The sequence below is a fragment of the Pithys albifrons genome, unplaced genomic scaffold (genome assembly GCF_047495875.1).
Source record: "Pithys albifrons albifrons isolate INPA30051 unplaced genomic scaffold, PitAlb_v1 scaffold_44, whole genome shotgun sequence".
Taxonomy (NCBI): domain Eukaryota; kingdom Metazoa; phylum Chordata; class Aves; order Passeriformes; family Thamnophilidae; genus Pithys; species Pithys albifrons.
In genome coordinates, this window is record NW_027286059.1 from 359,493 (window position 1) to 463,154 (window position 103,662).

Below are 103,662 nucleotides of genomic sequence, written 5' to 3' on the forward strand. Positions count from 1 at the left end.
TTCCACAGTGTCCTCTTGTGCCCTGAGTGTTGTGGGAGCCCCAACGTGTCCTATAACCTGTGACAATCCTGTTGTCCCTACAGAGTCATCCCCGTGGTTGCAGCAGGAACGGGTCATGTGACCCCTGTGTCAGAGCTGGGCTCTGGGCAAGCACCACCATGGCCAAAGGGTCTCACTGCAGGGCAGGGCCAGGGGCTGGACACCTCTTCAGAGCTGGGGACAGGAACACACTCAGGGAGCTCATCCGTTAAAATGGTTTTGGCTCTTGGGTTCTTGATGGATTTAGAGGGACGGGATCAGATACCCACGGGAATCTGTTGGGACCAAGGGCTGGACCAAGAGCTCCATTCTTGGTTGCACATGTTCAAGCAGAGTGTTACAGGTCTTTGATGGATCTGCCTGTTGCTGTCCCACCTGCAGTGGGACTGGTGGCTGATGCCATCCTGGAGAGAAGCTATTGTAGTGTCCAGGAGAGCTCAAGGGATCCCTGGGGCCTGTTAGTGAGCCTGGATGAGCCAGGAGTGGCATTTCCTAAAAGGAATGACCATTGAAAGAGGAGTCATACAGGAGAAAAATGAACCTGTAGAGAACACTCCTGACTCATCATTCTCAGGAGCTGCTTTGGGGAGCCAGCAGGCAAAGGGACACAAGCCTGGGGCATGTTTCAGAGGAGCCCATAGACTGGATGTACTGCCACCCCACCCTGCCCTGGTGCCATTGGAGACACCCCCTGGTCCTGCCCAGCCTTCTCCTTGGCTCCTGAGCCATCTGGGAACATGGAAAGGAGCTCAGCAGCTGTGATCCCCACCCAGCTGTGTCTGCTTCCCACCCTGACCAGCATGGCCAGTGCAGGGTCACCCCATGGCCCCAGGGCACCACAGTCCCCTCCCTCTGCAGAGCAGCTTCACCAGCTCAGGGCCCTGCAGGGAGAAGGGGGTGGGAACCAGGAGCTGCCACCCAGGCCGGTATGGACAGACTCATGTGGGGAAAGGCTCTCTGGAGAGAGGAGATGACTCTGAAGAAATAGAGTGAATTTATGGGAGAGAAAAGTAGCTTGGCAAACAGAGATGAAAGAATTTGATGGGGTAAAAATTGGTTCAGGTAACACTGAGGGTGCTGCAGTGCTGACTGTGCAAACATTCCTGATAGGCCTTTACCCAGTTTCTTACCTGACACCACTGAAAGGTGCTGCCCTCACAGGGGAAGGAATCCACTCCTCTGATCCCAATCCCAGCTTTATCAGGAAGTCAAAGCTCAAGCTCCCTGTACCTTTAATTGGACTCTGTTACTGGCACTAATCCATGGCCCCATCACAAGCATTAAACGTCTCAATTTAATCCTAACCCTCCCTCACAAATATACCCCACTTGCTGAGGACAAATCAGACACTCTCAGGACAACACCAAACCTTCCTAAACTTCTGCCCAAGCCCTACCCCTGAATGTCAAACTCTAAACCCTAATACATAAATCCTTACCTCAACACCACAACCGAGGGCATTTCTTCCCACACTCTGAGCTTGCAACCATTTACTCTCCATGCCCCTTCCTGGGATCAAGGCAAAGACCTTGAGGGCCCAGGGCAGGCACAAGGTGTTGGAGAGGAATGTGAGGTGACCTGGACCTGATCAGCTCATGGTACACAAGGAGCAGACGGGTGGCAATGCTGTGAGGAGTCAGCTGGGCCTCAGCATCTCCAGGGGGCCATGGCTGGGAAGGGGCTGCCAGGTCACATCTGTCACCTCCCTGACAGACAGCAGCAGCCTTGGGCACCCAGAGGCAGATGAGCCACCTGTGCACACACCCTGAGAGCTGCCCCAGCTGAGAGTCCCTCTCAGGGGCCCTGAGGAGCTCTGGGCTCTGGCAACACAAACCTGCTGGAGTTTTAGAAGGCAAAGAGGCCAGTCCTGCCCTGGGGGCACAATGACCCAGAGATGAGGGCAGGGACCTGAACAGCTCTGGAGTGACCCCGAGGAGAAGGGCCTGGGCTGTGTGAGGGATGTCCTGAGGCACAGGGGCTCAGGATCAAAGTGAATAAGGACAACAGAACATGGGGCTGCCTTGGGGGAGTGTGGCCACCCAGACAAGGGAGGTATCACCCCCTTTGAATGAGCCCTGGGGTAACACATCTGGACTGATGTGTCTGGGTTTGAGGATCCCCATTGTGGAAGAATGAGGAAGAACTGGAGAGGGCTCACGGAAGATCTGGTTGGGCATTGAACAGTCACCCTGGGGCACTGGTCACAGCTCCAAGCCTGACAGAGCTCAAGGAGTGTTTGGATGATCCTCACATGGTTTCACTCCTATGGATGGTCCTGTGCAGGGCTAAGTGTTGGACTAGATTATCCTTACAGGCCTCTTCCAGCTCAGCATATTCTGTGATTCTGCCAGGATGACGGAGCTTTTCTTCATAGTGGAAAGAGAAGGAAAGTCAAAAACTGCATCTTGGAAGTTTCTGAGTGGAAGGGGGGAAAAAGAAATGTCACTCAGAGAGGAGCCTTGTTTTGCAAGGTTTCACCAAGAAGGAGTCAGTATCATCCCATGGCTTTGTGTTGCAGGGAACAGCCAGAGATGGAGCAGAGACATCAGTGAGGGCACAGAAATGCTGCTGGGAGGGCTGGTGGCAAAGCAGGATGGGTGTGTGCAGCCTGCAAGGCCAGAGGAGCAGCAGGGACAGGGCAGGAGAGGCTGCAAGACAGATGGCCAAGGGCTCTGGCAGGGCTGGAAGGCACAAAGGCACCCAGGGCTTTGTCCCCTGGGCTCTGGCAGCTGCCTCTGCCACTGAGGCCACCAGAAGGAACTTTCCTTTGAGGTTCTGAACTTTGTTTCTTCCTCAGCCCTCCCTGAGGAGGCTGGGAGGGGTTGCACAGGTTTTGACATTTGTTGTTCCTCCCTCTCCCATCCCACTGCCCCACAAACAGCCCTGAGCCACCTGTGAGGGACAGGACCTGCTGTCCCAGGGCCTGGGGCTCAGGCCTTGGCCTTTGTGCTTCCTCCAACCAGCCCAGGGTTTTCTCAGCATTGCAGGTGCCTGCACAGAGCCTTTGTCTCCCTGCAATCAGGGCCTCCAAGGATCTGCTCCAAGGAGTCCCTGGTGAGGCTTTGTCAGTGCCTGCCCTCACTGGGGCCCATTGGTGCTTCAGGGGACTTGGAGTTTTCCTTCTGAACTCTTGAGCAGTATTTCAAATTTTGTCTCACTACTTGAGGATCATGGACTCATCTCCCAAATACACAGTGGGGCTTATTAAAACACAGAAAAACAATTTATTTATCTTCCTTTAATTGTTTTCAAGTCTTCAACGCTTATACTAATTGGAGTTTTTTGTAGTTTTGCTAAGGAGGAAATTTCAAAGTGGACGTTAAAAAAACATATTTTTTTTTAATGAAAAGAAATGATTTACACAGAGACATGGGATGGAAGAGGATCAGTGTACAAAGGATTTGGATACAAAAGGGAGCAAAAGAAATTAGTAGTACTTAATCACTGACCAACTGAAGAGTTATCAAGTGATTCAATAGCATTGATTAGCAATGTTAACAGTGAATTAATTATAAATTCGTAATAACATTCACACCACACTCAATTCACACACACACAGGCAGAGATGTGTGGACACATCAATATCTGTGTGTGTAAAGGTGCCCATCCACAATTCTCCTGGATGTCAGTGAAACACTCCCATCCCATCCCTTTGTGTTTCCCAAGAGACAAGGGGGGCACCTGGAGAGGTGTGTTTGTTGAGGGGGGATCAGAATTGTCCTGGGCATCAGCGACGCTCTTTGGAGTGTTGCAAACTTGAGGGTTCCTGAGCTCCGAGAGGCTCCCAGAGGTGCCCACTGAGAGGGAGGTGCTGGGGAGCTCCAGGGGCCTCCCTCAGGACCTCTGTTTGTGGGGTCACAGGGTGACTGGCTTTAGTTCTCTGCTGAATTTCCATCCTCATGTCAGTAATTCCTGGAGATTCCAAAATGTTTGGGAATTGTTCCACTTCTGCTACATACAATTCATGTAGGGAATGTTCCAAGGCTTTCAGAGAGTGGGTGATTATCCTGTGATCCCCACCTGTTATGGTCAGGATTGTCCCCACCTTTATCATACAGGAGCACCTGGCACAGTCAAGAGACACTTCACCACACACCTGGAACAGTCAAGGGATACTCCTGGAAGGAATGGGGGGAAACTTCCTGACCCAGGAAATAGGAGGCCTTTCCAGGGGGGATGTGTTACTGGATCTTTGGTCACCAAGGCAAGTGGTGACCAGTGGTGTCCTGGGCTGCCTCCAAAGCAGCCTGGGCAGCAGGGGAGGGGGATTCTGCCCTCTCAGGTGAGACCCCACCTGCAGAGCTCTCTCCAGCTCTGGGGTCCCAGCACAGCAAGGACATGGAGCTATTGGAGCGAGTCCAGAGGAGGCACCAAGATGATCAGAGGGATGGAGCAGCTCTGCCATGAGGGATGGCTGAGAGAGCTGGGATTGTTTGGCTGGGAGAAGGAAACCTTTGGGGTGGCCTAACTGTGGCCTTCCAGTACCTTAAAGAACAAAAAGGAAGATGGAGAGAGACTATTTACCAGGGCCTGGAGTGACAGGAAAAAGGGGAATGACTGAATCAGAAGGTTTAGATGAGGTATTAGGAAGAAATTTTTCCCTCTGAGGGTGCTGGCACAGGTTTCCCAGAGAAGCTGTAGATGCCCCATCCCTGGAGTGTTCAGGGCCAGGCTGGGCAGAGCTCTTGGGCAACCCAGTCTAGTGCAAGGTGCCCCTGTTCATGTCACAGAGGTTGGATCTAGATGATCTTTGAAGGTCCATGAAACTCAGGACACTCTGTGATTCTGAGTTACTTCAGGCAACTGTGAAAGAGTCCAACATCTTGACCCAATTGGGGAAAAGGTAATTTTCAAAAAATGGAAATTAAAGTCAGTAATGCAAAGACCCATCAGGTCCAGCCCCATAGAAAAGGAAAGTCATATTTCTTATGCTGTGGGTGCAGAAGGCAGTAGGTGTTGGGTTGTGCCTCAGAACACTCAAGCAGATCTGATCATTGCACCCACGAGCCAAGGCAAACACTGAGCAGGGTGAGGGGCACTGAGTGGGGGCCTGACATGCAGAAGGAGCAGATTGCTGGGGGAGGAACTGCCTTTCCTGTGCCAGGACCAGGGCACATCCCACTGCAGGAAAAGCCCCAGGCCAGCCCCAGCACATTGAAGGCCACGGGCACAACTCAGAGTGACTTGGTGGCACCTCTGCCAGGGAGAGCCTGAAACCCCAAATGCATCTTGGCAGCAGCAGGTCCTGCCAGTCCATGGCCAGGAGCCCTCCCTTGCCAGCCCAGCCTGGTGGGCAGCACTGCAGAGCTGCTGCTTAAGGGTGTTCTTTCTTGCTGGGCTCTGCAAAGCCACTTCTGCTACAGGAGCCTCATGGGGAAGCAATTGGGCCCCAGCAACTTGGAGAAAAGATATTAATCCAAACCTGCTCATGCTGTTGCCAAACCCCTCTGAAATGATTGGGGTAATAAAACCCCCTAACACTGCATGTTTGGTGTTACAAAGGAAGGAATCACTTTATTCCCAGTGCTCTCTCTGTGTGTCCAACAGAAATCCTGCCTTTCACACAGACACCAATGCATCAATTATTCACCTATTTATCAGTTTTTAGCAAACAAAGAAATCAATGTTCATTGGTTCTAAATGACATAATTTTATTGAAGTAATTTTGAATTAATATTGAATTAATTTTTATCTTCTATTGGTTATGGACTTCTCCCTCTCTTTGCTAATTAGTCCACATTTTTAGTCTTTTTCTCCTGTTTGGGACTTTCCATCACATCTACTAAGTCCTTCTTACTCATCTTCTTCATCTGCTGGTTTCTGCAAATGTCATTTTGGTCCATAAATTCTGCATTCCAGATGTCCAACATCAACAGTACATCTTTCTATCCCAGGCTTTGTTCATCAAAGCATATCAAGGTTCACTTAACAAAACTTAGAGAATTAGTACTTTTCCCAAGCTGTGTTCTCACAGTGGTAGGTTAAATTCTGCTGAGTGCTGGCTGAAAGAGATTTAAGGCCCAACACACAACTTGTCTTTAATTCAAGCAGTTCATTAAAAGGCTAATTAAAACCATGATGAAATTAGAAAAGTTATATCATTTCCTACAATCTGAGCAGAGACCTGAGGGTGGCAGAGGAAAGAGGCAAGGAGGCCAAGGAGATATGGCTGGAACGTGGTGGTTGTGAGGTCACGTTTACTGCAGCAGCCTGGGTGGCCCTCAGGAGACATTCTGGCCAGGGAGCATTGTGAGGTCATCCAGCACATCAGGGAACCCACACAACAGAAATTCCATCTGGGGGAGCTGAAGGAGTGGGGCAGGTGGGAGAGCCCCCCAGGTTCTGATTCTGGGGGCAGCTCTGTCACACAGCCCCACCAACCCTGGCAGGCAGGAAGGCAGCCTGGGCTTGTGGCCACCCTGCTCTGCACTGGCCCTGCAACTAGAGAAAAATCTTATCCTCATCTCCAGGCTGAACATTCTCTGTTTCCCTCAACACCCCTTGTCTTTCATTCTCTTCACATGCCAGCTCCAGCCAAACCTTCCCTCCCTCAAAAAACAAATTTCCTACATCTAAATTTTTTCTTTACAAACTGTCCTTGCTGTCACCTCCTGGCAGTGGCTTCATGACCCCTGTCACAGCCAGCCCTGGCCCTGCACTGACCCAGCTCTGCTTCCCCACAGATGCTGCATCAGGAAGGGAAGGTCCATGGGGGAGAGAAATGCACAGGGAATCATCCTGGAAGGGACCTCGGGCGGGTTCTGGGCCAAACCAAAGAACAGTCAGTGGAGAAAGGGACACAGGGATGGGCTGTTTGTGTGCTCTGCCATGTCAGGAGAAGATGCAGAGCTCCAGAGACACCCAGACAATGTGGATCCCTCCAGGGGATGATCTCAGACAGGGGCTCCCAGGCCTCTGCCAGTAACTGGTTACTCTGGTTTGATGTTCACTGGTGGTTCCACCCACCCCCACCCCCACCAGTGTTCTGTGCACACACACCAGTCTCACCAGATTAAGAAAATGGGAAAGATTGTGGGATCAGTTGCAGGACATGGCAAGAGAAAGGCACTGACCAGTCACCTCTTTGCACATGCTCTGCTCCTTTCATACCCTTGTCTCTTTATTTTCTCATGCCTGTTCCTCCACATTTCACTTCATTCATTTTCTATACATCCCATGGCAAGTCTTGCATAATCCCTAAATGCACTTTCTGGCTCCCCATCCTCAGTCTCAGGACCTGAGTGAGAAAACCCCCAACCTCAGCTGCAAGGCCATCCTGGGGGCTGTCACTGATCACTTGGGGAGCCTTTCATGCAGAGATGTTGGAAATCTCTATTAGTTCCTTTGTAACTTTTGAGATTTGAAAGGTTCATCCAAAGTCATTGAAATTCATGTCCCTAAAAGGACTGTTGTTCCATTTTCATAAAGTGTTGGGGATTAGGTCACATTAAAATGCCAACATGGTGCATGTCGGTATTTGCAACCCTGTGGAGAAGGAGTTGGGGATATAGGAAAAAAGAATAATAAACTGTTTGGGTTGGAAGAGACCTAAAATAGCCACTAGTCAAAGTGCACTTCAATTACTCAGGGACACCTTCCACAAGTTTAAGTTTTACAAAATTCCAAACCTTGGGCAGCTCCAGGGATGGGGTTTCCACTTACTCTGTAACCTGGCCCAGGTTCCTGCCACCCTCAGCACAAAATATTTCTTCCTGACATCCAATGGAAATCTCCCCTCATTCAGTTCCAGTTCCTGTGCCTTGTTCTGCCAATACAACCTTTGGCAAAAAGTGTCACTCTGTCTCTCCTGCACTAAGAGCACAACATTTTCATGGCTAAATACCAGAGATATCGTATGAAGGGGTTTGGAAGCCTCCAAGCCCTGGGCCCAGTGGTGTGGAGACTGAGGAAAGAACAGGAGAAGCCTGAGAGGCCTTGAAGGGAAACTGGGGAGGTCCAGACTGCACACAAGGAGAAAGGAATTTCTGCCCAAGGGCAGTGCTGTGGTGCAACACATCCCCCTGAAGGAGTCTGGATCAGTCCAAGGCTTTGTGCTCCAAGGCAGAGCCAGGGAGGAGGGAGAGATGTCAGTGCAGGAAGGGGCCAGCGAGGTGGGGCAGCCAGGGGATGCCGACAGACTGCAGGGAAAGGGGCAGGGCATGGACACCGTAGGACAGCCTGGGCTGGAGAGGAGACAGGGATGTGCAGAAGCTGAAAGGCCCCAAGAGAGCCAACTTGTGCAGGCCTTTGGCCATGGCTGCTGTGTGTGCCCCTGATGGCATGAGGAGACAAGTGAGCTTTGCAGCCCTGGGGCCTCATTGCCTCCTTGTCCCTGCTCAGCAGCCTGGGAGGTGCCACCCCATCCTCCTGCCCTTGGCATTGCACATCCCACATCCCAGTGCCCCAGGAAGAACCCTGAGGAATGAGGGAGGAACAGAAGCTGCTTTCCCAGGGTCTGGGTGTCAGGGCTTGGCCCTTTGGAATAAGGAAACATATAGAGGTTTCCTAAGCATGAGAGACACCTTTCCTTGCTTCTTCCTAATTTTCACCACTGTCTGCAGTTTTCTGCTCTGCCTGGAATCTGGGGACACTTTCTCAGTCTTATCTCTTAATTGAACCTAATAGGAATACAAGAAACTTCAGAGTTTCACTCTCACTTTGACTTCTTGAGAAGTTGTTTGAAGTTACTCTGAAGGACTGAGTCTGATGTAAACAACACAAACCCCCCAGAGGGCCATTAAATGCCCTGGGCTGTTGCTGTGCTGCTGAGCTGGGCCGGGCTCCTGGCACACAGGGAGCTCCTGGCAAGCGGAGCAGCTCCTGTGCACAGCCCAGCAGGGCTCAGGGCACTGCCAGGGCAGCTCAGGGACACCAGCAGGGCACAGACAGAGCTTAAAAAGGCTCAGCACTGGGAGAATGACTCAGAGCTCATGGAGGAGAAATCTCTGCAGTGCTGGACATGGTGAGTCTGTGGGTGCAGGGCAATGCAGGGGCAGCTCCTGGAGGTATCTCCTAAAGCTGCCACAGCCCCAGCTGATGGGATGTGTGAGGTGGGGGCTGTTGGGGGACACTTTGGAATAGCTGTGGAGCCGGGGGCTGCAGCCAGGGGTGCCCAGGGCTGTGGGGCAGAGCAGGGTCCTGCAACCCAGGGCGCTGTGCTGGGGCAGGGACTCTGCTGCCTGCCAGGGTCAGCTCTCAGCCGGCCTGGGGAGCTGCTCACAGGGCTGGGGTAGAAGGGCTGTGGGGAAGGAGCAATCAATGGTAGATGAGAGCAGGATCCTTCCACTCTCAGGGTGCTGAAGGTGGCTGGCTGCTCACAGCTCCAAATCACAACAGGACATTCAAGAATGGAGTTTTAAAGAAGCACAGAAGGTTTTGTGACACATGATTGGAATTGGTCCTGCTCTTTATGTCTTCTGCTCTGGCTTGCCCAGGTAGGCAATGGGACACAGTAATTAATTTCTCAGTCCAGCAGCAGGCACAGAAATTCTTCATCTTCTACAATGAGAACTGAATAAAACAGGCAATATGAGAAATCACCACACTGTGCCCTACAGGCACCATCAGTGTCCCTTTTCCAGCCTCCTCAGGATTGCTCTGCCATTGTCACCAGAACCTGCACAGATATTTTACTCTGCAATCAGCTCTGAGGCACCACAAATGGAAGTGCAGGGCAGATGGGAAACAGAGCAGTCAGCACTGTATCTGTCTGTGCTGACTATGAACTAAAACACTGAGAGCTGAGCACTATCATCTGTCCCGTCCTAAGGATGTTCACACTTTCATTCACCAAAAATTAAAATTTCTAGACTCAATAATACCACTTGATTGATATGGCAATAGAAAAAAAAACAAATCAAACAACTAGAACAAAAACCTCAAAGAAACCGAGAAGGAACAAGGGCCAATAACCAAAACCCCTCCCTAAGTTCCAGGCCTGTTTGCTCCAGCCTTACTACCAAGCATGTTCTGTTCTCTTTCCTAGGACATGATTGTTGTTCAGTTCTCTGTACTGTAGCCTGGAGCCGAATTAATCAGGTAATGGTGGACAGTTGAATAGAGCAAAATGGTAGCTAGCCAAGATTTTTTCTACTAGTTTTGGTTAGGTCACCTATGAAAGGAACCAAGCTGGGTCAAGGAGAGGAAGACTACCTGGGACCCTCCTTTTGGGGATGAAGAACAGAAGGACCCCTCCACAGAACTGATGCCAGAAGAAAACACCGCCCCAGCTCCGCCCAGACCCCACCTGTAATCAATATGCAATGAGATGTTGTAATCAATTATGTTCAAATGTATAATACAGCCCCCTTTGACTCCTGCCAGGTGAGCAAGCCTCTGCTTGAAGTTTTGCTGCCTTGCTTCCTGCTCAGAAATAAATACCTGCTGCTAACGGGTGCAAACACCTTCTCTTAGCAGTTATTTTTGTGGCTTTTTCCCTTATCACAAACTCACTATTACGTTCAGCTAAACCTGTTTCTGCAGCACAGAATCTTCTGCCACAAGAGCAGAGAGTGAAATGTTCTTACACCTGGCACTCGGTGTGAGTACTGGAGCTTTCACAAGCCAGATTGTGTGTGCCCACTGCATCAGGGCTGACCTAACTCGCTGGAGCAGCACAATCAGCCCAGAGAGACCAAATGAATCTGAAATTGGGGGAGTGGGCTGGAAATTCTATGAGATATTTGCTGATTTTGTCCTTAGAAATCTGTCCTAAATTGTCACTATCTTTTCCTTCTTGGACAGTGCTCCATTGCCAGATGAAGCTCATGTCGAACAGCAGCTCCATCAGCCAGTTCCTCCTCCTGCCATTGGCAGACACGCGGCAGCTGCAGCTCCTGCACTTGTGGCTCTTCCTGGGCATCTTCCTGGCTGCCCTCCTGGGCAACGGCCTCATCATCAGCGCCGTAGCCTGCGACCACCACCTGCACACCCCCATGCACTTCTTCCTGCTCAACCTGTCCCTCACAGACCTGGGCTCCATCTGCACCACTGTCCCCAAAGCCATGCACAACTCCCTCTGGGACACCACAACCATCTCCTACATGGGATGTGCTGCACAGGTCTTCTTTCTATTCTTTCTTATTGGAACAGAGTTTTATCTCCTCACGATCATGTGCTACGACCGCTACGTTGCCATCTGCAAACCCCTGCACTACGGGACCCTTCTGGGCAGCAGAGCTTGTGCCCACATGGCAGCAGCTGCCTGGGCCGTTGGCTTTCTCAATGCTCTGCTGCACACAGCCAATACATTTTCCCTGCCCCTGTGCCAGGGCAATGCCCTGGGCCAGTTCTTCTGTGAAATCCCACAGATCCTCAAGCTCTCCTGCTCACACTCCTACCTCAAGGAGCTTGGGTTTGTTGTGGTTGGTGCCTTTTTTGTCTTTGGTTGTTTCATGTTCATTGTTTTCTCCTATGTGCAGATCTTCAGGGCTGTGCTGAGGATCCCCTCTGAGCAGGGACGGCACAAAGCTTTTTCCACGTGCCTCCCTCACCTGGCTGTGGTCTCCCTGTTTATCAGCACTGCTGTATTTGCCCACCTTAAGCCTCCCATGATCTCCTCCCCATCTCTGGATCTGGCATTGTCAGTTCTGTATTCGGTGGTTCCTCCAGCACTGAACCCCTTCATCTACAGCCTGAGAAATAAGGAACTCAAGGATGCTGTGAGGAAAATGATGACTCGATGCATTTTTAAAGTAAATACCTGCCTGTTTTCATGTGCAAATCACTCATAAAGAAACTCATTACCTGTCCAACCTTCTGTCTCAGGTTTTGGGTGATGATTATCGTGCTTAGTTTTTTTCTTTTTTCGTCTTAAGCTCTGTGAAACTAAACTTTATTTTTGATCCTCAATTTTTCTTTGATCCTTAATCTTTTGTGTTTTACTTGGAGATGGTGTAAATGAGAGAATGATCATTTTAATATTTAAAGCAAATAAAAGATATTGGTGCAGTTTGTTTGTTCCAGTTCCTTCTTTTGTGGCCACAGGAAGGCCAGTGGCAGTGCCTGTGTGCAGAGGGAGAGAGTAAGACTATCACAGCACAGCAGCATTGCCAGGGAGCATCAGCACTTTGTCTTTTTATATCTGCTCCTTTTCCACTTCCACACTCTTCATCCAACCCTACTGTTGCTATAAGGCCTTAGTGCTCTTGCAACTTGGTCACATCCTGCTGCATGTCCGTCCTGGGCTCACAGGCAGGGACAGGCCGTGGGCACTGCTGGGACACAGCTGGGCTGCACAACAGCAGCTCCATCAGGGAAGGGCATCTCCTGAAGGCAGGGCAGGAAGGCTTTCAGCTTTCTCCAAAGTTGCCAATAGGAATGTGCTCAAGGAAGTGTCCTGGTAACGTAAATCCCAGTGCCCAGTTGCAGAATGTGAGTGTGCGGGGTGGGGGCACAAAGCAGTTTCCTTGCACAGCCAGATTTCCTGGGATGGGTCTGAAGCACCAGTCCTATGGAACAAACTGCATTTTCAAACCCTTTGTGTATGATACCAATTTCAGGGAGCCCTCGAGCAACCAGCCTTGGTTTAAGGACCAATATTGAAATGGGAACTCCAAGAAAATGAACTCTCTCCCCTTTTATTCCCCACAAATACACAGAGACAAAATACAAGGAGGTATTAAATGAAGAAAATAAGTTTAGTGACCAGAAATACAGCAGCAAAAGCAACAATACCAAGGGAACAGTTCAAACCAACAACAGAGAGAGAAATAGCTTTTATTTCTCCCCCACCCTTGTCCCAACTCCCTTTTTTGTACAGATAGAAATGCTGATCAACATGTGCTTCCCATTCCCCTTTGCCCCTCTGGAGGAACAAAGAACAAAAAGTAAAACCACAGGAAAGAGGAGACAAAGCAAAATCTGGAAAATGCCTCATATGAGACAAGTTGTGCTGCTGAAGCAAACGCTGAGTCCAGAGGAGCCCAAGGGGCGGCAGAGCCGCGACTCTGGTTCATGTGGCAGTGGGGGGGAGGCAGCGGGTCTGCTGATCCCATGGAGTTCTGGGGTCCCAGTGCCCCCTTTGTTCCTGAGGTTCTGAAATTACTCAGGGTCCCTTTTCTTCCATGAGGACCAACATATCACAATGGCCCCTTCATTCCCTGAGATATCTCACTGTCCCCATACTCCTTTGGTTCCATGAGCCCCTGCAGTGTCACAATGGACCATTGATTTCATGAGGTTCCACTGTGTCCCAGGGTTCCTTTGATTCCATGAGCCCCTGCAGTGTCACAGTGGCCCCTTGAGTCCATGAGGTTACTCCATGTCACAAGGCCACTCGGGTTCCATGACACCCTGAATGTCCAATGCCCTCTTGGTCCCATGGGCTTCCACATCGTTCCTGGAGTCCTTTGGCTACATCAGGCCCTGTGGTGCCACAACTGCCCCTTGATTTGAAAAAGCTCCTCGGTGTCCCGGGGTTCCTTTATTTCCATGACACCCAGCAGTGTCAAAATGACCCCTTGATTCCATAAGGCTCTGAAACATTTCAGTTATTTTGTCCATGAGGCCCAGCATGTCACAATGGCCCTTTGACTCCATGAGGTTGCACAGTGTCATCACAAAGCTGAGCCCATCCAGATGGGAGTTCTGGGGAGACTGCGAGGAATGGGATAATTGGGGAAGGAAGGAGGAGCTTGGACAACAGAGAGGAAACATTTTGATGATGTCAAAACAGGTTCAGGTCATGCTGAGGGTTCTGAAACACTGACTTTGAAAACACTTCTGACAGACCTTTACCCAATTTGTGAACTCAACCCCCAACCTAAAAGTGCTGCCACTCCCATTCAAAGGAATCCACTGCTCTAATCCCAATCTCAATCTGACCTCGAAGGAAAAGGCCAAACCCAGCACTCCAGACTCTTATTTGTACTCTAATGCCCATCCCAAACCTACACCTGCAGTATTATTATGAAACCCCCAAGCTTTAATCCTAACCCAGACCAAAAATCTTTCCCCCTAATCATGAACCACACACTGTCAGCAGAACCCCAAACATCCCTAAACTTCTGCCTAATCCCTACCCTGAGCTCTAAAGCCCAACCCTTGACCATTAACTACTCCCAAACAGCCCTTGGGAGCAGGACAAGGACCTTGAGGGCCCAAAGCAGGCACAAGGTGTTGGAGAGGAATGTGAGGTGACCTGGACCTGATCAGCTCATGGCACACAAGGAGCAGATGGGTGGCAATGCTGTGAGGAGTCAGCTGTGCCTCAGCATCTCCAGGGTGCCATGGCTGGGAAGGGGCTGCCAGGTCACATCTGTCACCTCCCTGACAGGCAGCAGCAGCCTTGGGCACCCAGAGGCAGCTGAGCCACCTGTGCACACACCCTGAGAGCTGCCCCAGCTGAGAGTCCCTCTCTGGGGCCCTGAGGAGCTCTGGGCTCTGGCAACACAAACCCGCTGGAGTTTTGGAAGGCAAAGAGGTCAGTCCTGCCCTGGGGGCACAATGACCCAGAGATGAGGGCAGGGAGCTGAACAGCTCTGGAGTGACCCCGAGGAGAAGGGCCTGGGCTGTGTGAGGGATGTCCTGAGGCACAGGGGCTCAGGATCAAAGTTAATAAGGACAACAGAACATGGGGCTGCCTTGGGGGAGTGTGGTCACCCAGACAAGGGAGGTGTCACCCCCTTTGAATGAGCCCTGGGGTAACACATCTGGACTGATGTGTCTGGGTTTGAGGTTCCCCATTGTGAAAGAATGAAGAAGAACTGGTGAAGGCTCAAGGAAGATCTGCTTGGGCATTGAACAGTCACCCTGGGGCACTGGTCACAGCTCCAAGCCTGACAGAGCTCAAGGAAGGTTTGGATGATCCTCACATGGTTTCATTCCTATGGATGGTCCTGTGCAGGGCTAAGTGTTGGACTTGATTATCCTTACAGGCCTCTTCCAGCTCAGCATATTCTGTGATTCTGTCAGGATGACAGAGCTTTTCATGGTACTGGAAAGAGAAGGAAAGTCACAAAGTGCAGTTTGGAAGTTTCTGAGTGGAAGGGAGGAAAAAGATATTTCACTCAGAGAGGAGCCTTGTGGGCCAAGAGGTCACCCAGAGGGTGTCAGGAACATCCCATGGCTTTGTGTTGCAGGGAACAGCGTGAGATGGTGCAGAGACATCAGTGAGGGCACAGAAATGCTGCTGGGAGGGCTGGTGGCAAAGCAGGATGGGTCTGTGCAGCCTGCAAGGCCAGAGGAGCAGCAGAGACAGGGCAGGACAGGCTGCAGGAGAGATGGCCAAGGGCTCTGGCAGGGCTGGAAGGCACAAAGGCACCCAGGGATTTGTCACTTTGGCTCTGGCAGGTGCCTTTGCCACTGAGGCCACCAGAAGGAACTATCTTTGGAGATTCTGGACTTAGTTTCTGCCTCACCCATCCCTGAGGATGCTGGGAGGGGTTGCACAGGTTTTGACATTTGTTGTTCCTCCCCCTCCCACCCCACTGCCCCACAAACATCCCTGAGCCACCTGTGAGGGACAGGACCTGCTGTCCCAGGGCCTGGGGCTCAGGCCTTGGCCTTTGTGCTTCCTCCAACCAGCCCAGGGTTTTCTCAGCATTGCAGGTGCCTGCACAGAGCCTTTGTCTCCCTGCAATCAGGGCCTCTAAGGATCTGCTCTAAGGAGTCCCTGGGGAGGCTTTGTCAGTGTCTGCCCTCAGTGGGGCCCATTGATGCTTCAAGGGACTTGGAGTTTGGCTTCTGACTTCTTGAGTCACTTTTTCAATCTTCTCTCACTTCCTGAGGATCATGGACTCATCTCCAAATACACATTGGGGCTTATTAAAACACAGAAAAACAATTTATTTATCTTCATTTAATTGTTCTCAAGTCTTGAAGACTTGTACTAATTGGAGTTGTTTTGTAGTTTTCCTAAGGAGGAAATTTCAAAGTGGACCGCACAAGAAATATATACTTTTTCTTAGTGAATGGGAATGATTTATTCAGAGACTTGAGCTGTAAGAGGGTCAGGGTGCAAAGGATTTGGATACAAAAGAGTTAAAACAGAGTAGTAGTACTGTATCATTGATGAGTTTCTCAGTTATCAAGTGAATTGATGCCATTTGCTACAATTTTAACAGTGACTCAGTTATAGATTCACAACAACAACATTCACACCACACTCAATTCACACACACACAGGCAGAGATGTTTGGACACATCAATATCTGTGTGTGTAAAGGTGCCCATCCACAATTCTCCTGGTTGTCAGTGAAACACTCCCATCCCATCCCTTTGTGATTCCCAAGAGACAAGGGGGGCACCTGGAGGGGTGTGTTTGTTGAGGGGGGATCAGAATTGTCCTGGGCATCAGCGACGCTCTTTGGAGTGTTGCAAACTTGAGGGTTCCTGAGCTCCGAGAGGCTCACAGAGGTGCCCACTGAGAGGGAGGTGCTGGGGAGCTCCAGGGGCCTCCCTCTCGACCTCTGTTTGTGGGGTCACAGGGTGACTGGCTTTAGTTCTCTGCTGAATTTCCATCCTCATGTCAGTAATTACTGGAGATTCCAAAATGTTTGGGAATTGTTCCACTTCTGCTACATACAATTCATGTAGGGAATGTTCCAAGGCTTTCAGAGAGTGGCTGATTATCCTGTGATCCCCACCTGTTATGGTCAGGATTGTCCCCACCTTTATCATACAGGAGCACCTGGCACAGTCAAGAGACACTTCACCACACACCTGGAAAAGTCAAGGGATACTCCTGGAAGGAATGGGGGAAAACTTCCTGACCCAGGTAATAGGAGGCCTTTCCAGGGGGGATGTGTTACTGGATCTTTGGTCAGCAAGGCAAGTGGTGACCAGTGGTGTCCTGGGCTGTCTCCAAAGCAGCCTGGGCAGCAGGGCAGGGGGATTCTGCCCTCTCAGGTGAGACCCCACCTGCAGAGCTCCCTCCAGCTCTGGGGTCCCAGCACAGCAAGGACATGGAGCTGGTGGAGCAAGTCCCGAGGAGGCACCAAGATGATCAGAGGGATGGAGCAGCTGTGCCATGAGAGATGGCTGAGAGAGCTGGGATTGTTCGACTTCGAGAAGAGAGCCTTTGGGTTGGCCTAACTGTGGCCTTCAGGTACCTTAAAGAACAAAAAGGAAGATGGAGAGAGACTATTTACCAGGGCCTGGAGTGACAGGAAAAAGGGGAATGACTGAATCAGAAGGTTTAGATGAGGTATTAGGAAGAAATTTTTCCCTCTGAGGGTGCTGGCACAGGTTTCCCAGAGAAGCTGTGGATGCCCCATCCCTGGAGTGTTCAAGGCCAGGCTGGGCAGAGCTCTTGGGCAACCCAGTCTAGTGCAAGGTGCCCCTGTTCATGTCACAGAGGTTGGATCTAGATGATCTTTGAAGGTCCATGAAACTCAGGACACTCTGTGATTCTGAGTTACTTCAGGCAACTGTGAAAGAGCCCAACATCTTGACCCAATTGGGGAAAAGGTAATTTTCAAAAAATGGAAACTAAAGACAGTAATGCAAAGACCCATCAGGTCCAGCCCCATAGAAAAGGAAAGTCATATTTCTTATGCTGTGGGTGCAGAAGGCAGTAGGTGTTGGGTTGTGCCTCAGAACACTCAAGCAGATCTGATCAATGCAGCCACGAGCCAAGGCAAACACTGAGCAGAGTGAGGGGCAGTGAGTGGGGGCCTGACACACAGAAGGAGCAGATTGCTGGGGGAGGAACTGCCTTTCCTGTGCCAGGACCAGGACACATCCCACTGCAGGAAAAGTCCCAGGCCAGGCCCAGCACATTGAAGGCCACAGGCAAAACTGCAGAGTGACTTGGTGGCACCTCTGCCAGGGAGAGCCTGAAACCCCAAATGCATCTTGGCAGCAGCAGGTCCTGCCAGTCCATGGCCAGGAGCCCTCCCTTGCCAGCCCAGCCTGGTGGGCAGCCCTGCAGAGCTGCTGCTTAAGGGTGTTCTTTCTTGCTGGGCTCTGCAAAGCCACTTCTGCTACAGGAGCCTCATGGGGAAGCAATTGGGCCCCAGCAACTTGGAGAAAAGATATTAATCAAAACCTGCCCATGCTGTTGCCAAACCCCTCTGAAATGACTGGGGTAATAAAACCCCCTAACACTGCATGTTTGGTGTTACAAAGGAAGGAATCACTTTATTCCCAGTGCTCTGTGTGTGTGTCCAACAGAAATCCTTTCACACAGACACCAATGCATCACAAAGAAATCAATGTTCATTGGTTCTAAATGACATAATTTTATTGAAGTAATTTTGAATTAATATTGAATTAATTTTTATCTTCTACTGGTTATGGACTTCTCCCTCTCTGTGCTAATTAGTCCATATTTTTAGTCTTTTTCTCCTGGTTGGGACTTTCCATCACATCTACTAAGTCCTTGTTAGCCATCTTCTCTATCTACTGGTTTCTGCAAGTGTCCTTGTGGTCCATAAATTCTGCATTCCAGATGTCCAACATCAACAGTACATCTTTCTATCCCAGGCTTTGTTCATCAAAGCATATCAAGGTTCACTTAACAAAACTTAGAGAATTAGTACTTTTCCCAAGCTGTGTTCTCACAGTGGTAGGTTAAATTCTGCTGAGTGCTGGCTGAAAGAGATTTAAGGCCCAACACACAACTTGTCATTAATTCAAGCAGTTCATTAAAAGGCTAATTAAAACCATGATGAAATTAGAAAAGTTATATCATTTCCTACAATCTGAGCAGAGACCAGACAGGGGCAGAGGGAAGGGGAGGCCAGGCATGGGGGATATGGCTGGAATGTGATGGTTGTGAGGTCACTTCCACTGCAGCAGCCTGGGTGGCCCTCAGGAGACATTCTGGCCAGGGAGCATTGTGAGGTCATCCAGCACATCAGGGAACCCACACAACAGGAATTCCATCTGGGGGAGGTGAAAGAGTGGGGGAGGTGGGAGAGCCCCCCGGGTTCTGATTCTGGGGGCAGCTCTGTCACACAACCCCACCAACCCTGGCAGGCAGGAAGGCACCCTGGGCTTGTGGCCACCCTGCTCTGCACTGGCCCTGAAACTGGGGAAAAGTCTTTTCCTCATCTCCAGGCTGAACATTCCCTCTTTCCCTCAAGACCCCTTGTCTTTCATCCTCTTCACATGCCAGCTCCAGTCAAACCTTCCCTCCCTCAAAAAGAGTCGCCATTTCTAATTTTTTATTTTGCAAACTGTCCTTGCTGTCACCTCCTGGCTGTGGCTTCATGGCCCCTGTCACAGCCAGTCCTGGCCCTGCACTGACCCAGCTCTGCTGCCCCACAGATGCTGCATCAGGAAGGGAAGGCCCATGGGGAGGGAAATGCACAGGGAATCATCCTGGAAGAGACCTCAAGAAGTTTCTGGGCCAAAGCACAGTGAGTGGGGAAAGGAACACAAGGATGGGCTGTTTGTGTGCTCTGCCATGTCAGGAGAAGACGTAGAGCTCCAGAGACATCCAGACAATGTGGATCCTTCAGGGGATGATCTCAGACAGGGGCTCCAAGGCCTCTGCCAGTCACTGGTTTCTCTGGTTTGATGTTCTCTGGTGGTTCCACCCACCCCCACCCCCACCAGTGTTCTGTGCACACACACCAGTCTCACCAGTGTCTGGGCCCCCAGAGAACACAAGATCTGATGGTATTGTGGCTCCCACTCCAGTCGTTTGCACTTAGACCTCCCTCCATACCCAGAGCACAGAGATCCCTTGTCCCAGAAAGTTCTTGGCAATGGAGGGATTAGGAAAATATAACAGACTGTGAGATCAGTTACAGGGCACAGCCAGAAAAAGGCACTGACCAGTCACCTCTTTAAACATGCCCAGCTCCTTCATACCCTTTTCTCTCTGATTGCTCATACATCTTCCTCCACAAATCTCTTTGGTCATTTCCTGGACATCCCATGGCAAGTCTTGCACTGTCCCTAAATGCACTTTGTGGCTGCCCATCCTGAGTCTCAGGATCTGAGTGAGAAAACCCCCAACCTCTGCTGCAAGGTCATCCTGGGGGGCTGTCACTGATCACTTGGGGAGCCTTTCATGCAGAGATGTTGGAAATCTCTATTAGTTCCTTTGTAACTTTTGAGTTTTGAAAGGTTCCTCCAACGTCATTGAAATTCATGTCCCTAAAAGGACTGGTTTTCCATTTTCATAAAGTGTTGGGGATTAGGTCACATTAAAATGCCAACATGGTGCATGTCGGTATTTGCAACCCTGTGGAGAAGGAGTTGGGGATATAGGAAAAAAGAATAATAAACTGTTTGGGTTGGAAGAGACCTAAAATAGCCACTAGTCAAAGTGCACTTCAATTACTCAGGGACACCTTCCACAAGTTTAAGTTTTACAAAATTCCAAACCTTGGGCAGCTCCAGGGATGGGGTTTCCACTTACTCTGTAACCTGGCCCAGGTTCCTGCCACCCTCAGCACAAAATATTTCTTCCTGACATCCAATGGAAATCTCCCCTCATTCAGTTCCAGATCCTGTGCCTTGTTCTGCCAATACAACCTTTGGCAAAAAGTGTCACTCTGTCTCTCCTGCACTAAGAGCACAACATTTTCATGGCTAAATACCAGAGATATCGTATGAAGGGGTTTGGAAGCCTCCAAGCCCTGGGCCCAGTGGTGTGGAGACTGAGGAAAGAACCGGAGAAGCCTGAGAGGCCTTGAAGGGAAAGTGGGGAGGTCCAGACTGCACACAAGGAGAAAGGAATTTCTGCCCAAGGGCAGTGCTGTGGTGCAACACATCCCCCTGAAGGAGTCTGGATCAGTCCAAGGCTTTGTGCTCCAAGGCAGAGCCAGGGAGGAGGGAGAGATGTCAGTGCAGGAAGGGGCCAGCGAGGTGGGGCAGCCAGGGGATGCCGACAGACTGCAGGGAAAGGGGCAGGGCATGGACACCGTAGGACAGCCTGGGCTGGAGAGGAGACAGGGATGTGCAGAAGCTGAAAGGCCCCAAGAGAGCCAACTTGTGCAGGCCTTTGGCCATGGCTGCTGTGTGTGCCCCTGATGGCATGAGGAGACAAGTGAGCTTTGCAGCCCTGGGGCCTCATTGCCTCCTTGTCCCTGCTCAGCAGCCTGGGAGGTGCCACCCCATCCTCCTGCCCTTGGCATTGCACATCCCACATCCCAGTGCCCCAGGAAGAACCCTGAGGAATGAGGGAGGAACAGAATCTGCTTTCCCAGGGTCTGGGTGTCAGGGCTTGGCCCTTTGGAATAAGGAAACATATAGAGGTTTCCTAAGCATGAGAGACACCTTTCCTTGCTTCTTCATAATTTTCACCACTGTCTGCAGTTTTCTGCTCTGCCTGGAATCTGGGGACACTTTCTCAGTCTTATCTCTTAATTGAACCTAATAGGAATACAAGAAACTTCAGAGTTTCACTCTCACTTTGACTTCTTGAGAAGTTGTTTGAAGTTACTCTGAAGGACTGAGTCTGATGTAAACAACACAAACCCCCCAGAGGGCCATTAAATGCCCTGGGCTGTTGCTGTGCTGCTGAGCTGGGCCGGGCTCCTGGCACACAGGGAGCTCCTGGCAAGCGGAGCAGCTCCTGTGCACAGCCCAGCAGGGCTCAGGGCACTGCCAGGGCAGCTCAGGGACACCAGCAGGGCACAGACAGAGCTTAAAAAGGCTCAGCACTGGGAGAATGACTCAGAGCTCATGGAGGAGAAATCTCTGCAGTGCTGGACATGGTGAGTCTGTGGGTGCAGGGCAATGCAGGGGCAGCTCCTGGAGGTATCTCCTAAAGCTGCCACAGCCCCAGCTGATGGGATGTGTGAGGTGGGGGCTGTTGGGGGACACTTTGGAATAGCTGTGGAGCCGGGGGGTGCAGCCATGGGTGCCCAGGGCTGTGGGGCAGAGCAGGGTCCTGCAACCCAGGGCGCTGTGCTGGGGCAGGGACTCTGCTGCCTGCCAGGGTCAGCTCTCAGCCAACCTGGGGAGCTGCTCACAGGGCTGGGGTAGAAGGGCTGTGGGGAAGGAGCAATCAATGGTAGATGAGAGCAGGATCCTTCCACTCTCAGGGTGCTGAAGGTGGCTGGCTGCTCACAGCTCCAAATCACAACAGGACATTCAAGAATGGAGTTTTAAAGAAGCACAGAAGGTTTTGTGACACATGATTGGAATTGGTCCTGCTCTTTATGTCTTCTGCTCTGGCTTGCCCAGGTAGGCAATGGGACACAGTAATTAATTTCTCAGTCCAGCAGCAGGCACAGAAATTCTTCATCTTCTACAATGAGAACTGAATAAAACAGGCAATATGAGAAATCACCACACTGTGCCCTACAGGCACCATCAGTGTCCCTTTTCCAGCCTCCTCAGGATTGCTCTGCCATTGTCACCAGAACCTGCACAGATATTTTACTCTGCAATCAGCTCTGAGGCACCACAAATGGAAGTGCAGGGCAGATGGGAAACAGAGCAGTCAGCACTGTATCTGTCTGTGCTGACTATGAACTAAAACACTGAGAGCTGAGCACTATCATCTGTCCCGTCCTAAGGATGTTCACACTTTCATTCACCAAAAATTAAAATTTCTAGACTCAATAATACCACTTGATTGATATGGCAATAGAAAAAAAAACAAATCAAACAACTAGAACAAAAACCTCAAAGAAACCGAGAAGGAACAAGGGCCAATAACCAAAACCCCTCCCTAAGTTCCAGGCCTGTTTGCTCCAGCCTTACTACCAAGCATGTTCTGTTCTCTTTCCTAGGACATGATTGTTGTTCAGTTCTCTGTACTGTAGCCTGGAGCCGAATTAATCAGGTAATGGTGGACATTTGAATAGAGCAAAATGGTAGCTAGCCAAGATTTTTTCTACTAGTTTTGGTTAGGTCACCTATGAAAGGAACCAAGCTGGGTCAAGGAGAGGAAGACTACCTGGGACCCTCCTTTTGGGGATGAAGAACAGAAGGACCCCTCCACAGAACTGATGCCAGAAGAAAACACCGCCCCAGCTCTACCAAGACCCCACCTGTAATCAATATGCAATGAGATGTTGTAATCAATTATGTTCAAATGTATAATACGGCCTCCTTTGACACCTGCCAGGTGAGCAAGCCTCTGCTTGAAGTTTTGCTGCCTTGCTTCCTGCTCAGAAATAAATACCTGCTGCTAACGGGTGCAAACACCTTCTCTTAGCAGTTATTTTTGTGGCTTTTTCCCTTATCACAAACTCAGTATTACGTTCAGCTAAACCTGTTTCTGCAGCACAGAATCTTCTGCCACAAGAGCAGAGAGTGAAATGTTCTTACACCTGGCACTCGGTGTGAGTACTGGAGCTTTCACAAGCCAGATTCTGTGTGCCCACTGCATCAGGGCTGACCTAACCCACTGGAGCAGCACAATCAGCCCAGAGAGACCAAATGAATCTGAAATTGGGGGAGTGGGCTGGAAATTCTATGAGATATTGGCTGATTTTGTCCTTAGAAATCTGTCCTAAATTGTCACTATCTTTTCCTTCTTGGACAGTGCTCCATTGCCAGATGAAGCTCATGTCGAACAGCAGCTCCATCAGGCAGTTCCTCCTCCTGCCTTTGGCAGACACGCGGCAGCTGCAGCTCCTGCACTTGTGGCTCTTCCTGGGCATCTTCCTGGCTGCCCTCCTGGGCAACGGCCTCATCATCAGCGCCGTAGCCTGCGACCACCACCTGCACACCCCCATGCACTTCTTCCTGCTCAACCTGTCCCTCACAGACCTGGGCTCCATCTGCACCACTGTCCCCAAAGCCATGCACAACTCCCTCTGGGACACCACAACCATCTCCTACATGGGATGTGCTGCACAGGTCTTCTTTCTATTCTTTCTTATTGGAACAGAGTTTTATCTCCTCACGATCATGTGCTACGACCGCTACGTTGCCATCTGCAAACCCCTGCACTACGGGACCCTTCTGGGCAGCAGAGCTTGTGCCCACATGGCAGCAGCTGCCTGGGCCGTTGGCTTTCTCAATGCTCTGCTGCACACAGCCAATACATTTTCCCTGCCCCTGTGCCAGGGCAATGCCCTGGGCCAGTTCTTCTGTGAAATCCCACAGATCCTCAAGCTCTCCTGCTCACACTCCTACCTCAAGGAGCTTGGGTTTGTTGTGGTTGGTGCCTTTTTTGTCTTTGGTTGTTTCATGTTCATAGTTTTCTCCTATGTGCAGATCTTCAGGGCTGTGCTGAGGATCCCCTCTGAGCAGGGACGGCACAAAGCTTTTTCCACGTGCCTCCCTCACCTGGCTGTGGTCTCCCTGTTTATCAGCACTGCTGTATTTGCCCACCTTAAGCCTCCCATGATCTCCTCCCCATCTCTGGATCTGGCATTGTCAGTTCTGTATTCGGTGGTTCCTCCAGCACTGAACCCCTTCATCTACAGCCTGAGAAATGTTCCTCCAGCACTGAACCCCTTCATCTACAGCCTGAGAAATAAGGAACTCAAGGATGCTGTGAGGAAAATGATGACTCGATGCATTTTTAAAGTAAATACCTGCCTGTTTTCATGTGCAAATCACTCATAAAGAAACTCATTACCTGTCCAACCTTCTGTCTCAGGTTTTGGGTGATGATTATCGTGCTTAGTTTTTTTCTTTTTTCGTCTTAAGCTCTGTGAAACTAAACTTTATTTTTGATCCTCAATTTTTCTTTGATCCTTAATCTTTTGTGTTTTACTTGGAGATGGTGTAAATGAGAGAATGATCATTTTAATATTTAAAGCAAATAAAAGATATTGGTGCAGTTTGTTTGTTCCAGTTCCTTCTTTTGTGGCCACAGGAAGGCCAGTGGCAGTGCCTGTGTGCAGAGGGAGAGAGTAAGACTATCACAGCACAGCAGCATTGCCAGGGAGCATCAGCACTTTGTCTTTTTATATCTGCTCCTTTTCCACTTCCACACTCTTCATCCAACCCTACTGTTGCTATAAGGCCTTAGTGCTCTTGCAACTTGGTCACATCCTGCTGCATGTCCGTCCTGGGCTCACAGGCAGGGACAGGCCGTGGGCACTGCTGGGACACAGCTGGGCTGCACAACAGCAGCTCCATCAGGGAAGGGCATCTCCTGAAGGCAGGGCAGGAAGGCTTTCAGCTTTCTCCAAAGTTGCCAATAGGAATGTGCTCAAGGAAGTGTCCTGGTAACGTAAATCCCAGTGCCCAGTTGCAGAATGTGAGTGTGCGGGGTGGGGGCACAAAGCAGTTTCCTTGCACAGCCAGATTTCCTGGGATGGGTCTGAAGCACCAGTCCTATGGAACAAACTGCATTTTCAAACCCTTTGTGTATGATACCAATTTCAGGGAGCCCTCGAGCAACCAGCCTTGGTTTAAGGACCAATATTGAAATGGGAACTCCAAGAAAATGAACTCTCTCCCCTTTTATTCCCCACAAATACACAGAGACAAAATACAAGGAGGTATTAAATGAAGAAAATAAGTTTAGTGACCAGAAATACAGCAGCAAAAGCAACAATACCAAGGGAACAGTTCAAACCAACAACAGAGAGAGAAATAGCTTTTATTTCTCCCCCACCCTTGTCCCAACTCCCTTTTTTGTACAGATAGAAATGCTGATCAACATGTGCTTCCCATTCCCCTTTGCCCCTCTGGAGGAACAAAGAACAAAAAGTAAAACCACAGGAAAGAGGAGACAAAGCAAAATCTGGAAAATGCCTCATATGAGACAAGTTGTGCTGCTGAAGCAAACGCTGAGTCCAGAGGAGCCCAAGGGGCGGCAGAGCCGCGACTCTGGTTCATGTGGCAGTGGGGGGGAGGCAGCGGGTCTGCTGATCCCATGGAGTTCTGGGGTCCCAGTGCCCCCTTTGTTCCTGAGGTTCTGAAATTACTCAGGGTCCCTTTTCTTCCATGAGGACCAACATGTCACAAAGGCCCCTTCATTTCCTGAGATATCTCACTGTCCCCATACTCCTTTGGTTCCATGAGCCCCTGCAGTGTCACAATGGACCATTGTTTTCATGAGGTTCCACTGTGTCCCAGGGTTCCTTTGATTCCATGAACCCCTGCAGTGTCACAGTGGCCCCTTGAGTCCATGAGGTTACTCCATGTCACAAGGCCACTCGGGTTCCATGACACCCTGAATGTCCAATGCCCTCTTGGTCCCATGGGCTTCCACATCGTTCCTGGAGTCCTTTGGCTCCATCAGGCCCTGTGGTTTCACAAATGCCCCTTGATTTGAAAAGGCTCCTCGGTGTCCCGGGGTTCCTTTATTTCCATGACACCCAGCAGTGTCAAAATGACCCCTTGATTCCATAAGGCTCTGAAACATTTCAGTTATTTTGTCCATGAGGCCCAGCATGTCACAATGGCCCTTTGACTCCATGAGGTTGCACAGTGTCATCACAAAGCTGAGCCCATCCAGATGGGAGTTCTGGGGAGACTGCGAGGAATGGGATAATTGGGGAAGGAAGGAGGAGCTTGGACAACAGAGAGGAAACATTTTGATGATGTCAAAACAGGTTCAGGTCATGCAGAGGGTTCTGAAACACTGACTTTGAAAACACTTCTGACAGACCTTTACCCAATTTGTGAACTCAACCCCCAACCTAAAAGTGCTGCCACTCCCATTCAAAGGAATCCACTGCTCTAATCCCAATCTCAATCTGACCTCGAAAGAAAAGGCCAAACCCAGCACTCCAGACTCTTATTTGTACTCTAATGCCCATCCCAAACCTACACCTGCAGTATTATTATGAAACCCCCAAGCTTTAATCCTAACCCAGACCAAAAATCTTTCCCCCTAATCATGAACCACACACTGTCAGCAGAACCCCAAACATCCCTAAACTTCTGCCTAATCCCTACCCTGAGCTCTAAAGCCCAACCCTTGACCATTAACTACTCCCAAACAGCCCTTGGGAGCAGGACAAGGACCTTGAGGGCCCAAAGCAGGCACAAGGTGTTGGAGAGGAATGTGAGGTGACCTGGACCTGATCAGCTCATGGCACACAAGGAGCAGATGGGTGGCAATGCTGTGAGGAGTCAGCTGTGCCTCAGCATCTCCAGGGGGCCATGGCTGGGAAGGGGCTGCCAGGTCACATCTGTCACCTCCCTGACAGGCAGCAGCAGCCTTGGGCACCCAGAGGCAGCTGAGCCACCTGTGCACACACCCTGAGAGCTGCCCCAGCTGAGAGTCCCTCTCAGGGGCCCTGAGGAGCTCTGGGCTCTGGCAACACAAACCCGCTGGAGTTTTAGAAGGCAAAGAGGCCAGTCCTGCCCTGGGGGCACAATGACCCAGAGATGAGGGCAGGGAGCTGAACAGCTCTGGAGTGACCCCGAGGAGAAGGGCCTGGGCTGTGTGAGGGATGTCCTGAGGCACAGGGGCTCAGGATCAAAGTGAATAAGGACAACAGAACATGGGGCTGCCTTGGGGGAGTGTGGTCACCCAGACAAGGGAGGTGTCACCCCCTTTGAATGAGCCCTGGGGTAACACATCTGGACTGATGTGTCTGGGTTTGAGGTTCCCCATTGTGAAAGAATGAAGAAGAACTGGTGAAGGCTCAAGGAAGATCTGCTTGGGCATTGAACAGTCACCCTGGGGCACTGGTCACAGCTCCAAGCCTGACAGAGCTCAAGGAAGGTTTGGATGATCCTCACATGGTTTCATTCCTATGGATGGTCCTGTGCAGGGCTAAGTGTTGGACTTGATTATCCTTACAGGCCTCTTCCAGCTCAGCATATTCTGTGATTCTGCCAGGATGTCACAGCTTTTCATGGTACTGGAAAGAGAAGGAAAGTCACAAAGTGCAGTTTGGAAGTTTCTGAGTGGAAGGGAGGAAAAAGATATTTCACTCAGAGAGGAGCCTTGTAGGCCAAGAGGTCACCCAGAGGGTGTCAGGAACATCCCATGGCTTTGTGTTGCAGGGAACAGCGTGAGATGGTGCAGAGACATCAGTGAGGGCACAGAAATGCTGCTGGGAGGGCTGGTGGCAAAGCAGGATGGGTCTGTGCAGCCTGCAAGGCCAGAGGAGCAGCAGAGACAGGGCAGGACAGGCTGCAGGAGAGATGGCCAAGGGCTCTGGCAGGGCTGGAAGGCACAAAGGCACCCAGGGATTTGTCACTTTGGCTCTGGCAGGTGCCTTTGCCACTGAGGCCACCAGAAGGAACTATCTTTGGAGATTCTGGACTTAGTTTCTGCCTCACCCATCCCTGAGGATGCTGGGAGGGGTTGCACAGGTTTTGACATTTGTTGTTCCTCCCCCTCCCACCCCACTGCCCCACAAACATCCCTGAGCCACCTGTGAGGGACAGGACCTGCTGTCCCAGGGCCTGGAGCTCAGGCCTTGGCCTTTGTGCTTCCTCCAACCAGCCCAGGGTTTTCTCAGCATTGCAGGTGCCTGCACAGAGCCTTTGTCTCCCTGCAATCAGGGCCTCCAAGGATCTGCTCTAAGGAGTCCCTGGGGAGGCTTTGTCAGTGTCTGCCCTCAGTGGGGCCCATTGATGCTTCAAGGGACTTGGAGTTTGGCTTCTGACTTCTTGAGTCACTTTTTCAATCTTCTCTCACTTCCTGAGGATCATGGACTCATCTCCAAATACACATTGGGGCTTATTAAAACACAGAAAAACAATTTATTTATCTTCATTTAATTGTTCTCAAGTCTTGAAGACTTGTACTAATTGGAGTTGTTTTGTAGTTTTCCTAAGGAGGAAATTTCAAAGTGGACCGCACAAGAAATATATACTTTTTCTTAGTGAATGGGAATGATTTATTCAGAGACTTGAGCTGTAAGAGGGTCAGGGTGCAAAGGATTTGGATACAAAAGAGTTAAAACAGAGTAGTAGTACTGTATCATTGATGAGTTTCTCAGTTATCAAGTGAATTGATGCCATTTGCTACAATTTTAACAGTGACTCAGTTATAGATTCACAACAACAACATTCACACCACACTCAATTCACACACACACAGGCAGAGATGTGTGGACACATCAATATCTGTGTGTGTAAAGGTGCCCATCCACAATTCTCCTGGTTGTCAGTGAAACACTCCCATCCCATCCCTTTGTGTTTTCCAAGAGACAAGGGGGGCACCTGGAGGGGTGTGTTTGTTGAGGGGGGATCAGAATTGTCCTGGGCATCAGCGACGCTCTTTGGAGTGTTGCAAACTTGAGGGTTCCCGAGCTCCGAGAGGCTCCCAGAGGTGCCCACTGAGAGGGAGGTGCTGGGGAGCTCCAGGGGCCTCCCTCTCGACCTCTGTTTGTGGGGTCACAGGGTGACTGGCTTTAGTTCTCTGCTGAATTTCCATCCTCATGTCAGTAATTACTGGAGTTTCCAAAATGTTTGGGAATTGTTCCACTTCTGCTACATACAATTCATGTAGGGAATGTTCCAAGGCTTTCAGAGAGTGGCTGATTATCCTGTGATCCCCACCTGTTATGGTCAGGATTGTCCCCACCTTTATCATACAGAACCACCTGGCACAGTCAAGAGACACTTCACCACACACCTGGAAAAGTCAAGGGATACTCCTGGAAGGAATGGGGGAAAACTTCCTGACCCAGGTAATAGGAGGCCTTTCCAGGGGGGATGTGTTACTGGATCTTTGGTCAGCAAGGCAAGTGGTGACCAGAGGTGTCCTGGGCTGTCTCCAAAGCAGCCTGGGCAGCAGGGCAGGGGGATTCTGCCCTCTCAGGTGAGACCCCACCTGCAGAGCTCCCTCCAGCTCTGGGGTCCCAGCACAGCAAGGACATGGAGCTGGTGGAGCAAGTCCCGAGGAGGCACCAAGATGATCAGAGGGATGGAGCAGCTGTGCCATGAGGGATGGCTGAGAGAGCTGGGATTGTTCGACTTCGAGAAGAGAGCCTTTGGGTTGGCCTAACTGTGGCCTTCCACTACCTTAAAGAACAAAAAGGAAGATGGAGAGAGACTATTTACCAGGGCCTGGAGTGACAGGAAAAAGGGGAATGACTGAATCAGAAGGTTTAGATGAGGTATTAGGAAGAAATTTTTCCCTCTGAGGGTGCTGGCACAGGTTTCCCAGAGAAGCTGTGGATGCCCCATCCCTGGAGTGTTCAAGGCCAGGCTGGGCAGAGCTCTTGGGCAACCCAGTCTAGTGCAAGGTGCCCCTGTTCATGTCACAGAGGTTGGATCTAGATGATCTTTGAAGGTCCATGAAACTCAGGACACTCTGTGATTCTGAGTTACTTCAGGCAACTGTGAAAGAGCCCAACATCTTGACCCAATTGGGGAAAAGGTAATTTTCAAAAAATGGAAACTAAAGACAGTAATGCAAAGACCCATCAGGTCCAGCCCCATAGAAAAGGAAAGTCATATTTCTTATGCTGTGGGTGCAGAAGGCAGTAGGTGTTGGGTTGTGCCTCAGAACACTCAAGCAGATCTGATCAATGCAGCCACAAGCCAAGGCAAACACTGAGCAGAGTGAGGGGCAGTGAGTGGGGGCCTGACACACAGAAGGAGCAGATTGCTGGGGGAGGAACTGCCTTTCCTGTGCCAGGACCAGGACACATCCCACTGCAGGAAAAGTCCCAGGCCAGGCCCAGCACATTGAAGGCCACAGGCAAAACTGCAGAGTGACTTGGTGGCACCTCTGCCAGGGAGAGCCTGAAACCCCAAATGCATCTTGGCAGCAGCAGGTCCTGCCAGTCCATGGCCAGGAGCCCTCCCTTGCCAGCCCAGCCTGGTGGGCAGCCCTGCAGAGCTGCTGGTTAAGGGTGTTCTTTCTTGCTGGGCTCTGCAAAGCCACTTCTGCTACAGGAGCCTCATGGGGAAGCAATTGGGCCCCAGCAACTTGGAGAAAAGATATTAATCAAAACCTGCCCATGCTGTTGCCAAACCCCTCTGAAATGACTGGGGTAATAAAACCCCCTAACACTGCATGTTTGGTGTTACAAAGGAAGGAATCACTTTATTCCCAGTGCTCTCTCTGTGTGTCCAACAGAAATCCTTTCACACAGACACCAATGCATCACAAAGAAATCAATGTTCATTGGTTCTAAATGACATAATTTTATTGAAGTAATTTTGAATTAATATTGAATTAATTTTTATCTTCTACTGGTTATGGACTTCTCCCTCTCTGTGCTAATTAGTCCATATTTTTAGTCTTTTTCTCCTGGTTGGGACTTTCCATCACATCTACTAAGTCCTTGTTAGCCATCTTCTCTATCTACTGGTTTCTGCAAGTGTCCTTGTGGTCCATAAATTCTGCATTCCAGATGTCCAACATCAACAGTACATCTTTCTATCCCAGGCTTTGTTCATCAAAGCATATCAAGGTTCACTTAACAAAACTTAGAGAATTAGTACTTTTCCCAAGCTGTGTTCTCACAGTGGTAGGTTAAATTCTGCTGAGTGCTGGCTGAAAGAGATTTAAGGCCCAACACACAACTTGTCATTAATTCAAGCAGTTCATTAAAAGGCTAATTAAAACCATGATGAAATTAGAAAAGTTATATCATTTCCTACAATCTGAGCAGAGACCAGACAGGGGCAGAGGGAAGGGGAGGCCAGGCATGGGGGATATGGCTGAAATGTGATGGTTGTGAGGTCACTTCCACTGCAGCAGCCTGGGTGGCCCTCAGGAGACATTCTGGCCAGGGAGCATTGTGAGGTCATCCAGCACATCAGGGAACCCACACAACAGGAATTCCATCTGGGGGAGGTGAAAGAGTGGGGGAGGTGGGAGAGCCCCCCGGGTTCTGATTCTGGGGGCAGCTCTGTCACACAACCCCACCAACCCTGGCAGGCAGGAAGGCACCCTGGGCTTGTGGCCACCCTGCTCTGCACTGGCCCTGAAACTGGGGAAAAGTCTTTTCCTCATCTCCAGGCTGAACATTCCCTCTTTCCCTCAAGACCCCTTGTCTTTCATCCTCTTCACATGCCAGCTCCAGTCAAACCTTCCCTCCCTCAAAAAGAGTCGCCATTTCTAATTTTTTATTTTGCAAACTGTCCTTGCTGTCACCTCCTGGCTGTGGCTTCATGGCCCCTGTCACAGCCAGTCCTGGCCCTGCACTGACCCAGCTCTGCTGCCCCACAGATGCTGCATCAGGAAGGGAAGGCCCATGGGGAGGGAAATGCACAGGGAATCATCCTGGAAGAGACCTCAAGAAGTTTCTGGGCCAAAGCACAGTGAGTGGGGAAAGGAACACAAGGATGGGCTGTTTGTGTGCTCTGCCATGTCAGGAGAAGACGTAGAGCTCCAGAGACATCCAGACAATGTGGATCCTTCAGGGGATGATCTCAGACAGGGGCTCCAAGGCCTCTGCCAGTCACTGGTTTCTCTGGTTTGATGTTCTCTGGTGGTTCCACCCACCCCCACCCCCACCAGTGTTCTGTGCACACACACCAGTCTCACCAGTGTCTGGGCCCCCAGAGAACACAAGATCTGATGGTATTGTGGCTCCCACTCCAGTCGTTTGCACTTAGACCTCCCTCCATACCCAGAGCACAGAGATCCCTTGTCCCAGAAAGTTCTTGGCAATGGAGGGATTAGGAAAATATAACAGACTGTGAGATCAGTTATAGGGCACAGCCAGAAAAAGGCACTGACCAGTCACCTCTTTAAACATGCCCAGCTCCTTCATACCCTTTTCTCTCTGATTGCTCATACATCTTCCTCCACAAATCTCTTTGGTCATTTCCTGGACATCCCATGGCAAGTCTTGCACTGTCCCTAAATGCACTTTGTGGCTGCCCATCCTGAGTCTCAGGATCTGAGTGAGAAAACCCCCAACCTCTGCTGCAAGGTCATCCTGGGGGGCTGTCACTGATCACTTGGGGAGCCTTTCATGCAGAGATGTTGGAAATCTCTATTAGTTCCTTTGTAACTTTTGAGTTTTGAAAGGTTCCTCCAACGTCATTGAAATTCATGTCCCTAAAAGGACTGGTTTTCCATTTTCATAAAGTGTTGGGGATTAGGTCACATTAAAATGCCAACATGGTGCATGTCGGTATTTGCAACCCTGTGGAGAAGGAGTTGGGGATATAGGAAAAAAGAATAATAAACTGTTTGGGTTGGAAGAGACCTAAAATAGCCACTAGTCAAAGTGCACTTCAATTACTCAGGGACACCTTCCACAAGTTTAGGTTGTACAAAATTCCAAACCTTGGGCACCTCCAGGAATGGGGTTTCCACTTACTCTGTAACCTGGCCCAGGTTCCTGCCACCCTCAGAACAAAATATTTCTTCCTGACATCCAATGGAAATCTCCCCTCATTCAGTTCCAGTTCCTGTGCCTTGTTCTGCAAATACAACCTTTGGCAAAAAGTGTCACTGTGTCTCTCCTGCACTAAGAGCACAACATTTTCATGGCTAAATACCAGAGATATCGTATGAAGGGGTTTGGAAGCCTCCAAGCCCTGGGCCCAGTGGTGTGGAGACTGAGGAAAGAACCAGAGAAGCCTGAGAGGCCTTGAAGGGAAACTGGGGAGGTCCAGACTGCACACAAGGAGAAAGGAATTTCTGCCCAAGGGCAGTGCTGTGGTGCAACACATCCCCCTGAAGGAGTCTGGATCAGTCCAAGGCTTTGTGCTCCAAGGCAGAGCCAGGGAGGAGGGAGAGATGTCAGTGCAGGAAGGGGCCAGCGAGGTGGGGCAGCCGGGGGATGCCGACAGCCTGCAGGGAAAGGGGCAGGGCATGGACACCGTAGGACAGCCTGGGCTGGAGAGGAGACAGGGATGTGCAGAAGCTGAAAGGCCCCAAGAGAGCCAACTTGTGCAGGCCTTTGGCCATGGCTGCTGTGTGTGCCCTGATGGCATGAGGAGACAAGTGAGCCTTGCAGCCCTGGGGCCTCATTGCCTCCTTCTCCCTGCTCAGCAGCCTGGGAGGTGCCACCCTATCCTCCTGCCCTTGGCATTGCACATCCCACACCCCGGTGTCCAAGGAAGGGCCTGGAGGAATGAGGGAGGGAGAGGATCTCTCTTCCCAGGGCTGGGGGTCACGTCTGTGACCTTTGGGTTAATGAAATGCTTCTTACTTTCCTCAGCATCAGAGTGACCTTTCTTTCCTAGTCCATATTTGTCATCATTGTCTCTTTGTTTTCTAACTGGAATCTGGGGACACTTTCTCAGTTATGTCCCTCAGAGGGACCCATTAACTACAAAAGAAACTTTAAAGTTTGATTCTGACTTTGCTTTCTCAAGAGGTTCCTGCACCTTTCCTCAGGGTCTGATGTTCAGGGACTCAGCACCAACCCCCCCAGAGGGCCATTAAATGCCCTGGGCTGTTGCTGTGCTGCTGAGCTGGGCCGGGCTCCTGGCACACAGGGAGCTCCTGGCAAGCGGGCAGCGCTGCAGAGAGACAGCTCTGCCCAGGAGCAGCTCCTGTGCACAGCCCAGCAGGGCTCAGGGCACTGCCTGCACACACCAAGGGCAGAAAAGCAGAGCAGAGAGAGGTTACACACAGTCTGGGATGTGATGGAAGTTGAGAGGAAGATCCACAGAAGAGGAATCTTTCCAGGCTTTCAGAAGGTAAGTCTGCATGAAGGGCAATGTATGTGCAGTTTGTGGGAAGATCTCCCAACGCTGGCACATCCCACAGCCTGGGGGGTCTCTAATGTGGGATATCACAGTTTCTCTGGTGCTGAAGAGGAGGACGAGCTGCAAAGCAGGGACTCTCTGCTGCACCATCCCACGGACATCCCAACAGGGTTCCCTCCAGGGTTTCAATCCAGGCTGTGCCACCCAGGCTGCCCCAAACTGTCCTGCAGAGCAGGGTCCTGCAGCCCAGGGTGCTGTGTCAGGGCAGGAGCTCTGCCACCTGCCAGGGGCAGCTCTCAGCTGGTCTGGGGAGCTCCCTCAGTGCTGGGGGAGAGGCTGTGGGTGGAAAGAGCAAACCCTGGCAGGGCAGGGCAGGGCAGGGCAGGGCAGGGCAGGGCAGGGCAGGTTTGTTCAGCTATCAAGTGAGAGTTTCATAGGTGAGGACTGCTTACAGAACCAGAGCACTGCAGGATATTTTCCAGGGGATTCATCAAGGAGAAGGTGAAAGGAGGGATTTCTGTCAAACTCTCAAGCCACATACCTGGTGGTGTGTCATGCAGAGGGAACACTGAAGAGCTGCACAGGAGCTGAGAACTACCTGATATTGTTGGTTTCTGGGACGATGCACAGCTGGCTCAGGGTGACAATGCCCTGAGTGCCCACCTGGTTCTGCCCTGGCTTCTCCCAGCCGGACCCTCAGTGTGCATTTCCTTTTTCCTCAACTTGCTCATGTTCCTCGGGTTGTTTCCTCTTTCTCTCAGTCAGGTTCACTGGGAATGGGAGTTCAAGCTACAGAGTCAATCACTGATCCTGTGATCCCCCTCAAGCAGGTGGGTCCCTGGGAATGAGACATTCCAATTTTCCTCTGACCTGTGGGGCTGTCAGTAGTGAATTCTGTGTGCCTGGAGAATGAGGTGTGTTTCCCAGAATCAAACCCCATTGTCAGGACACTTGGCTCTTCTCTGAGATGTCCTTCCAAGCTGGGAGCTGCCCTCAAGAATGCAAATCATCTTCATAGCACAATTGTGTTATCTGAAATCCCCAGTGCAGAGGGCACAGATGCTGTGCCTACACCAGGAAATGCTGTTGGGTTGGTGAGATGAGCCATGTGTGTCCATGAGACCTTGAGCCAGGCTGAGACATTGAGTGGTCTGTGATGGAACTCTCTGCTCTCAACAGTGTCTGGTGGCATTTCAGACAAAAATGGGAGTGTGATCACTCTCTCTCTGAGGAAGGTCCAAGTCCAGGGCAGCTGGAAGAAGGCAGAGGGACAGAGCAGCTCCCCTCACTCTGCACTAAACCACAGACAATCATCCTGTTTGGGAAGCCCTGCTCTGTTCTTCCTCATGGTAGCACAAATGCTGAGGGGTTCTGCCATCCAGGAAAACTCCACAGGGAAGATGAGGGGAGTCAGAAACAAAACACCCAAACCTCTGAAACTGCCTTCTGGAATCCTGAAATCTCAAAACTGGAAGTGCAGATGCCCATGAGAACTTTTGCTTCAGGAGCAGTTTCATCTGACACAGCTGAACACCAGGATGGGCCCTGCCCCCCCCATGGCCACGACCCCCCTGGAGCAGAGCAGGGCTGACCCTCACAGCCAGTGGGCAGAGGGGCTGCTCCTCCTGGGAAATGTAGTGAGCACCAAGCAGGGCTCCAGCCATGGATATGAAGCAAATTTTCCTGAAATACGAAAAGTTATGGATGTGTGCAGGACGGAGAGGGGTATTGGGAAATGGTTTTGATTTATCTGAGAAATGTCTGCCCTGACTTGCCAGGGTTTAGCTCAAAGAAGCATGTTCTGACTTCTCCCTGACTTTTTCCCCATGAACAGGTCCCTGTACCCAGAGGCAGCAGATGACCAACAGCACCTCCATCAGCCAGTTCCTCCTCCTGCCATTGGCAGACACGTGGCAGCTGCAGCTCTTGCTCTTCTGGCTCTTCCTGGGCATCTTCCTGGCTGCCCTCCTGGGCAACGGCTTCATCATCAGCGCCGTAGCCTGTGACCATCGCCTGCACACCCCCATGCACTTCTTCCTGCTCAACCTGTCCCTCACAGACCTGGGCTGCATCTGCACCATTGTCCCCAAAGCCATGCACAACTCCCTCTGGGACACCACACTCATCTCCTACATGGGATGTGCTGCACAGCTCTTTTTCTTTGTCTTCTTCATCTCAGCAGAGCTTTATCTCCTCACCATCATGTGCTACGACCGCTACGTTGCCATCTGCAAACCCCTGCACTACGGGACCCTCCTGGGCAGCAGAGCTTGTGCCCACATGGCAGCAGCTGCCTGGGCCAGTGGCTTTCTCAATGCTCTGCTGCACACAGCCAATACATTTTCCCTGCCCCTGTGCCAGGGCAATGCCCTGGGCCAGTTCTTCTGTGAAATCCCTCAGATCCTCAAGCTCTCCTGCTCACAATCCTACCTCAGGGAAATTGGGCTTCTTGTGGTTAGTTTTTCTTTAGCTTTTTGCTGTTTCATTTTCATAGTTTTCTCCTATGTGCAGATCTTCAGGGCTGTGCTGAGGATCCCCTCTGAGCAGGGACGGCACAAAGCCTTTTCCACGTGCCTCCCTCACCTGGCCGTGGTCTCCCTGTTTGTCAGCACGGGTATGTTTACCTACCTTAAGCCTCCCTCCATCTCCTCCCCATCCCTGAACCTGGTGGTGTCTGTTCTGTACTCGGTGGTTCCTCCATCACTGAACCCCCTTATCTACAGCCTGAGGAACCAGGAGCTCAAACATTGTCTCAGGAAATTGATGACTGGTTTCTTTCAGAAATAATGAAGTACCAGTTTTCTTCTTAGAGCATTCAGAATGTAACTTGTTACAAGCCCTGTCTGCTTTTAGTCACATGTCCTCTTTTGTGTTTGTTTTATTTCTGGTAGTTTTTCTTTTTTCGTTTCTTATTTAACATAATGTTTCCATAAAAGAACATTATGTCTAAATACTGATTAATGTTACCACAATATCTACAAGTCTCCGGATATTCAGTTATTGTTCAAAAGTCATGAGTCCCGTGATTTTTAATGAAATAAACTTGCCTGCACTGACTTGTGGTGTCCAAGATGGTTCCTAAACCCTTCTCTGTGCTGCAGGGTCAGTGCCTGGGTGCACAGGGGGAGGGAAGAAACTCCCAGCATAGCAGGAAAACCAGGGACAAGGGCACTTGGTCTTTCCACATCTTTTCTTTCCAGCTCCACACTCTCCTTCTTAGCCCTTATGTTGGTGCCAGGCCCAAGTGCTCTGCCAGCTTGGTCACATCCTGCTGCATGTCCATCCTGGGCTCACAGGCAGGGACAGGTCATGGACACTGCTGGGACACAGCTGGGCTCCACAACAGAAGCTCCATCAGGAAAGGGCTTCTCCTGAGGGCAGGACAGGAAGGATTTGCTCCTCTTCCAAAGTCACTGTCAAGAATGTGCCCAAGGAAATTCCCTGGCAAAGCAAATCCCAGTGCCCAGTTGCAGAGTGTGAGTGTGCAGGATGTGGGCTTGTAGCAGTTTCCTTGCACAGCCAGAGCTCCTAGGACAGACTTGAAGGACCAGCAGAGCAGGGTCTGGGCTATGTCTTTGTTCCCTGCAGAGCCTTGAAAGGTGCCCCACAGCAATTGTCACAGACCAATTCCTGCAAGCCCCATTCCCAGCTCTGGCCTCTCATCCCACCTGCAAGAGGTTGGTTGTGCCTCCATGAAGGGATGTCAAGGTCATAGGTCCATGTTTGGTTTGCACTTCAGCATGTCTTCTGTATCTCCCTGTCCTGCCTTCTGGCCTGACCCTTTCCCTGCCCAGCAGCAAACCAGCCTGGCTGGGCAGCATTTCCCCTGTGCAGGTAGAAAGGGCTCTGCAGGCAGGAGCAGCTTTGCCCTCCAGCAGGCAACATTCCTGCCCTTTCCCAGAGCACAGAGCACAGCTGGGCAGTGGGATGCAGCCAGAGGCACACACACCTCCATGGGTCACCCCTCTGAGCTGCCTGAACAGCTTCAGTGAGCACCCAACAGAGAAACAAATGCTCTCAGTCACAGGCATCCAAGCAGGGCAGAGGAGACATGAAGATTTTAAAGGAGATAAAGAAGTTAAAGGGAAGAATAAATATTTCCATTGATAAAAGGGACTAGGAAATTCAGACATCAGCCCCAGAGGTTTCACTGGTTGAAATGGGGACTGTCCACAGCCCTGAGAAAATCTCATCCTCTTCTCCCTCATGACCTGCCCTGTGACTGCATTTGGGTAAAGTCTCATCATGGGGCTACTGGAGGAAAACTTGCAAACCTGCTCCAGCTCCACCACCCTGAGGGTCCCCTGACTGGGGACAGCACAGTCTCTGCTCCCAGCACTGTCACTGCCATTTCCTGCACCTTTGGCACATACCAAGTGTTTCCCACTGGTGGCCACATCCCATGACCAGCACTGGGCTGTTCGCCAGCCCTGTTCTCTGCAAGACTCATGGACTGGAAGAGCTGTCTCCAACAGAGCTGCACCCTCACTCAAGGCATTTCTGTCATCTACAGTCATCATTTCCTTCTTGTCCTGGACACTTTTTGCACCCCCAATGTACTGCACCCCTTTTACTGTTACTTTCTCTCAGGGCTGGACCTCTCCTGCAGTGAACACCATGACACTTCTGTTCTTTGCTTTCTCAGACTGATATTTAGCTCCAGTCTTTCCTTTGTGTTCCCAGGGGCATCCTGTGTGTGCTTCAGAGCTGCCATCCTTCAGACCTCTCCACCTGCTCCTCTCACCTCACCATGGCCACTGTTTTCTGCAGCATCCCCATCCTTGCCCAGCACAGCCCTCCTGGGATAGTTTGACACAGCCCTTGCTCTACATCATCCTCATGCACCTGCTCACCCCCCCTCACCTACAGCCTGATGGTCAGAAACATTCAGGGCAGGGAGGCACCAGGGAAAATGCTCAGGACAGCCATGGAGTGCTCAGAGAGACCATTGGAGTGGTGGGTCTGTAGGAATAAATCCCTGCTGCCTCCCTTCTGAATGGCTCCAAGGAGCTGGCAAGGCATGTATTGTTTTCTGGGCACTAAACTGAAACTGTGGGATATGGAAAAGGCCTTTGGTGCCAGGGATATTGAGCAGGCTGGGCAGGGTCATTGTGAGACCTCTCTCAAACCCCTTGGAAAGGCCAGAGCCATCCCAGACATTTCTGGGGACTTCAGAAAGGCAGACATGGAACCAGTTTTCAAACAGGGCAGGAGGGAGGATTGGGAGAGTTCCAGACTGGTCAGGCTTAACGGGAAAGAGGATATGGCAAGTCCTCCTGCAGCCATTTCCAGGCATGGGAAGGAAAAGGGAAGAGATTGCAGAATCCATTTGGGAGGAAAAAGAAAGGGACATTGTGTGCCCAAACTTTAGCAAGGCCTTTGCCATGGTCTGCCATAGTCTCCTTATGGCCAGATTGGTGACAGCTGGACTAAAAGTAGAACGTGTGATAGGTGGGAATTTGGCTGAAGGAGAAGTGTCAAATAAAAGTAATGGTACAGAGTCCTCTTGGCAGCAACTTCCTGGTGAGATCCCTCAGTGACCAGCCCTTGACCACCAATACAGAACATTTTTATTACCTCTCTGTCCAATGGGACAAACTGCATTTTCAAATCCTTTGTGTATGATACCAATTTCAGGGAGCCCTTGAGCACCAGCCTTGGTTTAAAGACCAATATTGGAATGGGAACTCCAATAAAATGAACTCTTTCCCCTTTTATTCCCCACAAATATGCAGAGACAAAATACAAGGAAGTATTAAATGAAAAAAATAAGTTTAGTGACCAGAAATACAGCAGCAAAAGCAACAATACCAAGGGAACAGTTCAAACCAACAACAGAGAGAGAGAGAAATAGCTTTTATTTCTCCCCCACCCTTGTCCCAACTCCCTTTTTTGTACAGATAGAAATGCTCATCAACATGTGCTTCCCATTCCCCTTTGCCCCCCCTGGAGGAACAAAGAACAAAAAGTAAAACCACAGGAAAGGGGGCAAAGCAAAATCTGGAAAATGCCTCATATGAGACAAGTTGTGCTGCTGAAGCAAACGGTGACTCCAGAGGGGCCCAAGGGGCGGCAGAGCCGCGACTCTGGTTCATGTGGCAGTGGGGGGGAGGCAGCGGGTCTGCTGATCCCATGGAGTTCTGGGGTCCCAGTGGCCCCTTTGTTCCTGAGGTTCTGAAATGACTCAGGGTCCCTTTTCTTCCATGAGGACCAACATGTCACAAAGGCCCCTTCATTCCCTGAGATATCTCACTGTCCCCATACTCCTTTGGTTCCATGAGCCCCTGCAGTGCGTTTCGGTTTGAGATAAGGAACTGCCAATCCCCCCAAGCACAGAGAGAAAAGCCTCCCTCCTAACACCAGGGAAAGGGAGGAAAAGAGAGGGGAAAGAAAAAAAAACCACTTCAAACTGCATTTATGCTAAAACTACATATATTTTTCACAGAAAGAAAGAGACAATTAGAAGAGAGTACAAATATTCACTCACACAAGTCTGCAACAACAAGTTCCTCACCTCAACTTCTTAACGAACGCACAAACTTTACTGTCCTAACTACACATTACTTAAGAACATACTTATTCCCCAGGGAGACAAACTCAAGCAGAAAGGAGAGACCCAGAACAACCCATTTTACTTTCCTGAGGTACCCTCTGAGCCAGTGGTGGGCCTGGTCCTCTCCATCCCCCCTGGGACAGCATCGTGCATCCTCCCAAGAGCAGGGCTGAGAAGCGACTGCCTTAACCACTCCCACACTGGTTCCTACTTCCCTGGAGATGATGTCATAATGTGGTATGGAATACAAAATTACTGGCTAGAAGAGGTCAGCTGTTAGCTCAGCCCAGCTCAAGTCAGCTGACAGCTTCGGCCTAGTCCACACTTCAGAGCCCAAATTTAGGCCCACCTCAGTGAACCCATAACAAAGTCCCTGGTCATTCCCTATCCCTGGCCATTCCCTGTCCCTGAACCATTCCCTGTCCCTGGGCCATTCCCTATTCCTTTGCCATTCCCTGTCCTTGTCCATTCCCTATCCCTGCCCATTCCCTGTCCCTGCCCATTCCCTATCCCTGACCAATCCCTATCCCTGGCCATTCCTTGTCCCTGGGCTATTCCCTGTCCCTGGGTATTCCCTATCCTGGCTATTTCCTGTCCCTGACCATGCCCTCTCCCTGAGCCATTCCCTGTCCCTGAGCCATTCCCTATCCTTGGCCATTCCCTATCCCTGGCCATTCCCTGTCTCTGGCCATTCCCTATCCCTGGCCATTCCCTGTCTCTGGCAATACCCCGTCTCTGGCCATTCCCTGTCTCTGGCCATTCCCTGTCTCTGGCCATTCCCTGTCCCTGGCCATTCCTTGTCTCTGGCCATTCCCTGTCCCTCAGCTCTGCAGGGCCGGGGGTGTCAGTGGGTCTCGGGGGGTCCCTGCTCGACCCTGGCTCAGAACTGCGGCCCCAGGCGGGCCCGAGGGGCCCTGGGGGAGAACAACCCTGAGCTCCAGCTGGGCCAGATACACCCAGTTCCACCCAGTGGGGCCCAGGGCACTCCCAGCATGGGTCCAGTGGCTCCCAGACACCTCCAGTGTGGTCCCACTCACTCCCATATGACCTCAGTCCCCTCCACCATGACCTCAGGTGCCCTCAGCATGGTCTCACCTGCCCTCAGAATGCTCCCAGTCACTCCCAGTATGATGCCAGTATGACCCCAGTCACCCTCAATGTGGTCCCAGTTTTTCCAAGTACGATCTGTGTTACCCCAGTTCTGGTCCCAGTCTATCCTAGTCCACCCCAGTCCATCCCAGCCTGTCCCGCTCCGTCCCGGTCCCTTCCCGGCACCGCCGCCCTTTCCCGATCCCGCCCCCGAACCAGCGGGTTTAAGGCCGAGTTTCACCGCAGGGCGCGGGAGTTCAGCCCAGCCCGGCCCGGGGGTCCCGCAATTCGTGGCCGTGGAGGGTCCCGGGGTGTCCCGGGGGGATCCAGAGAGGTCCCAGGAGGGGTCCCAAAGGGGATCCAGGTGAATTCCCGGGAATTCCTCCGTCCCCGTCCCCGTCCCCGTCCCCCCCCCCGGGCTCCCTCGGACACTTCCGCCTTCCCGTCTCACAACCAGCGCCACCGGGATCTGCCCAGAGATCGATGACGTCACAGGCGGATCGGGCTGCCATTGGCGGTCGGGAAACAGCACAGCCAATCGCGCGGCCGGAGGCGGCTCTGTGGGCGGGGCCTGGTCCGGGTCCGGGCCCGGCGGGGCCGCAGCGGAGCAGCGCGATGGCCCCAGCGCTGGGTCTGGGGGCGCTCCTGGGGCTGCTGGGGCTCCTGGGGGCCCTGGGGGGGGCGACGGAGGGTAAGTGGGACCCTCGGAGTGGGGAACTCTGGATCTGCCATGCCTGGGCACGGAGAACTTCCTGAATCCCCATTTCTTGGGTATCGGGACCCCCCTGTACCCCATTCCTGGGCAGGGGAATTCCCCTTCCCCCCATTCCCAGGTTCTGCGACCCCCCTGCACCCCCTCCCGCAGCACCGGGAACCCCAGCCCCTCCTCCCCTCCTTATCCGGCACCGGGACCCCTGAACCCCCATTCCTGAGCACGGGAAACCTCCTGAACCGCAATTCCTGGACATGCGAACCCCCTTGAGCCTCCGTTCCCAGGAAGGGAACCTCCCCCAAACCCTATTCCCAGGAAATAAGCCCCCCTCAACCCCCATTCCCGGCCACGGGAAACGCCTTGAGCCCCCATTCCTGGGCACTGGGACAGCCTGCACCCCCATTTCCGGCACTGGGACCCCCCCGGATCCTCATTCCTGGGACACCTTGGACCATCTTGTCCCTCACTTGGACCACTAGAACCCCCATTTCCGAAAACGGGGACCCCTCTGCACCCCCTCCCCGGCTCCAGGACCCCCCCAGAACCCCTTTACTCTGAACAAATACCCCCCTGCAATCCCTTTTCCAGCTATCCTGCCTCTCCCTGATCCTCCCTTTTCCTTGACCCTGGGACCCCCTGAATCCCTATTCCTGCCCTTCCCAACCCTCAGATCCCACTTTCCTCAGCACTGGGGACCCCTGGACTGCCCTTTCCTGGGCACAGGGACCCCCTGGATCCTCTCTCTCTCCTTTCCCAGTCCCATCCCCACCTTTTACTTGAACCTTGGACTCTTCCTGACTCTCCTGGCTCTCCCAGTTCCACTTTCTTGTCCCTTGGACCTCCCAAACCTGCCAATCTCAGAGTCCTCCCAGTTCTTCACTCTCTGCTCTTCCTGCAGGGGGTCCCAGGCACTGGAACCCCCTTGGCCACAATTTCTGGGCACTGGGACCCCCCTTCACCCCCATTCCTGGGCATGAGGACTCTCTGCAGCCCCCTCATCTGGCACCAGGGACCCCCCCTATACCTGGCTATCCTGTACCAATACCCCCCTGCACCCCCTTTCCTGGCCATCCCCTCTTCCAGACCCTCCTTTTCCTTGATCCTAAGACCCCCTGACCCGCACTCCAGCCTTTCCCAGCCCGAAGTCCCTCCTTTGGTCTACACCAAACACCTCCAGGACCCCCATTCCCAGCCATCACAGGTCTTCCTTTCTTGTGACCTCTGTTTTCTCATCACTGGGGACGCCTGGACCCCCATTTTCCTGGAACAGAGACCCCCTGGACCTCCCATTCCACCTCTCCCAGTCCCTGCACTCACCATTCCTTTATCCTTGGATCCTCTTGGATCCCATCTTGTTCAGCACCAGGATCCCTCTGACCCTCCCTTATCCTGCACCAGTATCACTCCCTGCCCCCTTTTCCAGCCATCCCACCTCTCCCATCCCCCCTTTTCCTTGACCCTGGGACCCCCTGAACCCCCATTCCTGGGCATGGGGACTCCCCTGCATGTCTCATTCAGCACCCAGACCCCCATAACCCTTTCTTGGGGGGACTGGGACCCCCTGCACATCCTTACTGAGCACTTTGACCCCCCTGTACCCCCTTTCCTGGGCACAGGCACCCTTCTACACCCCCCTGTGTACCAGCAAGACTCCCCTGAACTTCCATTCCCATACACTGGGACCCCCCTACAGCCCCTTATCCTGCACCAATACCCTCTGCACTCCCTTTCTCAACCATTCCGGGTCTTCCCACCCTGTGACCCCCTTTCCCTGACCCTGAGGGCCCCTGGACTCCCCTTTCCTGGACAAAGGTACCTCTTGGACTCCGTGTTCCACCTCTCCGAATCCCTGTACCCTCCTTTTCCTTGACTCTGGGACCCCCCCTTAGCCCCCAGTCCTGTGCAGTGGGACCCCCTTGCACCCCCTACCCCGGCACTGACACTCCCTGCACCAACTTCCCTGGGATCCCCAAAGCCCTTCCTGCCTCTCCCAGTTCCCCCTTTCCATGACCTGTGACCCCTCAGACCCCCCAAATCTCTGTGTCCCCCCAGTTCTCCACTCCCTGTGGTACCAGCACGTGGCGGTGTCAGAGCCCAGCCCAGGGCTCCCCCAGTTCATGTCCGTGGAGTTCCTGGATGGGATCCCCATTGCCCGCTACGACAGCGAGCGGGGCCGGGTGGAGCCGCAGACGCCGTGGATGGAGAAGGGTTTCGAGCAGGGATTTTGGGATGGACAGACCAAGATCGCTGAGGTGCACCAGCACTGGGCTGCCGACAGCCTGGAGACACTGCGGGTCTGGTACAACCAGAGCAGGGGTAAGTGGGGACAGCTGGGAATTGGAGAGTTCCATGGGGCTGGGCTGGGATCTGTGGGGCTGAGATGTGATCCATAGTGCTAGAAGAGATCTCTGGGCTGGAGGAGGATCTTTGGGTCTGGGATGGGATCTGTGGGGCTGGGATGGGATCTGTGGGCCTGGGGGGGATCTGTGGGTCTCATGAGGATCTGTGGGACTGGGATGAGATTTGTGGGGCTGACGGACATTTTTGGGGCTGGAATGGGATCTGTTGTGCTATGAGAGATCTGTGGGCTGGAGGGGGATCTTTGGGGCTGGGGAGGATCTGTGGGTCTGAGATGGGATCTATGGGGCTGAGGTGCATCTGTGGGGCTTGGATCTATCTGTGGGGTTGGGTTGCAATCCATGGTGCTATGGGAGATCTCTGTGCTGGAGAGGGAATCTTTGGGGCTAGGGGAGATCTGTAGGGCTGGGGTGCATCTCTGGGGCTGGGATGTGTATCTGTGGGGCTGGGATGGAACCTGTGAAGCTGGGATGAATCTGTGGGCCTGGGGGACCTGAGGGGCTGGGGGGAATCTGTGGGGCTGGGCTGGGATCTCTGGGACTAGGAGCGATCTGTGGGGCTGGTCTGGGATTTGTGGGTCTAGGGGGCATCTGTGAGTCTGGAATGGGATCTGTGGGGCTGGGTTGGGACTTGTGGGGCATTTGTGGGGCTGGGAGTGATCTGTGGGGCTAGGTGGAAATCCATGGGTATCCAAGGGGCTGGGATGAGGCTCTGGGGGTCTCCATCACAGTCTGGATGGGGCTCTGTGGGGCTGGGACACAATTCCAGGGGTCTCTGTGGGTCTGTTTGCCCCCCAGGTCTCCACACACTGCAGTGGGTTTCTGGCTGTGACCTCCTGTCCGATGGGACTGTCCAGGGATCGGACCGGTACGGCTACGACGGGCGGGATTTCCTCTCCTCCGAGCTGGGATCCAAGAGCTTCGTGCCAGCCAACATCGCTTCCCAGGTCACCAAGAGGAAAGGGGAATACGAAGAGATCGAGGTGGAGCAGTGGACAAAATACCTGGGGCTCACCTGTCCAGAATGGCTCCAGATATACATCAGATACGGGCAGGAGGCGCTGGAGCGCAAAGGTGGGAATGGAATTCCCATTGAAATGTGGGATTTGGGAATGGAGGACTTAGGAATGTGGTAATTTGCATGGGAATTCCATGGATGGATCTCAGCCCCATTCCCTTGCCTTGGGAATTCCAGATCACATCATCTCCCCATGCTCGTGGAAATTCCATGGTTGGATGTCACCATTATCCCATTCCAGAGCCCCCTGATGTCCATGTGTCTGGCAAAGAGGAACACGAGATCCTGATGTTGTCCTGCCACGCTTACGGATTCTACCCCGGTATCATTGGGATCAGCTGGATGAAGGGGGATGAAATCCGGGATCAGGAGATGGAGTGGGGCGGGGTCGTTCCCAACAGCGACGGCACCTTCCACAGCCGGGCCAGGATCGAGGCGCTGCCGGGGGAGCGGGAGCAGTACCGGTGCCGGGTGGAGCACGCCGGGATGCCGGAGCCCGGGATCTTCGCCTGGGGTGAGGCTGGGAATGTGGAATGTGGGAACTGGGAATTTGGGAACTGGGAATTTGGGAATGTGTAGTAGTGAGATGGGGGTTCCCCTCCCCCTCCTCACACTCCCACCCCTCCCAGAGCCAGAATCCAACTGGAATTCCACCCCAGTGGTGGTCGCCCTGTCCGTCATCGCTGCCATCATCATCATCAGCCTCATGGGATTCGCTGTCTGGAAACTCCAATCTGGTAACTCATGGGATGAGGGTGGGGAAGGGGCACAGATCCACTTGACAGCATTCCAGGGATCCTGTGCTACAGCTGCTGATCCCGCTTTATTTCCATAGGGAACAGGGAGAGGAATGGATACAACACAACGCCTATCAGTGAGTACCAGCAGTGTGTCTGCATCCAGATCCAGGTACTCTCCTTGATGGATCCCAGGATGGATCCAGGTGTGTGATCCAGGCCAGAATCTCATGGATCTTCTGTTTTCCACAGGAGCAGATGCTTGAACTGATGGCTCCCCTGCAGGTAGAGAGTGGGATCCAGGTGGAATTCCAAGGGGAATCAGAGCATAGTGGATGTAGCAGGATTGGGATGGGATTCCAGATCAGGGCAGGGTTCCAGAGTGAGATCAGAAGGAATTCTGGAGTGGGATCAGGGCTGGATTATGGAGCAGGATCAGGCTGGCTGGCTGGAGGGGGATAGAGGTGGTATTCCACAGTGGGATTGTGTGGGATGGATGGAGCAAGATGATGATGGATTTCAGAGGAGCTACTGCTCTCCGTGAGCTCCACAGGCGGATATATCCCATGGAATGGGGACAGGGACATGGTGACTCTGTCCCCCACTCTCATCGCAGCAGGAATCACCACCTGAGCAATCCATGGAGCTGGATCCAGCCCCTTCCCTCTTCCTGAGGAAGGCCAGGAGCTGCTGGCAGAGCTCATCGCGCCGCTCTCACCCACCCTGGCACCCCCGTGCCTCTTCCCAATGGATCAACTTCCTGCTTTTTCATGTCTGTAAACCAAGAACCACAATTATTCCCAATGTTTTAATTAAATCTCCTGCCTCGGCAATAAATTCTTATCCCCTCCTCTGGCATCCAGCAGTTCCTCTTTAGGAACCAGGAATGGCAATGGGGACATGAAGAATGGGAATAGGGACATGGGGACAGGAATGGGGACCCAGGAAGCAGTTTGGGGACACCAGAACCTGGGAGTGGGGACACGAGGAATGGGATGGGAACACCAGGGATTGGAACAGGGACACAATGGGGACAGGGATGGGGACACTGGCAGCAGGTTGGAGACACCAGGAACTGGGAGTGGGGCACCAGAATTGGGATAGATACCCCAGGAATGGGAATGGGGACAGGGATTGGGACACCAGAAATGGGATTGTGGCCATTGGCAGCAGGTTGTGAACAGCAGGAATGGGAATGGGAATGGCAGGAATTGGAATGGGAGCACCAGGAGACAATGGGACTGGGATGGAAACACCAGAAATGGGAATGGGAACAGGGATGGGGACCCCAGAGGTGGAGGTGTCCCAGGTTTTAGTTTGGGGTCTCCTGTAATCCCCCAAACCACCATGAGGGCACAGACAGCAATAATGGGACCGGGCTGGGGCCAATCACGGACGGGGCAGGGGTGAGTGGAGCAGGGGACGGTCCCACGGGAACTGCTCGGGAATGGGAAGAGTAAAAGGTGATGCTGCTCCCGGCTCTGCCCCTCTCTGGCTGCGAACCTGCCATGGGAGCTCCCCCAGCTCCTGCAGCCCAGAGCAGCTGCGTGTTCCCACCTGGAGCTCTGTGTGTTCCCACCGGTAGTAGTTTTGGCTTTAGTCAGCACAGGTCCCCATTTAGGCCTCAGTTTTTAGCAGGCCTCAAAGGTTGTGACACAGATTAGAGGGGACAGGTATCATCTGACTTAAGCAGCCATAGAGGTATTTCATATCATCTGACATCATCAGGAGGTGTCGGGGAGTATAACAAGCAAGGGGGGAGGAGTCTCTCTTCTTCGGTCCATGCTTCTGACCAGGACGGTTCCCGCTCCCTGACTGCTGATATCAGGCCCTCCTGCCGGTCGGCACGTCTGTTTAGCCGGGGACGTGAGCACATTCCTGTTAATTCCTCTTTCCCTCTTGCTGGGAGGTTTCCTGTGGGGAGGGGGTTTGGTTGGTTTGGAGTTTCACCTGTTAGCTGGGGCGACCTCGGTGAGCCTGTTGTTGTTTTCTGTCACTATGTGCTATTTCATATTCTGTGTTAAGCTCTCCTTTTCTCTGTATAAATATAAAAACCTCACTGTGTTTAAAGCCTCGTTTCTGCTGTTTTCCCTCACTCTCCTGCTCTGGGAGTGGACTTTGTGACTGGGTACCAGGCAGTTGGCATTTTGCCAGCTCAAACTATAACACAACCTGGAGCTGTTGCCCTTGCAGCTCTAAAAGCTCATTCTATCCCTCACTAGTACAGCTTATTAGTGCTTTTGTTGAAAATTCCTAAAGTGGACTTTATCCCTCTTTAGGAAGAGTTTCAACAGACAGGAGTTTGTATCAGTTCATTTTGGAGATATGTCTGGAATTAAGATAATCACAGTCATAAAATACCACAAACAGCATTTATTGTAATAACAACTAGCAAAAGAGACTAAAAAGGGTAAAATACTTACTACAAAAGAGAATAAAAATATAAAATACTTTTAAAAAAGTATTTAAAAATATAAAATCCTTTAAAACTCAATAAAAGGATACAAAAGGATACAAAGTAGTTGATGCTGCAGCAGTTGCTCCCTATCCCCGATGCTCCCTCGAGCAGACAGGCCAGCACTGCCAGCCCCGGCAGCAGCGGGATGCCATCCATGCTCAGCGGCGTCCCCGCGGCGCCAACACGGGCTGGGTGCAAGGGTGGGTGTGGCTCAGCTCCCCCACTCCTGTGTCCCTGTTTATCAGCCATCCATCACACTGCAGAGGGCCAGGACACAGTGTAAGGTGATGCCTGGGAGGCAGCCAAACACCGCCTGTTCATTGCATAAGTGGCAACAGTCTGAACATGTCGCCTGTTGGGTAGTGGTCGTACGACCCCTGCCCACCTATTGTTCCTCCCACCATCGGCTTCCTCACCCCACTGTAAGACCTTCACCACTGTGTTCCCAGGGTATTTGTATCTATCTTGAGGCGCAGCCAAGTCAGAGAGGAACAGAGAACCTTGATAATAGTGAAAATCTAGTGTTATATATTTACTTTGTACACTACTTTGCCTGGTTTCCCAGCATGTCATAACTACTTTCTCACCCTTCTATGCTCCACTGATCATCTAAATTAAGAGTACTCTCTTTACTTTCATGTTTTTTCTATAACTTAGCAAGCAGCAAGGCCAGGCACAGACCAAAATAATAATACTTTATTACACTCTAATACACAGACCCACACTGGACACCAACAAATGTTCATGTGGTTTCACCCCATCCAGCCCCCAAGCCCTTCACAGCCACTCCTCACTCCCTCACCAGCAGGATCAGGGAGAGAACTGGGAGGGAAAAGCTGGAAAAATTGTGGGTTGAGATAAAGACAGTTTAACAAGGACAAGGAAAACCTGCACACACAAGCAAAACAAAACAAGGAATTCCTTCCCTGTTTTCCATGGCTGGGCAGGTGTTCAGCACCTCCAGGGCAGCAGGGCCCAATCCCACGGAATGGTGACTTGGGAAGACGAACTCCATCACTCCAAACGTGTCCCACTCTAGCAGGGTGGGTTCTACAGTTGCTGGAAAAGTGAGGCTGAGCACTGGAAAGAGTTTAGAAAAACAGTATTTTTATTAACAGGAGTGACCGAATAGCAGGAACTTGTTTCTGCAGGGTACCTTCTGCGTCTGTGGTGGCTGGCTGCTGTGGGAATGCAATCTGCAAAGGTATGATGGGTTCTCCTGGTCCTGGAGTTTATTCCATTTCCTAGGAGAAAATGTGCTCCCCCATTTCCCCTGACCACGTGGTCTCCAAGAGCCTGAGGACACACAGCGACCACCAGGGAGAGGGAGGAGGGAGGGAGGAGAGAGAGAGCTGGTCAGGGGTTTATCCAAAACCCACCAATAGGAAACAAGAGGGGGTTTGGCCCTGGACGAATGGGAATAAGGGAATTAACATACAATAGGAAAGGGGTCAGGTAACATGCATGTTGCCACCTTCCTCCAGACCCCTGAGATAACAGGGTGCCTCAAGGTATTCTGGGATGGAGAAGCAGTGACTTTGCAAAAAGATATTTTAACAATCATTTTGTACATTTAAACAACATTAAAAACATCAGTTGTTAAAACATTATCCTGGCTTGTTCATCTTCTTCACAAATCCATTTCTGACAGGACTTTCTCCATTGAAGATATGGTAAATCAATTCCCACAGGAACCCACAGAGAAGGAAGAGAGAAGGAGGGAGACTAAAGCAATAAGCCCAAACATGTAAGCACCGAGTCACCAAAGAGTTACTCATGTAAGGTTGTCTTACCAACTCAGAACACTCCCCCAAAGTAGGGGCTACATCTTCTAAGCACTGGCAGACAGCAGTGTCCCTGTTGTCTTTTTGGGGAAAGAACCACCAACCCCCAGAGCACGTGCCCTCTCACCTTTTATTGAGCCTGCCGGAGACGTCTGCTTGGGGAGCTGAGGCCACCACCCTCCAGGAAGAGGTCGCAGACCCTGCTGCTCTCTCAGTCTCCCTCCTTGCTTTCCCCCACTCATAGAATCATAGAATCACAGAATCATAGAATTGATTGGGTTGGAAAAAATCTCCGAGATCATCAAGTCCAACCCTTGGTTCAACTCCAGTCCCTTTACCAGATCATGGCACTCAGTGCCATGGCCAATTTGTGTTTAAAAACCTCCAGGGATGGGGAATCCACCCCCTCTCTGGGCAGCCCATTCCAATGCCTGAGCACTCTCTCTGGAAAGAATTTTTTTCTGATCTCCAACTTCAATTTCCCCTGGCAGAGCTTGAGCCCATCGTGCCCCCTTGTCCTATTGCTGAGTGCCTGGGAGAAGAGACCAACCCCCACCTGGCCAGAACTTCCCTTCAGGGAGTTCTAGACAGTGCTGAGGTCACCTCTGAGCCTCCTCTTCTCCAGGCTAAACACCCCCAGCTCCCTCAGCCTCTCCCCACAGCACTTGTGCTCCAGTCCCTTCTCCAGCCTCGTTGCTCTTCTCTGGCCCCGCTCCAGCCCCTCAATCTCTTTCCTCAACTGAGGGGCCCAGAACTGAATACAACACTCAAGGTGTGGCCTCCCCAAGGCAGAGTCCAGGGGAAGGGTCACTGCCCTGGGCCTGCTGGCCACACTAGTTTGGATCCAGGCCAGGATCCCATTGGCCTTCTTGGCCACCTGGGCACACTGGTGGCTTATGTTGAGCTTCCTGTTCCTCAGTCCCCCCAGGTCCCTCTGCCTGGCTGCTCTCCAGCCACTCTGTGCCCAGCCTGGAGCGCTGCAGGGGGTTGGGGTGGCCAAAGGGCAGGACCTGCACTTGGCCTTGTTGAACTCCATCCCATTGCAATCAGCCCATCTCTCCAGTCTCTCCAGATCCCTCTGCAGAGCCCTCCTGCCTTCCAGCAGGTCGACACTCCCTCCCAACTTGGTGTCATCAGCAAATTTGCTGATGATGGACTCAATCCCCTCATCTAAATCATCACTAAAGATGTTAAACAGGACTGGACCCAACACAGACCCTTGGGGAACACCACTGGTAACCGACCGCCAGCTGGACACAGCTCCATTCACCAGCACTCTCTGGGCCCGACCCTCCAGCCAGCTCCTAATCCAGGAGAGGGGACACTTGTCCAGGCCATGGGCTACCAGCTTTTCCAGGAGTATATTATGGGAGACAGTGTCAAAGGCCTTGCTGAAGTCCAGACAGACACATCCACAGCCTTTCCCTCATCCACCAGGTGGGTCACCTGATCGTAGAAAGAGATCAGGTTGGTCAGACAGGACCTGCCCCTCCTAAACCCAAGCTGGCTGGGTCTAATCCCTTGTCCACCCTGAAGGTGCTGTGTGATTGCACTCAGGATGACCTGCTCCATAACCCTGCCAGGCACGGAGGTCAGGCTGACAGGCCTGTAGTTGCCAGGGTCCTGCTTGCAGCCCTTTGTGTGGATTGGGGTGACATTCGACAACTTCCAATCATCTGAGACCTCCCCAGAGAGCCAGGACTGTTGGAAGATGATGGAGAGTGGCTTGGCAAGCTCTTCTGCCAGCTCCTTCATCACCCTGGGATGGATCCCATCTGGTCCCATAGACTTGTGAGGATCCAGCTGGCTCAGTAAGTCAGTAACTGTATCCTCCTGGAATACAGGAGGGGTATTCAGCTCCCTCTCCCTGTCTACCAGCTCCAGACGCCAGTGGTCTTGAGGGCCACCTGTCTTACTGGTGAAAACTGAGGCAAAGTAGGTGTTAAGTACCTCAGCCTTCTCCTCATCTTCCTTAACTATATTTCCCTTCAAGTCCAACAGAGAATGGAGGTTTTCCTTGCCCCTCCTTTTGTTATTAATGTATTTATAGAAGGAATTTTTCTTATCCCTAATTGAATTAGCAAATTAACTTCAAATTGCACTTTTCTTGCCCTAATTTTTTTCCTGCATGACCCAGCTCTACCTGTAAATTCTTCATAAGTAGCCAGCCCTTTTTTTCCACAGTCTGTAAACTTTCTTTTTATCCCTGATTTCCTTCAGAATCTCCCTATTTAACCAAGCTGGCCGTCTTCCCCTCCGGCTGGCCTTTCGGCACACTGGGACAGCCTGTTCCTGTGCACTCAAAATTTCCTTCTTAAAACATGTCCATCCCTCCTGGACCCTCTTGCCTTTAAGGGTTGTTTCCCAGGGTATTCTCTGAATTAGTCTTTTGAATAGGCCAAAATCTGCCCTCCAGAAGTCCAGTGTAGAGGTTTTAATGATGGCTGTCCTTGCAGCTCTGAGTATTGAAAACTCTATCGTTTCATGGTCGTTGTGCTCCAAAGGCTGTCAACCAATAGGAGAGACTCAAGTAACTTTAGTTTATGCAAAGTCTGTCTTCAAGGACGAAGCTTTCACTCAATCAGCTTTCATTCCCTAGAAATTGGCAGGGAAAGGATAAATCTTTTCACAGGTAGCATTGGCAAAAACACAGACCAAAATGTCAACAGTTTTAGTTCCCCACACATCCCACCTGGTCTGTGTTTGGACCATGATACAGGTGATTGACTTTAATGGCTTTGTGATGGAGCATTACTTCTGAAGCAACACAAAAAAAGGTTCATTAAAAGTAACAACTAACAGTCCAAACAACAGTATCTTAATAGTCATGTCCATCTTCAGTGGAGGGATTAAAGAGGGTTTCAGCTGTCGCTCTCTTGAAGTTGCTCTGCTGAAGCAAAGTATGTCTTGCTACTCTTGGGTAGTCAACAGTACTCCAGATGTTTGTTGTTTTTCTTCCAGTCAGCATGCAGGAGGTTGGCATCTCACCACTTAACACTGACTTAGTCTTCAAGCTGGAATAGGTGGACACAAGTGTCTAACCTTACAGGTCTGGGTGCCTTGATGAATCTTTGGAGTTTCTGCAAAACATAAGGTCTAGAGCACAAAATTATTTTCTTTTTTTGTGGTGGAACTTCAAATTTCAGGTTTTGTGGGTCTTTTTTTTTTTTACATTTTTACAGTATAAGAATGGTTCAGCTTTTATAGTATTAAGTGGTGTTGGAGTTTTGGCTTTAGTTTCAGTTTAGGCCTTATTTAGGCCTCAGTTTTAGCAGGCCTCAAAGAATAGATTAAAAGGGACAAGCATCACCTGACTTAAGCAACCAAAGAGGTATTTCATATCATCTGACATCATCAAGAAGTGTCAAGGGGTATAAAGAGAGACAGGGGAGGAGTTTCTGTCTCTTTCGGTCTCTGCCTCAGCCCCGTGAGGATGTGCTGCTCTGACTCCTGAGATTAGGCCTTGCTGCCATCCACGCTGTTGTTTGTCTAGGGAGGTGAACATCTTGTTAATTTCTCTTTTCTCTTGCTGGGAGGTTTCTTGGGAAGAGTTTCTGGGAGGTTTCTTGGGAAGAGTTTCTGGGAGGTTTTCTGGGGTTTGGGTTGTTGGAATCTCTATTAATAACTCAAGTGACTCAGTGAGGGTGTTATTATTTCTTTTCACATGTATAAATATATGTATTATATCATATTCTGGTTTTAATTTTTTTCTTTTCTTCTGTATAAATATAAATCCTTGCCATTTCAAAGTTCCATTTCTAAGGGGTTTTTTTCCTCACTCCCTTTCCCTGGGAGGGGGACCCTTTGACTCTGTATTGGGCAGTTGACATTTTACCAAGCTGAACCGTAACAAGTGTTCAAATGACAGTCATGAATGTATGGGCTTATTAGGAACTTACTCAAGGCAGGGTGTGTCTGGAGTTTGATGCAACACCAAACAATGTCTCAGCCTTATCAATTGCTCTCACAGAGAGCTCGTACTGTCTGTATGGATTCCTGGCCCAGTCGGAGTCTGGTCATCCTGCCACAACCTGTCTCTGACTGCAGTTCATCCTCGTCACCTCATGGAGTGGTAGTGCAGGCACCTCTTGCCTCCATGGTATAAAAGCATCTTCATCAGCACTAAACTATACATTTGTATATTAATGCTTTAATAATTGGTTACTATTAAATCAGCTGTCGGCTTTTGCATTTTCACATTAGCTGTACTTTTGAGGTTGAAAACTATTTTGCTGGAAGACATTTACAAAACACCAGAGCATGAAGAATGTATTGAGAACATAATTGAAATTTACTGAATTAAGGCAGTTGATAGGCAGGGCACCAGCTAAACAAGAATGGCTTAGACGGAGCAGTTATTCTGTGATGTTACTGATTTACCTCACAGACTGTAGCTGAGATGGGAGCCAGGGCTCATAGGAGGGTCCATAAACATCAGGCCTTCATGTGCAGTGCTGCAAACCAGCCACTTTCATGCTGTTTAACACAGGACTTCTCTTTTGTGAGGCTCAGCACCTCACAAACTATTCAATGACTGGAGATGACAGAACATACTTTAGAGAGTAATTCAAGGTAAACAGGCTTGGCTTTATAATCACGTGAAACTTTGTGTGGACTCTGAAATCAGGTCTAGAGGAATCTCTTCCAGAGGCTGCAGCAATCAGACCGGCTTCTTTATGAACTACTTGTACAGGAAAAACTGGGACTTACTCAGACTTGTTAAAAAAAAAAAAAAGGCATTTTTACAATCAAGTAAAGAATAATGGAAAGCAAAGGACACATACATCAACTCAGTATTGCCTAAGGTAGATTAGCTGTACATTCTTTGAAGTTGCTTGCCAGTTTAGATGATTTTATGAGCTCTGATAAGGCTGTCAAAGTGTTACAATTTTTTTCCCTTTTTTCCCATTGGGATTCAGATTTAGAGTCTAGTATTTATATACATACTGTCTTTGGAACTTACAGACTGATTTAGAGCCATTTAATTTTTTTCAATAGTTCTCCATTATGACAGGAGCTTTCTGCATTCCCCCCACCCCCTTTTTTCCCCTTTTTTATTTCCCCCTTTTTATTTTGTTAGGGGGTTTTTTTTGAGTGTTCAGAGATATATTTACTATCATAACTGAGACTCTGCATAGGATGATTGACTAATCTAGATACAATTTGCAAACACAATAATAGATCATTTAATAGTTTGATTTTTTTTCCTTTCTCTGCAGTAATCTTAATGCTTTTCTTCTTTTTTTTTAATTTTTGGCCTGTTTATTTTTGTTTTAGGCATTTTTTTATTACTCTCTAAAACTTTCTGTCTTGGTGTATCAGTTGTTAGGGGTTCTTGGCTCAATTACCTCAGCTGCAGCTGCTGAGACATGTTCTGTCACTTGTTTACTCTCTTAACGAAGATGCTTCTATCAGTGTGCTGTTCTCAGCCTGTTTGCCAGTGACACATCTTGCAAGTCCAGTCTGTTTCTTTGTCTGTAACAGTTTCTGTCTTTTACAGCTGTGCTGGGGGCAGAGACTTCTTCAGCTCTAGGGCAGTAAGTTCAGGGATCTACTTGGGCAGTGAACCTGCTATACAAAAACAACAATCTACTTCGTTAGTCAGGATAACATTAAGTTGTTAAAAGCTTGTGCAGGTGTCACACTTAGGTCTAATATGAACACAATGAGTTCTCAACCACAAAAGCTGTTTGACAAGACAGAGTTTATTCAGAAAAAGAAGATCCTGAGTGACATCCAATCTGATGAGAGGGAAAGAAAAAAACCAAACAACTAACTGGTGGAGATTACCAAAGTGAAGAAAGAAATAGAACAGAGGAGAGATGAGATCAAGCAGTGTCTCTTGGCTCTGGTTCACCAGACCAGAATAGGCATCTGCAGCCTTACAGAGGGGAACTGGGTATCACTTACTTTCTATACCAACAATTACTAGGCCACTTTGCTACAATTTCTTTTATTTTATATGATACTTACACATTTCACACTTTGGGTAGGTCTCTGTACTTTCCATTCAGGACACACAAGCAGGTCCAAAGAGAACATGTCTGCAAACTCACACAGGCCCTTGCCACAGTTTGGCCCCCTGCCAAACATCTCCCTCCTGGCTTGATTGCACAGGCAGCTTAAAAAGGCTGTCAAGGTGGAGCAGGGGCTCAGCTCTCCCAGACAGATGCCTGAATCTCCAAAAGTAATAAAAGCTACCACGGTACTCTCTTTCCACCCCCTAGCTGGGAGTAACCAGCCAGCAGGGGAAAGAGAAAACTAATGCAGCCCACCCTGACACCAGAATGCAACAAGCCTCAGCTTCAGCCCGGCAGAGCGGGGCAGCCTTCGGCTCAAGGCACCACCAGCAGCAGCAGAAACTTGTCAAACACAGCAGCCTGACAGAGCTGTTCTAACGGGTCTGAGGCTCATCTGCCCCTTCTCACTATCCCCCTGTGCTCTCCTGGGTTGTGATCCCAGAGTACATTCTTCAACTCACAACTTTTGACTCACTTACAGACAACAGTGCTGGGGTCAGAAAAACGGGAGCCCCACTGGCCGACTGGGTTGGGAGTTAGAGCCCTTAGATAGCTCCCACTCAACTACAAGGAGCTGCGTGGCCCTGCCCTGCGGGCCACCACAGTCTCCGACCAGTCCCTACTCCCTACTCGCTACTTCCCCCCCAGCAAAGAGGCTGCGCGATTCCAGCCACCGATGGAGCCGCTGGTGAGCAACTCCCCTCGGGAAGGGAAGAGTGCAGGTACCTTGCTGCGAGCAACCCAGAACAGCAGCCCCCAAGCAGGAGCTGAGTGCCCACACCATGAATGCCAGAGAAACAAAGAACTGCCCTGATGGGGGACTGTGAACACCCGTCGCCTGGGCACTCACAAAAACAAAAAACCACCCCCAAGGAATTCAAAAGCAAAGAACCACCCCCGATGGGGGACCATGAGTCCCTGCCCCCTGGGCACTCACAAAAACAAAGAACTGCCCCAAACAGGGGGACACGGGGGCCTGCTAATGACACCCCCCTGCAGCCGTGCCACTGGAGCTGCCACAGCCAGAGGAGGAGGTGGGGACGGGGAGGCAGAGTCAGCGCTACTAGAAACAGAGAGAAAGGCACACCTCAGCCCCACCAAGCCATGCTGCCGGCACTGCCACAGCCAGAGGGGGAAAGACACCCCTTCACCAGCCACCAGTGAGCACCACAGCCAGCAAAAGCGTCCTCATGGCCAATTATGTAACAGGATGGGTTCTACTGTTGCTGGAAAAGTGAGGCTGAGCACCATAGAGAGCTCAGAAAACAGCATCTTTATTAATAGGAGTGACCAAATAGTGGGAACCCAAAGAGATGGTAGAGAGAAGGAGGGAGACTAAAACACTACGCCCAAACATGTAAGCACCAAGTCACCAAAGAGTGACGCACATAAGGTTGTCTTACCAACACAGGACACTCCCCCAAGGCAGAGGCTACATCTTCTAGGCCTTGGAAGACAGGAGTGTCCCTGTTGCCTTTTGGGGGAAAAAAACACCAACCCCCAAGAGCACGAGCCCTCTCACCTTTCATTGAGCCTGCTGGAGATGTCTACCTAGGGAGGTGTGTCCACCACCCCCCCAGGAAGAGGTCGCAGACCCTGCTGCTCTCTCACTTTTCCTCCTTGCTCTCCCCATCTCAGCTCTCCTCCAAAGGCTGTCAACCAATAGGAGAGACTCGAGTAACTTTAGTTTATGCAAAGTCTGTCTTCAAGGACGAAGCTTTCACTTTATTAGCTTTTGTTCCCTAGAACTTGGCAGGAAAAGGAAAAATCTTTTCACAGGTGGCCTGGGCAAAAATACAGACCTGTATGTCAACAGTTTTAATTCCTGAAACAGGGGTTTACATGTCTTTATTCAAATTCTTTATTTAAACTCCAAATTTAGATTGATTTGAATGGGTGATGATGGATAAATAAAAAAACTAATGTCAAAATAAAAGAATTTACTTGTCATTTTTCTGTGAGTATCTGTGGGGTTGGGTTGTATCAGTGGAAGAGCCTTTCTAGGGGAATTTACGCCCCATTGTCTCCAAAATCTTGCAGGTGAGAATTTTTATGGGTCTAAAGTAAAAAATCTGCTTTTCCCAATGAATTTCCAATGTTGATCTGTGTCCTGATGGATGTTACTCCTTCTGCGTTCACACAGGTGCTCAGAGGGAATCAGGAAGATGAGGAGACGACCCGTGGCGTCTTCCCAATATGAATTACTGGGAATGTGGGCCACCAGGTCTGTTCCCAACGTAGGTCTTCCAATGGGTGATGGAGTAGGAGCAGCAGACAAAGCTCTTTCTGCAGTCGGGGCACTCGTAGGGCTTCTGTTACCGGTGGGTCCGTTGGTGTTTAGTCAAGGCAGCACTCTGGTTGAAGCTCTTCCCACACTCGTCACACCTGTACGGCCTCTGCCCAGTGTGGATGATCCGGTGCCTGCTGAGGCTGGACCTGGAGTTGAATCTCTTCCCGCAGGCGGTGCAGCAGAAGGGCCTCTCCCCTGTGTGCGTCCCCTGATGCATGAGGAGAGCTGAGCTGGTCTGAAACCTCTTCCCACATTTGAAACACTCACAGGGACGTTCCCCAGTGTGGATCATCTGGTGGCGGTTCCGGGTGGAGCTGTTAGTGAAGCTCTTCCCACACTCCCCACATGTGTATGGCCTCTCCCCAGTGTGGATGCGCCGGTGGGTGATGAGGGTGGAGCTGCATCTGAAGCTCTTCCCACATTCCCTACATGTGTAGGGCCGTTCCCTGGTGTGGATGAGCTGGTGGCTGATGAGGTGGGACCTCCGGTTGAAGCTCATCCCACAGTCGGTGCAGCGGAAGGGCCTCTCCCCCGTGTGAATCTGCTGATGCCTGATCAGATGGGAGCTGGTCCGAAACTTCTTCTCACACTCGGAACACTCATAGGGACGTTCCCCGGTGTGGATCATTTTGTGGCTGATCAGGTGGGAGCTCTTGCGGAAGCTCTTCCCACATTCCAAGCACTTGTAGCACTTCTGCTTGGTGCGAAGTTTCTGCTGCACCACCATGTTGAAGCTCTGGCTCAAGCTTTGGCTGCCTTCCCAGGACAGGCAGGGTTGTTCCATCTCAGAGCACCCTGGGCTGGGTTTGGAGCCTCTTCTCCTGGCAGATCTCCGAGGATTTTCCTCCCCAGTGACTTCCTGTGCTGTGGAGCCGTTCAAAACAGCCTCTGCCAGCAGGTTCTCCGTGCTCTCCGTGCTCAGCTCAGGGCCTGGGGCAGGAAGGAACAAGGACAGGCAGGGCATTTGCCTCCAGCCCACAGGGAAGGCCAAGGACATCCCCCCAAACCCGGCCCCGGCAGGACGGCGTCGGCAGCGGGGTTGTCCTGCAGCCGGGGCCATGCTGGGCTGGAAGATGCAGCACAAGAGAGGGGCAAAGGGGCACTGACTTCCTCCTCACCTGCCTGGGGGTCCCGGGGCATCTTCCTCTTCCTCGCAGCCTCCTCCTCCATCCTGACAAGCTTTAGGCAAGAGAAATCCTACTTTTTGGGGAAAAACAAAGTGTGAGTTTGTTGGGCAGGGTGTTCCTCCTGCCTAAATCAATCTCTAGAACTCAGTGGGCTTCTTGTGTCCATAAAAACCTTCAAAACACCAAGATTCAGCCCAAAAACCCCTCACAGAAGTTCCTCCTCTCTCACCTCTCCACTTTGGGGTTCTGGGGGTCCCCCCTGTCTGAGCTGCTGGGGGTCTCCTGTGTATTGGGGGTCCTCCCTCTCCAGGGTCCCCACCCTCTACAGGCTACTGGGGCTCCAGAGAATCCAAGGGGTCCTCTTCTCCCATCGTCCTTTTTTCTGGGGTCCCCCTGCTTAGGAGTACTGGGGCTTTGAGTGTCTCAGGCATCCTTTCTGCCCACACTCTCTGCTTTAGGGTCAGGGGTCCTCCCTCTCTGAGCTCCCCACTTTGTTTTCCTGGGGGTCCCAGGGGTACTACCCCTCCAGGCACCCCTTTTATGCTTGTGGCTCACCTGGCTGGGCACCTCCACCTCTCTGGGCTCATCTCACGAATCTGGACTTCTGGGAGGGGGGAATGCAGACACCGACGATGGATCCCAAGGCATTTGGGGACAGAAGGACTTGTGGGACCACCTTCTACTGCCTGGAGTGGCTCTGGGGGGTATTCCCTATTTCTCGACTCTGGGTCTGGGAGCACAAGATTCTCCCAGTTTTCCTAAAATTAAGGAATGTTACACAGAGCATTTCCATCTCCCCATTTTCAGTCTGGGGGCACAGGATACTTCCAGTTTTCCCAAAATTGAGGACATGGAACATTCCCAGTTTCCCCAGTTTGGGTCTGGGGGCTGTAGTGGTTCCCATGGGCAGGGTTTGGTAGTGGGGGGCTCCAGGGCTGGCTTCTGTGAGCAGCTGCCAGAAGCTTCCCCATGTCTGGAGGAGCCGATGCCAGCCGGCTCCAGGCCGGGCTTCCTGCCACTGGCCAAGGCCGAGCCCAGCAGAGATGGCAGTGAGGCCCTGGGGAGAACGTATGGAAAGGAGGAGGAGAAGGGGTAGATGAACATTGCAGGCAAAGAGAGGAGGGAGAAGGTGGGCACAGCTCTGCAGACCCCACGGGCAGTGCAGAAGGAGGGGCAGGAGGTGCTGCAGGCACCGCGGCAGAGGGTCCCCTGCAGCCTGTGGGGAAAGGCCTGGGGAAGCAGCTGAGCCCCTGCAGGGCAGGGCACAGAGTCACCTGCAGAGCAGGGAGAAGCAGGGCAGGGCACAGAGTCACCTGCAGGGCAGGGAGGAGCAGGGCAGGGCACAGAGTCACCTGCAGGGCAGGGAGGAGCAGAGCAGGGCACAGAGTCACCTGCAGGGCAGGGAAGAGCAGGGCAGGGCACAGAGTCACCTGCAGGGCAGGGAAGAGCAGGGCAGGGCACAGAGTCACCTGCAGGGCAGGGAGGAGCAGGGCAGGGCACAGAGTCACCTGCAGGGCAGGGAAGAGCAGGGCAGGGCACAGAGTCACCTGCAGGGCAGGGAGGAGCAGGGCAGGGCACAGAGTCACCTGCAGGGCAGGGAGGAGCAGGGCAGGGCACAGAGTCACCTGCAGGGCAGGGAGGAGCAGGGGAGGGCACAGAGTCACCTGCAGGGCAGGGAGGAGCAGGGCAGGGCACAGAGTCACCTGCAGGGCAGGAAAGAGCAGGGCAGGGCACAGAGTCACCTGCAGGGCAGGGAGGAGCAGGGCAGGGCACAGAGTCACCTGCAGGGCAGGGAGGAGCAGAGCAGGGCACAGAGTCACCTGCAGGGCAGGGAAGAGCAGGGCAGGGCACAGAGTCACCTGCAGGGCAGGGAGGAGCAGGGCAGGGCACAGAGTCACCTGCAGGGCAGGGAAGAGCAGGGCAGGGCACAGAGTCACCTGCAGGGCAGGGAGGAGCAGGGCAGGGCACAGAGTCACCTGCAGGGCAGGGAGGAGCAGGGCAGGGCACAGAGTCACCTGCAGGGCAGGGAAGAGCAGGGCAGGGCACACAGTCACCTGCAGGGCAGGGAGGAGCAGGGCAGGGCACAGAGTCACCTGCAGGGCAGGGAGAAGCAGGGCAGGGCACAGAGTCACCTGCAGAGCAGGGAGAAGCAGGGCAGGGCACAGAGTCACCTGCAGGGCAGGGAGGAGCAGGGCAGGGCACAGAGTCACCTGCAGGGCAGGGAGGAGCAGGGCAGGGCACAGAGTCACCTGCAGGGCAGGGAGGAGCAGGGCAGGGCACAGAGTCACCTGCAGGGCAGGGAGGAGCAGGGGAGGGCACAGAGTCACCTGCAGGGCAGGGAGGAGCAGGGCAGGGCACAGAGTCACCTGCAGGGCAGGAAAGAGCAGGGCAGGGCACAGAGTCACCTGCAGGGCAGGGAGGAGCAGGGCAGGGCACAGAGTCACCTGCAGGGCAGGGAGGAGCAGGGCAGGGCACAGAGTCACCTGCAGGGCAGGGAGGAGCAGGGCAGGGCACAGAGTCACCTGCAGGGCAGGAAAGAGCAGGGCAGGGCACAGAGTCACCTGCAGGGCAGGGAGGAGCAGGGCAGGGTACAGAGTCACCTGCAGGGCAGGAAAGAGCAGGGCAGGGCACAGAGTCACCTGCAGGACAGGGAGGAGCAGGGCAGGGCACAGAGTCACCTGCAGCCCAAGGACGAGCCCACATGCAGCAGGGGATGCCAGAGGAGGCTGTGACCCTGGGGGAGGCCCAGCATGGAGCAGGGGCCTGGCAGGGACCTGCTGAGCCCTGCAGAGAGGAGCCCACGCCACAGCAGGTTTGGCCCTGGCAGGAATTGTGGCCCTGGGGGGGCCCACGCTGGAGCAGCCGGTGCCTGAAGGGCTGCACGCCGTGGAAAAGGGAACCCCGTGGCAGCACTTTGGGAAGAACTGTAGCCATGGCTGGAGAGGCTCGGGCAGGACAGTCTCCCGTGGCAGGGATCCCACGGGGAGCAGGGCAAGGACTCCAACCCCTCTCCCTGAGCAGCAGCACCAACAACTGGCTGGGCCCCCCATTCCCAGCTCCCTGCCCCGCTGAGGGGGGAGGAGGAGAACTGGGAAGGAGGGAGGGGTGGGGGGAAGGGCTTGGTCGGGTTTAGTTCTCCTTCTCCTGCTCTCATTCCGGCAGTACCAATTGAATTCCCACGCCCACTGGGAGTCTGATTTGCCCGCGCTGGTGCTCGGGGAGGGATCTCTCCCGCTCCCTACGCCAAGTGCCGAGCCCTCCGTTGGATTTTCCCTGCCCTGCCCGCTGGCAGAGGGAGGGAGAGCGGCTTTCGTGGGTGCCGCCCCCAGGCAGGGCCCCCGCCCCCCCCGAGCTGTCCCGCATCTCCCTCCTCAGCCGGCCCGGATCCATCTGCTGGCAGAGCCCGGGCAGCATCTCGGCGGCTCCGCAGGGCACTCGCTGCTCCCTGCGGGCTCCCAGGGACCCCCCCGGCCTCCCCTGTGCCCCCCGCAGCCCCTCCCTGCCCATCCCCTCGGAGCGCCGAGCCCGGCCCCGCTCGCAGCTCCCTCGGCCCTCGACAGCAGCAGCGGAGCCCGCGGGGCCCGACCCAGCGCCAGGCCCGGCCCGGCAGCGGCGGAGCGGGGGCTGCGGCGGGGGGAGCGCCCGGGGCACCGCGGCGGGACTGACCGATCCTGCCCGGCCTGTCTGACCCTGCCCGGAACTCACCGGCCCCTGCCCCGGGCCCTGGAACGATGGGCGGAGCCAGCGGGGCGGGGCTGGAGGAAACGCCGCGCGCCCATTGGCTGCTGTTTCTGTCATTCCTGGCTCCTGAGCGCCTATTGGACATTTTCAGCGTCACGCCTCGCTCCGCCCGCTCGTTGCCATGGCAACCGCCAGTAGGCGGGGACGGGAGGGAACCGGCGTCAGCGGCTGCGCAGTGACGGGCGGAGACCCGGATGTTGATGGGGCGTGGCACAGACAGCGCAGCGAGGCATGACGGGAGTTGTAGTACGCGGGAACCTCAACATGGCGCGGGGCTCCGGGCTCCGCCCCGACCGCTGCAGTTCTGAACGCCGATTGGCTGCGAGCAGTGACGGGCGGGCGCGGCGGCCAATGGGAGCGGCGCAGGCGGAGGGCGGGACGTGGGAACGCCGCATGGGGCGGAGAGGGGAGGGCGGCGAGTCTGGGGGGACTCGGGGCGGGTTTTGGGGGTTCCTCCTGACCCCCCCACAGACTGCGGGATCCCCGGGCCGTGTGGGCCGTGACGGTGAAGGTGGAGAAGCCGGTAAGCCCCTCCCCCTACCCCGGGACTGCCGGAAGGGCCCTCCCAATACCCCCCCTAAAATAACCCTGAGATCCCGAAACCCCCACCTGGGACCCCCAAAACTCCCCCAGGATGCCCCAAATCTCCTCCTGGACCTGTCAGAACCCCTAAAAGAACCCGAGAGACCCCCCCCGGAACCCCAAGACTCCCCCAGAGGCCCCAGAGGCTCCACAGAACCTCTCAGAGACCTCCAAAGCACCGCAGAGACCCCCCCAAACTTTCGTCCCGAACCTGCAAACTACCCCGGGTCCATCCAACCTCCCCGCAGACCTCCCCAAATTCCATGAATCTCGCTCCAATCCCCCTTTCAGACCACCCCAAACCTGCCAAGGATCCCCCAAACCACCCCATTCCCTCCCAGTCCCCTCCCAGACCTTTCCAAACCACCCCAGGACCCCACTAAATTTTCTTTTTGAAGGCTGAAAACCATTCCAGGATGCCCCTAAACTCCCTACTAGAAACTCCAAACCACCCCAGTTCCCCCCAGCCACCCCCAGACCCCCCAAACTGGCATCTCAAAGTGACAGCTGAAACAGTGCAAGGAAAGGAGGTTTTAGGGGCTTGGAAAAGTGGGATGGGGGGTCCAGGGGGACCCTGTGCCCAGGAAAGAGGAGTCCAGGGGTCCCTGATGTCGGGAAAAGGGGGTCATGGGGTAGGGAGACCCAGAGTGGCCAGAAAAAGGGGTTCAAGGGGTTCCTCAGTGTTCAAAATAGGGAGGGGTCTGGGAAGTGCAGAATTGGGATTTCGGGGGTTGCAGAGTCAAAGAAAAGAGGGAGGTGGGGGTGGAAGAGGTGGGATGGTCAGGAAAGGGGGTGCAGGGGGGTATTGGTGCAAGATAAGGGGGTACAGGGGCATCCCAGTGCCTGGGAACGGGGAACAGGAGAGTCCCAAAGTCAGGGAAATGCAGGACTGGAGGCAGAGAGAGGTGGGTGGGGGTTGCAAGGGGTCCCTGTGCCCAGAAAAGGGGAGTCCAGGGAGTGCCAGGGTAAAGGAAAAGGGAGTGTGGAGTCTGGGAGAGGTGGGATGGGTCGACAAGGGGAGTCCTGGAGTGAAAAAAGGGGGTGTGGGGGTAAAGTTACCTGGGATGGCTGGGAATGGGCCCGAGGGTCCCTGGGGCCAAAGAATAGGGGGATGCAGGGGCTGGGAGAGGCAGGATGGGCAGAAAAGGAGGGCCAGGAGGATCCTGGAGTCAAAGAAAGGGGAGTGTGAGGGCTGGAAAATTGGGATTGGCCAGGTAGGGGGGGTCCCTGAGCCCTGGAAAAGGAGGTGCAGGGGGATCCCAATAATAATAGGGTAGAGGAGAAAACAATGGGATGAGGTTCCAAAGTGCCAATTTCCAGAGGCAGGAAGGTGGGGAGAGGGCAGGGAAGTGTCCCCAGGGAAAGGGATCCCAGAGCAGATCTGGTGTTCAGGGCCAGAGGGGGAACTGGGAACAAGGATTTTGGGAATCCAGAGCAGTGGGAGGGGGGTTGCCCTCCCCCTCATGGCCATTCTGTGCTTCCCAGAGCCCAGTCACTCCCAGTATGAGCCCAGCCATTGCCAGTATGAGTGCACTCACCTCCAGTATGAGCTTTGCTACTTCCACTGTATCTCACTCACCCACAACATGGCCTCAGTTGGCCCCAGTATAGTGCCAGTCACTCCCAGTGTGATCCCATTTTCCCTCAGGAGGGTCCCAGTCACTCCCCAATGGCCCCAGTTTAGACCCAGTCACTGCCAGTTGGTCCCAGTCACTCCTAGTGTGGTTCCATTCACCCCCGGTATGGTTACAGACACTCCCAGTATGGACCCCAATATGGGCCCAGTTGCTCCTAGTATGATTCCAGTTGCCCCAGTTGTGGTCTTAGTACATGGCCCGCAGTCACTCCCAGTTGCTCCCAGTTCCTTCCAGCATGTTCCCCATTACCTCCAGCATTATTCCAGTTTCTCACAGCCCCTTCCAGTCACTCTCAATGTGGTCCCAGTAACCTCCAGCATGATCTCACTTGTTCCCAGTATATCTCAGTTACCCCAGCCTGGTCTGTGTCCCCCCAAGTATGATCCCAGTCACCCTCACTGTGATCCCAGTCTCCCCCAGCATAGGGCCAGCTCTTCCCAGTGTGATCCCAGTATGATCCCAGTTGCCTCCAACCTGGTTTCATTTGCTCCCAGTATTAGCCCAGTATGATGCTGTTCTCTCCCAGTGTGCCCCCACTTTTTTTTTCCCAGTCATTGCCAGTACGATCCGAGTCACTCCCAGATACTCCCAGTATTAATCCAGTCACTCCCAGATACTCCCAGTATTAATCCAGTCACTCCCAGATACTCCCAGTCTTAATCCAGTCACTCCCAGTATGATTCCAGTATGAACCCAGTTGCCCCCCACATGCTTCGAGTTGCTCCTTTTTACCCTCACTGTGTGTCTGGGTTTCATCCTGGCCCCCCCACAAGCTCGAGCCCCCCCCCCCACTTCTCCCCACACTCCTCAAAGCAGGGAAAAGGAATGGGGAGGGAAAAAACCCCTTGAAAGCAGCTGAGCTAAGTCAGTGTATAAATGTATATGTGTATATTCTCTAAATGTCTATAATTCTATGAATACAATTTGCACTCATGACAGGGAGAGGGAAAGGGGAGGGGGAAAAAAGGGAAGGGGAAAACAGGGTTGGCAGGAAGACAGAACAAAGAAAAACAGTGGGTACGAAATAACACCCCCACAACCCCACTGAGTAAACCAGTACAACACAATCCCACCCCCACTCTTAGAAGAAGAACCAGCCCCTTTCTCCCACGCGGGGGGGTCTCACTCATGCCCTTTCCCTGAACTTCTGCATGGCTCTGATAAGGGACCGAGCAGGAGCAGGGAGACGTCTGCCCTTCCCCGGAAACCGATGAGAGCCCAACTGCTTGTGTCCTGTCTGTTATCCTGTGGGAGGGGAAAGAATGGGTGAGGAATAGCTCGAGACAAGCCCCTCCCTAGTTCCATCTGGTTACGAGGAAAGAGCCTGGCTTAAACTATTGCACTATGCTTCCACTCACTCCCAGTATATCCCAGTTGCCATGAGCATGCTCATAATCACTCCCAGTATAATCCCAGTCACCTCCAGCATGATGCCATTTGCTCCCAGTATCTCCTGGTTGCCCCAAATAGAGTCCTAATTGCCCCAGCACGCTCCTTGTCACTCCCAGTATGAGTCCACTATGATCCCAGTTACCCTGGCATGGGCCTGTCTGCTCCCAGTGGGATCCCAGCAGGATGCCAGTTTCCCCCTGCATGGTTCCAGTTGCTCCCTGGTGCTCCCAGCTTGATCCCAGTTACACTCAGTTGCCCCTAGTATAGTCCCACTATGATCCCAGTCTCTCCCACCATGGTCTCAGTCCTGCCCAAGAGTCCCAAATACAGACCCAGCCACTCCCAGTCACTCCCATTGTGGTGCCAGTCACCCCCCATATGGTTCTAGACACTCCCCATATGACTCCAGTGACTTCCAGTCTCTGCCAGTATGATGTCAGGATGATGCCAGTTGCCCCCAGTCTGTCCCAGGAGGGCCCAAAGCTCCTGGAACACATGGAGGACCCACCCAGAGGAGGGTTCCTACAAGTTCTGTGGCTGCAGGAAGAGCCCCGAGGAATCGAGGGTATTCCAGAGCCACCCCAGGCAGAGAAAGGTGGTCCCACAAGGCCTCCTGCTGCCCCCAAATGCCTTGGGATCCCCATCCCTGTGTGCATTCCCCCCCTCCAAGATGTCCAGGCTCCTGAGCTGAGCCCAGAGGGGTGGAAGTGCCCAGCCAGAGGGTCCACAAACCTAAAAGGGGTGAAGCTGAAAAGGTTCAGAAATAAAGTGCCAAGAGGGGCTTTTGTCCATGAGCAGCAAAGGTTTTTATTTCTGCACAGGGAAGTGAGGCTGTTCCACTGCACAAAACCCACTTCCAAGCAAAAATGCCAGAACAGGTGTATTTATACAATTACAGGACATTATTACAAGATTTTTTCATGCACATTAATTTATTACAATATGTGCTTATCATATTCATGCTTGGGCGGTACCTGGGCGTGCCTTTAGGAGGAGGAGCTTTCTGGATTCTTCTCTTGGCATCGATTCTTGGAGTGTTTTTCCTGGCCTCATCTTACCCTCTTCCTCAGTCTGAACTTCTCAACTTTCTTTCATAAGTGGCCTTGCCAAGACTCTGAAAGAGAAAAGAGACCAAAACCCCCTAGTTTTATGAAATTTCTACTTCTGCTCTGCAAAATGTTTGCACAGCAAGGCCACTGAAGACCATGAAGTGCTGGAGCCACCTTGTTCACGTACAATTGTCTAGTAGTTATAGAGACCAGTGTACCGTGGTTAGAAGTCATACATTAAACTAAGCCAGACATTTCAATAGGATAAAATGGTAAAGAGCCAAGATTTTGTAGAGTTGAAGCCAAGGTTTTGCAAGTTTTACAGGTCATGTCATGGAACAAAGATAAGGCAAAAGTCCGGCAGTGATGAAGACGCTTCAAGGCCACCCCAAGGGATGAAGTCAGGAGAGCACTACCCGAATTCAAAGCCAAAAAGAAAGCTCTGCCCAAGATTCCACTTAGTCATTAATATGGAAATTAGGGGGTGTTAACTATGGACTTAAGACTATAAAAAAGCTTATTTTGCACAAACAAGTTAGGCAAGTTTTTGCCCAGTATGAACTGGCTTTGCCTCCAACGTTGTCAATAAATACCTTTGCTGCTATTAGAATAAAAATCTTCTCTTAGTTATTTTTGCAACGTTTTCGCTTATCACTCTTGCTTAAAATCTTGGCTTGGCACCAGCTTATCTTATTGAGGTGCTCAGTTTTATCTGATTTGTGCTCCTCAGGACAAGGTGCTTCGGTTCTCTACAGCCAGCAAAACACCACAATTCAGCATTTCAAGCTGAGTCACCTCAGGAACATGGCTTAGGCAATTCTGCCAAGCAAGCAGCACTTTTGCAAAGCAGAATAAAGTATTTTACAAAACTGGGATCTTTTCAGGGGTCCTTCAGGCCTTTCTCCTTTCATGGGAGCCTGGAGACCCCCCGGAAAGCGAAGTGAGGAGCTTAAAGAGAGGGAACTCCAGGGAACCTGACACCCCAAAGCAGAGAGTCATGGCAGAAGGTACTCCTGGGACCCTCAAAGCCTCAGTATCATTAAGAAGGGGGACCACAGAACATAGGAAGTTGGGAGAAGGGGGACCCTTTAGATTCCCTGAAGCCCTGGTAGCTTGGAGAGGTCTGGGACCCTGAAGAGGGAGGACCCCCAATACACAGGAGACTCCCAGCAGCCCGGACAGGGGGGACCCTCAGAACCCCAGAGTGGAGAGGCCAGAGAGGAGGAACGTCTGGGAGGATTTTTGTGAGTGAATATCAATGTTTTGAAGCTTTACATGGACAAAAGATGCCCGGTAACTTCTAGAAATGGACTTGGACAGAAGGAACCCTCAGCCCAATGCATTCTACTTATTTTTCCCCCACACCAGGATTTCTCCTTCTCAAACCTTGGAGGGATGGAGGAACAAGCTGCGAGGAAGAGGAAGATGCCCCGGGACCCCCAGGCAGGTGAGGAGGAAGTCAGTGCCCCTTTGCCCCTCTCTTGTGCTGCATCTTCCAGCCCAGCATGGCCCCGGCTGCAGGACAACCCCGCTGCCGACGCCGTCCTGCCGGGGCCGGGTTTGGGGGGATGTCCTTGGCCTTCCCTGTGGGCCGGAGGCAAATGCCCTGCCTGTCCTTGTTCCTTCCTGCCCCAGGCCCCGAGCTGAGCACGGAGAGCACGGAGGACAAATCCCCCCGGCAGAATCTGCTGGCAGAGGCCGTTTTGAACAGCTCCAGGGCACAGGAAGTCACTGGGGAGGAAAATCCACGGAGATGCCCCAGGAGGAGAAGCTCTAAAACTAGATCTGGGTGCTCTGAGGAGATAAAACCAACCCAGTGCCCCAAAGGTGGCCGTAGCTTGAGCAGGTGCTCCGATCCAGTGATGCAGCAGCGACTTCAGTCAAGGGAGAAGCGCTACAAGTGCTTGGAATGTGGGAAGAGCTTCACCCAGAGCTCCTCCCTGATCCGCCACCAAACAATCCACACTGGGGAATGGCCCTACAAGTGTGGGGAATGTGGAAAGGGCTTCAGTGTCAGCTCTGAGCTGATGCGCCATCAAATGATCCACACGGGGGAACGTCCCTACGAGTGTTCTGAGTGTGGGAAGAGGTTTCTGACCAGCTCACATCTCCTTAGACATCAGTGGACACACACTGTGGAGAGGCCCTTCCGCTGCACCGACTGTGGGAAGAGCTTCAATCGCAGTGAGACCCTCATCATCCACCAGCACATCCACAACAGGGAGAGACCCTACAAGTGTGCGGAGTGTGGGAAGAGGTTTCAGAGCAGATCAGATCTCCTCAAACATCAGCAGACACACACAGGAGAGCGACCCTACAAGTGTGAGGAGTGTGGGAAGAGTTATCCGAGGAGCTCAACTCTCATCAGGCATCAGAGCACACACACAGATGAGAGACCCTTCTGCTGCACCGACTGCGGGAAAAGCTTCAACCGAAACTCCACCCTTATCATCCACCGCCGCATGCATACTGGGGAGAAGCCTTACAAATGTGGGAAGTGTGGAAAGAGCTTCACCCAGAGCTGTAACTTGACCACACACCAACGGACCCACCAGTAAAGGAAGACCTACAAGTGCCCCGACTGCAGGAAGAGCTTCATCCGCTGTTTTAACTCCATCACTCATCGGAGGACCCACGTTGGATGATCCACAGTGACCCATGTTGGTCACAGACTTGGCGACCCAAGTTGGGTAAAGAGTTGATGACCAACATTCTTGATGAGGCCTGTTTAGCAGAGACCTGGTGACTCACGTTCCAAGTGATCCATGCTGGGCACAGACCTGGTGACCCATGTTCCAGATGAATTATTATCAGCAGATGGTCGGTCCACTAATACAGTGGAAGGGAGCTCTCAGCTCCAAGGGGCGAGTGATAATAGCTCTGGACAGCTCTTTTAGATGCTAGCCCCTTGAAGTGCAGGGAGGCTCCTCCCGCTTCCGACCAGCGCTAGTCCCTGAGGAAAGACAGCCACACGAGTCAGGAGTCCACGGCAAGAAGCAAAGTTTATTGTAATGCCCGGTCTTATATAGGGAGCAGCGGAAATTTTCAGAACATGGGAGGAGAAAGGAGAAGAGAAAGGGAGGAGCCAAGAATCCCATTGGTCCATATGCAAATTGAGGGGAGGAACAAGGAAAGAGTCAATAGGAAACGGGGATCAAAACATAACCATATATGGAAAATGGTGCACTGCACCAAACTCGGGCCAATCAGGGAAGGAGTGGTGGGAAAATGCCCTGAGGGTTTGTGGGAAGAAGAACTTGGATGGGGGTGACTAAGGGGAAAATACTTAGGGAAGCCATATTACTATACAATTTATTAAACAGAGGAAGCATCAATATATGCTTTAAATCTTTCAAAGTCTTTATCGAGCTACTGCAGGGCCTCCGGGCTCAGGGCACTGAGGTCTTGGACTTCCACATCCTCGTTGACCCATCTCTTGTAATATGTTTGCCATTTGATGAACTCTTGATCACCCTGGCCTCCTCCAACAATCCATGCTGGGCGTGCATTGGTTTGTGTGGCCAGACTTTGGAAGCTGGGGTTGCTCCAGCGGTGGGTTCTGTGAGCAGCTGTCGGAAGGTTCCTCCATGTCCGGCACCTGTCCTGACCCCCTGAAAGTGAGGGTGACCCAGGTTCTTGTTAATCCACCCCTTGGGGCAGTTTAGATTTACTTTATCAATATTTATGTATATGTAGACTTCAGAGCACTTTTGTTTCCATGTAAAGTAGGTTTGGAGCAGTTTTGGTTCTTCTCTGTAGTGATATAAAAACATAGAAGTGTTACTTCCCTTCCCTGGCTCCAAGCCCAGCCTGTCCCTCCAGGGGTGGGTATTCTCTGCCTCTGGGTGGTTCCTTTGCCCATGGGCAGGAAAGCACCTGCTGCTTTTGCAACTGGATATTGTTGGAGCCATGAACCATCAACATTCCAGTCCTTCCAAAGGGGAGACACTGGGGTCTGGTTCCACCACACGTGTTCCTGTGCAGATAGAAATACTAAATAAACATTTGTATTGCTGACAGCTGACCCCATGTCCAGCACCACCTCTCCCATACTCTGCCATTATTACTGAAATCCTTGGAAGCCATTGAGGCAGTAAAAGCCTCAAACAGCACCTTTTCAGTGCCAAAGAGTCAGACATTCTTTTATTCTGGCCATGACTGATAAAATTCCAGCCTCCACACAGACACTGGAACAAAACCTTTTCTCCTGTGTATACTATTTTTAGCAAACAAATAAATTAATGTTCATTGGTTCTAATTACATAATTCCCTTTCATTAATTAGTAGTCTGTCCTCTATTGGTTATTGATTTCTTTCTTTTTAAGCTATTTTTAGTGTTTTCAGTATCCTTTTCCTCTTGTAGGGACTTTCCAACACAAATACTGAGTCTCTGTTAGCCTTTTCTTTATCTTCACGTTTCTGCAAAATGTCCCTGTGGCCTGTATGTTCTGCATTTCATATGTTCAACCTCAACCACCCATCACTCTCTCCCAGGCTTTGTTCACTGAGGAAGATCAGGGTCAGTTTATCAAAACTTAAAGTTCCAGTACTTTTCCCATGGTGTTCCCACAAAAGTACCTTAAGACAACTTTGATAAATGCTGGCTAAGAGTGATTTAAGGATAACACTTTGTCACCAATATATATTGATTTTAATGTCTGGCACTGGGGATGGGGCGTGGGGGGAGAGCTGGAGCCATACTGGTAGTACTGGTGGTGATGGGAGGCCCTCAGCTCAGGGCGAGGAGCTGTCGGGTGAGGGTGGGTGAAGAAGGGGGGATGGTGGGAAATGGGGGGAAAAGTGGACAAAAAAGGTGTGTAGTAGTTTAGGCTTTCATTTTGGTAGGCCCAGACAGTTTTACATAGATTAGAGGGGACAAGCATCACCTGACTGTGCTCGTTTAAAGGTGAACCAGCAGGGAAAATGAACTTACCACGAGAGAGATTATAAGTCAGACCTAAAATTTAATAACAATATTACAATAACAACACTGACACACAAGGGAAATTGCTTTCAACTCACAAAACCCCAGCAGTATAACCCAGTGTCCTGGGGCACAAACCCAGGGGGTTTGTTTGCCCTTGTGCTGAGACCCCTGTGGTTCCCCCAAGTCCAGAGCAAAAGGAAAAGAAAAACCTGTTGGTGCAGGCGAGGGCTGTGGTCTGGGCGAGAGCGGGGATCTCCTCCTGTCGAGGTCCTGCTGCTGCTCTGGATCCCACGAGAAGGTTCCCGAGGTCTTCTTACCCACCACTTATGTACCCTCAGGGAGCTCTCAGTCCCTCCCCCTGGGCGGGGACTCACACAATGGGTGATTAACTCTGGGAGCCAGGGGGTGTTGAGCTGTTGATGGCCCATTGGCAGCTCCGCCCCCCTCAGGCTGGGTGTGAAGGTGATAATGGCTCCCTGGGCGGCTGCTGCTAATGGCCCATTGACCTTGGGGAATGAATAGAGGGGGTAGAATACACAGCTTTGATCACCCCCACACAGGGTTAGCTGGTCCCTCCTGCTCAACTAGGACACTGACTTAAGCAACTAAAGAGATATTTCATATGTGACATCACAGCAAGTATATAAAAAAAGGGAGGTGGAGCTTCTGTCTCCTTTTGGTTTTTGTCTTGGACCTGTGAGGACCTGCTGCTCTGCCTTTGCTGAGATTAGGCCTTCCTGCTGTGTTATCTAGGGAGGTGAACATTTTCTTGTTAATTTTTCTCCTCTCCTGCTGGGGGTTTCCTGCGGAAGAGGCTTTTGGGGGTGTTGTTGTGGGTCTGGGTGGTTGGAATGTGTATTATTTGGGTGAGTGATTCAGTAAAGTGGTGGTTGTTTTTTCCACAGTTGTATAAATATGTGTTATATTCTGTTTTTCATTGTCTCTTGCTGTTTCAGGTTATGGTGGGTTTTTCCCCCCCGTCTTCCTTCTTTTTTCCCCCTTCCTCCTTTTCCCTTGCAGAAGGGAGGGGGGGCTGTGCTCTAACTTTCTGTACTGAGCAGTTGGCATTTTGCCAGTTCAACCTAACACGTAGATAAGGTAGTGGCCCGTATGGGGGATCCAAGGACCTTGGCAAGTTTTCCAGGAGCTTGGCTGTGTTCCCAGAGATTGTTTCTGTCAACATCACTGGTTTATCTGTATTGTTTTGAGTACATTCTGAAACATAAACAATATGGTTTCCCACTGGATGCACATGTTAACTTTTCTGTAAACTCTTTTTGAATTCAGACAGCTTTCCTGTGCCAAGACCTGAGGAAAATGAGTACAGCTACGTTTCCTTACCTTAGTTTGATTTTGGTTTTGATTTTGATCTTGATTTTGACTTTGATTTTGATCTAAATGATGGCATAGCACAATTACCAGATCTACCAGTGTTTCGTGCTAACCCAGTTGCAAACTATTTATTAATGATGTTGCTGGTATCTAATACTGTGGTAAACTTATGGACCCTGGTGAGTGTGATATTGTTTCTGTTTCCTCGTCATAGAACCAGCCAAACTTCAAAGGTAACCTTATTTGGACCTACCTTAAAGAAGGCAATTCCTGGGTGGCAGGGAATGTGGACTGGCCTAGGTGCATTACTAGGATGATTGACACCTCCTGTTACCTGGGATTTCACCCCAGAACAGGTGCTCAACCCTAACAGATTGATTCATTGCTTGAGGGATGGATGCCTTGCGTATCCTGATCAGAAACATCAGCTGCTGGCCCTCTATTGGGGTTTGGCCTGGGCATACCAAGCCACAATACAATACTCTGTTGGTGGATAGTGAATGCTCCAGAAATTGGAGCATGGGTCTTCTGCTCTGAGAGGCACCGTGGCCACCTTTTAGGCCACCTCTCGAAGCTAAGGAATGGCTCCTCCCACACCCAGCCTGGCACAGCTCCCCAAGGAAGGACCACACTCAAGGCCAGGTGTCCACGAGAGAAGCAAAGTTTATTAGGGTGCCCAGCTTATAAAGGGATCGAGGGAGGTTTCTAGAACATGGGAGGAGAAAGGGGAGGGGTGAAGCATCCCATTGGTCCAAGCGCAAAGAAAGGGGCAGAACAAGGAAAGGACCAATGGGGAAGAGGGATCAGAACATTACCAAATATGGGAAACTACTGCAATGCACCAAGCTGGGACCAATCAGGGAAGGGTTGGTGGGAAAATCCTAAGGGTTTGTAGGAAGAAGAACTTGGATAGGGACTATTATAGGGAAAATATAATGGGGAGACCTGGTGACATTACAATATTAAACTGGGAACATGTCAATATAAGAAGTAAAATTATTTTAGTCTTTATAACTCTTCTCCAAAACAGTAAGGTCAACAGGTCCAGACTCCTCCACCTTGACATCCTCGTCGATCCACCTTTTATAAAATTGTTTCTATTTTGTGAGCTCTGGGTCTATCCCAACAATACTCCCAAAAGGTTATGGGGAAGACAGGAACTGAGACTGAGGATGAGGCAACGGCCCAAACATGAGAAGAGGCAGGAACCCAAACAGAGATGGAGGAAAAAACCCAGGTTATAGAGACCCAGGTTATGGAAGCAGCAGAGACCCAAATGGAGATGGAAGTAGTGTGGGAACCTTTTGGGTGGAAAAATCAATAGATGAGTTATTAACCACATAAATTAAAAGTCACACAAGGTAATAGCTGTAGTTGAATACGTGACTAAAACAATGACTTATGGTTGAGAAAACAATGATCTATGGTTAAATATGTGAGTAGACAAAAATATAGAGAAACAATGTAGTTAATAAATGAGGAGATATATATGCAAATGTAACGCAAATAGCAGAAACCAATCCGAGTGTGGATTGAGGCTTGTGAACAGCGCATGAACAGTGTATGCAACCAATCATTATATTGCGAAGCGCGTGTACAGGAAAGAAAACAGCATAAAAGCTGAGCTTTTAGGCATAATAAACGGACTTCTAAATCATCATATTGATGTGTGAAGTGCCCATTATTCTCATAACCAGCGTCAAAGTAGGGACCCAAATTGTTGAAGACACAGGGACCCAACTGAAATGAAGGACATTAAAGATACTCTCAGTGAGATGGGTACCCAGACCATACAACCTGAAGTTGTTATTGCTCCCATAGTGAAATAGAGGGCATTTTCAAAGAGGTCTACAGGAGCTGGCCAACTAGACACAGAAGGAGCAACAGCAGGAACTGGTGAGGGGCTAGGGCCAAGTCCTTCGACAGATGATGCAGGCGCAGGAACTACAGCAGGGGAAGCCAGACAATCACTGGGTAGATGTGAATACCCAGAGGAAATTAGACAGGAGAGCCGTGTATCCAAATGACTGACCCCAGCAGACACACGGGACGTACAGAAAGAATACAGTCACCTGCTTGGTCAACAAATCCTTACCTGGCTGCTCCAATCCCGAGATAGAGGAGCTGTGAGTTACATGTGGGACAGTTATGAAGCACAACACCTGGGCACTATTGCCAGAGGTGGAAAAAGAAAAAATCATTCAAATTCTCCTTAGAGCTGGTTTTGACATCAAAAGGGGGAAGGTCAAGGGACCTGCCACAGAGATTCAGTTCCTGGGGGTGAAGTGGCAAAATGGACGGCACAGGTCCCAACAGAAGTCATCAACAAGATTGTAGCGATGGCTCCACCAACTAACAAGAAGGAAACTGTGCTGGTTTAAAAGGTAAACTGCCAGGAGAAATGAACCCAACACAAAAGAGATTGTAAGTCAGAGTTACAATTTAATAAAAATATTACAATAGATGGAATGGCACAAAGAGAAATTGGTTTTAACCCATGAAACCCAGAAGTATAACTGAGCTCCCTGGGGCACAAACACAATGGGGTTTGCTGGCCCCTGTACTGAGCCCCATGTGGTTCCTCTGAGTCCAAAGAAAAAGGAAGGGGAAAACCTGTTTGTGCAGATGAAGGTCACAGTGTGGTCAAGAGTGGTGGTCTCCTCCTGTCGAGGTTCTGCTCCTCCTCTGGATCCCACAAGTGGTAGCAGAGGTCCCCAGTCCCCAAGATTATATACCCTCAAATTCAGGTGGGAACACTTAGTACCTCCCCCAGGGCGGGGAGTTCAACAATGGGTGATCTGACTCTGTGAGTCAGGGGGTATTTTTGGAATCATTGATGGCTCATTAGCAGACACACCCCCTCAGACTGGGTGTGGAGGTGCCAACAACTCCCTGGAGGAGAGTTATCAGAGCTCTTATCTCACAGGCTTCTTTCACACCCAGCTTACATTCTGAGGGGTCAGATGTGCCCTGGGCAGCTGCTGCAAATGATCCATTGTGAACAGTTCATGGGAAATTACATAGAGGGTTGAGAATACACAGCTTTGGTCACACCCACACAGTGATAAACTGGTCCCACCTGCTGAACTAGGACATAGTGTAACTGGGCAGTTCCTTCATCCATCTAAATACACCTCTTTCCCCACTAGGTAACTATTCCAGGGTACCTGCCACAGCAAAATGACTGGTTTATTTGGTCATAAACACAGTGACCTAAAAAGATTTCATTTAAATAACAGGTAAATACAACCACATGACAAATACTGCAATATCTCTGGGCACTTTGGTTAAATGGATCCCAGAATGGGTCAGGCTGGAAGGGACCACAGTGGGGCATCTGGTCCCACCTCGCTGCTCCGGAAGAGCCATCACAGAGCACATAGCACAGGATTGTGTGCAGACAGCTCTGGAATATCCTCAGTGAATGAAACTCCACACCCTCTGTGGTGTCTGTTCAGTGCTTGGTCACTGCACAGCAAAGAAGTTCTTCCCCATGTCCAGGTGGAACTTGCTGGCCATCAGTTCCTGCCTGTTTCTCTTGTGCCATTGCTGGGCCCCTGAGCAGAGCCTGGTCCATCCTATGTCCCCTCCCTGCAGGCACCGACAGACATGGGGGAGGTCCCCTCTCAGTGTCTCTTGTCAAGAACAGCTCTCAGTGTTATCTCTCAGTGCCACTCTACTGATCTAATGGTCCATATTCTCTCACAAAATTCAATTTAATGTGACATTTGGGCCACCAATTGTTAACCCTCTGCCACATTTGACTATTTGCTGTCTCCACTGGTCCTCAAACCACACAGAGAATTTTGTTTTCCCCTGAGGATTACATCATACAATAAACTCTGGGGAGAGGTATTTCAAAAGCCTGAAAATCCCTGGTAAATCCAGTTTTAATCCATTATTACACTGGCACAGTAATTTTTGCACAACAGAAAGTCATAGCTTTCCTCTGCTAGTTAGTCTGCCATGCTGGACTCACCCTGAGTGTATTCACCTATTTGTTGCTGTTTCAATAATTTTTTCTCCAAGCTTTCTAGAATCATCCCATTTTTTTTCCTTGAAAGAAAAAAAAATCTCCCTGCTCTTCCTTTTACTGGTCAATTGAATAGCTGTGAAAAAAAACACATTAGCAATTTGTCCTAGAACAAAGTGGCTCTAGCACTTTATGCTGTTTAGCGGCCCTGCCGTGCAAGCAACACTTTGCAAAGCAGTATTAGAAAATTTCACAAAACTAGGGTTTTTTTGGTCTCTTTTTTCTTTCAGAACTCATGAGTTTCTGGCCAGCCTCTTCTTAATTAGAAAATAAAATAGAAAAACTACAAATTTTTAAAGAAGAGGAATGGAAGTGTTTATTTGTGTCTGAAGAACTTCAGGGTAAAAAAAATGAACCAGTTGTTCTTAGGTCCCTTTCAAGGAGCAAAGGACAGGGGCAAATAAATCCAGGCTCTCATGAGGTGTGGTAGCCCTGCGTTGGGCACGTCAGCCCCGTGGGCTCCCAGGGCCGGTTGTGGGTGGACAGGGTGGATGGGAGCAGTGGGGTGAAGCCAAAAAACGTTTGGAGATAACTGCTAAGAGAAATGCTTATCTCTTAGCAGTTAGGTATTTATTTCTGCATGTAGATGTAGAAGTGAGGCAGTTTGCACTGCACAAACTCACTCCTAAGCACTAATGCCAAAACAGGCAAATTTTTAGAGTTAAAGTACATAATTGTAACATCTTACCATGCATATGAATTTATTACCATATATGATTATCATATTCCTGCTTGGGTTGTACATAGGCCTGGCTTGGAGTGAAGCTTTCTAGATTCTTCTTTTGGCATTGATTCTTGGCATGTCTTGGGGTGCTTTTCTGGGTTTCCAGCCTCAATCCATCCTCTTCCTCAGTCTGACCTTCTCAACATTCTTTCATGAGTGACCTTGCCAAAACTCTTGCTCAAAATCTTGTCTTGCTACCATCTTATCCTATTGAGTTGTCTAGTTTTATCTAATTTGTAATCTTTAGTACATGGTACATTGGTTCTCTAATGGTTGCTTAAGCTTAGGTACAGCAAGTAGAACAAAACGATTTAGCAGTTCTTGCTATGTTCCCTTAGTAACAAGGGTTAGGCAATTTTGCAAGGTAAGGGAGAGCAAGATACTTCCAAACTCAGGGGTCTTTTAGGTCTTGTTCCTTTCAGTCCCCCCTTTCTTTTTAAGATTTACAAAGTCTTTAATTTAGTTTCAGTTCTACATGATTTTGATACATATGCATCATTGCCCACATTATTTGCATCCTTCTGATCATGGTACTTAATCTGTACCACAGACACATGTTGAACTGCATTAGCTGATGGTAAGATTATGATTGAATGCATTAAGGAGTGAAAGACTTGTGTTGCAGTGCCCTGTTCCTGCCCTTTTTTGCCCCTTGTGCCATGTGCACTGACACAGAGGGACAAGGGCAGTTCAGGCTGCAAAGGTCCCTGTCTTGAAGGTCCACTTCAACACCAGTGTGTGGGTAAAGATCTTGCTGGGCACATTGAAGACCAGTAGTCATAACCTGGAAAACACATTTGGAGCAATAGATGCTAAAGCTGCAGTGCCTGTTCTCAAAGGACCACAAGTAATTCAGCCTTGCCACCGTTTCTCAAGTGCGTGTTGGTGTTCCCCAGTAAAACTACAGATTTGGGTAAACCCTTGGGAGGCAAGGGGATTCCTTTTCCAGGAAAGTGCTTCCCAAAGAGTTCTTAGTGAGGTAGCTCCAAATGTCTCCCTCTGGCTCTCTGTGCTCCTTTCACACCTTGTGTTCCGTTGCATGCTGGAGAGGGGCAGGAGCAGCAGCAGAAGGAGCAGGAGGAGCAGCAGAAGGAGCAGCAGTGCTGATCTTCCCGGGGAAGATTCCTTTGTGACCCCAGCACTGGCAATCAGCTGCGCCCCAAGGACATGAGCAAGGCCTGCTGCCTCCATGCCCCACAGATGCCCAAGCCCCGTTTTGCCTCAGCCTGGAGCCATACAGGTGCTTCTGAGCAGGGCCCTGTGCACCCAGCCTGATGGACTGCAAAGACGATTCCTTCCCATGTCTGGTAGGACACCAGTGGGTGCTCCAAAGCACTGGGACCTTTGGCAACCTCTCTGCATCCCAGTTCTTACAGCTGGTTCTCCCCCATCTCTGCCGGGGATGAGAACAGAGAGCTCTTCAGGGCTTCTCCCAAAGGAACCCTTGGTCTTGCCACTGCTTTCCAGCAGATAAGGGCTGAGACCCTTGGGCAGCTCCAGGTGTTCTGGATGTTTGCACCTCCAGCAGCCTTGTTCAGACTCCTGTCTTCCTCACTCCCTTCCCTTCTCACCCACTGGATCTTGTTACTGCAAGACTTACCTCTGGCTCGGATGCCCCTGCCCATTTCCTGTGCCTCCTTGCCAGCCTTCTGATGAGCAAGGATGCCCTGCCTGACACTGAGAAACCAGAGCAGAGCAGAAGTGATGGCATCCAGGCAGAGAGAGGAGCTGGCTGCAGGCTGAGGGCATCATTCTTATGGAAAACCAGCTGTCCCACCTGCCCACTCTGCCCTCAGCATCTGCTGTGCTGTGGGCACACAGCTGCAGTGGGATTTTCTGCAGGAGAAGATGCCATGGATATGGCCCTGGGGTTTCATGCCTAAAAGCAGGAGGTTTCCACCTATGGAGGGGCTTGAGGGGAAAGGGAAAAGACACTAGGAGAAGGGAGAGAAAGCAACACCCAGAGACTGTGTCAGGGAAAGAAAATTTTATTGGATAGATAATTGAAAAAGAAGCACTAAGCACAATTTGGGGCAAACCAGTCGAAAAAGTGGAGAAAACCTATCCTGTGGTTTAGCAGCAAGGGCAGGTGTCTCTGCTCTTCTCACTGTGCTCCCAAAGCCTGCTGTTTGCAGGGAACTGTAATTCACTGCAGCCAGTCTTGCCGCTGGGCATTGTCTGCCTCCTTGGCTTGTGGTACTACAACTAGCACAAAGGGATCCAGTGAGCTACAGGCTGAAACTGGGCTGGGAGAGAAGGGCTTTTTTGAGCAATGAGAGAGTTTCCCTGCCTCTTTACCATCTTCTCAGGAATATCTCCTACAGAGTTTGAAGAACCCCACTATCTTGAGTCCTAAAACTACCTAACCTCAACAGTGCTGGCTGAGCTGGAGTTTGGTTTATATTCAGTATTAACTGAAATTTCTGAAAGCCGGGTTCCTGATGCTTTGATGAATGAGCCAGGTATCCAGGGCTCTCTGTCAGGAGAGCAGGGATGGGTGTGTTGGACTACACTTTTTCTCTGCTCTTTCCCTGCAATGACACCCTTCAGTGCTGAGGGCAGCACCAAAACTGTCACCTGGCCCCTCCCTGTACCCAGGATGTTGTCATTCTTAAGGGCAGTATCTTTTAAGGTTCCCTAGAAGGGTCCTGGCTCCTTTCCTGTGAGGAAAAGGTTGAAAAAACAAGCAATAAAAATAAGCAATAGTTTATCTCCTTCAATCAGAGACTGTCTCATGTGCCACTGGGAGTTGGCCTGGCTGGCCCTGGGTTGTCCTGTCCAACTGTCTCTTGTAAATAAGCAGGATGGAATGCATTCCTTTAAGGAGATTTGCATTTCCACTGGGTGCATGAATTACAGAGTCCTGTAGGCCTTGGTTCTACTACTTGTCACTGTCACATTTAAATCTCTATGGGATGAGGCTACTCCTTTGCAACTGTGCATTTCCCTTTCCTACCTGATTCTTCACAAATGTCCAGGCTCAGTAGGTAGAGAGACTTGACCCACTGAATCATAGAACCAGGATGGAATAGAATTAGATTTGAAAAGACCTTTAAGGCCATGGAGTCCAAATGCAAACCCAGCACGGCTGGGTCCATGTGCCTAAGTGTGACACCTCCAGGTGGGAAATTCCTCTGGGTGGGGACTCTACCTCTTCTGTGGACAGCTTGTTCAAGTCCTTGTCAACCCTTTCAGTGACTACAGTTTCCTACTTTTTGCTCTGGCATTCAGAGGACACAGTAACACCAGGTGTCAAGGAAGTACCTCACTGGGGACAGAAAGAAGCAGGAAAGAGAGGGAGAAATGTTTGTGTAGCCCTATCTGGAGTGTACTGCCCTGGTGTCAACACTGTTTATTAAATAAATCTTATTAAATGAAAGAAAATGTCCAATGGAAAAAAAATCAATTCGGAATTTCTACAATTAAATAATATTCACAGTTTAATATTCTTTGAAATAATGTACTATTGCCAGAACTTTTCTGTTTCTCCCACTCCCTTCTTCCTCAAAATACAAAGCTTGCTGATTTAAGCAATTTAAGTGATTTTATATGTGATTTACATAAATTTCCTATTAAATCAGGCACCACTGAGGAGCCTACAGAGAAAAAAAAAAAGAGTGTCTGTGTAGTTCAGTTCCTGGGTGGACTTCACTAAGTTTTACATGTACTTACACAGGGATATTGCAAGAGGTACCCTGGGAAAAAAGAGAAGAGCAGGGAAGGGTCGAGGGGGAAAGGGAAGGGGATGGGGAAGGGGAAAGGGAAGGGGAAAGGGAAGGGGAAAGGGAGGGGGAAAGGGAGGGGGAAAGGGAGGGGGAAAGGGGAAAGGGAGAGGGAAAAGGAGGGGGAAAGGGAGGGGGAAAGGGAGGGGGAAAGAGAAGGGGAAAGGGAAGGGGAAGGGGAAAGGGAAAAGGAAAAGGAAAGGGAAAAGGAAAGAGAAAAGGAAAGAGAAAAGGAAAGGGAAAAGGAAAGGGAAAAGGAAAGGGAAAAGGAAAGGGAAAAGGAAAGGGAAAAGGAAAGGGAAAAGGAAAGGGAAGGGGAAAGGGAAGGGGAAAGGGGTGCAAAGGCCAGCAGGTGTTTTAGGTGCTGTACTGGCTAAAAGCAGGGCAGTGGCCACAGCAAATGTAAGGAGCTTTTGTGACTGAGCTGCTGTCCATGCTCTCTGGGACCTGCTCTCCAGAGGGGCAGGAGCAATTCCAGCCACTGAGCATTGCACTCAGCCATCCCAGTGCAGCTGGGAGCCCTAAAGTGCAGTCAAGTCACGCTTTTTGCAGCAAGTTCTGTCTCCCAGGGCCACCTCTGCTCAGAGCACCCTGCCGTGCTATTGCCATGTGGCCGAGCTAATCTAAACTAGCAGGTTATGTTCGGTGCTTTGGTGGCTGCAGGCAGCGACTGGAGAGCTGAAACCTCAAGCATTTGGCTGGAGGCATGGATATTGAGATAAGGGACACTGGGGTAAAGCCTTCTACCTTTAAAAGTTAATTTTTCACTTTTTTTTTTTGTCTGCTTTCCGTTTCAGTAACAAACTGAGAGACTGGTAGCGACTGCTGTGGGAGGGTCTGCTTAGGGTGCAAAAGACTAGTCAAGTGCAGTAGTGGGAAGGGGGGAAAGAGAGAACGAGGAGATCAATCTGTAACTGACTGTGAACAATCAATTGAGATACCCCACTACCTTCGGACCAGCCGGTAAATCTCTCCAACCTCAGAGGTATTTATATCTCCGAGGATTAAATACCATGCCAGATATGGTTACTTATGGAATGCCGCCCCTAGTTCTATGTTGTCGCGATATTCGCGTCTCTAATGCGGACACCGCAAGGAAAGCCCCGGTTGTAATGACCCTGCCTTAAATACGGGGAAAAATCTGTCCCTCCCCGCTGGAAGCCCCGCTGCATCCCGGGAAAGCAGCATGTAAATCACAGTCCCGCCCCTGCTCCCGGCGCCACCTCCCTCCCCCCTCCTCGCGAACGGCGAGTTTTCCATGAGCTTTTAAGAGCTGGCATTTCCCCTCCCTCCCCCCGCTTCTTGTTACTGTTTTTCTGAATAAAATTACGCTTCTATTTGACACACACAATTACCGCTCCTTTGTTTGGCATGTTTGAATGGCTTTGATAGGCGGAATTGCAAAAATAATTCCGTTTCTAACAGCTAATGTGCGATTGGAATGAAGGGGGTCCCGGGCACCCGGATGAAGGGGAGCTCCGCAGTTTGCAACAAAGTTGTTTCAGATAATGGCTTGTGTACATGCTTCAGTGGTTCGGTTTGTTCACGCTTCGGTCCAGTCCTGTAAATTTGTGTTGGCTCACTCAGAAGCTTGATGAGCACGAGACACACAGCCCGAGGTGAGCACATGGTTAGGATGAGCTGGAGATGGCACCTCCCTCGTCTCCCAGGGGCAAGCTCTTGGATCTGCTCAGCTGCAGAAAGGAACTTCACGTCTCATAGTTTCTCTTTAGTGTATTTTTCAGCTTCTGTATCAAATGCAGACTTCAATAAACACTGATTTATCTGATTTATTTTCCCTTGGGCTTCTCCTTCCACAAGAGGGCTGCTTTTGCTGTGGGAATACAGCCTGTCTCTTTTGCCCAGTGGAATCCTGAGCCAGGCACAGCTGCATTATCTCCTTATGTAATAAGCATAAAGAACTCTGATTGCTACACTTTTCCTTCCCCAAAGGCTTGTCATTACTGAAGCAAGTTAGGTTTTCCTGGTCTTGGAGGGTTTCTTGGATTTTTTCTAAAGGTCTGTGGGTACTTGTGTCCATTGGCTGTTAGGTCTGGTGTGATTCTTCATTCAAGTGTTTCCGTAACTGACTTCAAGGGATACTTCACAACTTAGTCTCTTTTCCTCTTTAAAGTTCCTTGGGTGCCAGCATAGGTGCTGGGGAAAATCTGTCCTGGTTAAAGGATGAGCAGGAGAACCAGAGTTTAGTCCTACTCTGGTGAGTGTGTAGTGAAATGAGACGTGCCCAAGCTGCATGTGATTTTAATGCTCACTGCAGAAAAGACACAAGTATTTGGTTCTTTAAGTTTTCAATACATATGCATGAAACTGATAAGAACTCACCCCGCATCCTCACGTGTGCTCCATTCTGCTGCTCTCTCTGCTGCTCTCTCCAGTCCCTTTTGCTGTTCTTACCAGCTCCTAAACTACTTGCAATAACTTTGCTGCAACCTGATTAACTAACCTTTAGTTATGTCTGGTTTCTGGGGTTTCAGTTGTTACTTATGTAATTTTCCTGTGTCCAAAGTCCAACACCCAGAGACCAAAAAATAATAACTAAGAATCTGAGCCCAATTTCAAGCCCAAGCCTAAATCTTAATGCCAAATGTTAAACCCTAAATTCAAAAAGTCAACTTAACTGTTGTACAGGAGGTGACTATCTGTCTCTCACCCATTGCTCTGTTTCCATAATGTATCCCCCTGTATTCCCAGAGACCCAGCCATAGGTGCTCTTTTCCTTGTGGCCTTGCAAATTACCACTATCATTGCTATTGCATGACCCAAAGAAAGGGATGAAGTAGGTTGTGAAAAAAATTGGTACTCGTAGCTCCCTTGGATCTGGAGTGGCCTGTGATTTTGGACAGAAAACTGAGATAGGTAAGTGTTATGGGTTCCCCTAGGTGGGCCTAAATTTGGGCTCTGAAGTCTGGACTAGGCTGAAGCTGTCAGCTGACCTGAGCTGGGCTGAGCTGACAGCTGACCTCTGCTAGCCAGTAATTTTGTATTCCATACCACATTATGGCATCATCTCCAGGGAAGTAGGAACCAGTGTGGGAGTGGTTCAGGCAGTCACTTCTCAGCCCTCCTCTTGGGAGGATGCACGATGCTGTCCCAGGGGGGATGGAGAGGACCAGGCCCACCACTGGCTCACAGGGTACCTCAGGAAAGTACGATGTGTTGTTCTGGGTCTCTCCTTTCTGCTTGGGTTTGTCTCCCTGGGGAATAAGCTTCTTCTTAAGTAATGTGTAGTTAGGACAGTAGAATTTGTGTGTTCGTTCAGAAGTTGAGGTGGGGAACTTGTTGTTGCAGACTTGTGTGAGTGAATATTTGTACTCTCTTCTAATTGTCTCTTTCTTCCTGTGAAAAAATATATCTAGATTTAGTATAAATGCAGTTTGAAGTGGTTTTTTTCCTTTCCCCTCTCTTTTCCTCCCTTTCCCTGGTGTTAGGAGGGAGGCTTTTCTCTCTGTGCTTGGGGGGGCTGGCAGTTGCTTATCTCAAACCAAGACAGTAAGACTGAGTGTAACAGTGAGAGAAACCCATCACTGTCACCAAGACAGCTTTCAGAAGGTCACTGTGTCACGTAAAGAAATCAGACAGATGAACTCTTTGAGCAGCAGTAAAACCTGAAACATGGAATGTGGCAAAGCAGAGGGAAATCCTCCAAGGGCTGCACTTGCTGTATTTTGTATGGAATCATATGATAAATGTTGCCTGCATTTCCTCCTGAACGTTCATTTTTTGTAATGGTGAAGATACCCATCTGTAAAGAAGAGATGCAGTAAAAGGGTGGCAATTAGCAAAGGGTAGGTGCTTACATGCTTGGGTGGATTGCCCTTAGCAATGTTTTGACTTTTTGTTTCGGAGCAGGAGCAGCAGCATTACTAGTTATCCAAAATATAAACCCTTCATGTCTGATCTTTAGCTTGCATTTTTGGAGCATGGGCAACAATTAAATATAGTCAGGTGATCACTGAGATGTTAAGCTCCTGCACTTTGATATCAATTTATTCTTTCTTCTTTTCTTCTATGAAAGTTTTATTATATATCATACTACAAACTGAGTAGGTTTTGAATTTTTTTATTTAGCCTTGGTTTCTTTTTAATTTTTTTATTAGAATATCCTGGACTCAGATCTTTATCTGGCCAACCTTCCCTTTTGGAACCAATTACAGGAACACAAATAAGATCTGACTTGTTCCTTAGTCATTCTGTTTAGAGTGAGAACTGTAGAAAACAGAAAATATTGGGAACTACTTGGAGGCCATGGTGGCATTCATTGTGGTTACAGAAATCTTCATTAAAGAAGAATTCTTTGCAAAATGATTTATTTTATCCATACTGTTGGCTTCTCTGAAACGTGAGATTTTATTTTTGAAGAGAACATTCAACTGTACTGTAGCTCTTTTATTCCAGCTAGCATGTACAGTAGGTTTCCATTTCATTTTGGTTTTATGCTTGCTGATAATTAGGCCCATCCTTCAGTAAGTGTAAAATGGTATTGCTTTATTAATATCAATTACTGTTAGCTGTTAGTGACAGCGAAAAAGCACCCACATATCCCAACAAGACCAGCTCACCTTCTGACAGACGGCAGTACTGACAGCAGGCAAGAGACATTTGCCTGCAAGCTCCTTAAGGCAGAGATTTAATGTGTTCTGATTTACATCAGCTCCAGTCCTTGGAGTATTCACAGCGCTAGGAAAGTGACAGGCAATGATACACCGTTACTGCAGCACATTCTGAAAGTGTATTGCCTTTAGGTGTGTAACCTGCCACTGTTTTAAATGGTTGGGGAATCACTTCTTAAGCTGTGGCTTTCCCCTACTCAGGGTTTCAGTCCTAAGAGAGATAACCTGTATCACTGGGAAAACATTCCGTGTATTTTGGGGTGGTTAAAGCTCGGAGAAGTACCTGAAATTACACAACAAGTCTTTTTTTTTCCTTTTTTTTTTTTCTTGGAGAGCTTCCATGTAATGAGTTTGGGAAGACCCTGTCCCTCTTGGGAATTAATTAAAATGACTTCATTTAATCTCTGTGGGCTGTAGGTATTTGCATATTCAGTCTTCTAACATCTCTCCCTATGGAACACTTGCCTGAAGAAATAGCTCAGCTTTCTCAGCAGAGGTAACAATATTTATGCATTTATTATTTCTTACCACTAAGTATCTAAGTTAATACTTCCAGAACTGATTAAACAAAACAAACTTCCAGTGAAAGGATAACTTTGCCTAGAGAGAAGGTACTTCATCCAGCTGTACTTTGAGCTGTGTTCTGTTCAAAATGTTGTTTTGCTTTAATGAGAAAATGTTGTAATCTTTCAGCTTTATGCTAGTTCTGTAAAACTTAGCTGAAAGAAACTGAGCAAATTTCACAAGAAACTTGGTCCTATTACAGGGAAGACTATTTTAATGCTAATTGTTTATCACGTTTGACACTTTCAGGTTTATGGTGAAGGTGTGGCCAGAATGATTGTGTTTGGTGCCTGAAGACTGATGTGGAAGAGAGGAAGAGAACAGTCTTCTTTTTGCAGCTTATTTTGGGGACTATCCTCTGCCCTCCTGCAGGGGTGTAGACAACCCTTTGGCAGAAATGTAGAGCTGTTTCTGTGAAAAACAGTGGCTCTATAAATTAAGCTACTCTGATCCTAAAAAGACCTGTGAGCCTGGGAAAAGTGATTAAAAATTCCTAATGAAAATTCTGCTTGGGGGATCAAACTAAGAGCACAAGATTGCTATCACTGGCATCCATTTGTGTGAGACTCAGATGTTGCAGTTGACATCACAGTAATAAAAAGTTCACTAGAATTTGTTTTTCAGTGTTCTAGTCACTAATATTCTATTAATTGATACGCTGAACCAGCCTATAAAATTTCACTTGAAACAGCAGGGGGATGCAAGTTTCACAGATTCAAAATGGTATGAAGAGAAGAAATTTTCTAAAGGAGTGGTCATCAAGCAAATGTAAAAGACACCTTGTGTTGTTTTTACTTCCACACATAAGGTACAGTGTAAAGACTTGTTGTCAAAAACATGTGTTGAGCTGAGAGTTGTATTTAGTGGGAATTTATCCACTGATGTAGTGACTGCAAAGAAAGCCATGGGATGTAATCAGCAGAGCTGGCTGACACATTCTTAGTGGACACCCAAGTACTTAAAGTCAGAAATTCCTAATGTTTAAAAACTAAAACTTTAAGTTTTAAATCATTCCTCAATTCACAACAGTTTATTATGGAGGAAATTCTGTAAGTTCAACTTTTTCCTACATTTCTTGTAACAGCATCAGTGCAGCCTTCTCTGTTTACAGTGATTGCTTCTTCTTCCACTCAAAATTTGTGACCTCCAGGATGTTTCTGGGAAACAATGTGATGAACTCTGTATTTCAGGTGTACAGACTACCCCAAGATTCGTACAGACCTCCCTGCTGGGAATGAAACTTGGTCACTGCTCATGTCTGGAAGCAAGACAGACTGTTGAGGCTTCTTAATACAACAGTGACGTGGTTGTGCCTCCAGAGATTTGCAGAACTGGGACACAGTGGGACAGGGGCTGCACTAACAGGGTTAGCAGAATATTTAACTTTCACCCCTCAGTATGTCTGAGTTTAACAAAAAGCCTCCACAACTGGAAGAATCAAAAGACACAGTATGCACATCAGAGGGATTTAAGCTGCTTGTACTCAACAGGAAAATAAATTAGAAGGTCTTAAGAAATAATACAATATTGTCTCCATAGCCAAATGCCTGTGACATTGAGTGTATCAGCAATTAAAGTGGATACAAGGGAAAGAGCTACTGCCAATGACAAACAGAAAATAACCAATATGCTACTTATGTCTGGAGATCCCTATTTGCCTGCAGCAGCCAGCATGGGTGCATTGGGATGACTCTGCAACAGGAGAGGCGTGTTGGGAGGAGTGTCAGGGATGGTATGGCATGCTGAAATGAAGGAGGTGACTGATCCTTCATGTAGCTGCTGTGGGGGCCTTGGGGTGGATTCTGCTGGGTCTTGCTTATTGAAGAAGTTTCTTTAAAAAATAGTATGTTTGCCCAGAGGATGGGGCAAGTGGTAGGGAGAAGAGGTTAGAAAACAGAATCAAGACTGAGTTTCTGAAGCAGGAAAACCAAGAGAAAACTCGCTGTGAAAGCAGAGCAGTCTAGGATAATTTTCTGTAAAATAATAATAAAATATTAATTCAGCAGATGAGGAACTGTGGGGCTGACAGTGTGTGTGTGGATCTCTCAAGGTATGAGGTGATTGATGAATGCATCCTTAAGGACCAGAGAACCACCCGTAGAATGTGGATGCCTTGTAACCAGTGGAATCTTTCCATGTATGTGAGGTGAACTACTGACCAATAGTGTGCTGGCATGTTATATACAGGAGTAGATAAAAGTGAAGCTGTTACTAAAAATAAAGTCCTTTGTCTTCTGATCCCACTGCAGCCTGAGTTGTCTCTGCCTCCTCTGACTGCCGCAATGCTGATCTACATTACCCCAATAAAGGGTGACCCCAATAAGGACTGATAATACAGGGTTCTTTCCTGCAGGCAGTGCCCAGCCAAGGCTGGGAAGGTGGCTGAAAGCAGGGATGAGGCACTGAAGAGCAAATGACATCAAGGCCTGACTGGCAAAGAGCAGCTGGGGGCTGCCAGCAGGACGTGTGGGCTACTGGCACTAACAAGGAGGAGAAAAAATGGTGAAAAAGCCAAGGTCAGAAAAGCAGTGCATGCTTCCTGCACCTCACAGAAGGGCCCTGCTGCCCCTCAGCTCCCAGCAGCCCACAGCTGGGTCTGGCTATTGAGGGCAAGAAAGGTGTTTCCCAAGATATTTGCAACCCTTCCTTCCCAAAAGGCACCGTGCTGAGTTTGGAACCAGTTTCATAACTTGTTCGTGCTTGGCAAAACACCTTCCAGGACACCTGTTCCTCAAAGGTGGGTGTCTGAGCACTGAGGGAACAGGTAACCTTCCTGCTGGGATCCCAGTGGGCACAGAATGCCTCACATATCCACTCTGGGATTTTAACCAGGGGCTCAGTGTCACCCCGGATGTGCATTTCCCTTGGGATTTTGAAGGGCCATGTCCTTGCAGTGGGGATAGAAGGGCTCACCCTGTGGTGGAGATGGAGCTGAGTGTTTGCAACCACCACACTTACTGTTGGGCCAGGAAAGGGAGCACAATTATTACCACAGTAATTAACAGTGTTAAATATTAATATGAGGCAAAGGAGAGTTATTAGGAGGTTATATCTGGCCCTCATTAAGAAAAATCTTTGACACCCTTGGAGATGGGATGTGGTGATATCCCTGTTGGGAAGAAATTTCAGACTGGTAAAGAAAATCCTGAAGGTGGGGGGTAATATATATGTATTTTTATGTCTGTGTATCTCTATCTATCTATCTATCTATCTATCTATCTATCTATCTATCTATCTATCTATCTATCTATCTATCTTTGTGTACATGTGTGTGTGTATACATGTGTGTGTATATATATATATGTATGTATGTATGTATTTGATTTAAATCTGCAACAGTGTGCAGGTTTCTACTGGCATATCCATGTAATTTGGGTTTATGGAGAGGTACATGGCTCCTAATTTCCAGAGCTCTTCCTGCTGTCATCACCTCTGGGTGCTCAGCCTGCAGACACGGTGAGAGGCAGGTTGTGGAGATGGTGATAGGAGGATATAGTCCAACTTTGCCTCTGCAGCCTGTCCACAAAAGGAACGTTTTGTTTACAGGCTATGTGTTTGTGAGGCTGGAAGGCATTTTAAGGTAGTCATATCTGGAAGGAAGGCAACGGAAAAAAAAAAGTAACAAAGGAAAATTGAAAAGGACAGAACAATAAAGAGAAACAGTAGGATTTTAGCCAGAGAGCTTTGATAATTGAGCAATAAATAGAGATATCAATTCTATGAGAAATGCTGATTAAAGAACCGACAGGAAAATGAATCTGTGGTGGCTGAGGATCTATTACTCTCAGCACAATTAATATCTCAGAGATCACTTAAGGAAAATCTCAAACACAACACATTCCTCCAAGTCTAGAAAGAGGGGGCTGAGATGGCTCAAGGCTATGAGCTTGGAGCCACCACCTGTGGGAGTGATCATTAATAAATTATTTCAGGCTCACCATGACCAAAATTTAAACACCTTTCTGTGCAAAACCAAGGCCTCCCTCTTGTTCAGTTGCTGTATTCTCTGATAGTCAAATGGCACATTGGCTTAAAGCACCTAGAGCAGAAATTCTTGTGTTTATATGTGCAAGATTTAGGCAGTCTTCACTTAATTTTTGCTATTTATCCTTTTGACTATGTCATTAATCAGCGAAAAACATGCTATGTATTAGAAATTAAATCCATATAATTAAAGCAGAAACTCAGGTGACTCCTCTTTCCCCCTCTAGCCCCAGCAGTAAGTAATACTTTCAAGTACTCCTGCACAAATGCCTTTGAAGCACAGTGCCTGTGCTGCTAATAATGGTAAAAATCAAGCAAGCAGCAGGAACTGGCTGGTCCATGAGGGATTAAGATTGAAAGATATATTCTTGATTTGAGCCTCATTTATTCCAGAAAATCAGAGACTAACAAAAATGCTGTCAGCTTGCAAATAAAGAGAATAGCACCTGCAGAAAATGTTAAAGTCACTAAAGCACTTGAAAAAGCAGAAGCAGGAGGAGGAAGGCTGAATTACATGTGTGTAGTGTTGGATACCTTCCTGAACACGGGCAGCTGCATCCCTGCTTTGCCCTGGCCATTGTGGAGCTCTGTATGAACGCTATTTCTGTAACATTCGATTGCAGGTGATATTAAAAAAATCAAACCAAACAGGCAGGAAATTTCAGCGACAAAAGACTAGTCAAGTGCAGCAGTGGGTGTGGAGAAAGAACAAAGAAATCTGTAACTGACTGTGATCAATTATAAATACCACTGCCATCGGACCAGCCGAAACAAGGAGTCGTAGGAGAACTATTTATATGTCTGACGTGGGTACACTGTCCAGGTTATGATGACAGTCCTACCACACCAACCTCGCCAAATGAAAAGGTTGTGAGTTTCTCCTTCGAAAACAATAGAGCTGCCTGGTTTTAAAGCCAGGTATGTTTTCTACTTCGGATGGATATTTCCCTCTCAGCAGCACGGGCAGCGCTGCCCGATGGGTAAGTGGGATGCAGATGAGCCGCTCCAGCCCTGGATTGGAAGGGAAGCCGCCGGAGGAGGGTGCTGTTGCCTAATTTTTTTTTTTTCCAAGTAGTGGAGCAGACATTCCAGGGATCTCTGACTCGGGAAAAAAAGCTGTTTACAGATAACCTGTGAGAAGTGAAGTGTGCAGGGTTTGCATGAGCAGACCTGCAGTGAGCACCGTGCTCTGCGCCTGCATTTCTGCTGCTGCAGCCCCCCAAACAAGCAGGGTCACAAATACACCCGTATTAATATAATCTTTCAGTTATGTCTGCTGCAGCTTATAACAGACACAACATGCCTTTATCTGTTCCAGAGGTGCTGCTGAAGCCTCAGCTCCCTGCTCCACGACACATCCATGCTCCACATGAGATGGAGAGACCGGTAGTAAATGGGCATGGACAGGATCTGCATCTCAACAGCTACTATGAAACTGTTGCTGCAAAACAGAACAATTCAAGGATAAAATAAACCCTTAGAAATGTCTTTTTTCTTTTTCTTTTCTTTTTCATTTTTTTAATTTTTTTTCCCCCCCTGAGAATACTGGAGCCAAAGGGCATCAAGGAAAGAGCAAATCCAGAAGGCAGAGTTTCTGTTAAATACTCTGCTTGCAAATGAAGTCAGCTGAAGAAGAGTTTTCCTCCTGCCCCAGGCATTCCCACATCCACCTGCCCTTCATCAGTGATGGAATAACTGCTTGTGCAGCAAAACTCCACACCCCTGGGAAAAAGTGACCTCAGTTTTGTAAACCAAGAAAACCCATGGAAAATGTGAAGGGCCCTGATTAGAGCAGATCAGCTCAGACGTAGAATTTACAGTGCAAAAAGAACAGAGGTGTGAGGGCGATGCACCACAGCACTGGCTGTACAAGTTTGGTCTGGGATAGAGCTGATTTTCATCCAAACAGCTGGTACAGGGCCATGGTTTGGATTTAATGTAAGGATGAAGTTGATAACAAAGTGGTGTTTTGGTTGTTGCTGAGCAGTGCTTAACCTAAGTCAAGGAGTTTTCAATTTCCCACGCTCTGCCAGCAAGCAGGTGCACAAAAAGCTGGGAGGAAGCTGGTCAGGACAGCTGGTCCAAACTGACCAGGTTGTTCTTATAGCACAGAATGTCACGTTTAGTTATAAACTAGGGGAATTGGATGGGAATTGCTGATTGCTGCTCAGGGACAGGCTGGGCATCTGTCAGCAGCTGGTGAACAATTGTTCTGCGTATCACTTGTTTCTCTTGGACTTTATTCATCTCTCTTCTTTCCCTTCTTCATCTTCTTTCGCTCTTCTTTCCCTTCTTTCTCTTCTTCATCTTCTTTCCCTTCTTCTTTCTCTTCATCTTCTTTCCCTTCTTCTTTCTTTTCTTCATCTTCTTTCCCTTCTTCTTCTTCTTCTTTCTCTTCTTCATCTTCTTTCTCTTCTTCATCTTCTTTCCCTTCTTCATCTTCTTTCCCTTCTTCTTCTTCTTCTTCTTCTTCTTCTTCTTCTTCTTCTTCTTCTTATTATTATTATTATTATTATTAATAATAATAATAATAATAATAATAATAATAATAATAATAATAATAATAATAATAAACAACTTTGTTTCAATTATGAAGTGGTTCTTATCTCACCCCATGAGCTTGAGTTTTTTCCCTTTTCTCCATCCTGCTGGAGGGGTTCAGAGGTGTGTGGTGACCAAGCACTGTGTGGTACTTAGTTGACGTCTGGGATTAACCCATGACACTGGGGCAGGAGTTCTGCCCTCCAAACCCAGCATCTCACTCCCTGCTGTTTCACTGTGCTGCAGCTCCTTTCACCACCCCCCTTCTGATCATCCAGGAGAAGACCTTGTGAGCAGCTCTGCAGCCTCTCCTGCTGACCTTAGTCTAAGCTCCTGAAGTCACATCTTTTCTCCCTGAGGCTTCGCTTGCACAGTCCCACCCTCTCCCTCTATCAATGCACAGCGATACAGTGGAAAATAACAGTTCAAATGTCACATTATTAGTCCAAGGAGCACACAATGGCAGTAAGAGAACAAGGAATCGCCCTTAAAAGCCTTCAGGAGGCTGATTTTACCTTGTCTTCAGATTGCTGTGTGAGCAACAGCTCACTGTCTCATCTGAGGATTAGGCTAAATAATCCTAAAGAGCATAAACATCACTCCAAGTGATATCAGAGAGATTGGTTTAAAACATTTCAGGGCCTCAATTCAGCTTGAAGTCTGGGATCTATCAGCCTTCTTTGGGCTATATAAAGTGAAAATACAGACATTCCTTGCTCTCAAACCAGAATAGAAAACGTAATTATTTTCAAAAATGTGAAATATCTGAGCAATATTCTTATCCTGATAGCACCATGATTAAAGGATTAATTTCTTCAGAATAGTGCCACATTTAGTTTGGATTCCAATGCCAGTTAAGTGACAGAATTTTTATGTTCTGAAACCAGATACATCAGGGGGTGGAGAGTCACAGTTTCATCCAAATTGTTCTTCCCGAAGGCACAACAATCTGCTGTGCTTCAAACCCAGCAGGTTCAGCCTGGGTTGGAGAAAGCTCAGTAGGGGCACTGAAGCAGAGTCTGTTTCATGGGAAAGTAGTTTCCAGCCAGCAAAGTCCTGGGGGGGGGGGGGGGGGGTTGGTTTTTTTTCTTTTGGTTTGTTTGTTTGTTTGTTTGAGTTTGGTTTGTTTTGGTTTGATTTGGTTTGGTTTGTTTTTGGTTGATTTGGTTTGGTTGGTTTTTGGTTGATTTGGTTTGGTTGGTTTTTGGTTGATTTGGTTTGGTTGGTTTTTGGTTGATTTGGTTTGGTTGGTTTTTGGTTGATTTGGTTTGGTTGGTTTTTGGTTGATTTGGTTTGGTTGGTTTTTGGTTGATTTGGTTTGGTTGGTTTTTGGTTGATTTGGTTTGGTTGGTTTTTGGTTGATTTGGTTTGGTTGGTTTTTGGTTGATTTGGTTTGGTTGGTTTTTGGTTGATTTGGTTTGGTTGGTTTTTGGTTGATTTGGTTTGGTTGGTTTTTGGTTGATTTGGTTTGGTTGGTTTTTGGTTGATTTGGTTTGGTTGGTTTTTGGTTGATTTGGTTTGGTTGGTTTTTGGTTGATTTGGTTTGGTTGGTTTTGGGTTGATTTGGTTTGGTTGGTTTTGGGTTGATTTGGTTTGGTTGGTTTTTGGTTGATTTGGTTTGGTTTGGTTTTTGGTTGATTTGGTTTGGTTTTGGTTGATTTGGTTTGGTTTGGTTTGGTTTTGGTTGGTTTGGTTTGGTTTTGGTTGATTTGGTTTGGTTTGTTTTTGTTTCATTTGGTTTGGTTTGGTTTTGGTTGATTTGGTTTGGTTTGGTTTTGGTTGATTTGGTTTGGTTTGGTTTTGTTTCATTTGGTTTGGTTTGGTTTTGTTTCATTTGGTTTGGTTTGGTTTTGTTTCATTTGGTTTGGTTTGTTTTTGTTTCATTTGGTTTGGTTTGGGTGGCTGGGCTTTTGGGTTTTTGGAGTAGGGGAGGTTGTGTGTTTTTTTGTTTGCTTTTCCTCCTGCAGAGTTCTTTTGACTACGTAAACCCACTGAGCATAAAGTGAGGCAGGGAAACAAAAGAGTGTGTCATTGTATAAAGTCAGTTCAAATGCAATAAAGGGATGCAGACACAATTTGTAACAGCCCGAGATCATTTGCTATCTCTCATTTTTATCAAATACACAGATAATGCCATAAATATGTTTAGTTAGGGATTTGTTTATGTAACACAGTTCATTTACACATGTTTTACATCAGTAATATTGTACCCAGGCTTTTTCAAACAAGTTCCTAATTTGACAACATCTTTTTGGACTTTATCCCAGTTGAAATACGTATCACTTGCTACTACTTCAAAAGCTGGGATTTTTTTGAGTGGAATTTTTTATCCTTCTGAAAGCTGGGAAATTGGGCTGCTCTCAGCTGTCTCTCAATGCTTTTGTGCCGTTGTTCCAGCAGGCTCCAGCAAGTGACTGTGCTTTGGAAGTAATCTCCTTTCACTCTCAAAAGGAATCATAATTCCTCTCACTTTTCATACATCTGTTTTTATGGCTAGTGTTTTACAAGAGGCCCCTACTTACCCCCAGAGATACATCTTTTACCTATTGTCTTAGTTTGAGGGAATACCAAAATGTTTACCAAAAAAAAACAGAGGAGAGGATTCCTCCACAATAATCACGTCACTCTTTATTAAATTTAAAAAAAGGAACTTTAAATAGAAAATGAATATATGGATAACTGTTCCTAACTACTATATATATGCAGATACAGATATAACTGTAAACAGACCAGAGCAAACTACTCCCCCAGCACCAAATGTAAAAAAAACCAAAAGAGAACAACCCCCAAACTGTGGGTTCCTCCTGGAGCAGTTCTATTTATGGACAGTGTCAGTGTCACACCTTGGCTGGCTGTGAGGGGAATTCTCAGTCTTTCCCCAGCAAGGCAGAGACAAGGGATGAACAGTCATGTGGACTCTCTCTCTTTCTCCTTTGTTCCAAATGAAGAAAGAAAGGCTGGGAGTAGTGATAATCCCCAGGAATCTCCTTGCGGTCTAAGTCAGTCCCCAGGAAAGAAAACAAAAGTCTGCAGCGTGTCTCCAAGCAGCCGTGGCTCTCCTCTCACTCATTCTCTGAAGCTCAGGGTGCCCAGAGATGGAGGGGGAGAGCAAAGAGCAGAGCCAGGAAAAGAGCTCTCACCAGCAAGCAGTGGGTTTTTTCCTGCAGCTGTCCAAAGAAAAGCCCCATAAGTCAAACCAGCACACAGGGAAAAAAAAAAACCTCTCCCCATCACCAGGTGCTGGGGTTCTGTTTTCTCACCTCCACCCCACCATTCAGCTGGAATCTGAAGGTCATCAGCCATCTTTTGTCCTCAGTCCTGGGACTCCAAGCCCAAATCTTTGTGTTGGTGAGAAAAATTCTCTAAAGTGCTCCTCCCAACACCACCTTCCTGTGCTTGAACCTTTTACACCTATTGCAGAGGTTTTCAACGGATGAAATCCTTGGATCTAGTAATCCCTTGTCATGGCAAAGACACAAAATATTTGTAAACCCTGGCAGGCAATGGGAACCTTAAACCTGCCCACAAGAACACATTAGGGTTGTTCCAAGGACCTCAAATTTGGTATTAGTTTAACACACTAATTACATACTGTGGAGCATGAACTGGGATTCAGGGCTAAGGCTGGGGCTACATAGAATTGATTGGGTTGGAAAAGACCTCCAAGATCATCAAGTCCAACCCTTGGCACTCAGTGCCATGGCCAATTTGCATTTAAAAACCTCCAGGGATGGGGAATCCACCCCCTCTCTGGGCAGCCCATTCCAATGCCTGAGCACTCTCTCTGCAAAGAACATTTTTCTGCTCTCCAACTTCAATTTCCCCTGGCAGAGCTTGAGCCCATCGTGCCCCCTTGTCCTATTGCTGAGTGCCTGGGAGAAGAGACCAACCCCCACCTGGCCAGAACTTCCCTTCAGGCAGTTCCAGACAGTGCTGAGGTCACCTCTGAGCCTCCTCTTCTCCAGGCTAAACACCCCCAGCTCCCTCAGCCTCTCCCCACAGCACTTGTGCTCCAGTCCCTTCACCTACACCACCTTTGTGAATGTCCATGTAATAATACAGGCTGGAGACTTGCTACCTGTTCTAGAAGTTGCCATCTACAGTGGAGACCCACTTTGAATGTAATAAGATGGTTTCTTTAATAAGAGCTAAAGAGGATTTATTTATGTAACTTGTGTTAATTTGTTTGTTGCTCTTCTGACTAGCCCTCAAGTTTAATGCTGACTTCTTCTCTCTCATTACCTTATCTCTGTGTTTAGCTGTGTCTTTAGAGACAACCTACAGTCAAAATATTTGACATGTTAGGTCAGAGAGTTAATGTTGCTACAGAAACCTTTGTGAATACTTTTGTAAGGTTACTCTGAATTAATTTTTACAGGCTGAAAAAACGTGACAAAGATTCCACAGTGTGTTTCAGGTATAGTGTGGTACACAGCACTTAAATATCTAATATTAGTGATGAGGGGATAGGCATTCACTGAAAGCAACAAATTACCTCGTTTGACACTTCAACACGTGCTGCAAACAGTTCCTAAAAGTGTTTGAGGATGTGCTGGTTTAAAGGTGAACCAGCAGGGGAAATGAACTCACCACGAGAGAGATTATAAGTCAGAGCTAAAATTTAATAATAATATTACAATAACAACACTGACACAAAAGGGAAATTGCTTTCAACTCACGAAACCCCAGCAGTATAACCCAGTGTCCTGGGGCACAAACCCAAGGGGGTTTGTTTGCCCTTGTGCTGAGACCCCTGTGGTTCCCCCAAGTCCAGAGCAAAAGGAAAAGAAAAACCTGTTGGTGCAGGCGAGGGCTGTGGTCTGGGCGAGAGCGGTGATCTCCTCCTGTCAAGGTCCTGCTGCTGCTCTGGATCCGACAAGAAGTTCCCGAGGTCTTCTTACCCACCACTTATGTACCCTCAGGGAGCACCCAGTCCCTCCCCCTGGGCGGGGACTCACACAATGGGTGATTAACTCTGGGAGCCAGGGGGTGTTGAACTGTTGATGGCCCATTAGCAGCTCCGCCCCCTCAGGCTGGGTGTGAAGGTGATAATGGCTCCCTGGGCAGCTGCTGCTAATGGTCCATTGTCCTTGGGAATGAATAGAGGGGGTAGAATACACAGCTTTGATCACTCCCACACAGGGTTAGCTGGTCCCTCCTGCTGAGCTAGGACAGAGGACTGCAAGAAAACACACAATGTGATGAGTATCTTCACATCCTCTTTACATCTGACAAGGTAAAGAATGAGGTGCCTCCATTCGTTATGTAGGAAGGAAAAACAGCTTACATTAGTCAAAGCATTTTCCTCAATAGAAGGAAATTCTTGAGAAGTATTTGATTAATAATGCTCTTTTTAACAAATGGTAGTATAGCTGACATCTCAGAAAGGAAATTTGTTCATCAGGATATCATTCAAAGCACTGAAAAGTAAAACTTCCTTGATTTCCATGCAGCCCTAGTCCAGCTACAGAAAATAAAGGCATCTGGAGCCAACAAATGGTCCTTCCAAGTGATTTAATCTGGACCCTTCCAAGTGTATTTTTCTGGCCATAGGGTTGCAGTGGGTGGAGATAAGGTCTCAAATTCATTTCTTTTCTCCTTTACCTTATATTTCCTAAGAGAAAGATGATTTATTTTTTATAATGTTTTGCCAAATGTCCCTGGACTCATAAAGTTTTAAAAAGCATCATACCTGTAGCCAAGAAGCAGCAGTAAAACCAGTGCTTGGTGCTGCATATTTCATACTGATGGCTGAGCTTCCTGCTCAAAATCAACCACCCAAATATGTCAGTATGACATTCATTTTCTCTGAAATAACTTCTTTTTGTTCTCTGTGCTATAAGCTCCAGTTCATTACAGACTTGCAAGTGTTTTGTTCTCTGTGCTATAAGCTCCAGTTCATTACAGACTTGCAAGTGTCCACTGAAGACAAAGTGATGCAATGAGTAACTTAATTTCTTGCTGGCATTTACTGCTTCCACTTCCTGCTTTTGCAGGAGTTTTAATAAGACCATAATAGTCCAGAATTATCAGAAGCCACATGTAGCAGCAGAACAACTGCTTTGCTGTTCTGCTTTTCCTTTGTGTCTATAAATTCAGGAGTAAACGGCAGGATGTTGCAGGGACTGAAGGAGTGATTACAGAGAAATTTCAACATAAATACTACCATTCCAGTATTTCCAGACATGGGGGGGAATTATTTTCTAATTTCTCTCTTTCTGTTTGAAAGGTGCTGCATGATTTAGTAAGCTGAATAAGCTAAATATTACAATTTATTAAGGTTATTGAACAGACTAACATGCTTACCCATCTCTACAGGCAAGAGACCACGAGCAAAATAGTTAAAGGCTTGTGATGTTCATGGTTATTGTCTTACTTGAAAATTATCTGTTCAGAGATTAAAGCTAATTTAATTTACTCCTGTTCAGACAATTTTAGGAAAAGTCACCTGAAAATTTATTTCTATCAATGTCAAACAAGAAAATTATCTTGCTCTTTATTTTGTTCAGCCAGCCCTGGCCAAGTCCATTCAGAAATTTTTATTTCAGTTTAAATTGCCCACCAAGAAGTCACCTGATAGTGTCTGTACTTCATCTTTCCAATCCAACTTGTTCTTCCAAAGCTGAATTGAAATTGCAGTTTCCTAATTTCCGATGTCATGTCATCTCATTTGGGAACCCACAGACACTGAAATCTTAATAGAGCAGTAATGTCATGCCCTGGTATGACACATAAACTGGTATATCAATTATATTTGTCGTTTGGAACATCTCTGCTGAAATGCTTGTGGCAGGCCTGAGCAGGGAATAAGGCTTTGTCATGGTGAGAAGAGGCATTTAAATATAAAAATACAAATTATTGGCATGAATGCAAATACAATAATAATGTCCCAATAAATCTCTGTTCTAGCCAGTAAAGATTTGGGGCTGTCCTTGAGAAGGACTTAGCATGTCATTGTTTTAACTTAGTGTTCAAAATAATCTTCCTTATTGGTACTTGGCACTTATCTGGCCTTCCAGTTAAAAAAAAAATAGAAAAACCAACAAAATAATGGATGCCTGTTTGCATCTATCTATCTATCTATCTATCTATCTATCTATCTATCTATCTATCTATCTATCTATCTATCAGTTTATCAGTCTATCAGTCTATCTATTTATCTATCTAGTTATTTATTTATGTGTTTGTTTATTTTTACTTAGTCTTACTTATTCTTCCTTCTTTCTTTCTTTCTTTCTTTCTTTCTTTCTTTCTTTCTTTCTTTCTTTCTTTCTTTCTTTCTTTCTTTCTTTCTTTCTTTCTTTCTTCTTCTTTCCTTCTTTCCTTCTTTCCTTCTTTCCTTCTTTCCTTCTTTCCTTCTTTCCTTCTTTCCTTCTTTCCTTCTTTCCTTCTTTCCTTCTTTCTTTCTTTCTTTCTTTCTTTCTTTCTTTCTTTCTTTCTTTCTTTCTTTCTTTCTTTCCTTCTTTCTTTCCTTCTTTCTTTCCTTCTTTCTTTCCTTCTTTCTTTCCTTCTTTCTTTCCTTCTTTCTTTCCTTCTTTCTTTCTTTCTTTCCTTCTTTCTTTCCTTCTTTCCTTCTTTCCTTCTTTCCTTCCTTCTTTCTTTCCTCCTTTCTTTCCTCCTTTCTTTCCTCCCTCCTTCCCTCCTTCCCTCCTTCCCTCCTTCCCTCCTTCCCTCCTTCCCTCCCTCCTTCCCTCCCTCCCTCCCTCCCTCCTTCCCTCCTTCCTTCCTTCCCTCCTTCCTCATATTGCAAGTTTTTATTACGTTTACCACCTTTTACTATACAGCAGTTTAAGGCCAAACGCCAGCACTTCAATGGTTTATGGCAAAGCACTGCTTAGATAAATCTCATTTTTTAACAGCGTCAACTGAAGTCCTGCCCTAGCAAAGTGTTTAAATATTGGTAGTGCTTTAAACGTGCAATTATTTCTTTTGGTATTGAAAATATTGTGCATAAGGGTAATGCTGAATCAATGCCATGTAGTGTTTCAGCTGCACTGGTTGTCCAGATTCTGTTACAGGTGATTTAAAAGGCCAAGGCTTAGAGACACAAGAAACTTAGGTTAATTCAGTCCTTGGCAAGAAGATGTGGAGTTCCACCTGATTTTATATGCCTAAGTGTCTCTGAAAAAGTGAGTCTCAGTGATTTGCTGAGTGGCTGTAAAGCAAACAAACCAAAATTAACTCTTATTTCCTCTTTCCCTTTTTCTCCCCTGCAGCTTAGGTTTACGTTGACATCAAAACCAAGACATCTTCTATTCTAGAAACCTAAATA

General features: G+C 49.6%; 6 protein-coding genes across 7 annotated transcripts; 5 read left to right on the forward strand and 1 right to left on the reverse strand.

Annotated features, from left to right (window-relative positions):
- Positions 1-10,805: 10,805 nt before the first annotated feature.
- Positions 10,806-11,771, forward strand: LOC139685202 (olfactory receptor 14C36-like). Its single transcript, XM_071581831.1, has one exon. It carries the CDS (start codon positions 10,806-10,808, stop codon positions 11,769-11,771), a length of 966 nt encoding a protein of 321 aa, XP_071437932.1.
- An 11,686-nt stretch (positions 11,772-23,457) lies between these two features.
- On the forward strand, positions 23,458-24,465 carry LOC139685204 (olfactory receptor 14C36-like). The gene has a single exon (XM_071581832.1). It carries the CDS (start codon positions 23,458-23,460, stop codon positions 24,463-24,465), a length of 1,008 nt encoding a protein of 335 aa, XP_071437933.1.
- Positions 24,466-36,243: 11,778 nt separating this feature from the next.
- Positions 36,244-37,173, forward strand: LOC139685205 (olfactory receptor 14J1-like). Its single transcript, XM_071581833.1, has one exon. The coding sequence runs from the start codon at positions 36,244-36,246 to the stop codon at positions 37,171-37,173; it is 930 nt and encodes a 309-aa protein (XP_071437934.1).
- A 5,427-nt stretch (positions 37,174-42,600) lies between these two features.
- Positions 42,601-47,702, forward strand: LOC139685208 (class I histocompatibility antigen, F10 alpha chain-like). Of its 2 annotated transcripts, none has more exons than XM_071581839.1 (8): positions 42,601-42,719; positions 44,793-45,056; positions 45,896-46,171; positions 46,357-46,629; positions 46,745-46,852; positions 46,951-46,989; positions 47,105-47,137; positions 47,469-47,702. In XM_071581839.1, exons 1-7 carry the CDS (start codon positions 42,644-42,646, stop codon positions 47,116-47,118), a joined length of 1,050 nt encoding a protein of 349 aa, XP_071437940.1. In that variant the 5' UTR covers positions 42,601-42,643; the 3' UTR covers positions 47,119-47,137; positions 47,469-47,702. The 2 variants fall into 2 exon arrangements, with proteins under 2 accessions (XP_071437940.1, XP_071437942.1); XM_071581841.1 differs by having other exon boundaries at positions 47,472-47,702.
- An 11,116-nt stretch (positions 47,703-58,818) lies between these two features.
- Positions 58,819-64,236, reverse strand: LOC139685211 (zinc finger protein 551-like). The gene is made up of 4 exons (XM_071581850.1): positions 64,198-64,236; positions 61,087-61,289; positions 60,523-60,601; positions 58,819-60,334 (listed from the first exon to the last, which is right to left on the reverse strand). Exons 3-4 carry the CDS (start codon positions 60,572-60,574, stop codon positions 59,430-59,432), a joined length of 957 nt encoding a protein of 318 aa, XP_071437951.1. The 5' UTR covers positions 60,575-60,601; positions 61,087-61,289; positions 64,198-64,236; the 3' UTR covers positions 58,819-59,429.
- A 439-nt stretch (positions 64,237-64,675) lies between these two features.
- On the forward strand, positions 64,676-73,683 carry LOC139685210 (zinc finger protein 852-like). Its single transcript, XM_071581849.1, has 3 exons — positions 64,676-64,795; positions 70,301-70,379; positions 70,568-73,683. The coding sequence occupies exons 2-3, from the start codon at positions 70,328-70,330 to the stop codon at positions 71,488-71,490; spliced, it is 975 nt and encodes a 324-aa protein (XP_071437950.1). The 5' UTR covers positions 64,676-64,795; positions 70,301-70,327; the 3' UTR covers positions 71,491-73,683.
- Positions 73,684-103,662: the final 29,979 nt, after the last annotated feature.

Coding starts and splice junctions, on each gene's coding strand:
- LOC139685202 (XM_071581831.1), top strand. CDS start 10,806: ATGTCGAACAGCAGCTCCATCAGCCAGTTCCTCCTCCTGCCATTGGCA.
- LOC139685204 (XM_071581832.1), top strand. CDS start 23,458: ATGTCGAACAGCAGCTCCATCAGGCAGTTCCTCCTCCTGCCTTTGGCA.
- LOC139685205 (XM_071581833.1), top strand. CDS start 36,244: ATGACCAACAGCACCTCCATCAGCCAGTTCCTCCTCCTGCCATTGGCA.
- LOC139685208 (XM_071581839.1), top strand. CDS start 42,644: ATGGCCCCAGCGCTGGGTCTGGGGGCGCTCCTGGGGCTGCTGGGGCTC. Junction 45,057..45,895: donor CTGGTACAACCAGAGCAGGG/GTAAGTGGGGAC, acceptor TTTGCCCCCCAG/GTCTCCACACACTGCAGTGG. Junction 46,853..46,950: donor TGTCTGGAAACTCCAATCTG/GTAACTCATGGG, acceptor TTATTTCCATAG/GGAACAGGGAGAGGAATGGA.
- LOC139685211 (XM_071581850.1), bottom strand. CDS start 60,574: ATGGAGGAGGAGGCTGCGAGGAAGAGGAAGATGCCCCGGGACCCCCAG. Junction 60,335..60,522: donor GCCCCGGGACCCCCAGGCAG/GTGAGGAGGAAG, acceptor TTCCTGCCCCAG/GCCCTGAGCTGAGCACGGAG.
- LOC139685210 (XM_071581849.1), top strand. CDS start 70,328: ATGGAGGAACAAGCTGCGAGGAAGAGGAAGATGCCCCGGGACCCCCAG. Junction 70,380..70,567: donor GCCCCGGGACCCCCAGGCAG/GTGAGGAGGAAG, acceptor TTCCTGCCCCAG/GCCCCGAGCTGAGCACGGAG.